The sequence below is a fragment of the Notamacropus eugenii genome, chromosome 4 (genome assembly GCF_028372415.1).
Source record: "Notamacropus eugenii isolate mMacEug1 chromosome 4, mMacEug1.pri_v2, whole genome shotgun sequence".
NCBI lineage: Eukaryota > Metazoa > Chordata > Mammalia > Diprotodontia > Macropodidae > Notamacropus > Notamacropus eugenii.
The window spans coordinates 158,457,899-158,561,305 of NC_092875.1; the positions used below are offsets into that span (position 1 = coordinate 158,457,899).

The 103,407-nt window shown below is 36.3% G+C and overlaps 1 protein-coding gene and 1 pseudogene across 4 annotated transcripts; one reads left to right on the forward strand and one right to left on the reverse strand.

Moving 5' to 3' along the window:
* Window positions 1-12,830: 12,830 nt before the first annotated feature.
* Window positions 12,831-101,314, forward strand: VIRMA (vir like m6A methyltransferase associated). 4 transcript variants are annotated; one of them, XM_072603505.1, is made up of 25 exons: window positions 13,073-13,169; window positions 16,278-16,345; window positions 41,842-41,957; window positions 47,976-48,062; window positions 49,804-49,852; window positions 51,766-51,934; window positions 53,381-53,506; window positions 53,856-54,185; window positions 58,466-59,612; window positions 71,669-72,160; window positions 73,036-73,190; window positions 75,348-75,430; window positions 82,468-82,561; window positions 82,701-83,245; window positions 83,791-84,026; window positions 84,946-85,195; window positions 87,809-88,026; window positions 92,096-92,228; window positions 94,589-94,741; window positions 95,198-95,358; window positions 95,922-96,018; window positions 98,221-98,387; window positions 99,036-99,367; window positions 100,083-100,226; window positions 100,968-101,314. In XM_072603505.1, the coding sequence occupies exons 2-25, from the start codon at window positions 16,319-16,321 to the stop codon at window positions 101,120-101,122; spliced, it is 5,466 nt and encodes a 1,821-aa protein (XP_072459606.1). In that variant the 5' UTR covers window positions 13,073-13,169; window positions 16,278-16,318; the 3' UTR covers window positions 101,123-101,314. The 4 variants fall into 4 exon arrangements, with proteins under 4 accessions (XP_072459605.1, XP_072459604.1, XP_072459607.1 ...); XM_072603504.1 differs by lacking the exon at window positions 16,278-16,345 and having other exon boundaries at window positions 12,831-13,169; window positions 53,859-54,185; XM_072603503.1 differs by lacking the exon at window positions 16,278-16,345 and having other exon boundaries at window positions 12,920-13,169.
* Window positions 22,842-24,844, reverse strand: LOC140498723 (glyoxalase domain-containing protein 4 pseudogene; annotated as a pseudogene).
* Window positions 101,315-103,407: the final 2,093 nt, after the last annotated feature.

The following is a 103,407-nucleotide window of genomic DNA, read 5'->3' on the forward strand; positions in this document are numbered from 1 at the left end:
TGTCTTTTTTTTTTTTCTGCATATATCTTAAAAGTCACAAAAGATTCCCTTGACAAGGTTAATTTTTTTGTTTATAAAAGTAATATAGATGAGGCCTTTGTTTTATCATTGATCTCTTTGACAAGGTGTGAACTCATATGAGAGTTCACATACTCCTATGTATGTCTGGCTTACTTCAAGGTGAAGTTCATAAATTCTAATCTCCTAATTAATATCTATTTTGCAGAAGTTACTGAGTGATAGCCTTGGACTTTAAAATAGAGAGGAAATAAAAGAATAAGCTTTTATATAGTACTTTCTATGTGCCAGACTTTGTTTTAAGGGCTTTGGAAATATTATCTCATTTAATCCTCACAACAACTCTGTGAGGTAGGTGGTGTTATTCCCATTTTATAATTGAGGAAATGGAGATAAGTTGCCTAGGAACACACAGTTAGCAAGTGTCTTAGGTAAGATCAGAACTCAGGTCTTCCTTATTTTAGACCCAGTTCCTTATCCCATGTACTACCTACCTAGCTGCCTTTAGATAAAATATTAAGAATCATATTCCTCTACCCTCCCAAAGGGCAACTTTTGATTCATATGGAGTCAAAAAATTTTATAAAAATGGTCCACACACGTATAGAGAATTTCTTGGATGGCTGTGAAAGGGGGATAAAAGTGGAGAATATTCCTAGAAGAAGCATCTCTGGAAATGTGGGCAGAGTTGCCCTTCCTGCTTCCAGAAGACCATATGTTTGTAACTCAGCAATTAAAATGCTTTTTTAAAAATCGAATTAATTTATATTTCAAGTTCCAAACTGTCTCCCTCCCTCCCTGTCTTTCCTATTCTAGAAAAGGCATTTGGCATAGATTTATAAATATATGTAAAACTATACTGTGCCTCCTTCTATTTATCAGTTCTTTCTCTGGAGGTGGATAGCATCTTCCTTCATAGGTCCTTTGTAACTGACCTGAGTATCAATGGTACTCATAATAACTTTGCTGTTCATAATTTATTCTTGAAACAATATTTCTATAACTATATACAGTGTTCTCTTGATTCTACTCACTTAGCTTTTCATTACTTAATGTCTTTCCATGTTTTTCTAAAAGCAACCAGTTCATCATTTCTTATTGTACAGTAATAATTCTATCACAATCCTATACTGTGACTTGTTTAACTCTTCCCCAGTTGAGGGCATCCCCTGAATTTCCAGTTCTTTGCCACCACAAAGAGAAATGCTATAAATATTTCAGAGCATATAGGTTCTTTTCATTTTTCCCCAATCACCTTGAGAAACAGATCTAATAGTGGTATTGATAGGTCAAAGGGTATACACAGTTTTATAACTGAGCATAATTCTAGATTGCTCTCCCAAATGGCTGGATCAGCTCACAGTTTTACCAATGTTGTATTAATGTTGCAATTTTTCTACATCCCTTTCAACATTTGCAGATTGTAATGTGCACCAAACCCCAAAACACTACAGAGTCTCGAAGACTAGATTTATGTTCACTCAAAAAAGTTTGGCCTTACTATCCAAATGGGGGAAAAACACTGGATAAAGAAGGGTCACTTTACACACCATGATATTTAGTTCTATAGACAATTGAACAAGTCATCAGCTCTTCTAGCTTAGCAGTGAAGGGATTGCTCCATCATCTCAAAAAACAAGCCTTTTCAAGGTGAAATTAATAAAATTGAATGTATGAAAATCATTGAACTAATAAATAAAACTAGAAGTTGGTTTTATGAAAAAAATCAATAACAAGATAAACCATTACTTAATATGATTAAAAGAGAAAAGAAAACCAAATTTATCAAAAATTAAAAGAGTGAATATTTCACTAATGAAGATGACATTAAAGCAATCATTAGGAGTGATTCTGCCCAATCATATGCCAGTAAATTTAACAATTTAAGTGAAATGGATAATTGCAAAATATAAACTGCTTAGATTAAAAGAAGAGGAAATAAAATATCTAAGTAAACCTATTTTGGAAAAAGAAATTGAACAGACTACAAGTGAGCTTCCTAAGAAAAAAAGTCTCAGCACCAGATGGATTCACAAGTAAATTCTAACAAACATTTACAGATCAACTAATTCCAATATTAAATAAATTGTTTAGAACAATAGTCAATGAAGGAGTTTTATGAAACAAATATGGTACTGATACCTAAAGTAGGAAGAACAAAAACAAAGAAAGAAAATTATGGACCAATTTCATTAATGAATATGGAGAAACCATGATAAAAACCAAACCAAACCAAAATGTAACAAAATAGAAAATAGTCTGCTTCATTCTGCATTCCGACTTTATAGTTTTTTCTCTAGAGGTGGATGGCATTTTCATCGAGTCCTTTAGAAATGTTTTAGGTCCTTGCATTGCTGTGAAGGGCTAAGTCTATTAGAAACAGTCCTCGCACACTGAGATTGATACTACGTACAATGTTCTCCTGGTTCTGCTCATTTCACTCAGCATCAGTTCATATAAGTCTTTCCAGGTTTTTCTGAAGTCCACCTGTTCGTCATTTCTTATAGCACAATAATATTCCATTACATTCATATACCACAACTTGTTCAGCTATTCCCCAATTGATGGGTATCCCCTCAATTTCCAGTTCTTGGTTACCACAAAAAAGAGCTGCTATAAATATTTTTGTACATGTGGGTCTTTTTCCCATTTTTATGATCTCTTTGGGATACAGTCCTAGAAGCAGTATTGTTCAGTCAAAGGATATAGCAATTTCTTTTTAAACTCTTTAATCTTTGCATTGCTTTACTGTTCCCTGGTTTCTCTTCTTTCCCTCTCTCTTTCCCCTTCCTCTCCCCTATTCTTTTTTTCCACTTGGCCTGTTTTTTAAAAAATTAATCTCATAATTCTATCACTTTTCATTTGTCAGACTTTTCTGAATGTGGAATATTAATTACTCGTGTTAATATCTGTCCTAAGGCATCCAGGTCTTCCAGGCTCTTAACTCTGTCATCTAATATATTAGCTCTCCTGTCCAGTTTTGTGTCATCTGAAAATTTGATAAGAATAATTCATAGCCAATTGAGATATTCACTGCCTTTGCAGCAAACTTTTAACTCTCCTGGCATCCTCTTCAATTTAGTGTAATTTATTAAGCATATACTATGAGTAAGCTCCAGGGCTACGTGCTGAGTATATAAAGAGAAAAGAACCTAGCCATTGCTTCAGGAAACTTAGATTGATCCTGGAGAAGTAAAGAACTGGTATTTAAAGGTATATTCTTGCTGACAAGCCACTGATATCTGGCTGTGCTCTGATTATGTCCAGCTATCTTTGCCAAGATAGATACATAGGCTGTCCTCAATCAGTCAACAAACATTAATTAAGCATCTGCTAGAAGCAACAAGATGATAAAATAGATAGAATGGGAAACCTGGAGTTAGGAAGACCTGAGTTCATGGCAAGTTCCTTAACTTCTCTGTCTAATTTTTTTTCATCTATAAAATAAGGTAATAATAGCAACTACTTCCCAGGGTTGTGATGGAGATGAACTGAGATAATATTAATAAAGTGCTCTGTGAACCTTAAAGCCTTATATAAATGCTAGCTGTTATGATATGCCAGGCATCATATGTGTTCCTATCTTATTTTTACCTACAGACAAGAATGAATATACACCACAGGGACAAAAAAGAATGCAATATAGGCAGTGGTGGTTGTTGTCCATCGTTCTTAAAGAGGACCAAAATGATATCCTTATGTTGGGGTCCAGATACAGTGTGTCCTATTGTGGCTGATCAGACCAACATGAGCTTGGAATGCTGTACCACAGGTTGGGCACAAATAGCCCATGTGAGCATATAAAGTGGAGATGTCTCTTAATTTGCACATTTCACATTTCTTTTGAGCTACTGAAATTCTGCTTTGGTCTTGAACACAGAACCTTCTTTGATGAGGACATGCCAAGCTGGACAGTCTTGTGCCAGTGTCTCCCATGTTTCACAATTGATTCCACAATTCTTCAGAGAGATCTTGAGAGTGTCCTTGTATCACTTCTTCTGATCTCTATGTGAGAGCTTCCTTCTGTTTGAGAGTGATTTTGGAGCCACATGGCAAATAGGTGGAATATTCCCTCACTGTGAGGTTTATAGCTCTTTCCCCTTCCTTCAAACTGCTAGGGTGAGAGAGAGATCATTTAGCTTGTTAGTGCCTCAGTTCCAGCTTAGCAGCCAATTCAGAGGCTTTTCTTCACCACATAGTAAACAGATAGGAAATATTCACAGAATACCAATATATGCCCTGAGATAGAGAGCTGTGCCCCTCCATTCTGAGTCATCATACATTTCCTTTAGCAGACTCATTAAACATCTGCGTGAACTGCCTGCAAGTACATCCAGGACTGGGCAAGCTCTGCTCTCCACCACCGCCCCCCAATCCCCTGGCCCCCTTCACTACTAGAACATCTATTATATTCAAGAAATCATCATTTCAGTGTTTTAAGCTATGGTGTAAAAATTAAATCCCATTTTTCAACACCATTTATGTATCCATGAACAAATGTTCACCTTCTGCTTGCTTCAGGTCCCAACCTTTAAGGGAACCTTAAGGAACCTTTAAGGGATTTTATCCCTTTAAGGGTTAAAATCATCAACAGCACCTTGAAGCCCTTGAGCTTCCAGAGAATCTACAAAATTCTTAAGGTAATTGTCATTCATTCCCATATGCATCAGCAATAATGAGTGATGGTTAATAGGTCTGATGGCTTTTGGGCAGAATCTTTGACATGTCTGAGATATCAGCCTCCAGAAGATAACACAATTCCTACTTGTCAGTGTCAAGGCTAGGTTCAAATCCTGCCTGTTTGACCATGGACAAGTTACTTAATCTTTCTGAGATTCAGTTTCCCTTTCTGCAAAATGGGGATGACAATGACACCTACCTCATAGTATTGTGAGGACCAAACAAATTAATATGTAGAGTACTTGCAAACTCAAATTACCATATAAGTGCTAGTTACTAATATTGTTGTTGTTGCTGTCATTATATAGAGTGATCTTTGCCACCCCATCCTCCTTCACCCTGGCAGTCACTTACCACCAAGCATCACTGGGCGGCCAGGTGGCACAGTGAATAGAGTGCTTGACCTGAACTCAGGATGTCTCATCTCCCTGAGTTCAAAACTGGTCTCAGACACTTACTAGCTGTGTGATTCTGGGCAAGTCACTTTACCTTGTTTGCCTCAGTTTCCTCATCTGTAAAATGAGCTGGAGAAAGAAATATCAAAACTACTCCAGAATCTTTTCCAAGAAAGATCTCTTATGACGACATAAAGACCGAAACAACTGGACAACAAAAAATGCATCACTGCATCTAACCTTTATGCCCCTGACTACAACTCATGTTTTCTAGCTCAGAGATGACTGAAATGGTGGCCTGAGTTTATACTCATGAGATTCTCCTTCAAAACGTCAAAGATTTATGAATAATATTGACATGGTGGGTACTTCTTCCACAATGGCAGACTGCCACCCCTCTATGATTTGGAAACTGGTCTTTGAGGGTTGCCCTGTCTGAGAAATTCATTTCCACCCTAGTCAACCAAATTATCTGGACTGAGTCTGAAAAAATAGACATACATTCTGCCAACTGGCCCATTTCTAAATTCTTTCCAACTTGATAGGACCTGCAAGAACTTCTATACTACCAACATAGCTTATAAGAAGCCAGGATCACCTCTAGACCAACATGAAACATGGCAGGAGGACAAAAGAGGGAGAATATCGTGTTTGAGGTTATATACTTTGAAGCTAGTTTAGTACTTATGTTGTTTTATGATCTGATCATAGCTTAATAATATTAAATAATATGATATTAGTTTAATGATAGGCTAATGTGAACTATGCCTTAGGACTATTAGAAAGATTGGAATACATAGTGTTTATTAAGTTGATATCAGGCTCTGCAAGAGCCTAAAAGTATTATTGTATAGGAAGCACACAGCTGTGATTCTCTCCCTAGTTTATTCTACATTACACATTCTTCCAGGCCACTTTGGCAAAGGCATAAAATAAAGAGAACTATGAAAGCTGCAGGTACTGGCCCAGATGAGGAAAAGTTGACTAGGCTATCTTGTGTAATATGGCTCCTTGTAATAGATCTAAGTTCAGGTTTGAGGTCAACAATGACTGGGAGAAGATAGCAGAGCATCATCAGCTTAGAGTCCCCCTGGTGGTTACACATATTTGTGCATTTTTCCCCTTTCGGAAAACTCATTTATAATAGCTATTGTCAGTAAAGAGATTTTATTTATACCAACTCAAGTATTGCTTCCTTCTGGTTATATTTTGGTTCCAGGATTCTTTATTTAGCATGGGATTATGTCCCAGGGACACAAAGGAAAATAAAAACAAATATATAGAGATGAAAAAACGATTTAAAAAGCAATAAAGACAAGAATGAAAAGCAAACTCATGATCTTGATGGAGATGAATAAAATAAAAACAACTTTAAGGTTTTTCAGTAATTTATTAACCTTGCTAATGACACTGTTAATCATGCATTGCATACTTGGATGGATTTGTGATGGGAGGATATGAATCCTCCCATAAAATCTTCTATAATGGATCTACCCAACATATAGGAGGATTTTCTGTGTATCCTTTTTCCTTCCTTGGGCTTTGAAGTATACTCAGATCTCCTAAGATGGAAGCAACCATTTGGGAGATTCCAGGGACTTACTCCAGGGAGAAGGAGCAGCCTTTTTCACACTGGCTACATAGCCAGAAATGTCTGTCTTTAAAACTACCAGACTGAGACAATCTCACTCTATCTCTTTGTTTCTCCCCTCATCTCCATTAGCATCTTGGGTGAAGATCTTGTTCATTCACAGCATAGGCACTAAGCTGGATGAGAGAAAGGGTCACCTTTTCCTTTGCCTCTATAGCCCCAATAAATGGGCTTGGGGTGGCGTGTTGGTCTGTTCTGATTGTCCTTTTTAGTTCTAGGTACAGAGAGTGGAGTCCCTGGATCCAAGGGTTTGAGCCAAGGTGATCTTGGATTCTTAGCCAAATGTTGTTGCTAGCTTGGTAGGGAATCCCTGAGAAGCCTGGGTGCCCTTTATAGGTTGTTGGGAATATACTGTTTTGAAAATGGATTAAGCTGTGAAACCTAGTCCTCAGAACTTCCACCCCCAGAGTCCAAGGGGGTGAAGAGATTATGCTCCGAAGTTTTTTGGGGAAGTGTTTGTATGTTTGTTTTTATTATACTTTTGAAGCAAATATTTCTGGAAAAGTTAATCTTACTGTTAAATGGTTAAATTGAAGTACTGGAGACCTCTAAAACTGAGGAGCTATAGCTGGTGGGTTTGAGCCAGTGGTAGAAACTAGATACTCCTTAATCCCTTTAAGGTTATTGGAGAATCCAGGAGTGTAACATACCTGTTTTTTGGGATGTAAGCGCCAAAGTAGTCACTGTTACACTTTCTTTCTCCAAATCAGCACTTTCATAGGTATAGATGCTGATGGTGAGGAACTCCCTCTACCAAGGCAGACTGGCACCTGCTCTTTTACTTGGAGGGTTTTCTGGGGGCAAAGAGAGATTAAATGATTTGCTTAGGGAAATAACCATATGTGAGACTTGAACCTCATTATTTCTGACTCCAAAGCCAGCTCTCTGCCTCTTGATCAGTGTTTTCACATTTCATAGAAACCTGCTTAGCACTTAGGTTATTTATCTTTTATTCCTCACACTCAGAAGGGAAAAACTCTAAACCATAAGGCAATAAACTTCAGTTCCTGGAAAAAAAGTTATAGAATAAATTACTAAATAAATCGTTAAAAAGATGGTTATTGAAGACTAGCCTGCCCCTAGGACACCACTGCCTCTTGTCTTAAGTGTTAGAAAGAATCAGGAATTGAATATTTTTACCATCATCCCATAGGCCAGGCAGTTGTGATATCAGGGCAGGAAGTTGCTTCATAGTTCCTAACAAGAGCACCAGCCTTATACTCATGTTGAAGCTGCTTTTATGTGCAGATAGAAGCAAGGAAACTTGGAATCACCAGGCTGATATTGTTAGGCTGACCCACCATCATATGGTTGTGGAGCTGATTGTCTTTGACAGAGGGAGAGAGACCAACTGTAACCAGTCTCCTAACCATCTCCCAGTGGTAGAGCAGCTGGCCTACTGAAGAGCCCGCATAATGCCCAAATGACCTATTTGTCCCAGCCTAGAATTAGACTGGCTTATTTAGCTAAGATATTGGATCCTAGAAGGGACAAGATCAGCTGAGCTACTGGTTCCTTGGAGACACTATCACTTTTGAAGATCCAGCTCAGCTGAATAGCAGAGATACTCATGCCTTATAAATACCATGCCTTGCAGCAAAAGTCCTAGGACCCTCTGAGGAGACAAAGGATGTTGAGGCGCTAAAGTTAACAGAGCTATGAGTTGCCTGGGCCATATTTGTTCCCTATATGTATGCTTGCCACTATTGTGGGACTGATGCTGGTAAAATGTAACCATTATTCCTGCATTTCACTAAATGCCTATGTTAACCAAGTGAGTCTGCTGGCTTATTGGGAGCTGTTGTAGATCAAGTGTTAGGAGCATAGACCCCCCCATAAAGGTTACCATTAAAACTCTGAGAGCGGTGGAAGCCAACTTTGTGGGGATCCAACATGCTGATGCTAGTATGAATTGGGTGAGTGAGTGAGCCCTGAGGGAGTATTAAATATGGTGCCTCAGCAGCTACCTAATCCAACCTATATCTCATCTATTGCAACTATTAGAACTCATCCCCTATGGTCAGCAAACTTACACTACTACTAACACTCCCAAACCTTGTGATATTGCCTAAGAGTAAACTTTTTCCATCAGCTCTGCACTGTTTAAATCATTCAGTACAGAAAGAGGGGTGGGCATGGTCTCTATCTTTACCCCTATCCCATAATGTGGCTTTAACTCTTAGTGTTTCTCTAATTGTGGAGGCCAGGTTGGTGATCCTCTTCTTTTCTCTAGAGAATGCTGCTAAGTAAATCATCTTCTGTCTCCCAGAAGGTCTGATTCCTGAAATCTTTTACTCAAGGCTGCTCTAAGGGCAATCCTTATGGTTAGGGCTGCCAGTCTCTTGACTGGCTAGGAGGTTAGATTTCCATATCATGCTGGTTATGAAATCTTGATTTACCTGTTATATTATTATATCTGTATTATAATATGCTTGAACTTAGGGTTATCCCCAAACAACTCCAAACAGCCCAGAAAAATCTCCCTCCTCTACCTAGGAAATGACTCTAGGATCATACTGCCAAAGAAACAATTTAGGACATTGTCCATGAACCACTTTAGGCTGAATCAGTCAGCACATTTTTGCTTCTGCCACATGCTTCTGCAAGTTTGGAAGGTGTACTAGTTCACTGTCAGAGGACATATATTTGAATCCTACCTCTGGTTCTTTCTACTTGTGCGACATAGGGGAAAGTCATTTAAACCTCTCTGAATCTTAGTTTCTTCATCTTTAAAATGAGGGTGTTAGACTAGATGACCTCCAAAGACTTCTCCGACTTTCAACCTATGATCTGATACTTCAGCCTTTGGATTGAAAGAGTCTGCTCTCAGGAGCCCTCTTCTTAGGCTACATCATAGGTAAGCAGATATTTTCTCGTGTGCTTCTACTGCAAGTCGACATCAACTATTCCTGGAGGTTGGGGGGGAGGGAAGAAGAGGTTTGATCCTCCACCCACTACCAACCCACCCACTACCCACCCAATACCTTTGTGATACTCTCGGTACTGCAGAAGAAAAATAAAAGGCAAAAAGGTAAAAAAGACAAAAAGAGCTGAATGCAATTTGTTATTCTTTTACCACAGAGAAGTGGTTCTTTATATTAGACTCTAATCTCCAGAGTCCCAGCTAGCTAATCTTTTTGGGGACAGCCCCAGTCCCTAAAACTCAAATAGGAGGCATACCTGGTTTATCAACAAGGTAACAATTAGTATGTCCATTCTTTTAGGGGAGAGGTATGCTCAAATATCCATGCTAACTACCACTCATAGGACAGACAAGTCAGCCTAGTAGAAGCAGCAAGGCACCTTGAGGGAGAGACAAGAGGTATATACTAGGCAGGTCAAATGACCACTATTAACTTTATCACTACCTCCCCTGATTCAATGAAGACAGTGCAGGGCCCAGAATCCAAGAGCCTTTGTAATAGCAATGCTTCCAGGCCAACATCTTTAGCCATCATCCTGGGAAGCAGGAGATGCACATCATCTGCTCTGCAAGTGGTAGTCACAACTATTGAAGAACCAGAGAAGAAAGTTCCTGTCACTAAAGTCCTTGGTACTATTAAATGGTTGGACATCACAAAATAGTGGAAATGATATTGAAGAAAAAGCATTACCATGTTGTCTCTACTCAATAAATGCCAGTGGTTTTCTATTGACTCCAGGAGCAAATATAAAATGCTGTTTGGCATTTAAAGCTCTTCATAACCTAGCCCCACTCTACCTTTCCAGTCTTCTTATACCTTACTCCTCAAAACATACTCTTTGATACAGTTACACTAGTCTTCTGGCTGTTCCATTAATATGACACTCTATTTCTCACCTCTGCCTGTCCCCATGCCTTGAATTCTCTTTCTTCCACTTGCACTTATTGAGCTTCCTGGCTTCCTTTAAGTCCCAACTAAACTCCTTCCCACAGGAAGCCTTCCCTAATCCCCCTTCATTCCAATGTCTTCCTTCTGTGAATTATTTTCTATTTATCCTTTATGTAGCTTACTTGGTATATATTTCTTTGCATGTTGTCTCCCCATTAGACTGTAAGCTCCTTGAGGACAGAGACTGTCTTTTGTCTTTTTTTGTATTTCTAGTACTTAGTACAGGGCTTGACACATAGTAGATGCTTAATAAATCTTTATTGAATTGAAATGAATTGAATCTGCTTTGTTGCTGCATTCTAAGGACTACAGGATCTTTTCATTTGATTTGCAACTGAAACCTTCATCTGCTGTCCCCTCCATTGGAACATAAGTTCCTTGAGGACAGGGACTGTCATATCTTTTTATTTGTATTCTCAGATTTTGGCAGAGTGCTTTACACACGGTATTATTCTCCTAACACTAGATTAGAAGTCCCCAATGAGCCAGTAGATTCAGTTTGTTAGCAAAAGCATTACTCAAATGGCATAGCAAAAATGGTAGTTATAAAGCTTTCCCCCTAGTCAACAATAATTGATTTATTGAGCATTTGTACTCCAAAGGAGAAATATGCTTATCAAAATGACCAAAGGGAACTCTTTAGATTAATTCCCTTCGCTTCATGACATGAAATTATAAATGGTATGTTTATCGGATTTTCAGATGACAAAATGCTGAGGCACAGCTAACCATGTTGAATGATAGAATCCAAAATGATTTTGACAGGTTAGAACTATGAATGAAACATAAAAGATTAAGTTAAAAAAAGATAAATGTAAAATATTACATGGGTTAAAAAAATCAGCTTCCCTTTTATAGGATGAGACAGACTTGCCTAGGGAAATGTTTGTATGAAAAAGGATTAGAAATTTAGTGGACTGGGAGCTTGATATGCGAATCGGTACAGGAACAGGATAACCAAAAATTCTAGTGTGAGATCAAACAGTATTCTGAACAAGACAGGAAATATTACTCTAGTTTATTCTGGTTGTATCACATGTGGAGTGATGTATTCAGTTCTGGGTGCCACATTTTAGGAAAAACTTTAAGGAACTGGAGCTAGACAAGCTAAGTGAGAGGGCAGGCCAACCTGCCAAGTGGGGATTGGTCAAAGGACTGAGGAGACTGAGCATAGAAGGGAGAGGATCAGGGGATAGAGTATGACCATTGTCATATATTCGAAATTGCTGAAATGTGGAAGGAGATTAGGTTTGTTCCCCTTAAACCCAGAAGGCAGGACTAAGAGAAACTGCAGATGGGGAGATTGAGAGTTGGTTCGAGGAACACCTTTCTGACAAATCGGCGCTGTTCCAAGTGAAATGGGTTGCCTTGGGAGACAATGGATAGATACTCCACACTGGAAGTCTTCAAGTGGAGTATGAATGCCTGCTCTCCCCCTAAGCGCCACTCCTGGGGTGCTAAGTACTACTACTGTCCCCATTTTATGGCTGAAGAAACTGAAGCGGAAAAGGTGAGCTGCTCATCTAGAGTCAGATACTCCAGGCGGGATTTGAACCCATTCTCTTCCCGACTTTCCAGGTTCCTCCGTCCGATCAGGGCCCCAGGGGGCATCAGAGGCACCTAGCAAGCCCTTCACTGTTTGCCACCAAGCCTTACTTGACCCATGAACACGGATGGGCTCACTAACGGAGAGCAGGAGAAGGCTCCCTGCCTTCTGCGTAAGGACGGACAGTCCGGACAGTCCGGCGAGTCCTCGGTCCTGCGCTCAGGGAGCCCAGTCCGGAAGGGGGCTGCTCTGGCTCACGTGACGACCCAGGGAGGTAGCGGCTCTAATGAACCACCTCGCACCTCCGCCGCACGCTTTTTGGGGTTTGTTTTGTGGTCGTTCTGAGCCTGGGGTGACAGCGTACGGGGGTCACCGACAGGCTACTGGACCCTTGGCTCAGGGGCCAGGCTTCCGGGCCGGCCTCCCCAAACCCATTTTCCAGATGGGACAGCGGGCTCCGGGCACTCAGGTGGACTCGCTGCAGGTTCCCCAGATCTAACGGGCGAGGCCGCGCCGCAGGACTGGTCTCCCGCCTTCTCTGGCCTACGGGACGAGGTCCCAGCGTTAAGGGCGGCGGCGGAGGACGCGCCCATAACTGTGGGCCCAGAAAGATAAGCTTCCTCCTCCTTCCCGGCCGCCCACTCGCCCAGCGCGGTCCACATCACCGCACCACCACATCCCCTTGGCTCTCTCGGGCACCCGTAGCATCGCCGAGATGCTCTGACCCTTCTCCTCCGCGGAGGCCCGGGGTGGGGCTAGGGTGGAGGAAGGAGACGGCGACGTAACGGGACGGGGCGGGGCCGAGGGACAACGTGAAGGCAAAGGGGGAGTTGGAGGTCGGCGCAGGCGCGCCGGCGACGGAAGTGCTGGTCCTACGGCTGCTGCGCTGCCGCGGTCGCTGTGTTACCCCGGAAGTTCTGCCCCTGCCCCCGCCCGCGGCAAACATGGCGGTGGACTCGGCGATGGAGCTGCTATTTTTAGACACTTTCAAGCACCCCAGCGCTGAGGTAATGAGGCCGGGCTCAGCCTAGCCCCTTCCTCTTGCCCCGGGGACCCTTCTGGGAACGCGTGGGACGGGCCTGGGGCCCCATTGCTGTCCCCTTCCTCTTCCTTTCCGCGGGGCGGCCGCCCTGCAGATGGAGCCCGGGGGCGGCCGCGGCCCTGCTCCTCGCTCCCCGCTGTGGGTGGGGGAACGGGGAGGGAAGCACCTCCGGCGCCCCCGAGAGGGGGTTGTCGCCGTAGGGAAGAGGAGGGCGATTTCATAGCGCGGCCTTTTCCCTCTGCCTTCTTGCAGTCATTTCTAGGCCTGCAGTGCAGCGAAGGGAGGATAAAACTGGGGAATGAATGACCGTGGCTCCTGGGGTCTCCCGGGACCGTGTCCTTGAGAGGTCAGGGAGAGCACCTTGATTGCGGGAGAGAAAGAGAGGTAGAGCTGATGCCTCGGGTTTGTTGGATCCTTGTTTGATCGCTTAATTTCCTCCCTACCACCCCCAGCTCCATTTTTCCTACTGACGCTAGGTGGAAAGTCCAGATACCAACTGTTTTACTATGGGAATTGAGCAAGTCTTCCGAGTCAGACCACTGTCAGTCCATAAGACTTATTGCTTGGGCATCCTCTTTGTGCCAGATTTTCGGAGAGGGGGACGGCTTAGGAGATTTGGAAGAGAACGGGGTTCAGAGGAAGTCCATTGGGGAATCGTTGACCTGAATAAAAGTAACTCCTCTGGTCCTTTTTTTCGCTTTTAGAAGTTGCTTTTGGGTGCACAGAACCATTTAATTAACTAGTTCAGCAGCACATAAGCTCTTTTTTTGCATATTTTCTTCAGTTCTTAGAGCACTTTGCTAATTAGGTTAACATTTACCGTAGAACAGTGATCTTTACCCTTTTTTGTGTTACAGTGCCTATGTAATGTGAGCTAGACTTTGCAGAGGCTACTTTCATTATTACACTGGAGATCAGGCAGGGCAATTCATTCATTAAAACTATATTGAGCACCTACTGTGTGCAAGCTGCTGTGCTTCTTAGAAAACTTTGTATAAATTGTGAAAGAAGCTGCACAAAATCATTGCTGCTTCTAAAATAACACAAAAAAGAAAAAAGGTACTCCATTGATGGGGGTGTTGGTCATTCTAGTAGTGTCTTTTTGTAGGAATTAGAGTATTCGGTGAATATTTACTGAATATTTCTTATGGATAAAGTTTTGCTGTAAAGAATAGAAAGACATAACATTTGGTTGTAGTCTGCAAGAAATTTAGTAACATTAGGGTTGGAAGAGACATTAAAGATTACCTAGCCCAATATTTCCCAGTCTGTAGTCCAAGAAGACTGGAGGAGTTACTGTAGGAGGATCCTAGTAATGTCTTTTTGCCAGGTATCATCAGTGACTTTGGCTTAGATAAAGGAGTATGTTGCATGTTCGTCACATTTGAAGATGACACAAATCTGGGAGGATAACGTTGGATGGCAGGATGCAGAAGGATTTTGACTTGCTACAGCATTAGACTGAATCTAATAAGGTGAAGTTCAGGGGGGTAAATATAAAGATTTGAATTGAGTACACAAAAAAAATCAATTTATAAGTATTAGAGGCATAGTTAGGTAACTTTTGTTCTGAAAAAGATCTGAGGGTTTTAGTAGGCTGCAAGCTGACTCAGTGTGATTGTAGCAGCCAAAGAAACTAATATGATCTTGGATTCCATTAAGTGATGCATAAACTATGTTTCAGGACAGGGATTGTACCATTGTGTTCTGTCCTCATCAGACTTCTTTTGAGTATTGCATTCCATTCTGGGGACTACGTTTTAAGAAGAACATTGATAAGAAGATGGAGAGTGCTCAAAGAGGGCAACTGAGATAGTGAGGGATCTTGAATGCATGTTATTGAGGATTGGTGGAAGAAACTGTCAGTTTAGCCCAAAGAAAAGATGGCTCAGGAGGAACATGATAGTTGTGTTCAAGTATTTTGAAGTGCTCTTCTGGTGAGAGAAGGATTAGACTTAATGTGTTTGTCCCTAGAGGATGTACTAAGTAGCTATTGAATGAAGATTACAGAGAGGAAAATTCAGGCTTGATGTCAAGAAAAACTTCCCAACAATTAGAACTGTTCAGAAGTGGAATGGATTGCCTCAAGAAATGTGGTTTCTCCTTAGTTCGAGGTCTTGAGGCAGAGACTGAATGACTACTTGCATATGTTATATGTTATATATATGTGTGTATATATATATATCTATATATATATATCTATATATATCCTATATAGGGATTACTTTTGTGTATATATAGGTTGAACTAGAAGGTCACTAAGGTTTCTTCTGTCCCAAATTCTGTAAATGTGATTGTGATTTTTGCTCTTTAGTGCCAACAGAATATGTAGTGTGACTCAGTATAATAAATGAGAAAACATATCAAGTAGATTAAATAAAAAAGAAGTTGAATTTATATATTGCTGTTTTCAAGTATATGTACATGTTATTGTCTGAATATAATAAAATATTATTTTAAGTTAATTTAGAAGCCTTATTGCATCCAAAGAAACTTTTTGTCATATATTTTCTCAGTCACTGAACAGTAGTACCACAACTGTTCTGCATGATCATGAGTTCTGCATGATTTTTTTAAAGAAAGAGTTACTCATATGCTTTGCAATCATTGATGTAGTCCATACTCCTCATTTTATAAAAAAGGAAACTGAGACCTAGAAAAAGGGAAATGACTTCCCAAGGTTACTCAGCATGTTGACAGAATAAGAAATCCTAGGTTCCCTGACTCCCTATCTAAAACTTTCCCTTACACCACATTGCTTTTCATGATGGTCTATGATTAAGTGTCAAAATAAAATAGTAGCTCATTCACATATCACTTTTCAGTCAGTCAACTAGCATTTATTAAATACCTTCTATTTGCCAGGCAATGTACAAAGGGACTAAAGTGGGGAGAGACTCATGGTCTTCACTGTTACTCTGTAATCATGCATAGTGTAGGCAGTATCTCTTTTACATCCATTTTTCAAGTGAAGAAATAAGGGTTTAGAGAAGTTATATGATTTGTCCAATATGATAGCTGGGAGATCTTTTGTCTTCATGTCTACTCCAAGTGCAAATTTTTCTCATTATAGTGCTGTAGGAATTCAGAGAAGGGAGAGACCATCGAACTGGAATGATCAGAGAAGGCTTTATGGAACAGGTAGGACTTGGACAGGATCTTGAAGTATGAGTGTGATTTGGTTACCCAGAATGGTATCATTCAACATGTTCACAGCAACTAGAGCAGTTTTGTCTAGAGCTGAGGGTTTGTGTTGAAATAATTCTCAGACATTTGTTAAGTGCCTGTTGTGTGCTGGGGAAGATTGATTAAGTGAAAGGTAGTATGTTGCCTCATTGATTTTACAGTCTTCTAAGTATGACATGACATGTAAGTAGCTGTAATGCCACATAGAATAATCAGCTTTTCATGAAAAGAGAGATAGCTGGAAAGGAACATTAAAGCTTGATTATGAACAGCATTGAATTCCATTCTGAGGAGCTAGAGCTTCACTCTGCAGGTCTTAGGGAGTCATTGAAAGAGATTTTTGAGCATGCAAGTGAAATGATTCATCTTTGTCATCTTCCAGGTCCTAGTTGCACACTTGGCACAAGGATACTTAAATAGTTACTTGGTGGGTTGAACTGAAAAGGGAACTCTAGAAACATAATTTGCCAGTAAGAGATAGGAGAAACACCATTTAGGAGGTTATAGCAGTTGGTAGTACAGTGAGGAGAACATGGACTCAAGAAGTGACAGTGGAAATAGAAAAGACAGATTTGAGAGGCATTTTGAAGGAAGAAGCAGGACTTGTAGATGTGGGAAAGGCAATGGACCTTTAAGGTAACCCCCTCATTGTACTTTATTTTTAAGGTTTCTTAATCAAAGTTATGAAATCTTTTAGCATTTTTTTCATTGTCATTGTGTAACTAGTTTTCCTGAGCTGCTTATTTCCCTCTGCATAAGTTCATGCAGGTTTTTTCAGGTTGCTCTGAATCTGTCATATGTCATTTTTTGTGATACAAAAATAGTCTGTTATCTTCATGTACTTTACTTTCTTAAGTGGATTTTCCTAATTGATGGGCACCTGCTTTGTTCCCTGTTCTTTGCAACAAAAAGTACTGCAATAAATATATTTTTTTGTACATTCTCCTTTGTCAATATTATGCCCAGGGGGTGTATTCCTGGCGGTATTACTGTTGGATCAAAAGATTTGCACAATGTAGTGCCTACTTTTGGTGTGAGATGTTTATCTAAATTTCTGATTTCTTCCAGACTGCTTTCTAGTTTGCCCAGCAAACTTCTTTTTTCTTTAAAAATTATCATTTATTTTGAAAGCTTTTTCTTTTTAAATTTTGATTTTTAAATTCTCTCCCTCCCACTTACCTTCTCTACCTACTGAGAAGGCAAGCAAAGTTATATCGATAATACATATGAAATCATGCAAAACGTTTCCATATTGGCCATATTATTTTATTTTTTATTCTTTACATCATATTTTATTTCCCCCATTTACCATATCAACTATATTGCCCTCCCCCACCCCACCAAGGCAAAAAGCCAAAAAAAAAATTATATAAAGAAACAAATTTCTATTTCACTTTGCACTCAAGAGTTCGTTAGTCCTCTCTGGAGGTGGATAGTATTCTTTCATCATAAGTCTTTAGAATTGTCTTGGATCATTGTATTGATCAGAGTAGTTAAGTCTTCCATGGTTGATCTCATTACGTCATTGCTATTACTATGCACAGTGATTTTTAATTCATATGGGTGCTGCCATGTTTTTTCTGAAATTAGCACCTTTGTCATTTCTTATAGCACAGTAATACTTCATCACCATCGTATACTACCTTTTGTTTAGTTAATTTCTAATTGATAAGCTTCCCCTCAATTTCCAACTCTTTGCCACTACAAAAAGAATTACTATAAATATTTTTGTACATAAAGGTCCTTTTCCTTATATCTCTTTGGGAGTACAGACATAGTAGTGGCATTGCTGGGTCAAAGGTTTTGCATAGTTTTATAGCCCTTTGGGCATAGTTTCAAATTGTTCACCAGAATGGTTGCACTAGTTCACACTCCACCAGCAGTTTATTAGTATATCTATTTTCCCTCATCCCCTCCAGCATTTGTCATTTCTGAGAGGTGTGAGATTGTACCTCAGAGTTGTTTTAATTTGTATTTCCCTAGTCAGTAATGATTTAGAGCTCAAAACTGCCTGTTCATGTCCTTTGACCATTTATCATTTGGGGAAAAACTCTTATTTTTTTATATATTTAACTCACTTCCCCATGTATTTAATAAATGAAGCCCTTTCAGAGAAACTTGTTCTAAAAAATTTTGATGTTTCATTTTCTATGATTGTCTTTTAGTAAAATGTAGTTTTCTTGATTATCTCTTTTAATTAGGTCTGTTTTTACTTTTTGCTTTGTCTGATATGATTGCTACCCTTATACCAGCTGAAGTATAATAGATTTTGCTTCAGCCCTTTATTTTAACTTGGTGTATGTTTTTCTGTTTTAAGTATGGTTCTTGTTTGTTTTTTTCTTCCACTTAATAGTATTTTATTTTTTCCAGTTACATGTAAAGATGGTTTTCAGCATTCACTTATATAAGATTTTGAGTTACAAATTTTTTTCTCTCTCCCTCCTTTTTTACTCTTCTTCTCAAGATGGCAAGCAGTCTGCGATAGATACATGTATAGTCATATTAAACACATTTCCACATTACTCGTGTTGTGAAAGAAGAATCAGAACAAAAAAGGAAAAACCATGAGGAAAGAAAAAAAGAAACTTGTATGCTTCAATCTGCATTTAGATTCCATAGTTCTTTCTCTGGATGTAGATGATATTTTCCATCATGAGTCTTTTGAAATTGTCTCAGATCATTACATTACTAAGAAGAGCTAAGTTTATCAAAGTTGGTCATTGCACAGTGTTGCTGTTACTATGTATAGTGTTCTGTTGGTTCTGCTTGCTTCATTCAGCATCAATTCATGTAAGTCTTACCAGGTTTTTTTAAAGCCCGCCTGCTCATCATTTCTTATACCACAATAGTATTGCATTACATTCATATACCATAACTTGTTTAGTTATTTTCCAGTTGATGGACATTACCTCAGTTTCCATTTCTTTGCCACCAGCTATGTCTCTTATAAACAGCATATTGTTGGATTCTTGTTTCCAGTGTATTGTGCTATCCACTTCCTTTTTATGGGTGAGCTCATTCCATTCATATTCACAGTTATGCTTACTGACTATATTTCCCCCCATTCTATTTTTTCCTATTTATCCTTTTCTCTTTCTTTTTATCCTGTTTGTCCTTAAAAGTCTGTTTTGCATCTGGCCACTGCTTCCCTTAATCTGCCCCTCCTTTTATCATCCCCCACTGCCATATTTCTTATCCACTTTCCTTCCTATTTCCCTTTTGGGATTTCTATACCCTACTGAGTGTGTATAAATATTCTTCCCTCTTTGAAACGATTCTGATGAGAGGATCAAGTATTGCCTTAAATCCCTACCCTCCCGTTTTCCCGTCATAATAAGAGATCTTCCCTGTGTCCCTCTTCTATGTGAGAAAATTTTCCCCATTCTACCTCTCCGTTCTCCCAGTTCACCCCTCTTTCCGTCCCTCCCCCCCCCTTTTCTCCTTTGGAGATTATCCCAACATAATTGACTCAACTCACACTCACGTCCTCTGTCTACATACTCCTAACTGCCCCAATAATGAAGACTTTCTTAGGAGTTACATGTATCATCATCTTCCCTTATAGAAATGTAAATAGACTCCTAACTGCTCTAATAATGGAAGAATTCTTAGGACATACCTGTATCATCTTCCCATATGGGAATGTAAATAGACTTCTAATTGCCCTAATAATGGAAAAGTTCTTAGCAGATACATATATCATCTTCCTATTTAAGAATGAAGTTTTTAGAAGATGCATGTATCATCTTCCCATATAGGAATGTAAATAGACTCCTAACAGCCCTAATAATGAAAAAGTTCTTGGGAGATATGGGTAATACTGTCCCATATAGGAATGTAAGCAGTTTAACCTTATTGAGTTTCTTTTCTTTTCTTTTTTTTGGAAGGGGAAAGGCAAGGCAATTGAGGTTAAATGATTTACCCCAAGTTACACAGCTAGTCCGTGTTAAGTGTCTGAGACTGGATTTGAACTCAGGTCCTCCTGACTCTATTCAATGTGCCACCTAGCTGCCCCTGTTGAGTTCCTTACTCTTTCATGTTTACCTTTTTCTGCTTCTCAAGTCTTGTGTTTGAATGCCATTTTTCTGTTCAACTCTGGTCTTTTCATCAGGAATGCTTCAAAGTTCTTTATTTCATTAAATGTCCATTCCCTCCCCCGGAGAATTATACTCAGTTTTGCTGGGTGGATAGTTGTTGGTTGTAATCCTAGCTCTTTTGCCTTCCAGAATATCATATTCTAAGTCCTTTTGTTCCTTTAATGTGGAAACTGCTAAATCTTATGTGATCCTCACTGTGGCCCTACAAAATTTGAAATTTTTCTTTATTTTATCCTTGACTTGGGAGCTCTGAAATTTGACTGTAATATTCCTGGGACTTTTCATTTTGGGATTTCTTTCAGAAGGTGATCAGTGGATTCTTTCAAATTCTATTTTACCCTTTGGAACTAAGAAAAAGGACATTTTCCTTGACAATTTCTTGAAAGATAATATCTAAGCTCTTTTTTTGATTATGGCTTTCAGTTAGTTCAGGAAGTCTTAAATGATCTCCTCTTAATCTATCTCACAGATCAATTGCTTTTCCAGTGAGATATTTCATCATTTTTTTTCATTTTTTTTCATTTTCATTTCATATTTTCTTTTAGTCTTCTATTCTTTTGATTTTATTATTTCTTGATATGCTGTGGAGTCCTTAGCTACTAGTTGTCCAAATCTAATTTTTGAGGAATTATTTTCTTCAGTGAACTTTTGTACCTCCTTTTCCATTTGGCCAGACCTCTCTGTGTTGTTTTTTTTTTTTGCTGGATGTTGAGGTAATTCAAGGTCTGTGTAAATAATTCCTAAAAACAAATAAACCATCCCCTCCCAAAAGCTCCCCCCAATTCCTTTATGCACAGAAAATGTATCTAATCATTAAGCAAAAGAAATCTCAAATCACTTAAGGTTCAGCTTTATACACTGAGAAGGGAAGAAAATGTATAGTCTATTCTCCTGGAAAAAGTCTGATATCTTAATTGCTTTCTGAATGCCAGGATAGCTTTGAGATTACAATTCTGTAATTAATTTGAAATGTACATTTGAGTTGCAGGGCTGAGTAAAAATTTTCTAGGGCTAATGATATTCAAAAGCAGAGTTAAAGTGATATTTGGTGGATTTTGTATTGAAATCCCAGCTTTGGGAGGGAACTAAGGGCTGGCAGTTTAAATTTTAATATGTGGATTTGGGATTGGTCCTTTCTGGGTCAACCCTCCACACCCCTAATTCCAGGCAGATGTATTACTTTAATTCCTGAGCCTAAGAGTTGCATATTCTTATTATTATAAGCATACTATACTATACTATATCTTTTGAGGATTTTTTCCCTTTTGAAATGGATAAAACCAAACCCAGTCAACTGAACAATTAAATAAAATCTCCATCCTCAATTGTACCAAACATGGGCAAAAACCAACCCCACAGATTACAGGGAAAACTAATTTAAAGTTCGATAACATTTAAATCATTTCAGGGAATGCAGTAAGAATAATGTTTTTTTGTTTTCCTTTGGCTTCTCACAAGTTTGAAAGTAAAGAGAGATATAGAACCAAATAACTTGACCCTTAGGTTCAAGGTCCAAAATTCTTCATCCTTTCTCTGCTTTTGCACTTATGAATAGTCTACTCATCAGCAGTTTATTTGTTTGGTATTCTTTTGGGGTGATTAACCTAATCCCTTAATTTCTTAAGAATCTGATTTGACATTTTGTCAGACCATATATATGATAGAGTACATTGAAAATCTTCTCCAGCAGATCATAGCATCTGCCTTAGTCAGAGTATCTGACATGGGTGTCTGTACCATTTCTTTGGAACAAGCCACGATTTCTAAAGTACTGGCAAATCATGAGCAGAACCGGTCCCACCAATAACATACACAGACCAATAAGTAGGGTAGTCTGGATCTGTGATCAAGATGTTCCACATATATGAAAGGAGGAACAACTTTAAAGATCTGGAATTTAAATTTCATTAAGACTGCTTCCTCTTCCCCAAAGGCAATGTAGGCTCCACCACTGTGCTCCCCAAGGAATAAGAGCCCTTGAAAACATTCCACCTCTAGTGCTGGATGGGAACTGAGATGAATAGCATAAGTTTTTGTTCTAATGATGTCTTTTTTTTCATAAGCTTTCTGTATTTTGTGTTTAGCAAACCACTCGTTACTTTTGTTTGCTGCCATTGCCACCGTGTAGTTATGACAACCAAGCTGGGCCCTAGGAAATAGGGGAAAAGATATACCTTCCTCCCTTATTTGCAGAAATGGGAGAGTCATCCAACAGTTTGTCCCCATTTGAATCCATTTTGGAAATGTCTTAAAATGCTTTATTGCCCACAGAAAAAATTTCATGCCTAGTTGGTTGGCCAGAATAACTACTTGTACCATTGCTTTCCCTGATCTGTCCAGACTAATCAAGGGGGTCAAAGTCTTCTGGTTCTCCTTTTCATCAATGCTTCTACGTCTGGTAACTCTCTCTTCGGGAGTAGAAGGTGATTCTCCTAAAGTCTGCCCTGTGATTCACTGTTCCCTTGATTCCCTGCAACTCCACCTCTCACTGGTTGTCTGTATAGCCTAGCAGAGCTCTTTGCTGCTGAATATCCTTCTTATAAACCATCATCCCCAGTAGGTCAGACCTATAATGAAGGGGTGTGCACAGGTCAGACATAGCTAGGGTCACTGTCAGCACTGAGTCTGAAGGAGACTGACTGGATCTTTAAATAGAACTTATTTTCTCCTGGGGCTTCAATTTTAAAAGCTCCCAGGAACCTCATGGAATGACTACTCTGACTTCCTGGTGTTAGTGACAACCTGGCTGAAAACTAGTGTGAAGCCTAGGAAATCGTTGCCAAGTTTGTAGTCACCCATTGCCAAGTTTGTAGTCACCTGTGCCATAAGTGTAAATCAGTTCTGTGATGAAGTGATTGTCCTCAGGCCAATAACCTACAGTAGTTTTATTCCACTTCTTCTCATAAGCCCATTATGGGAAGCCTTGCAGTCTTCCTTAAATTCTTCATGCTACAGAATCTTCATCCCTAGAAGGTCCTGGTAGTGGTTGCCTACTTTGAAAAGGAAGTGCAGCGTGCTATCTTGGTGTGCTCCTATGCTCCAACTCTCAAGGTTCCATATGTAGGGGCTGGCACTACACCTCCAATTCTACTTTTTAAGGAGTTATTTTCTTCAGTAAATTTTTGTGTGTCTTTTATCATTAAGCTAATTCTGTTTTATAAGGTATTATTTTCTTCAGCATTTTTGTGACTTTTTTACCAAGCTGTTAATTCTTTTAAAAATTTTCTTGTATCTCTCTCATTTCTCTTCTCAGTTTTAAAAAATTTATTAATTTATTTTTATTTTTCAACATTTACATTTATAAGATTTTGAGTTTTAAATTTTCTCTCCTTCCCCTCAAGACAGCATGTAATCTGATATAGGCCACACAGGTACAATCATATTAAACATATTTCCACATTAGTCATGTTGTGAAAGAAGAATCAGAACCAAAGGGGAAAAATCACAAGAAAGAAAAAAAACAAACTAAAAAGGAAAAGTAGTATGCTTCCATTTGCTTTCAGACTCCATAGCTCTTTTCTCTGGATGTAGATAGCATTTTCCATCATGAGTCTTTTGGAATTGTCTTAGATCATTGCATTGCTGAGTAGAACTAAGTCTATCAAAATTGGTCATTGCATAGTGTTGCTCTTACTGTGTAGTGTTTTCCTATGTCTGCTCATTTCATTCAGCATCAGTTCATGCAAGTCTTTCCAGGTTTTTCTGAAGTCTGCCTGCTCATCATTTCTTGTGGAGCAGTAGTATTCCATTACATTCATATACCACAATTTGCTCAGTTGTTCCCAAGTTGATGAGCGTCCCCTTAATTTCCATTTCTTTGCCACCACAAAAAGAGCTGTTGTCAATTTTTCCTCTGCATCTCTTTATCTCTTCCAGAAATTCTTATTGAGTGTGAGCCCAATTAACATTTTCCTTTAAGGATTTACTTGTAGCTTCTTTTGTGATACTGTTTTCAGAGCTAGTTCAAGGGGGATAGTCTGAAAATTTCCGGTGCTTCCAAGGTGGTGTGATCTGGGAAAAGGTGTAATCACTGCTTTCCTGGCCCATGCTCTGGTCTTTACTCAGGAAAGGCCTTTGGTCCTCTGCAGCTACAAGAACTAGCACTCCTCTTGGCCCTGGAACTGTGATCAGATCCCCTGGATATATGACCCAGAATCGCTTATGGGCAGTAGAATTGCCAGTCAGCACTAACTGCAGCCTGTGCCAGTAAAGGGTCCACTGTAAATTTTTTTGACCAGTTGTCCCATCTCTTTACTGTGTCTAGGCTGAAAGTTCCCCAAGCTGCTGTTGCTCCTGCCACTACCACCCTCACTGTTGTAGCTGCTTCCAAGACCCACCCTTGGTGCCATTGCCACATTCTAGGCTGGCCCTCAACCTGGTGTTACAGACCTTTCCTGCCAAACCTCCAAGTTGTTTTTGGAAAAAGGTCTTATTCTGACCTTTGGTTGGTTCTATCACTACAAAATTTAACTTTAAAGTTGTTTGGAGGGAAACATTGGGAAAGTTCTTCTGGGTTGCTGCCTGTACTCTGTCATCTTTTGCTGCATCTTAAACAACAGGATTTTGGTTTTGGAAAATGAGTCTAACACGTACTCCCAAGAAGAATTGCTACTGTAAAGTACTCAGCAAGTGGTCATTTAATCTTTGCCTGGAGATCTCCATAGAAGGGGAACCTACTACTTCCTGAGGGAGCCCATTTTACTTTTGAATAACCCTGATTATTGGAAAGTTTTTCCTGATATGAAGTATAAATTTGTTTCTTCACAGTTTGTGCCCATTAATTTCTGCTCTTAGGAGCTATATTGACAAATATATTAATCATTTGTCCTTTAAGAGTTTACTTGGCTTGTAACATGCTCAAGTCTCTGTCTTAAGGAAGTAGAAGTTAATTCATTAGCTCTTCACTCCCAGCTATCACTAATAATAGATTTTTAACTCCCCAGGGCATGTATTCCATAGTTCAGTACACATTTTCTATAGCCCTGGTGCTCACTTACCTTCTTTTATGTTAATCTCCTACTGACCCAATATCAGACCTAGCTGTGTTCATCTGGGGAGGAGTTGTTAAATTGCTGCAGGTTTTCAAAAGTTAACTGTGAACTGGGCCATTTGAATATGTTTGTTTCTACTTGTCCTAGAGAATTCTTTTGAGGCTCAGCTCTGGTTCCTGATTGTTATTAGTTGTTACTCCTCATTTCCGTCTCTGAAATGATTATGTATGCATTCTTCCAAGTCAGCAAGCATTTGTGATCTGTTTAAATGTTGGCCTTCCCTAGTAGCCTGTAGGATTCTTGGGAATAGGGACTATTTTATAGTTTTGTCTTTGTGTCTTCAGAACCTAGCATAGGCCTCACTCTCCATAAGCTCTTAGGTAGATGTTGGGTTGTAGTGATACCACCATCACACTGGGTATTAAATCAGTCAAGCATTTATTAAACGCTCCCTATGTGGTAGGCTTTGTGTAAAGCACAGAGAATACAAAATAAAAAACAGCCTGCCAGGCAGGAACTTGCATTCTGATGGGAAAGACAACATAAATAAATCTGTATGGACAAGAGGTCTGTGGACTAAATTGCAAATAGCTTTAGGGGGATGCCATTAGAAACTGGGAGGCCTGGGAAAAGGCCCGTTGGAGGAGATGGTGCTTGAGCAGTGTCTTAAATGAGCCTAAATGTTAAAAAAAAAATCTCAAACTTCATAGTTTTGTATTTATTTCCCTAATTCTTTGTTTTTATTTTTGAAGTAAAATGAACTTATTAATGTAGTTTTTCATAAGATTGCCATCCTAGTTCGAGCAATTACCTAGATTATTTCAATAGCCTCTTAATTGATTTTCCTGCCATAAGTTAGCTCCCTCTTCAATGCATCTTTTAAAAAATTGCTAATGTGGTATACCTAAAAGCATATCTGACTAGGTTCCTCTGCGGTGTAATAGACCTCTGCCTTTGCACAGGCTGTTTCCCATACTTAGAATGCACTCCCTCCTCTCCTATCCTTTTAGAATTCCTGGTCTCCTTTAAAGCTCAGACACACTAAGCCATCCTCTAAATGAAGGATTCTTAAGAGTCCCCTTCTAAGAGTACTGTTTTTAATTGCATAAAACAAAATACACAGGATTACAAAAGAAACCAAAGATATTTAAATACAGTTGTTAGAATACTAATTTTTTTAAAAGTTCATGGAGCCTAAATTAAGAATCTTTGTTCTAGGAGCCACGATGGTGGAGTAGGGACAGGTTCACCTCAGCTCTCCCCCAAATCCTTCCAAATACCTTTAAACAATGACTAAACAAATTCTAGAGCAGCAGAACTCACAAAAAGACAGAGTGAAACAAGTTTCTAGCCCAAGACACCCTGCAAGGTTGTCAGGAAAGGTCTGTTGTAGCAGGGTGAGAGAGGAGCATAGTCCAGTGTAGGTCATGGGCCCCATCAAACCAGGAACAAGCCTCAGGGCAGCTGAATCAGCAGTGGCAGCAGCTGCTTCTGGAGCTATCATCCCACAGATGGTAAAGGGGTTAAACATGTGGTCAGAAGGAGATTACAGAGATCCCTTTGCTGGCATTGAGGCAGGACTCTGTTTCTTTTTGCCCATAATCAGATCCAGGTTGCAGATCCAGGTGGCAGTCCTAGGGCAAGGAGAAGCACCAGCACACCAGATATTGAGTGTGGGGACCCTACTCACAGTTTTAGGGTAGAAAAAAGTGCTTGTGGTTACAGACCAGAGACCAGCATAATGGTAAACACACCTCTGTTTAGATCATACCACCTTGGAATAACAGGTCCCTAGCAGTATCTCTGGAAAAAAAGTTGCATAAAACCCATGAAGCTTGGGACAGTGCACCCTCCACCGTGGGAGCAGAACTCTACTTTAACAAAGAATTACAAGTCAAGTAATAGGCTGGGAAAATAAGCAAACAACAGAAAAAATTCTGACCATAGAAAATTACTGTAGTGACAAGGAAGATCAAAAGAATTTAAAGCTCCTATGTCCAAAGCCTTCAAGAAAATATGAATTATTCTCAGGCCTTGGAAGAGCTCAAAAAGGGTTTTGAAAAATCAAGTAAGAGAGGTAGAGGAAAAATTGGAGAAGAGAAATGAAAGTGATTCAAGAAAATTGTGAAAAACGAGTTAGCAGCTTGGTAAAGGTGACACAAAAAATATTGAAGAAAGTAATACCTTAAAAAAACAGACTAGGTCAAATGGTAACATAAGTACAAAAATCCAGTGAAGAAGCACCTTAAAAAGCAGAATCAGCCAAATGGAAAAAGAGGCACACAAATTCATTGAAGAAAAAAACTCCTCAAAGAGTAGAATTGGCCGAATGAAAAAGGAGGTACAAAAGCAAATGGAAGCTAATTTCTAGATGAGAAGTCAAGAAACAATAAAATAAAACCAAAAGAATGAGAAAAAAAGAGAAGACTGTGAAATATCTCATTGGGAAAACAATTGATGTGGAAAATAGATCTAGGAGAGATAATTTTAAAATTATTGGACTACCTGAAAGCCATGATAAAAAAAAAGAGCCTAGACATCATCTTTCAAGATACTGTCAAGGAAAAGTGCTAGGTATTATAGCCAAATTCCAGAGTTCCTAGATCAAGGAGAAAATATTGCAGACAGCAAGAAAGAAATAATACAAGTTTTGTGGAGCCACAGTCAGGATAATACAAGATTTAACTGCTTCTACTTTAAAGGATTGGAAGGCTTGGAATATAATATTCCAGAAGACAAAGGAGCTAGGATTATCAAGAATCACCTATCCAGCAAACTTTGCGTATAATCCTTCAAGGGAAAAATGAATATTCGGTGAATTAATGGACTTTCAAGCATTCTTTTTCTTAAATTTCCCCTTTTAAAAATTAGTATTTTTTTCTGTAATATTTGGCATTCATTTTTATAAGATTTTGAATTCCAAACTTTCCTCTCTCTCTCCCTTTTCTCTCCTCTTCTGAAAGTGCTAGGCAATAGGATACTTCAAGCATTCTTGATGAAAACACCAGAGCTGAATAGAAAATTTGATTTTAAAATACAAGACTCAAAAGAAGCATAAAAAGATAGAAAAGGAAATCATAAGGGACTTAATAAAGTTAAACTGTTTACATTCCTACTTGGGAAGATGATACCTGTAACTCATGAGGACTTTATCATTATTAGGGGAGTTAGAAGTATATATATTTAGACAGAGGAAACAGATGTGAATTGAATATGAAGGGATGATATTTAAAAAAAAAATTAAGGGGTGAGAGAGAGAAATGTACTGGGAGAAAGGGAAAGAGAGAGGTAGAATGGAGTAAATTTACATAAAAGAGGTAAGACAGCTTTTATAATGGAAAGAAGATGGGGAAAATGAGAGGGAGTGAGTAAACTTACTTTCATCAGAATTGGCTCAAAGAGGGTCACATAACAGACTTACACTCAATTGGGTATTAAAATCTGTTTTAACCTGTAGGAAATTAAGAGCGGAAGGTGATAAAAGGAGGGGTAATAGAAAGGAGGGCAGGTTTAGGGAGAGGTAGTCAGAAGTAAAACATTTATGAGGAAGGACAGGGTGAAAGAGAGAGAATAGAATAAATGGAGGGGGGAGTGGAAATAGGATGATGGGAAATACAGTTAGCAGTAGTAACTGTGACAAAAATATTTTGAAGCAGGTTTCCCTGATAAAGGCCCTATTTCTCAAACATATAGAGATCTGAGTCAAATTTATAAAAATAAGAGCCATTCCCCATTTGATAAGTGATCGAAAGATATGAACAGTTTTTAGATGAAGTTATCAAAAGCATGAAAAAATGCTTTGACTCACTGTTGATTTGAGCAATGCAGATTAAAACAATTCTGAGGTACTACCTCATATCTATTCGATTAGCTAATAGGACGTAAAAGGAAAATTACAAATGGTGGAGGGGATATGGGAAAAATGAAGCATTAATGCATTGTTGGAGTTGTGAACAGATTCAACCATTTTGTAGAGCCGTTAGGAACTGTGCTTAAAAGGCTGTAAGACCTAGCAATAATAGCACTACTAGGTCTGTATCCTAAAAGATTAAAAAACACAAAGGAAAGGGACCTATATGTACTGAAATATTTATAGCAGCTCTTTTCTGCGGGCAGACAATTGGAAATTGAGGGGATACCCATCAGTTGGGAATGACTGAACAAATAGTAGTATACGATTATGATAGAGTACTGTTGTGCTTATAAGAAATGATGAGGATTCTCTCAGAAAAATCTGGAAAGACTTGCATGAGGTTAAGTGATGCAAAGTGAAATGTACTGTGTACAAAGTAACAACAATACTGTAAGATGATCAGCTGTGAATGACTTAGCTATTCTCAGCAAACAAGACAACTCTGAAGGACTTAATGATGAAAAATGCTATCTATCCTCAGAGAAAGAACTAATGGTGTGTGAATACAGATTGAAGCATATATTTTTTTAACTTTATTTTTTTTGAGATTTTTCCATTCTTTGATCTATGTTTTCTTTCACAATATGTCTATTATGAAAATGTTTTGCATGACTACATATGTATAAACTCTACTGGATTACTTTTCTTCTCAATGAGGTGGTGTGGGAAGGGAAGAAGAGAGGGAATTTGGAACTCAAAGTTTTAAAAAGGAATGTTAAAAAAATTTTTTTACATGTAATTGGGGAAAAATAAAATACTAAATAAATGAAAAATCTTTCTTCTATGTTGAAGCCTTTTAAAATTCTCCTACCTTTCTCCTCCTCGCAACACCTCTCAAGTAATTTCCTTGAGCCTAACATACATTAGGAATTTAAAGTGCTTTTTGATTGCTTGAGGGTAGGGATTATTTAATTTTTGTCTTTGTACTTTGCTGGTGTATCACAGTAGGCTCTTAAGAAATTCTGGATTGACTGCTTTAGGGAAACAAGAGCAAGAACCCCAAAATAAAACAGATATGCCTTAGTCTGATGGGGAAGGGGAGAAGACATATACATAACAGTGGTACAAGGGAGCATTTTAAGTGTCAAGAAGGGAAAGGTCCACACATTAGAAGTTAGGAGACGGCATTCACTTTTGCTTTGACTTGGTGGTCCTAGATGGCTTCAGAGGAGGTGGCATCTGGGTTAGGACTTGAAAGAAGGGATGGACTTGAGAAGAGGACAGGGATGGAGGGAGAAATGAAAGTCCATTCCAGGAACCAGGGGACAGTGTGAACAGAGACATGAAAATAAGAGAAGACAAGATGATTAGGGGTGAGGAGGGTATGTGGGTGTGTATGTATATGTAGACCTGTCCAATTTAGCTGGAAAAATTACTTTAATGCAAGAGTAATATTAGATAAGATTGGCAGCTGGGAACACAGTGGATAGATTTCTGGGCCTGGAATCACGAAGGCTTGAGTAAAAATTTGGGCTTCAGACACTTAATGACTGTGTGATATTGGGTAAGTCATTTAACTGTGCTTGCCTCAGTTTTCCCTCAGCCATAAAATGGGAATAGAAATAGCACCTATCTTATAAGGTTTATGATAAGGTTCAAATGAGATCTTATTTGTAAAGATCTTAGCATAGTGCATGAAACTATGTTAATGTTTATTCCCTTCATGTACCTCCTTCTCCCCAGATAAGATAAATTGGAGCCAGATTATAGAGTCTTTAAAGGTAGGATTAGAAATTTATATTTTATTTGGTAGGCAGTAGGGAGCTGCTGATTTTTTTTGAGTAGATGATTATGGGATTTAGAAGCTAAGGGGACTAGACAATTAGAGATACGCAAATTAAACAGCTCTGAGGTTTTGTCTCACATCCTAATGGATGTGACAAAGATGACAAAAAAGGAAATACAAATGTTGGAGGGCCTACTGGTAAGTAGGCATGCTAGTGCTTTCTTGGTGAAACTGTGAATTAGTATTCTGTTTTACAAAACAGTTTGAAACTATGGCCATCACATTATTAAACTGTGTATTCTGCCTATAACTGAAAGAGATTAAAAAGTAAAAGAACTTATATGTATAAAAGTATTTAGAGCAGCTTTTTGTAGTAGCAGAACACTAGAAACTGAGAGGGCACACATCATTGTGTAATGGATGAGCAAATTATATGAATATAAATGGAATATTATTATATCATAAAAAATGATGAAAGGGATGTTTTCAGAGAAACCTTGGATAATTTGTATGAACTGATGCAGAATGAGCAGAGCCAGGAGAACAGTTTACACAGTGACAACATTGTGAAGACTGAACTGACTACAACATCAGAGGATGGATTATGAAGCATGCTGATAAAGAGGTGATGGGCTCAAGATGCAGAATGAGGAATACATTTTTGGACTTGGCCAGTTTGTTTCCCTTGACTGTATTTATTTGTTTGGCATCAGTGGTTTTTTGCTGGGACTTCATAGGGGCATAGTTTTCAGAGGATGAATTTAAGAGATATTGTGTATGACACAATTTTGTCTATGACAATAGAATTCATGAGGCTTGGCAGATGACTAGCAATGTGTGTGATGAGGGAGAGTGAAGAGTAGAGGATGACTTTAAAGATGCTGTCTTGGGGTTCTCTACACTTGCTTCCTTAGTGACCTCATTTGTTCCCATGATTTTAAATACCATTTCTACACTAAAAAAAGTTTTTCTTTCCAGCTTCAACTTCCCTTCTGAGCTCAGGTTCTACACCTCAGAATTCCTGTGGAGTATCTCCACCTGCATCTTTTTTCAAACCCAACATGTTCCAAACCTAATTATTTTCTTTGCCCTAAATCTTCCCCACTATTTTTGCCAGTGTCACTACTTCACAGCCCATCTCCCAGCTTTAACACCTGGGAGTTAGCTTTAATTTTTCCCTTTTTCTCCATTCCCATATCTAGTAGATTACCAAATACTGTCAATTCTAGAGAAGAGAGGGGGAAAAGAACAAGCATTTATTAAGCACCTACTGTGTGTCAGGCTGGGGCAGCTAGGTGGGATAAAGTGCCAAACCTTGACTTAGGAAGACTCCTTTTCCTGAATTTAAATCTAGCCTTAGATACTTACTAGTTGTGTAACCCTGAGCAAGTCACTTAACTTTGCTTCAGTTTTCATATCTGTAAATGAGTTGGAGAAGGAAATGGCAAACCACTTTAATATCTTTGCCAAAAAAACCCCAAAAGGGATCATGAATAGCTGTTCATGACTGAAAAAAACAACTGAACAACAATGACAACATGTTTGTTACAAGGTTTTGTTTTTCTTTTTTCAGTTGGAGGTTGGAGGGAGACAAAAATATAAGCTTAACTGAAAAAATGTTTAAAAATGAAAAATTAAAAAAGAAAAAGAACTACAGGAACCATAGAGATCATCTAGTTCACCCTTTTCTTAGAGACAAGAAAAATAATGCCTTAAAAGTTTAAGTGGCTTGTTGAAGATTATTTTAACCCTAACCATGCTAGGTCAAATATTGTGATTCTTTCCTCTCAGGTTAGGTTGGTGAATTGCAAATGATGTAAAGGCTAGCTTACTGAGTGGATAAAATATGGATAGAAAGACAAATTTAAAGGTTTATAATATTCTAGATCACTGGTTCCCAAAGTGGGCGATATTGACATCCAGGAGGCAGTAGTAGCCTCGGGTGCAGTTAGGGCATGTTGAAAAAAATAAAGGGGGGTGGAAGAATAAGGAAGAGAAGATAAAGAAACTTTCAAAAATCTGTTCATACACGTTTCATCTGTTGTGTAACAGAGTTAAAGTCGTAGTGATTACATTATTTTCCAAAATAAACACACAAAATGCAAGTTATAACCCATCATTGGTCAAGTCTTAAACAAGTAAGAATTGGCCGGCATCCTGTCACACCTTAGTGGGAAGTCCAGCATGAATAGGTAGGAATGTAATGACTTGTTTACAGTAAGATACTGTAGGGTTACATGACATGAGCAATATTATATCATCAGAATTTCAGTGTGGAAAACCTTCCACAAACTTACAATTTATAATTTAAGATGTGTCATTTCAAAAACATTTTTTTTTGAAATGACACAGATTTTTTAAAAAATAGTTAGAGAGTTAATTAAAGTAGATTTCCAGGGGGACAATGAGTAATTTTTTTTTAAAATGGAGTGATAGGCCAAGTAAGTTTGGGAACTTCTGGTCTAGATGAAGAAAATTAAAGGACTTGAAGAACTCTACTTGCAGTTCAGCTCCCAGTTCGGTGTTTGTTACATAGCAGTTCCCTACTAAGTGCTTTTTAATTCATTGGTTGGTAATAGGGAGAAGGGGATGCATATCAGACATTATTGCAATAAAATTCACAAGATTTGGATTTGTGATAGAGGGAAAGGGAAAAATCAAAAATAACTGCAGGATTTTCAACCTGAGTGTCTTGGAGTTTGGTGCTACAATCAGTGTAAAGAAATTGGGGAAAGGACAGTTTTTGCTCGGTGGTGGTTATCATCATTTAACTTGTTTAGGTTTTAGACAATAAATTTGAAGTACCAATGGAAGTGCTAATTACCTACAGATATTTGTAAATGAACACATCTCTCTCTTTGAGTTCATTTTAAAAACATTTAATAGTATTTTCTTTTTTTCCAATTACATGTAAAGATAGCTTTTGACTTGCAGTCTATAGATTATACATGTACAATCATGTTAAACATATTTCCATATTAGGTTGTGAAAGAAGAATCAGAATAAAAGGGAAAAACCACAAGAAAGAAAAAAATATGAAAACATCTCTTCTAACAATGTAAAACTGTGAGCAGAACTTGGGTGTGTGTGTGTACATAGTAGACTTTTTAATAAATGGTTGTTGATTAATCAAAATAATAGTGTTAGAGCTCTTTGGGAAGATTGGGATGCAGATATTTGCTTAGAGGTGATAAATGAAGCTGCAGGAGTGGATGAGGTCATTGAGATAGTGCTTAGATTGTGGAGGAGCATGGATAGAATTTTGTGGGGTCTTCCCTCTGTAATGGTAAGAGGAAGATGGTCTGGCAAAGAACACAGAGAAAGAATTGCAATAGTGTAGCAGAACAATTCTTAAGTGTATACTGCTTTAGAAGCCAAGAGAAGAGAGGCTATCCAAGAGTTGGTCAACAGGGTCAGATATTACTGAGAGATCAAAGAGGATAAGAATTGGGGAAAAAAAGACCAAAGGACTTTGTGGTTAGAAGCTTATTAGTGACCTTGGGAAGGACTGTTTTAGGAGAATTGTGGAGATGAAATACTGTATCGGGTAGGTTGTGAAGACTGCTTTTTCTGGAAGTGAAGGGGAGGAGAGAGATGATCATAGATTAAATACACAGAGTCAGGGAAAGGTTTTCATTTTTTTTTTTTTTTGGGGAAAAAGAAGCTGTTTTTAGCATTAATTTAAAAATAATTTGAGTTCTAAATTCTCTCTTTCCCTCCACTCCCCTGACCATTGAGAAGCAAAGCAATGTGATATTAATTATACATTTGAAGTCATCTAAAAGAATTTCCATATTAGCCATACTGCAAAAACAAATGAAAAAAGAAAGAAAAAGAAAGTGAAAAAAGTATTTCGGTCTGCATGTAGAGCTCATCATTTCTCCCTTTGGAGGTGGATAGCATTTTCCTTTGGAATTTTCTTGAATCATTGTCTTGATCCGAGTAGCGAAGTCTTTCATAGTTGATCAGTGTTACAATTTTGCTGTGTACAGTGTAAGGAAAAGCTTTTAAACAACTTCGTTAAAGGTCAGAAAACCTGAGAATTTTTGTAGACGAAGAGCTATGAACTAGTTAAAAAAAAAATTAAAAATGAATGATTAGTGAGGCAAGGTCATGGAGGACCTTGCTACCCATGTTATAGGGATTATATTCCTGAAAGTACTCACAAAGTAATTAAAATATTTTCACCTATAACATGGTCCTGTGAGGTGGATCCTGAGAATAGCATACTAGGGAAGCTCTAATTTATTTGTAATAGTTGTTTGAAGAAATTGTTTTTGATATTCAGAAAATAAAATGACCTTTAAAAAATTTTAAAATTTTCTTCCAGGTATTCAGTTCATATAAGTAAGCAATATTGAGTATAATATTGTGTGCACAACACTGTGATTGACCCTGGAAGTGATAAGAATATAAGTAAGATTTGGTCCCTCCTTTTTCAGTTTCAAACCCTTTTGATTGTGATTAGCAACAATCCAGGCAACTACAGTATTAGCCCTTCTGGGTTATACCCTAATCCTGTCCAAGAACCTGTGTTAGAAATTGTGGTCAGAGGCAGTTAAGAGAGACATAGTGTCCATATTAAAGGAGACTATAGTCCCCAGGTAGTCTTCCCTAGCAGGCCACACTTGAAGAGTTTTGTTCACTTCTGGATGCCATATTTTAGAAAGGATATTGATAAGTTGGAGGGCAGCCAGGAGGTTAAAAGTCTCCAAGATCAGACTATATTAAAGGTCCTGTATTTAAGCCAGAGTACATAAAACTTGTCTGGGGATAGCGCCGTGGTAGGTGTCATGTATTGCAGTGGATAGAGCTCAGGGCCTAGAATCAGGAAGACCTGAGTTAAAATCTGTCCTCAAACAACTTACCCCCGCGTTGACATCTAAGGACACAGGTCTAGGGATTTGGGAGACCCAGGTATGTGGTCTGTTCTAGTTTGAGTGCTTCCCTCCCATCCTGGCTGCTGCAGCTCCTTGGGGCTTCTCAAGATCCTCTTTCTTGGGCTTTCTCACCTCCCTGGGTACTTGTGGGGAGGGATTTGTTCTTGCTACAGAACCTTGCAGGCCCCTGGTTTTATAATATATGCTAGAGAATTCTGTTTATAGCTACACAATTTAGCTTGCAAAAAAATTTTGCATTTTAACCTTCAAAAGTGTCAGCAATTTTTATTTCTTGATTTTATTAGATTATAACCCTTATAAGTGCAGAGACTATCTTTTTTTGGTTCATTTTTCCATAACCTGTTCTACTCATAGGAATGGATTAATGTTTGTTGAATTTAAATTTATTTTTAAAGAACTTTTGGCCTAAAGAATTTAGGTCATAGTGATTCTTTTTGTAATAGTCGCACACATATGAAGATTTATTTTCATTTGCTTTTTTATTCTAATTAGATTCTGTAAGAACTCATTTGTATAATAGCAAATTGCTGTACGAAATCCAAAAGAAAAAAATGTAAAAACTAAACTGCTAGTTTGAAATTCAAAGTTATTCCTATACCTTACGCTGCTTACAAGGCCATGTTTCCCATTTCAGTCTTTTGAGCTTTCTGTTGTTTAGTAGTTTCGTGTCCTCACCTGTAGTTGACATTTGTAACCTTTACGGAAAGAGTACCTCAAAAATAGAGGGATATTTCATCTTTGTTCAAATTGGCATATTTTCTAGAGTGTTATTTCTTGAATATTGTGGAAACATAAAGGAGACTTCATTCTTTTTTTTCTTCTTGACTTTCTCCTTAAAAAAATTTTTTTTAGGACCATACAAATTTTAAAAGTGGAAAATTCAGTGTAGGGCTATCACCTCCTACTTTGATGCCTCGTTCTGGATGTGGAGGTTAGGCTGATATGGAGCACAGGTGGAGATGAAGAGGGAGAGCGTTCCATTAAGTATGGTGGCCTACCAGAGAAAATCCCCAAAGCAGTGAGATGGACTGTTTTGTTTGAGAAACAACAATGAGGCCATTGTCACTGAATCAGAGTATTTGGTGAGGGAGATATGAGATATAAGAAGACTGAAAAGGTTGGGGGAAGAGTTGTTTATTAGAGGCTTTGAACACCTTGAAATAGGATTTTGTATTTGATCCTAGAAGTAATAAAGAGACACTGGGAGTTTATTGGGGACAGGGGAGGGAGGACAATGTGACAGTCTTCTGTATTGGTAGCACAACATTACTGAATTAGATTACTTTTTCTAGGAGTTTTGCATTGAAGGAGAGGAGAGAATTGCATATACTTACTGTTTCCCTAGGTAGAATTTACCCATTTTGTCTTTGTATCCATGGCATCTAGTGGACAGATAATAGGTGTTTGTTGATTGATTAAAATGATAGCTTAAACAGTATGAGAAGACAGTTTTCTGATTTTGTTTTTAGGTTAAAGGAGGCCAAGTATGCTTGTAGGCTGAGTAGGAGGAACCAGTAGAGAGGAGGAGATTCAGAATGTCAGAGAGATGGGAAGAGAGTGATAGATGTCTTAAGAGAGGATTAAAGTAGACAGTATTAAACACACCAGTGCTCAAAGCGTTAGCAAATAGGAGAGTCACATAGTAGGAAGGGCAGAAAGGGGTAAGGTATGGGTCCTGAGAAAGGGGGATAGAGGAGGTTTATAAGAATTGCTTTAGTTTTGTTTGTAAAGTGAGAGCTGAGGTTATTTACTGAAGGAGTGAAAGGAAAGGGTGTGAGAACTTGAGAATAAAAGAAGATTGGAGAACATGATAGGGATCAGATACCTGGAACTTTGAAGGAATAGACTTGCTGATCCAGTTCGAGATTCCCCTGCTTGTTGCACTTTCTTGCGTACCTTTCTACTGTATTGGTTCCAAACTCTTGTTAAAACCCTTTTGAAAGTTGAAAATATTCTTGTGGTGTACTTTTTGTGTAGTATTGTGTCCTAGTATATTATAATTTATGTGTTAATAAAGGTTGGTTAAATTGAATTAAATTTATTGATTTATTGAAGTCAACTCAGGAAAATTGCTTTTTGTTTTTGGTAGACAACTTTCAACTGTCCCTGCAAGGGCTCTTTTCGGTTTTTTTCAGCCTTGCCACTTGAATTGCTTAATTAAGTTTAGCGTTGTTGAAAACAAGAGCTTTGGTTATTTTAGGAACGGAAACAATTATATGCTTATACCAGGGAACAGTCCATTAAATTCCCTTTTTACTGAAAACTTGATGATCGGTAGAGATGCTTTTATGGTTGTCTTGCATCTGCTTGACAGGCATTGTATTAAAGGAAAGAAACTTTTTGAAAATTGTCTTCTAAAATAATTTTCTCTTTCCATGATTATTCCTTTTACTGTTTTAAAAATTAAGGATGCTTGCAAAGAAAATAGATCCCTATTAAGGTCTCTTGGACCTTGCTCCATTTGTTATTCTTTCTCTTTTGTCCTCTCTCCCTTTCCCTTCCCCTAGAACTTTATATCGAAACATTTATTAAGTGCTCCCTAATGTGCCAAGGCTTATGCCAAATGCTGGCATAAACCAGTGTTTGTAAAGAAAGGCAAAACCCAGCTATATCCTTGTAGGAGTTTATAGTCTGTCCACTCTAGGCACTCCCCAGCAATGTGGGAGACATTATATAATTAAATCATTGTATACAAAGTAGATAATAATAGCTAATAATGATAATAATAATAGCTAACAGTTTTGTATATTTTAAGGCAGTGGGGTGTAGTGTAAGGAGATCTCACTTTGAAATCAGATCTATATTCAAATCAGTCCTCTCATACACATACTTGCTTGTGTGGTCCTGGGTCAGTCACTTAAATGCTCAGTGTTTAGGTAGCCCTCTAAGTTTATAAATTGTAGGGAAAATGCGAAACCTCCATTGGTTGAAGGAGTTTCCTAATCTGAGAATTCCTCATCTTTAACATTGAAATAGTTCTTTAAGAATTGGAAATTGAAGGGATGCTTATCAATTGGGGAATGGCTGAACAAAACATGGTATGTGATTATGATAGAATACTATTGTGCTGTAAGTAATGATGGACAGAATGCTCTCAGAAAAACCTGGAAAGATTTACATGAGCTAATGCACAGTGAAATGTACTGTATACAAAGTAACAGCAATATTGTAAGATGATCAGCTGTGAATGATTTCTATTCTTAGCAAACAATGATCCAAAACAACTCTGAAGGACTTATGATAAAAAATACTGTCCATCCCCAGAAAAAGAACTGGTGGTGTCTGAATACAGATTGAAGCATCCTTTTTTTTTACTTTCTTTATTTTTCTGGAGGTTTTTCCCCCTTTGGTCTGTGCTTTCTTTCACAGCATAATTAATATGGCAATGTCTGGCATGATTACACATGCATAATCTCGGTCTAATTGTTTTCCTTTTCAGTGGGGGGGTGGGGAGGGAGAAAGGGAGAGAATTTAGAATTTAAAGTTTTAAATCAAATGTTAAAAATAGTTTTTACATGTAACTGGGGAAAAATTAAATATTAAAAAAGAAATAGCACTTTAAGTTTTGCAAAGTTTATATATATATATATATGTATCTATCTATATGTATGAATAAATGAAAATAAAATCTTCATAATAGCCCTGTCAGGTAGGGGGTTTTATTATCTGCATTTTGCAAATGAGAAAACTGAGGCTGATTGGTTAAATGACTTGTCACTTAGCAATTGAGAGTTTGAGTCAGGAAACAAAACCAAGCAAGTAGCACAAGCCCTACCCTCAAGTAGTTTACAGCCTCATAGGAGAAAACAGTAATACATTATGGGCAGCCAGAGTTAAAAAGAGAGGAAGTGGCCAAGGCCATACTTGGGTGGGGCATGGCTTAGATCTGGCTGTAATGATGTAGTGATGGCCTGGTTCTTGTCTGGCTAAGGTAAAAGCCCACTCACTAGAGCGCTGGTCTCAGGGCCAAAGCAAAGAGGGCATGGTTTGGATTTGTCCAGGAAGGTTTATAGAAGTAGGGACATTGAGAAAGGGAGTAAGTTGTTGGGAAAGATGTGAAGATGTGCCCTAAGCACGTATATACTTGAGTGAGATAATAGGACTAGATTTTTCAGTTTAGATATAGATAACTGCCTAGCACACAGGTGATATTTGAAGCTCTGGGGATAATCATTCAACTGAAGGAAAGAATGTAGGAGATAGCAGAGCAAAAGACTGAGCCTCACACGGATGATTAGAGGAAAAGCAGTACTAATTGTGGAAGCCAAAGGAGGCCTTAATCGGGTGTTACAAAGAGATTAAGGAAAATAATGATAGAAAAAAGTTCATTGGATTATGTCCTCTCGTTTAATTTGTGTGACCTCAGTTGTGGATGATTCAAAGAGTTATGTCAAGCCTTTGCAAAATTTCAGGAAGTAGAATGTATTATATCTTTGGCCAAACATTTGGTACAAACATTTCTGTACCTGCATCTTTATGAAGGTCTGTTCAGTATTTCTCGGTGCATGTAACATGCAAGCTATAATAATAACTAGCTAGCATTTATATGATGCTTTAGTATTTTCAAAGTTCATTATAGGTTATCTCATATAATCTTCTCAACAATCCAAGATGGGTACCTTTATTATCCACGTTTTACTGAGGGAACTGAGTCTGAGAGATACTAAATGATTTCTCTCAGGTCACACAGCTAATAATTGTATAAGGCAGGATTTGAATTCAGATCTTCATGACTCCAGTAGCAGAACTCCTACTCGCTATTCCATCCATCTGCCTCTTTCCACATGAATTTGTCCTTTGGAAGGACTCATGATATTAAAGTTTTAATAGAAAATAAGAAAAATTTCTCCTCTGTTTCCCCATCCTCCCACCACTTCTTTTCTGGAAAATCAGATATTAAAGAAAGGAGTCCTTTCTTGTGACAGGCAAATGATGAAAAGTGGCATAACCCAAAATTATTTTTTAAAGAAAAAAGGAACTGTATAGTTTGTTATCTGTTGACTGTAAAGCATGAAACTCCTGGTTGGCCTTGAGGTTGGCCCTTCCTTACTCTAAGTCTATGAAACTATGATTATGTACTTGGTATATTATTTTTGCTTTTCAGAGCTCGAATAGCCCCTTTTCTTTTGCTTATTTGCCATCAGTTGGTGTGTGTGTTTAGGGAATGAAATTAAGTTTATTTTTAGTTTAAGGAAAATGTCATGAAGGTAAACATATTAGAAAAAAGCAATATGCAGTCAGCTCTAGATTAATCAAGGTAATAGTGAGAAATAAAGAAATAAGTTTCTCTAGTATCTTAGAGATACTTAGAGATACTTCTGAGATAATACTTTGTAGTTTAGGCCTTGAATTACTCATAGAGCATTATAGTAAAAGTATAAGGAAATGTATTTACTGTAGATAAACAGTAAGACGGAAATATACCCTAAACAACCAAAAATCTTCTTTTTAAAACTTTTTGTGTTATTTAGTTTCAGACAGAATTCACATTAAAAATCTGTGTCTAAATACCAACTTAGGGATTTTTAAAAGTGAAAAAGTACTTAAAAGTTCAACAGTGACATGTTAATTCAAATAATCCTAGATACATTTTTTCTATTTTTAAAATAATTGGTACTTTTCTATATACAGACTTCAAAATTAAGACTATCCTTGATAAATTCACGAATTAAAATATTTGATTTCATAATGATTTCATATGAAATATATTTTAATATTTCTTGTAAAATTCTTAGTGAATTTTTAGAATGCTTTATTGTAATGGTAACAGATGTTTTAAAAAGACTTGAATGAACTTGACTTGTTCTGTTTTTTATTTTTTAGCAAAGTTCCCATATAGATGTGGTTCGTTTTCCATGTGTGGTTTATATCAATGAAGTCCGTGTCATTCCACCAGGAGTAAGAGCACATAGTAGTCTGCCTGATAATAGAGCATATGGGTAAGTCAACTTAGCAGATGAAAGATTTGCTGTATTTGAAGGATTGAAATGTCTTAAGAATATGCATTTATCCATTTAACAGTTATTCGACATCTACTGTGTGTTAGGCACTAGGAACACAAAAGTACAAATGAAGGAGTCGTTGCTCCCAAGAAACTTATATTCTGTAGATGGGAAACAACTTCAACACAAAGACATAAATAAAAAATATGAAGAGAGTAATTTTTTGGGGGGGAGGACAGGGAAGGGAGGATGGATAGCACAAGCAAGTTGTAGGGATCAGTTAAACCTATTATTGGAAGTAGGATTTGAGCTAAACCTTGAAGGAAGTCAGGCAGTGAGTACTTTCAAGGAATAGGGGACGGCATGTGCAAAGCACTGTGACAAAGTGTGGAGTGTCCTATATGAAAAATAGCAAGTAGGCCAGGTTGGCTGGATCATAAAGCATGTAAAGGAGAATCATGTACTGTAAGACTGGAGAGGCAGGCCATGACCAGATTGTGAAGAGCTAAAGAGAGGAGTTTATGTTTTAAACCAGAGGCAGTAGGGGATTATTGGAACTTCCTGAGCATGAGAGTGACACAGTCAAACCTAAGCTTTAGGAGTATTAATTTGGCAGAGTGAAGCCTGTATCTTTCCATGCAGTACTGAATATATTTTCCTATACAAACAGCTTAAGATTGTTGATCTGCCTTCAAATAGAAATACAATTCAAGGAATATCAAATTATTGTTTTTAGCACTGTCAACCCATATTTCTTGCTTCAAGGCATGTATATGTCTTTGTAAATTAACCATTTTCTAAAATAAGTGCAATATAGTAAATTAACTTTTCAAATTTTAGGATAGTTTTATTTGACCTACGTAGTAGACTATGTGTAAAGTTTTCTTTTTGATTTGAGAGATGTTCGTTTTTTTAAAATATAAAAATGATAGCTATTACAGAGAACAGCTTGTCTGTTACCTGCATCTGGAAAGATTTCTTGGGTCTCCTAAAGTTGTAGGCACATAATTGTTTGTACTACAACAGGCAAAAGGCCTGCTACATCTTACTTTATGAACTCCTGCAGAGGGATGATGCCATATAACACTTGACATGTAGTAAGTGCTCAGATAAGTGCTTATTGACTCATAAAGTTATCTTGTTCAGGTTAAGTTAAAAATAACAAAAACAAACAAAAAAACAGGCCAGGTAGATAAACAGTAAGACGGAAATACACCCTAAACAACCAAAAATCTTCTTTTTAAAACTTTTTGTGTTATTTAGTTTCAGACAGAATTCACATTAAAAATCTGTATCTAAACACCAACTTAGGGATTTTTAAAAGTGAAAGAGTACTTAAAAGTTCAACAGTGACATGTTAATTCAAATAATCCTAGATACATTTTTTCTATTTTTAAAATAATTGGTACTTTTCTATATACAGACTTCAAAATTAAGACTATCCTTGATAAATTCACGAATTAAAATATTTGATTTCATAATTTTATTCACTAATGCAGACTATCCAAATAGATTTAAAAATAATTCAGTTTAAGTGCGTAGTTACAGAGACCTTTACTAACATAAGACAGATGATTAATTTTCCCTCACGACAGAATAGCAAAAGGATAGCTGGCTTTTTTCTTTTGAAATACATTTTTATTTATTCTGTTAAATATTTCCCAATTAATGCAAACAGTTTTTAAACATTCATTTTTTTAAACCATTGAGTTCCAAATTCTCTTCCTTCCTCTCCTTACCTACCTATTGAGAAGGCAAACATCATGCTATTGATTATACATGTGAAGTCATGCACAACATTTCCATTCTAGCCATGTTGCAAAAGAAAACACACTAAAATGAAGAAAAATAAAGAAAAAAGTATGCTTCAGTCTATTTTCAGAGTTCATTAGTTCTCTCTCTAAAGGTGGATAGCAATATCTGGTTTTTTAAAATGAGTTCTTCAGCACACAGGGCCATAATTATCCTAGAGCAGCAGTTCTTAAAAGTGTGGACTGGGGGCACCTGCACACTGTGGAATACGATCTAGTTATTGTCCTCATGAAGCTTATAATTTTTTTGAGACTAGAAAGAGTAATTTTAAGTTTTGGTAAGACATCTTCACTACTGTGCTCTGATGCTTTGTCATGGCACAAAGATGGTTCTGGGTTCTCTGTGTCACTGAATGCAAACTCTGCCAGGCTTTAATGGAGGGAAAGTCTTTGAGTTTGGAAGACCAGCTTAACTTAGTTTGGAGAGGCTTAGTATTAGAAGGTCGTCTGCTTTATGATTAATTATTTTTGTAATAGTACTAATGCCATCTGTTAAGCACTGATGGAAACATAAATGTGTGACATATTGAAGAATCTAACAAACTAGGACATTTATAAGGCTTTTGAAATGGATCAGTTGGATGGGATATATTTACCCTTGTCATATATACTGTGATTGAACTCTTCAATTTGAAATGTGACAGCTTTTTAGAGTGAAAAATATCAGGTGGTCAAAGGGGAAAATTATGTAAATAATGACACTAGCTTTGCAAAGAAGTTATTTTCATATACTGTCTGGTGCTAAGTATCTTTTAATATGCTCTTGGAAATCTCTATATCATTGTTTCTGCACTTACTCGAACCTCAGTTGTTGTTGAACCTCAGTCATTTTCTGTGTTCCTCTTTCTGAGTGGATTGTAATGAGATGGGGACATGTGATGTTTTATTAGCATCCTTGCCCTAAGTTTTGTGATTTGTTACACTTAAATATGGAATTTGTCTTCCATAAATTTGAAGATTAGGAGGGTGGGGGGACGATGACATGACCTGTGATTTTATTGATGCAAGGAAACCCTCTCAATCAGAACTGAACTCCTTGATCCACAACTTAAAGTCTTTCAGAATTACTTGAGGACACAGGGAGATTAAATAACTTGACCACGGTTACCCAGTCAGTTGGGGCATGAAGCTAGATTGCTTTTTTTCCAAGTTGCAACCTTAGATTTTTTTATTCATCATTAATCTTACCACTATTAAGTGAGGTTCTGAATGGTGGTATGTATGTTTCCCAAAAGTATTAGCTACTATTTTAAAGGAGTCCAGATCAGAGGTATGCTATATAAAATTTTCTCCAGGGTCTCCTGTTTGCAGATCACCTTATTTTGATTGCACTAAGACCCAGAGTATTATAGGGCCTTCACAGTGAGGTCCATGGCTTTTCTACACATGAAAGAAAGTGAAGAATGACTGCAATATTTTCAGTGATCTCATGCTAGTCCTTGACACACAAATGCAGTTTTTTAAGTTGCAGGATTCACTTAGTGATAATGTATAGCTGTGAATTATAGGGCATCATGATTTTTATCTTTCTTTCTTTCTTTCTTTCTTTCTTTCTTTCTTTCTTTCTTTCTTTCTTTCTTTCTCTCTCTCTCTGTCTCTATCTCTCTCTCTCTCTCTCTCTCTCTGTCTCTCTCTCTCTCTCTGTCTCTTTCTTTCTATTTATCAGAAAGTAGTCTATTTCATTCTACAATCCGGTTTCATAGTTCTTTCTCTGAATGTGGATGGCATTTTGCCTCTAGAGTCCATTGCAAATTTTTTAGGTCCTTGCATTGCTAAGGGCTAAGTCTACCAGAAAAATTCCTCACACACTGTGGTTATTGCTGTGTACAAAGTTCTCCTGGTTCTGCTCCTTTCACTCAGCATCAGTTCATGTAAGTTCTTCCAGGGCTCTCTGTAATCTTCCTGTTCATCATTTCTTATAGCACAATAGTATTCCATTACATTCATATATCAGAACTTGTTCAGCCATTTCCCAGTTGTTGGGCATCTCCTTGATTTCCAGTTCTTGACCACCCCAAAGAGAACTCTGATAAATATTTTTGTACATGTGGGGACCCTTTCTCATTTTTATGAACTTTTTGGGATACAGTTCTAGAAGCGATATTACTGGGTCAAAGGGTAGGGAATCATATCTTTTAAAGAATCTGAATTAAACTGAACCAAAGGTCAGTGGAAAGATTCATGATGGGCATGGATAGGTTATAACCAATTGTCATGACAACTTCTGCATAAGAAGTTTTATAAAATAAATATTAAGGAAGTTTCTGATCAGAAAAAGAGGTATCCTTTTCTTGAGTGTGATCTCACCTCCCTGACTACTTGTCTTGGTCACTGTAGAGAGAGGTGTGGTTTACAGCATAGGATTTTGACTTCCAAAGACTATTGCCATCTTCCCACGTGGCAAGCTGGGGGCCTATGTTTCACTGCCATTTTTCTTTTGGCATCCTGAAAAAAAAGTAGACCAGATCTTCAGGTCTCTGAGGATGGCTCTTTAACTCATTGTGCCTTTATTCATATAAATAAACCTTCATGAAATTGATAGGTTGTTAGATAAGAAAAATATATGTAACTTATTTTAAGTAAGATTTTATTTAGGCCAAAGTAAGTTTATTTAAGGATGTACAGCACATTGTTGAGATGGTTAATTCCTAACCCAGATTTTTAACCTTAACTGTACTTATCTACAAAGAAGATTTATAGAACTTGGGAATTAATCCTGACAAAATTTCAGCCTAGTGTTCTATTGAGAATTTAGGATCCAGATGCTGAGATTACTAAGTAATCATCTTCTGTTAGGTGTTAACTTTCAGTTTGTTAATAGAATAAACAGTAGCTTAAGTAATTGAAAGCATTGAATAACTTAGATTTATTTTCTTATTTGCCTTTTGAGCATTTTGTGATTTTTTTTCTCTCTAGCAGAAAGCAATCTCACACAGAAAATATCATTATCTAAAAAAGAAAAATATGTATTAACTAACATTGAAAAAAAGTGTGAAAATATGTGTACCCTACAACACTTTTGTATCACCTCTCTCTGTGAAGGGGTGAGGCTGTAGAGTTTTCCCATATCTCTTATTTGGAGCCACGCTTGTTCTTTACACATATACTTTTGCAGCATTCACTTTTGAGTTTTCTTTTTGTGGTTCTTTGCATTTACATTTCTGTAGTTTGCATATTTTTTTTTGACTCTACTTCACTCTGGTCAGCTTATGTAGAACTTTGCATTTTTTTATAACACGGTAGTAACCTATTACATTCACATACCACAATTTATTAGCTATTCCCCAGTCTTTGGGGATCTCCTTTGTTTATTGCAAAAATGTACAGCTATAAATGTTTTGGTGAATATAAGTATATTTGTTTCAGTAATCTCCTTATAAGCTTAGTGATTGGATCTCTGGGTTTGTAGGTATGGACCTTTTAGTCACACAATTTCAAATTGTTTTTCAAAATGGTGGTACTGATTCATAACTCTTCTAGCAATGTATTAGTGCGTGTGTTCTTCCACAACCCCTCTAACATGACTATTCTCAACTTTTGTCGTCTTTGCCAATTTGCAGGTTGTGAAGTGAAATTGAGATTGTTTTGATTGTCATTTCTCTTACTGTTTTTGTTTTGGAACATTCTTTAATATATGATTTTTACTTTCAATTAGTTTATCTTTCTATATTTTTTAGCAGTCTGATATTTACAACTGAATTGTAAATTCCAGAAGTGTCTATGTATTCTATCACGTAATTTGTGATTAAAAATTATTCGGGTAATCATTAATTTTTTAATTTAATTTAATTTTAATTTAATTTAATTCGGGCAATTGGATAACTGAAGGTAGTTATGTATTAAAATATTCATACCATAATGGTTAAGTGTTTTCTTTACATCTTTGGAAGAAATATTTCTCATCCCATAACTTTAATAGTGATAACTTAACTTTGACTAGTGTTCTCAGATTTTCAAAGTTCTTTTCTTACACAAGTAATATAGATTTTCTCCTCATTTCATACATGATGAAGTGGATTATCAGAGATGTTGTGTCCTATATGAATTTTACAGCTATTGTGTTCCAACAGGGATTTCAACCCATTATCTCATTTTTTCAAATTGATGTTTTAAAAAAAAGATGTCATGTTACTAAGTACAAGTTGAATTTTTTATTCTTTTAGATTTCATCTTTATTTTCATTTTATCTCTGTTTCGTTCCTAGGGAGACATCTCCACATACATTTCAGCTAGACTTTTTCTTCAACAATGTAAGCAAACCAAGTGCTCCTGTTTTTGATAGATTGGGAAGGTATGTATTTTTTCAGCTTATTTCATTAGAGATTAATGGTTTCTAGCAGAGCACTATCGTTCCATTTTCATTAAAGGAGCAATGTGGGGAGTGTGTTTTCCTTGATCTAAATTATTTATGACATTAATTAGCTGTAACTTTGAACAAATTTTAGTCTCCAAAAGGAGATAATGAGTTTACTTTTCTCAGACCAGTTTTTTAAAGTGTAATTTCAAAAATCTATATCATTATAGTTATATAATTATTTTATAATATGATATAGTTATATAACATAAATTAATTATATTTATATATAATTATAATAATATTATAATAATATAGCTATATTTTGTGTTCTTAGGTGGAATGTTATTTGTAATATCACTTGTAATTTGACTGTGGATGATGTTTTTTACCTGGAAGATAATTTTTAGGTGATCAGATATATATTTTATGATATGGTAGTAACTAAAAATCTGTCAGATTTTTTTAGTTCTTTGATAACAAAGTATTAAACTCTTTAACTTCTGCCTTTTCTAAAATTCCCTTTATGGGAATTGTTTTAGTTGCCTTTTTAAACAGTTTTGTATATGCTAGATTTAAAAAAGAAATTGGGTTCCCCAGACTTTGCAGACGTTGTGATAGTAGGGAGTAAAATGGGTAATAAAAATAACCTAAGTGAGTTAATCATTTGGAAGAAAATAGTTTTAAAAAACCAGTAATTTTTTTTGCAGTAGAACAAAGTTTCTTATTTTGGGTTTCATGGGCTCTCCCAAGATATCCATACGTGGATTTTTGGGGAAAGGGGGTGGCAGTGATGGTGGTGTCAGTGGTATGTGTCTTCTGTGAACTTAGATAGGAAAAAATTACTTATTTATTTTCCTTAACCTGTAATTGACATGTAGTATTTCCTTCAGTCATGAATGTGAATAACAAACCACAGTTGTAATAGTAGTCTGACCTATGATTTTGTTAGGAATAGAAATTAGAGACGTTTTCATATTATATTTCAGTTTTTCCAGAAATTTTCGAATATCATTTATGCTCATTACTACTTTGAAATGACTGCAGTTATTAGACGCTATTGTGATTCATTGATCACAATCTTCCTGTCTATAGATCTTCATACTTCACTAGACTCCCCAAGGCGGGGATCCATGACATAAAAAACAATTGCAAACTCCATCTAGAGAGGACTTTGCATTTTTTAAAAAAGGAGCTGTTAGAATGAGAGAAAATAATGTTAAGGTGCATCCAGAAATTTCTTCAATATGAGAATTTACTAGTCAGGTATACTGAAATAAAGTGTCTTTCTATTTTCAAGTAATTTTTTCATTGACTTGTCTTTGTTGTACTATCACATTCTGCTAACCTTAGGACTAGCAAAGATGAATTTGTGGTGCTGGAAAAGTTAAAAAAAATTTTTGAACTCTGAGAAGACATTTAGGAGAATATTAGTTCATATAGTATAAAAATAACTAATTGTTATGTTCTAAAATTCTTATTGTTGTTGGAACCTACTTGTTAAGATAATGTTTTTCTTGTTTTGATCCTGGTGTCAATTTCAAAAAAAAAATATAAATTATATATTTTACATTGAGTACTTAGCATCTTGATGAGTTTTTAATAAGAAGTAAAAATAGTTTTTAATGTACTAATTGTGTACTATTGTAAAGTACTAATTATTTGTCATTACTAAATTGGATATTCTATGAACAGTGTTGCATATGAACTTATGCTTTTATTCTTACTCTTTTGATAGCCTGGACTATGATGAAAACACCTCTATCATCTTTAGACCTAATGCAAAGGTAAAGTGAAAGCCCTCTTCTCATTTTTGAATGCCACCTACCATTTGAAGCTTTAATGAGTTCCAAGTCTTTCTTTTGAATTCAAAAATTGAATCTGTATAAACTAGTAATTATAGAATACGTGTTTGGCTAGATCAGGTGCTGCTCAGCAAAGGATCTCCTTCATACCTTGTCTACTCTTGGACCCAGAAGTGACTTTTTAGGTTCTTTGCCTGCCCTGCCTTTTGTTCCTCTAGTGGCCCAACAGGTGGCCAAATATCTCTTCCTTTCCCTGTTTCCATTTAGGTGGGTAAGTATAGAAGAGGGCAGGCACTTAAGTCACGTGAGACACATTGTTCTTCATTATACTTTTGTGTGGTTGACTTAAGGTTGTTATTTTGTGAAAAGTGAAAATTTTGAGATACTCTTCCAGCACATCAGAATGAGTTTATATTCCTGTTTTTTAAAAATGAAAAGTAGTTTCTGAAAGTATTTCATCACCAAATATTATTTAATGAAAAGGAAATTGAGAGAAGTCTTTAATATGATCAGTATTTAAAACCCCTCCAGGATAGGAAGAGGAGCAGTAGAAGAGTTTTGTAATGTTGTAAGGATCTTGTAGAGTGTTTTCACCCATAATACTTAATCTTTTGTACATTTTTGTTCTTTAGATACTGACTTTTTTCCCCTCATCTTTGATCTTCCCCTCAAAGGGCTAATATTAGAGGCACTGTTAAGTATTTCTTTCTTAGAAGAGCCCTTGGGTTTTTCATCTGGAATTCCATCCCCTTCAAAATTGCTGTGGTCTTGATGCTTGTTATCTAGTAGTGAACATGATAGTCCTGTCATATGCCTGGAGGAAATAATTTCATTCATTAGGAACTTTGTGCCTAATGTGTCCCTGTTAATGTAGTGTGGTAGAATACAGAGAGTATTGGACTAAAGTCAGGGTCTGGATTTTGTTTTGTTACTAATCCTTAATGGGATATTGGGAAAGTCAACCTTATAGATTCTGTTTTTGAAGAAATAATATTTGTCTTGTCTACCTTAGGTGATTGTTATGAGAATCAAATGAAAAGTCTAAAAATGGTTTGAAAAGGTATAAAATGTTGTATAAGTGCAAAGTATGGTTAATTCTCCAAGAATGAGTAATAGAATAACATAAAGATATTGGTCTATTGAGATGAAAGTTTCCATTTAAATTTCTTATGAGACTTAAGGACCAGCTAGCCTAGCTTGTTATTAGAACACTGGCTGTTGGGTGATTTAATTTTTTTTAGCCATAGCATCTCTTGAAGATTTTTCTGCTTAAGAGTAAAGGAGTTGCATTATGTGTCAGTGGAGAGATATGCCATAATGAACAACAATGGAATTTTTTAGTATTGAGGTAGCTTAGGCAAATAGCTTATGTTTTGGGGTACGTTTTGAGAATAGGGAAACATTTATTATTGTTTTGTCAGTCTTTTCTTTGCTCGTTCTTTCTGCATGGTCTTGAATAAAGTCTGATTTGCACTTTTCACCTTTGTAATAAATTCTGTAAGAAAATGAGGACAATTTATGCTTTTATGAGCCTCATTGGGATCTGTACTTATGATCCTGTAATTTCCACACTTCATCTCATCTCCATTCTCTGGAACTTCCTTGGGATCTGGGAAGATGAATTCTTTAGAGAGTGGAGATGAAATAGTGTGTAGAATTCTGGAGGACTTAAAGTGGGTGCTGCAAGCCCTATAGTTGTGAAATTTACTATCTGGAGAAATATTGAGGCTTCACCATTCCAATTCTGTTTAATTTTGATCCCTGAATTTTCAGTATGTTTTGAATGATAATTTTAGTTAGAACCTAGGAATAATATTTATTATTTCAGTTTAGCTCCAGTCATATTGAAATTGTAATTCAACCTTTAACCCTTTGTTCCTTTTTAAAAAAATCAGGTAAACACTGATGGCTTGGTCCTAAGAGGTTGGTACAACTGTCTGACACTTGCAATATATGGATCAGTCGATAGAGTGATAAGTCATGATAGAGACTCCCCTCCACCACCACCTCCACCTCCACCTCCTCCCCAGCAACAGCCAAGTGTAAAAAGAACTCCAAAACATGGTAAGCATTTCAGAATTGCCTAGAAACAGTGAAATCTACATGAAGTTTTATGTTTTTCCAAACAAAATAAGAAAAATTTTTCTATATTTGGATTTGGCATCAGACTTCAGCTGTATATTAGTTTCAGCTCGGCTTTCTTTCTGTGTAGCCATTTTGTTAGATATGGCCATTTTTATATTCTTCAGTATATATTCTTTATATTATTCAAAAGATTGTGCTTTAAAAAAAATCTACTAGACCTGATTTTAAAAAGTAAATTTAATGAAAGTAGAATACACTATAAAACTAGAGTTTATCATAACATGGAAATTATTTCATAAAGATATGTGTGTATGTTTGTCCTTCGTTACTGAAGAAGACCATGCCATCAGAGAAATGATGACATGACTTGCACTTGACTTTGTTTTGAGTGAGGGAGGGCTGTACAGGTCACCAGCCTCACTTGTCCTCCAGAGCCATCTGAATCCAGTGACCAGATACTCATCAGGATGACTGGAGATGACCCAGGATGAGACAGTTGGGGTTAAGTGACTTACCCAAGGTCACCCAGCTAGTGACTGTCAAGTGTCTGAGGTCCTCCTGACTCCTGCACTGGTGTTCTATCCACTGCACCACCTAGCTGCTCCTTCATAAAGATATAGAAGAATAGGGAATGGGTTTAATATGAATTTTTGGAAGATTTACTATAATTGAATTTTTCAAAATAAAACACAAAATCTAATTTTAGAAGTTTAAATATTGCTGAAATATCCTATTGATGGAACCACTTTTATCTCCCTCATGATGTAATATTGTCATTAAGTGTAGGGCAAGGAAATTCGGAAATTCTAATTGTTAGCTTCTTGTCTTTTATAAATTAAGGAGCTTTTTTTAAGATTATGGAGATTAAGGAGAACCTTATTTCTCTTTCTTACTTGATACTGTCATTAGCATAAGGTCTGCACAATAGAATATTTAAGGGTACAAAACAAAATTATGTGAATTTACTTAATGATTTACTTTGCTAAAATTTGCTTTATAGTACACTTTTTAGGAACACACAAAACATTTAGGAACACTTTTGTAAGTCATTGTGTATCTCTGTTTTGATCCTAGTGTGATGTTGGAGTTTATAGTGTATGTACTTGAGGGGTCAAATTAATGCCTTAGAGATGTAGACTAGTTAGCATTATGTTATTATTAGTGTCCATATGTGCCTTTCTGAAATCCGATTTCTGGAAATGTAGGTTAGTTGGCAAAATATTGAGAGCCACAAAGGAAAATTTTATCATCTTGGTCAATTTAGTAGATAAGAAGTTCAAATATTGAAACATTTTTTTTTGGTCATGTATTGCATTCAAATGAGATGATGTATATAAAGTGCTTTGCAAACCTCAAAATGCTGTATACATTTATTATCATTTTATACTTTACATGAGAGTATCTTTTTTTCTAATAAAAATATAGCTGATGGTGAGAAAGAAGAGCAGTTTAATGGAAGTCCTCCAAGACCACAGCCCCGAGGACCAAGGACTCCTCCAGGACCCCCTCCACCGGATGATGATGATGATGATGAACCTCTGCCAGTACCAGGTACAACTAAAATCAGGGTTATTTCATTTTTCAGTTTTAGGGTTAGGACCAACAAGCATACATTGCAAGTGTAAAACTACTTAGTAGTTGAAGGTGAAAATAAAAAAAAAAGACACTAAGGTATTCTTAGAGCACAGTAAATATATTATTTGTAGTATTTTACACTATAATATAATTTGATTATACTTACTGGGTGAGATATATTTTTTAACAATCTGTGATAATCACTGACCTTTGCTTAGTCATTAGTTAGAATTATGTATTAGGAAATACTTGCTAAAGATAATTTTTTTCTTTCACTCTATTTAAAACATTAAAATTGATGTCTTTAAAAAAATTTAACTTTTAGTAGTTGGTGAAAAAGATGATGATGTTCCTCAACGAGAAGATTACTTTGAGCCCATTTCTCCTGATCGGACTTCTGTTCATCAGGAAGGGCAGTATTCTGATGAAGGTGAAGTGGAAGAGGATCAGCATGAGGAAGGTGAAGATGAAGAAGATGTAGATGTTGAGGAAGAGGAGGATGAAGATGAGGAAGATGGTCATACAGTAGAGAGTATCCCAGAGGAAGAAGAAGATGAAGAAGAGGAGGAGGAGGAAGGAGAAGAAGAAGGAGAGGAGGAGGAAGAAGAAGAGGAAGAAGGCGAAGGAGAAGAAGAAGAAGAAGAAGAAGGGGAAGGTAGGCATTTTAGCAAAATAGTAAAACTCCTAAAGAAAATGTAAGAATTCCAATTTGCATATTTAGAAATTCCGGAATAAAAATAGTCAGTTTTTAGTGTAATGATAAAGTGTGACATAAAGTCTTTCTTACAGTATTTGATGAGCTTACATTTTGAATGAAGAAATGAAAAAGTGTTGCACACTTTCTCTTTGCCATACACTTTGCCAGATGCTGGGGATACAAATGCAATAGTGAAGACAGGCCCTGCCTTCTAGGAGCTTTCATTCTAGTAAAAGAAGCTAACATATGCACAAGAATAGGGGCCAGGGAGGGATATTTGGTTTGGAATGTTATAGGGATGGTGAGTTAGAACCATAATGAAGTTGATTCCTGTACCTTTACCAGGAGTAGTGATGGAGTTATTTCAGTTATGGTTCCTGAACTGGAAAAGAAATGTGGGGTTTGGTGGGGTAGAGGGTAAGAGTGGAACATGAAACAGGATGCTTGGTGTGGTCAACCATTAATGTCTGCCTGGAACTTGGCCTAGAAACATCCATGAATCAGCATCTTTTGATATAAGAATTTATTAGCCATTTAAGTTTGATATACTTACTTTTAGTTTTTGGAATGATTGTGCATTTGGCTTTCAGATTCGTGTGTGTGTGTGTGTGTGTGTGTGTGTGTGTGTGTGTGTGAGAGAGAGAGAGAGAGAGAGAGAGAGAGAGAGAGAGAGAGAGAGAGGCACGTACCTGTTTATATATGTGTACATATACACGTATACATATACACATATGCATGCATATACACAGACACACACACAGTCCACGGTTGGGATTTTATTTGTGTAGGGATTTCTTATAAAGTTATTTTACTTCGTTAGCCTCCAACTCTTTTGCATCTTACAGTCCAAGTCAGTTCCCTGAGGCCCTTAGAGGTAAAGCTGCTTACCAGTGGTTACATAGCTGGTGCATTTCAGAGGCAGGACTTTAACCTAGATCTTCAGTGACTAATGCCAATCTTCTATGTGTTCTGCTGTGCTACCTATGAAAGGAGAGATTAAAGAGGGGAAAGCATCATATGAAAAGTTCTGAATTTAGGTGCTTTATTTAACTCTTGCTTGTTTTTCAAGTAGGGATTTCATTGACATAGAGAACTCTAGGTTCTTAACCAGGGCTTATGGGTACCTTCTTTTCAATTTATAGTCTTAGCTGCTGAGGCACTAAGAAGTCAGGTGACTTGCCCAGAGTTACACAGCTAGTGTGTGTGTCTGAAGTGGGTCTTGAACTGAGGTGGCTTTGAGGCAGGCTTCCTCACTAGTATACCGTGTTGCTTCTCAACTACATGACTTCTTATATGTTCTTTATTGTAACAGGTAACATGGAGGTTGTTAGGAGGACCAACACAATCAGAAGCTTTTTATGCAAAAAAGAAGGAAAAACTAGTCGATTTGATTCTTATGGCAGGACAGTTGGCTGATCTTTTACTAAGTAGAAATGTCAGCCTTGCTAGCTCCTGGCCTGGCCAGATAGTTTTGAGCCATAGAAAATGCTAAAAGTATGTGAGAGAAATATTCTAAAAATCAACCTTTCAGAAAAACCTAAGTTTTAAAATAAGCAGCCCTTCAGGCCTGTAGTTGTTTAAATGAAGTATGTAAAAATAACATTAGAGAGTAAGTGAAAGCTGTAGAGGTCAGTGTTTCAGCAGAAGCCGATTGGCAAAGGTTACATCAGGTCAAAGAGCATTAAAAATTGCTATAGAACAACCCATGTGAGACATGGAGTGGAGAATAAGGAAGAGACTTCTGAACTACATAGAGTAGGAGTTGATTAAATCTCATACAATTTTTAAAAAAATAATTATCTCTTTAAAAAGAATCCATGATTAATTTTGAATATTTGACATTTTCTTATTAATTTTCAAAGTTAAAGGTCAACATCATGTTCTTTCTAGCTAAAAAGTTTTGTTGATCAGTTTATAAATGTTTGGAATCCTCCAGTGTTTTAAGATGACTATGTATAATTATGTTTGTATTCAGTCAGTCCATCAACTAGCATTTATTAAATGCCTGCCATGTGCCAGGATCTGTGCTAAGTGTTGGAGATACAAAGAAAGACAAAAAAAAAATAGTTCCTGCTCTCAAGGAGCGCACAATCTAAAGAGGGAGACAACATGCAAACAACTATACAGACAAGATATACACAGGTAAATTTGAGATAGTCTCAAAGGGAAGGCACTAAGAAAGGACTAGGAAAATCCTCTTGTAGAAAGTTGGAATTAAGCTGAAACTTTAGGGGAGATAAAGAGGGAGAGAGTTGCAGGCTTGGAGAACACCCATTGACAATGCTTAGAGTTGGAGATGGAGTGTTGGGTGTTAGGAGTTCCTATTGAGCTAGAAAATATGTATCTCAAATTTTGTTGAGGAAAAATTGTTTTTCATGAGATCTAAACTGATTTTAATTGAATATAAAGGTGACCTGGTATTCCCTTACACTGTTTAATTAAGTTTTGAGTTCTTCAGATATGTTGTGAAGGGATGTTATTATTTCTTGGTTAAAAGTTTGAGCTACTCTTAATCTTGCTGAAAATTTAATAATTTTTCCATTAAAATTTTTAACTTGTCATTTATTTTTATATGTTGAGTGAATATAACTTGCAAAAACAAAGGATTTATTTGTAGTAGATGTAGCAAATTCATTTTGTTTTGAAACAAAAATAAGATTGGAAAAGAAACATACTTTATTAATTTCTTGTTTCTCCTGAAATACAGAGAGATTACGTGAAATGAGTTTATTTCACTTTAACCCTAAACTTGCTTTAGTAGAAGGTGGAAACTTCAAAGAAGTTTCCTGTTAATATGGCTGAAAAGAAGAGAAAAGATTTCTTGATGTAAAAACTGGTCCTTTGGAGCATCCCTTTATTATTTCTTAATTTCATCATTTAGGGTCATTTAGTCTTCAAGTAGTTGTCTTTCACAGTGTTGAATTTTCATATGTGAATTTGAAGCTTTAAACTACTTTAAACTGCTTACTGTATCATAGGATTTGAGATTAGAAGGAACTACAGCTTATTTTGTTCTATCCTTTGTAAAACTGGTAGTCAGAGTTTAGAAATAAAGAAAAATGTTCAGTTTTGGTAATGGTTTAATTTTCTCCCAGTTGTAAACATTACAATTTCTAAGTCCTTAATATTTAGATTAAGACTTTAATTCTCAGAGTTAGGAGATGTTTTTGGTAAAGTGAAGCCTCAACTAATATTTTATCTACAAAAGTTCATTGTTTTTAGTATTAATACAGTTTGGGTTCTTTTCCTGAAGCTCAATAGTCTAAAAATTCTTTTTGCTCTTGTCACTTTTGTGTTTCCTTGTCTATCTCTGCTCTCAAATGATAAATTTTTTAAATCAGTTACAAGAAGTCTAGGAAAGAGAATATTTTTTGGTGTCTGTTTTCTTTCCAAATGGTAATTAAAAGTGGTATTTTTGCTCTTCAGTGAACTAAAGGGATCTAGACTTTAAGCAGGATCTTTGGAATACTTTTAGTCTGTTATGTCATTGATTTGGGTACATATTTGCAACATCTTGCAGTTTCTCTGTTGGTTGTAAATTTTGTGGCTACAAAAATTCTTTATGTAGTATCCAGCCTTTTTGTGTTGAGCAAGTTCAGACTTAGCTAAGCTGTATTTTAGATGACAGGTATAAATATCATTGGGGAGTTGTAACAGCAAGGACCCCAGCAGACATAGGAGAGCCAGCTATACAGGTTCTCTGCTTTTCTAAAAGGAAAGCAACTTTTAAGGGGTCAGTAGTCTAGTTAAGCACATATATCATTCACTTAGTTTAGGGAAAAAAAGTCAGCACCCTGAACTTCAGAGAAAATACAAAGGGGGGGGGGGGAGCTTTTTTAAACCGGCTGCCCAGAGTTTCTTCTAGCACACAAATCTTCTTCCAAAAAATAAGATCCAAAGCAAAAACCTTACTTCAGAGTATATATACTCTTTTCAAGTCTGGAGGTCACGACCCTTGTGACCCTGTGCCTCATTAGAAATTAACAGAAGGTATCTGAGGCCTATTAATGGGCAGGGATGATCTTTAACTCTTCCCCCCACCCACCATTAACCTTATATTAACCTTGCAGGAGTCCATATATTCTTCAGAGTATTTTCAGCTTGGTAGACCCTGCCAGAGCATCTTGAGAGCAACCTGATACAAAAAGCTCCATGCTGCCATGAGAGAAATGTAGAGATATTATTATTTTGTGGAGGAATTTTGTCATGCTTACCAGATTATTTTAACTTATTTTCAGGAGATGATGGCTATGAGCAGATTTCTAGTGATGAAGATGGAATTGCTGATTTAGAACGTGAGACATTTAAATATCCAAACTTTGATGTTGAATATACTGCTGAGGATTTAGCTTCAGTGCCTCCAATGACATATGATCCATATGACAGAGAACTTGTACCACTTGCATATTTTAGCTGCCCATACAAGACAACTTTTGAAATTGAAGTTAGCAGGATGAAAGACCAAGGTCCTGATAAAGAAAATTCAGGGGCAGTAGAAGCTTCGGTAAAGTTAATGGAACTTTTAGAACTATATCAGGAAGATAGAGGTGCAAAGTGGGTCACAGCTTTGGAAGAAGTTCCAAGTTTAATAGTAAAAGGATTAAGTTATTTGCAGTTCAAAAATACACAACAAGACTACATTGGCCAGCTGGTAGATTGGACCATGCAGGCCTTGAATTTACAAGTAGCTCTCCGTCAGCCCATCGCCTTAAATGTCCGACAACTCAAAGCTGGGACTAAATTAGTGTCCTCACTGGCAGAATGTGGACCTCAAGGAGTGATGGGACTTTTACAAGCAGGAGTTATCAGTGGATTATTTGAATTGCTATTTGCTGATCATGTATCATCTTCTCTTAAACTAAATGCTTTTAAAGCCTTGGACAGTATTATTAGTATGACTGAAGGTATGGAGGAGTTTTTAAGAGGCAGACAGGACCTACATGAAAAAAGTGGTTATCAGAAACTTTTGGAGCTCATACTCTTGGATCAGACTGTGAGAGTAGTCACTGCTGGTTCTGCTATTCTCCAGAAATGTCACTTCTATGAGATTCTGTCTGAAATTAAAAGACTTGGTGATCAGTTGGCAGAGAGGTCTTCTATTCCTAACCACAGTGAGTCTGAGCAGGATACAGACCCTGGACTTGAGAGGACAAACCCTGACTATGAAAATGAAGTGGAAGCTTCTTTGGATATAGTTCATCTTTTGGAATCCTCTCTTATAACTGAAGGGGAGATAGAGAAGCTTATTAACCTCTTAGATGAAATCTTCCACTTAATGGAGACTGCACCTCATACAATGGTTCAGCCTCCTGTGAAGTCATTCCCGACAATAGCAAGGATTACTGGACCTCCAGAGAGAGATGATCCATATCCTGTCTTATTCAGGTAAGATTCCTTTATTTTTATTTTTTAATTAAATATTTTATTAGAAACAACATTAAACATAAATGCAAACAGTTAAGCTTAGGTGTTTCATCCTACTGTTATAGAAGTTTTTTTTCCTTTTTAAAATAAAAGCTATTAAGGTTTAAAGAAAATAATTGCTTTTTTTGGAAAAAGTGTCATCTGATTATGAAGAATTTGTAGACTTTGGAATTCTTCTCAGAATACCCTGGCACCATGTTTCCCAAGGGCTGAACTCACAGAGGCACTGTGGGATATTTAAATTTTCAGCCTAATTGCTTAATAAATGCAGTTGGCCTAGGATCATTGTGAAAAATATTACTAAGAGTACTGAAAACCAAGAAAGTTTGGGAATTTAAGCCATAGCACAAATTCTTGAAATGTTGTAACGTACTCTTCTTTCATGTACAGTTAAGAACAAGAACAACTGATATGGGTACAAGTTGATTCGTAAATGATATTATCTACAAAACAATATAATATTGTCTATAATATTACTGAGTTATCAAGACAAGTTTAAATAATGCTGAGTATACTCGAGTCAAGAATGTAATATATTTTGACTAATAGTATGGTAGGTAGATTTATAATTGACTGAATGACTATATCCAAAAAGACTTAATTAGTGGACCATTCATTGTTGGATAACAATATCTGATGGCATTTGCAGACATCTGTCTTATTAACATTTTTATCAGTGACTTCTTTGGATGAAGAGGTAGATGAGATATTTATCACATTTGGGGTTGATTAAAAATTGAAGTAGTTAGCTAATGATGTTGACGACATAATCAAGATCCAAAATAGTGACAGATTGTCAGAAGAATTATTTTGGGGAGTTAAAATTTTTAAAAAATACATTTTGTTCGATGTCTTTTGTTTTTATATCAATTAAACTTTATCCTGTATCCATTTCTTTTCTCCTTCCCAAGAGCCAGCTAATATATCAAAGAATTTTTTTAAAAAGGAGAAAAAAATCAGCATAACCAGTCAATAGTTTGAAAAAATCTGACAACATGTGAAATGTCCGTACTTGTGCATCATCTTTCCTTCCACCTAACCTTTGTGGAAGACTTAAGGAAATTGTTATTTCTTATACCTTCTTTGAGGCATAATTCTTTGTTTTATCATTTTGTGGTGTCCTTTCCATTTATATTGTTGTAGTCGTATATCTTGATTTCTTGGCCCAGCTTACTTTTGTTTGCATCATTTCAGATAAGTTTTTCCATGCTTCTCTAATTTCATCTTTTTATTTTCGATAGCACAGTAATATTCCATTACATTTATATACAGTTCATTCAGCCATTGCCCAGTCAGTGAACATCTACTTTATTTCCAGTCTTTGCTACTACAAAAAGTGTTGTTAAAATTTTTTTGTTAAAAATAAAAATGAACAAATGGGACTTTTCTTGTCAGGGACAGTTTTGAGGTATATGCCTAATATTGGAATTTCTAGGTCAAAAAATGCACATTTGTATTCATATAATTCCAGATTGCTTTTCAAGATTGTTGTATTAATTTACCGCTCCACCAAGTGCATTAAATTTTCTAGCTTTCAACAACTCCATCAAAATTGACTACTCCCATCTTTGTCAATTTGCTAGGTGAGAAGTAAAACCTTAGGGTTGTTTTGATTTGTGTTTCTCTTATTATTTGTGATTGAAACTTGATTTCCTGTGGTTGCTGATAATTTGTGATTCTTCTTTAAAAATTCTTTGTTCATATCTTTGCTTAAACCAGAAGAAATTTAATGAAGGTGAATGTGAGTGGTAGTCTGCTCTGTAGTTCAGAAGACTAACACGATATGCACCATATGGCTTAATTGCAATTAATGACAACAATGCTTAAGAGTTTTAATGGGATATAGGATTAGTATAAGTAATTTGTCATAGCTGAGAGATGATCTTGTCTAATGTCATCATTTTTATAGATAAGGAAGCAAAAACTGGGAGAATTTGAGTGTCATAAAGCTAACTAGGAGGCAGCTAGTGGTACAGTGAAAGACTGTGATTTAAACGGCCATGGTCTTCCACTACATTTGGAGCCATCTGCAGTTGTCCTGATCCATATCTTTTCACTGGACGCAGATGGCTTTGGAGGAGAAAGTGAGACTGGTGACCTTACACAGCCTTCCCTCATTTGAATCCAATTCACTTGTGTGTCATGGCATCACTTCCCTGTTGTCATGGGCCTCATGATGGATAAACAACAGCAACAACAACCAATGGATAGAACACAGGGCCCAGAGTCAGGAGACCTGAGTTCAAATCCAGTGTCAAACACTTCCTTGCTACATGACCCTGGACAGTACCCTGATTGTCTGACAAAATGAATCTACCGGAGAAGGAAATGGCAAACTACTCCAAAATATTTGTCCAGCAAACCCCAAATGGTCATGAAGGGTCAGTCCTAGAAGCTGTATTGCTGGGTCAAAAGGTATGCACATTTTTGTAGTTCCAAATTGCTCTCCAGAATCAGCTCACAGCTCCACCAGCAATGAATTAGTGTTCCAACTCTCCCACATCTTCTCCCTCATTTATCATCTTCCTGTTTTGTCATATTAGCCAATCTGATAGGTGTGATGTGGTACCTCAGAGTTGTTTTGATTTGCATCTCTCTAATCAATAGTGATTTAAAGAATTTTTTTCATATGACTATAGATAAGATTTAATTTCTTTTTCTGAAAACTGCCTGTTCATGTCTTTGACTGTTTATCAGTTGAGGAATGACATATTCTTGTATATTTGACTCAGTTCTCTATATATTTTAGAAATGAGACCTTTATCACAGTAGTTGCAAAAATTCTTTCCCAGTTTTCTGCTTCCCTCCTAATCTTGGTGGCATTGGGTTTGTTTGTACAAAAACTTTTCAGTTTATCCATTTTGTACTTCATAATGTTCTCTATCTCTTGCTTGGTCAAAAAGTTCTCCATTCTCCATAAATCTGACAAATACACTATTGCTTGCTCCCCTATTTTGTTTGTAGTATCAGTTTTTATACCTAGATCATGTATCCATTTGGGCATTTTTCTTCTGTATGAGTGTCAGGTATTGGTCTATGCCCAGTTTCCACCACACTGTTATCTAGTTTTCCCAAGCAGTTTTTGTCATACAGTGAATTCTTATCCCAGAAACTGGGGTCCTTGGGTTTATCAAACAGTAGATTGCTATATTCATTCATATACTGTGTCTAGAGCATCTAACCTATTCTACTGATCTACCCCTCAATTTTTAGCTGTTGCCAAGTGGTTTTGATAATTGCTGCTTTATATTACAATTTGAGATCTGGTAGGGCTAGGTCACCTTCCCTAGCATTTCTTTTCATTAATTCCCTTGATATTCTGGATCTTTTGTTCTTCCAGATGAATTTTTATATTATTTTTATAGCCCTAGAAAATAGTTATCTGGTAGTTTGATTGGTATGGCACTGAATAAGTAAATTGTTTAGGTAGCATTGTCATTTTTATTCTATTAGGTCGGCCTACCCATGAACAACTGATGTTTTTCCACTTAACTTAGATCTGACTTAATTTGTGCAAAAAGTGCTTTGTAATGGTGTTCGTATAGTCCCTGGGTTTGTTTTGGCAGGTAGACTCTCAGATATTTTATAGTGTCTCCATTGCTTTAAATGGAATTTCTGTTTCTATCTTGTTGTTGGCCTTTGTTAGTAATATATAGAAATGCAAATGATTTAGGTGGGTTTATTTTGTAACCTGCAACTTTGCCAAAGTTGTTTATTATTTCAAGTAGTTTTTTTACTTGATTCTCTGGGATTCTGTAAGTATATCCTCGTATCATCTGCAAATAGTGATAACTTTGTTTTTTCTTTGCCTATTCTAATTACTTCAATTTTTTTTCTTCTCTTATTGCTAAAGCTAACATTTCTAGTACCATATTGAATAACAGTGGTAATAATGGACATCCTTGTTTCACCCTTGATCTTACTAGAAATGAATTTAGCTTATCCCCATTGCATGTAATGCTTGCTGATGGTTTTTGCTAGATACTGCTTATTATTTTATGGAAGACTCCATTGATTCCTGTGCTCTCCAGTGTTTTCAGCAGGAATGGGTGTTGTATTTTGTCAAAAGCTTTTTTTTGCATCTATTGAGATAATCATGTGGTTTCTGTTAGTTTTGTTATTGATTTGATCAATAATGCTGATAGTTTTTCTAACACTGCATTCCTACCTGATCATAATGTATAATTCTTGTGATAAGTTGCTGTATGTTTTTTTGCTAATACCTTATGTAAAACTTTTGCATCTATATTCATTAGAGAAATTGGTCTATAATTTTCTTTCTCTGTTTTGACTCTTTCTGGTTTAGGTATCAGAACCATATTTGTATCATAAAAAGAATTTGGTAAGACTCCTTCTTCCCCAATTTTCCCAAATAGTCTATATAGTATTGGAGTTAGCTGTTCTTTAAATGTTTAATAGAATTCACTTGTAAATCCATCTGACCCTGGAGATTTCTTCCTGCGGAGTTCATTAATAGCTTGTTCAATTTCTTTTTTTGAGATGGCGTTATTTAAGAATTCAATTTCCTCTTCTGTTAATCTGGGCAATTTATATTTTTTAAAAGAATCATCTATCTTGTTTAGATTGTTGAATTTATGGGCATACACGTGGGCAAAGTAATTTCTGTTTCTTGTCTGATACTAGCATTGCTACCCCTGCTTCTTTTTACATCAGCTGAAGCACAATATATTCTTCTCCAACCTTTTACCTTTACCTTGCGTATATCCCCCATTTCAAATGTGTTTCTTGTAAACAACATATTGTTGGATTATGGTTTTTAATGCATTTTGCTGTCCTCCATTTTATGGAAGAGTTCATCACATTCACAGTTATGATAACTATCTGTCTTTCCCCCTCCATCTTCTTTTCCCTCCATTTATGCTTTTAGTTCTCCCTTCCCCTCCACAATAGTTTTTTTTTTGACCACCCTCTCCCTCAGTCTTCCTTCTCTTCTTTCAGCCCCACCCCCTTTTACTCCCCTTTTTCCTTACTACTTCTTCCCTCACTTTTAACCTCCCCTCCCTTTCCTTTCCACTTTCTCCTCCTGCTGCCTGTAGAGCTAGTTAGATTTCTATACTTAACTGAGTTTGTTCTCTCCTTGAACCAAATCAGATGAGAGTAAATCTCAAACTACTCTCATGTCCCTCCACCTTTCCCTCTACTATAATATGTTTTTGTGCCCCTTCGTGTGATTTGGTTTACCTTTTTCTGCCTCCTTTTCATATCTTTCATTACAATGCCTTCGCACCCTTAAATCACATTTTTACCAAAACATCATTTAATTTATACCCACTCCTTCTATCTGTGTATATCCCTTTTAAATATCATAATAAATATACAATTCTCAAGATTATCAAGTATCATCTTCCCTTATAGGGATGTAAACAGTCTGCCCATATTGAATAAGAAGTTTTTTTGCCCCTCATTTACCTTTTTATGCCTCTCTTGAGACTGTGTTTGATGATCGAATTTTCTGTTGAGCCTCTGGCCTTTTCATCAGGAAGGTCTGGAAATCCCTTATTTCATTAAATGTACATCTCCTTGACTGAAATATTATGCTCAATTTTGCTAGATAATTCATCCTTGGTTGTAGTCTCAGCTCCTTTGCCATACAGAATTTATTCCAATATCTCTGATCTTTTAATGTAGAAGCTGCAAGGTTCTGTGTGATCCTGACTGTAACTCCTCAATATTTTAATTGTTTCTTTCTGTCTGCCTGCAGTATTTTCTCCTACACTTGATTCTTCTGGCATTTGTCAGTGATATTCCTCAGTGTTTTCAGTTTGGGATCCCTTTCAACACGTGAATTCTTTCGATGACTATTTTGCCCTCTGGATGTAGGACCTCTGGGTGGTTTTCCTTGATGTTTTCTTGGAAGATATTGTCCAGGCTCTTTTTTTTTCATCATAGCTTGCTGGTAGACCAGTAGTTGTTAGATTTTCTCTCCTAGATCTATTTTCCAGGTCAGTTGTTTTTCCAGTTAGATATTTTACATTTTCTTCTATCTTTTCATTCTTTAGATTCTGTTTGACTGATTCTTAATGTCTAATAGAGTCACTAGCTTCTCCTCGCCCAATTCTAATTTTTATCAAATTGCCTTCTTCATTTAACTTTTGCATCTCCTTTTCCATTTGTCCAATTGTTCCTTTTAAGGACTTATTTTCTCCAGTTAGTTTTTGTGCTTCCTTTTCCATTTGTCCAATTTTCCTTTTGAATTCTTCTGTGATTTCTTTTTTTCATATTTTTAATATCATTGGCTAGTTTTTCTTCTACTTCCCTAATTTTACTTTTAAAATTCTTGAGCGCTTCCAAGAATGCTCTTTGGGCTTGAGACGAGTTCATATTCCTTTCTGAAGTTTCAGATGGGAGTACAGTCTCAATGCTGACCTCTTTGGTAATTGTGTTTTGATCTTTGTCCCCGTAGTAGGATTCTGTGGTCTTTTCTTTTCTTGTTTGCTTCTTGCTCAGGATGATTACCCTTTTCATGGCCTTTAAAATGGATCACTGCTTCTGGGGCACAGGGGCTGTGTCCCAAGGTTATTGTCATTAGAACCTGAGGCTTCGTGTATTGTGGCTTCTGGTTCTTTCAACTGGAAGCTAGAATGCTGTACCTTACCTGGTGTGCCAAAGCAAAGGTCAGGTGAAGTCTTTCTGAGTTTTCCTGGAGTTACCCTGGAGCTAACTGCAGTAAGTGTGGAAAGGAGGGGAGGTCTGCTCATAGAAGTCTTCTCTCCTTTCCTGAGCATAATCAGGCTCAGTGGTTGGTGAGCCCCATTTGTGCTAGTGTCCTCCCGATTCCTCTGACTATCCTGAGGCACACTTTAGGTCCTGGTGTTGGTGATTACAGGCCCCACCCCCTGCGGCTCAGGATCTCCTCCTGGTTTACTGAGATGGAGCTGTCTGGGACAGCACTGGTCCTCTACTGGTCCCCTTCATCCACAGCAAGAGGGACCTCCGTTTGTGATTTTCCTAGCCTCCCAGGCTAAGAGACTTTATCCCTTTGGCTGATCCCACTGTTCCAGGATTTTTCCTGATGAAATATTTTCTGGGTTTTTCAAGGTCGACAAGGGAAGGGGTAGCGCACTTACAGATCACTCCACCATCATGGCTCCTGGAAGTTCAAGTAGGTGACTTATAGACATTGAATCTGCAGGTTTATAGAGTGGCTGCTGCTGTTACCTGGAGTTCTGCACTTTTCTCTCTCTCAGTTCCACTGAATTCTCTCCTGGGCTGATATGTTTGAGATTCCTCAGTGGGGCTGTTGCTTCAGACCATCTGGGGCTTACTGCTCTGCTTTGCTGTGGTGGTGTGTGCACTGGTACAGCCTGTGTGCTGTGTGCTTCTCAAGCCCCATGCAACAGATCCTTCCCATCGACCATCCAGTCTGTACTGGGCTGGAAATCTGCTGCACTCTGTCTCCTATTGGTTTCTGTCACTTTAAAATTTGTTCAGATTCTCTTTTAAGAGGTGTCTGAAGGAGTTTGTCTTAGAGCTTAGGTTAGTAGTTGCTCTTCCTCTGCCATCTTGGCTCTGCCCCCCAGTTTCATGGAATTTTCATCTGAAATATATTAGGTTCGTTTGGCAGCCCTTATTCAGAACATTATGCTAAGTGCTAGGGAGATAAAAAATCTAGATAGGACTTCCATTGCTCTCTTGAAAATTACAATCTTTAGGGAAATACAAATAACTGCAATACATTTTTATGTTTTTTATGAACTAGCAAACCTGAAAGTTTCCAATATACACAGAAGAAAAGTGGATTGTATATGCATCTGTTAATCTTTGTTATATAAAGTTTTCTTTATAGTATATGTTTAATTCAACATAGTAGCATTCACAGCATTGTTTTTGTTGTTGTTATGTTTTTTGAGACTGGATTTCCTTCTCTCACCTGTCCTGGGAGTCCAGGAACCCCATATGGGCCTGAAACAATGCTTTTTTCTATTAGAAGCTTTAATTTGCTTTACTTTCCCTGACCTAGACCAGTTTGCTCCTTCTTAGAAGCCTGTTGGTCCCCCACTTTCAAGGGATCGCCATATCGGGGCCAACTTTTTATTGTCTTTAGTGCTATGGCAGCTTGGAACACCCAAATACAAGTGACCTACTACCCTCTCAGTTTGTTGTATTAGTAGGGATTTCAGGTCTGTTCTACTAAACCTGTCTTCTGTGTTTTTTTTTTTTTTTAAGCAGTCTGAGTTTGAATCCCTACTATTACATTTATTAGCACTGGTGAAATCAGGAGTGAAATTTTTCAGTGTGTCAGAGCCTGTTTTATTTCTAAAGTGGTGATACTAGTGCTTTTATACCTTTAGTAAAATGAAGTATCTTCAGAAAAATTTCATGGATGTTAATCAATAAGTATTTGAGCACCCTTTTGAGTACCAGAGTATTTTCTTTTTTTTTTTTTAATCTTTTTAAAAATGTTTATTTATTTATTTTTAGTTTCCAACATTCATTTCCACAAAATTTTGAGGTCCAAATTTTCTCCCCATCTCTCCCCTTCCCCTACACCAGAATGCCATGAATTCTGATTACCTCTTCCCCCAACCTGTTCTCCCTTCTACCATACCTCTCCCTTCCCTTATCTCTATCTTTTCTTGTAGGGTAAGATAGATTTCTATACCCCATTACCTGTATTTCTTATTTCCCAGATGCATGCAAAAACAATTCTCAGCATTTGTTCCTAAAACTTTGAGTTCCAACTTCTCTCCCTCCCTCCTCCCCACCCATCCCCACTGAGAAGGCAAGCAATTCCATATAGGCTATATAGGTGTACTTTTGCAAAAGATTTCCATAATAGTCATGTTGTAGAACACTAACTATATTTCCTTCCATCCTATCCTGCCCCCCATTGATACTGTTGTATCTTTTGACCTTATCCCTTCCCAAAAGTGTTTATTTCTAATTACTCCCTCCTCCCATTTGCCCTCCCTTCTGTCATCCCCCCCCCACTTATCTTCTTCTCCCCTACTTTCCTGTAGTGTAAGATAGATTTTCATACCAAATTGAGTGTGCATGCTATTCACTCCTTAAGCCAAATGTGATGAGAGTAAGCTTCCCTTTTTCCCTCTCATCTCCCCCCTTTTCCTCTTCATTGGAAAAGCTTTTTCTTCCTCTTTCATGAGAGATAACCTGCTCCATTCCATTTCTCCCTTTCCCCTCCCAATATTTTCCTCTCTCACCCCTTAATTTTATTTTTTTAGATATCATCCCTTCCTATTCAACTCACCCTGTGCTCTCTGTCTGTATATGTGTGTGTATAACCCCTCCAATTACACAAATACTGAGAAAAGTTTCAAGAATTACAAATATTATCTTTCCATGTAGGAATGTAAACAGTTCAACTTTAGTAAGCCCCTTATGATTTCTCTTTCCTGTTTACCTTTTCATGCATCTCTTGATTCTTGTGTTTGAAAGTCAGATTTTCTATTCAACTCTGGTCTTTTCATCAGGAATGCTTGAAAGTCTTCTATTTCATTGAATCTCCATTTTTTTGCTTGAAGTATTATACTCACTTTTTCTGGGTAGGTGATTCTTGGTTTTAATCCCAGTTCTTTTGACCCATGGAATATCATTCAAAGCCTTTTGATCCCTTAATGTAGAAGCTGCTAGATCTTGTGTTATCCTGATTATATTTCCACAATACTTGAATTGTTTCTTTCTAGCTGCTTGCAATATTTTCTCCTTGACTTGGGAACTCTGGAATTTGGCCACAATGTTCCCAGGAGTTTCTCTTTTTGGATCTCTTTCAGGAGGTGATTGGTGGATTTTTTCAATATTTATCTTACCTTCTGGTTCTAGAATATCAGAGCAGTTTTCCTTGATAATTTCATGAAAGATGATGTCTAGGCTCTTTTTTTGCTCATGGCTTTCAGGTAGTCCCATAATTTTTAAATTGTCTCTCCTGGATCTATTTTCCAGGTCAGTTGTTTTTCCAGTGAGACATTTCATATTATCTTCTCATTCTTTTGGTTTTGTTTTGTAACTTCTTGGTTTCTCATAAAGCCATTATCTTCCATCTTCACCATTCTAATTTTTAAAGAACTATTTTCTTCAGGGAGCTTTTAAAGCTCCTTTTCCGTTTGATTAATTCTGCTTTTTAAAGCATTCTTCTCCTCATTGGCTTTTTGAACCTCTTTTGCCAATTGAGTTAGCTTATTTTTAAAAAAATTATTGGTTTTATTTATTTTCGGTGTTCTACATGTAACTTAGAATTTTTCCCCCTCCCTCCCCTGAAACTTCCCCCTTCCTTGCTGAGAAGGCATACAATTTTATATGGGTTCTACACATACATTCCTATGAAATTCATTTTCACTATAGTCATGCTGTATAGGAGAATTAAAATGAATGGGAGAAATCATACTGCAAACCAAAACGTAATACAAAAGAAAATGATCTGTTGCATTCTGCAATTGAATTCCATAGTTCTTTCTCTGGATGTGGTAGCCTATTTTTTAAGGTGTTATTTTCTTCAGTATTTTTTTTGGGTCTCCTTTAGCAAGCTGTTGACTTGTTTTTCTTTTCTTGCATCGCTCTCATTACTCTTCCCAGTTTTTCCTCCACCTCTCTTACTTGATTTTCAAAATCCTTTTTGAGATTTTCCATGGCCTGAAGCCATTGCATATTTATTTTGGAGGTTTTGGATGCAGATGCCTTGACCATTAGGTCTTCCTCTGGTGGTGTACATTGTTCTTCCTCATGTGAAAGGATGAAAGAAAACCTGTTCACCACGAAAGTAGCCTTCTATAATCTTATTTTTTTTCCCCTTTTTTGGGGCATTTTCCCAGCCAGTAACTTGACTTTTGCATCCTGTGTGAAGAGGAAGGGACCTGTAAGTTCTCAGTTCTTCCAAGGTGGCACAACCAAGGGAGAGGCCTACACTTTTGTCTGGGAGCCACCACAAGCACTGTTCTGCCCAGGATCTTCTCCACCACGCCAGCACTCCTCCTTACCCCAGCGCTGCCAGTCAGGGTTGAGATCTAGATCAGCTGCTCAGTTTCCCCAGGGGCTTTAGGCCGAGGGCTTCAGAAATGGATGCTCCCGCTGCAGTGGCTTCTGCTGCCAGAGTTAGTCCTTGCTCCCTTCTCATTCATTTGAAAGAGCTTTCTGGCTGACCTTTGAAGCTGTCTCTGGGATTTGTGGGTTGAGCAATCTGGTAATGGTAACTTCTTTCAGAGATTCTGTCCCTGAGGCCTGCTCTGGTCCTGATCCTGCCAGTGCTGCGTGGCTGGGCTGCGCTCCACTCTGCGCCCAGTGCAATAGACCTTTCCTATTGGCTTTCCAGGCTGTCTTGGACTGGAAATCTCTTTCACTCTGTTGTTTTGTGGCTTCTGCTGCTCTACAATTTGTTTGGTCATTTTTTACAGATATTTTATGGGCTATGGGGGAGACCTTTCCAGGTTTGTCCTTCTACTGTGTCATCTTGTCTCAGTCCCTAGAATATTTTCTCGTGAAATTTTTCTTTCCACTAAAATGGTTAAAAGGGTGGCTATTAGCCCTTAGAAAGTAATAGAAGAGGAATAATATGTTAATGTTGCAATAAATATTTAGAACTTTGAGGAAGGGGAAGAATATTTTTGAAATGTTATGTGTTGAAAAGAATTAAATGTGAAGAAATTATTACTGTTTATGACATAGTTTAGGAAAATAATACACATATTATGCTTTCTGTTAAAGTTGTTCATTCAAGGGAATTATTTAGTGGGCAGTCATTTATTATCTATCTCCTGTGCCCGAGTCCCAGTGCTTGGTGTTGATACAGATAAGAAAAAAAATTCCTGTTTTCAAGGGGCTTACATTCTGTTGGGGGAGATGGTATGTATGCCTTTATGTACATGAAAACTAAATGTAAGGTAATGTGGAGGGTGTGGTGATTGGGGAGTTAGGAAAAGCTTTATGTAAGAAATGGGGTTTGCACTGAATTTTGAAGGGCACTATAGATTCTTAGAGATGGAGTCGAGAGAATACAGGGATACAGAAATCCATGGTGACTTATGTACATTTTATCTTCATTACAGATACCTCCACAGCCACCACTTCCTAGAATTGGTCACCTTGTTGCTGTCAATTCCAGCAATAAGTGCTCACCCTGCTGTGCTGCAGGCTATGAGAGATGTTTTGAAGTTTCTCACACAGTCACAGAAGGGTCTTCTTTTTTTCCTCTCGGAACATGAAGCAACCAACTTGCTGATTAGAGCTCTTTGTCACCTTCTTGATCAAGAAGAAGAAGATGGTCTCCAGGCTGATGGTGTTATTGATGATACATTTGCCTTGTGGTTACAGTATTCAACCCAGACTTTGCAGTTTATTACAGAACTGTTTTGTCATTTTCAGCGTTGCACGAACAATGAAGAAACTGACCACTCAGATCTCTTGGGAACTCTTCATAATCTTTACCAGATTACTTTTAACCCCATGGGAAGAGCAGCTGTTGGGCATGTCTTCAGTCTTGAAAAGAATCTCCAGAGTCTTATTACTCTAATGGAGTACTACTCCAAAGAGGCTTTAGGGTAATTATTTACTGTTTTTTGGTTTTGTTTCCCATTATAATGAAAAACTAGATCAATCCAACATATTTTTCAAAGGAAGATGATTCAAAAATAAGAATTGACAGTCTTTTGGATGTTTGCCTCATACTTACTTACTAGTTGATTAAAAGATAGAATTACAGAAATATCAAATTGCCAAAAAATATGATGTGACTCTGACCTAATGAAATGGGTTGCCACTGTGATGCCATGTGTTACCTTGTAGTCATACACTTCTTTCTGATAAAATAACAAGACCTCACAAATGAAATAAAAACTGCCATATTGGTTTTCAGAGTACTGCAGGGTTGTAAGAAGCCAGACTTTTGGTTTAGTTTCTTTCCCCAGAAGGGTAGTGTTGGTGGCTACTCTGTGTGAAGTAAGCGGGGAGGGAAGCAAATGTGTATCTGTAATAATAGTGTTTACATCTCTAGTTGTGAAGGCTTGTGTTGTCATTTCCATCATTCTAGTGATTTACAAAGTGTGTGCTCTGAATTGTATGGAACTTAAATTGACATACACATGGACAAGTCTCTACTACTGCTGTTCTTTGCAGCAAAGATTTTTACTGTGCCCTGAACAAAAAAGTTTTGAGAACTACTGCATTATAGTATGCATTTATTCCTATGAACTGAGTTTGAATGCAATATAATGTCCTGTCTTCAGAAGTTCCATTGTGGCATTTGTATCTATCAGCTATCTTATTCTCTTTAAAACTAAGTGGAAAAGAGATGGTTTGAAAGAAGTATTTTGATTCTGCATTTTGTACCTGAGAACCTAGGACACCTTTTATGTTACAATGAATGAAGAAGTAGATGCATTTATTCCAAGAGCTTAAAAATCTTATCTTGTTTCAGGGACTCCAAGTCAAAGAAATCGGTAGCTTATAATTATGCGTGCATACTTGTTTTGTTGGTGGTTCAGTCTTCTAGTGATGTCCAGATGCTAGAGCAACATGCAGCGCCTCTCTTGAAGCTTTGTAAAGCAGATGAAAATAACACGAAGTTGCAAGGTGTGGTACATGAAGTTATTAATGTGTGCAGAACATCTCAGAAAACTGTTTTGTTTCTTCTAATAGCCTTATCAGGTTTTTATCATGAATAGAGTGATGCTGATATATTTTTCACTGTATAACATTAGATTTCAGTTGAAAAAAGTTTTATAGACAGCCAAGAATTGTAGAAATAATTGTGAAAGTTGGTGATTGACTAGTAAGAGTGGCTGACTTAAGACTGGAATAGAGGTATTTACTTTCAAATTTGCAATTATCCACTTATTTCATTGTAGGTATATCTTACCTTTGTAGTTATTCCATGAACTGTTTATGGTTTGCCATAACCTGTTGAAATTTATGTGGAGACTTGATTGTTTAAAATGGATATTTATTTTTAAAAAATAATTTGATTTTGAATAAAATATGTCTGGAAAAATCTTATCTAGGACATTTTTTCAAAATTCTAATAATATATATTTAATTAGAAATATTTTGTATTATTATTTCCAGTTTCTAGGTGTAAGAACATAATAGGAAGAAAGTTTATTTACATTTTTGAGCATACGTTCTTAGGTTATATGTGCTTAGGACTTTAAATTAGGTTTTTTTTTTTCTTTTTATGTAACTTAGATAAAACCTTAGGTCTTGAGTAACAGGTTTATATTCTGACATACTAAATAGAGTTCCATCAAAATTATGCACTTAGCTGTTTTGTCCATTCATAGTTGTTGGAGAAAGTAAGAGGGCTTTATTTTGATTTTCCTTCTCCTTATTCTTATAATATGCTTAATATAGCATTGCTTGTATATGAAAATTTCCATAATATATTTTTAATGATTATGCCAGAGTCATATCATTGCCACTGGTAGAATTTGAATCCCATGTGGTAGATATTTTTTATTTTTTTGTTTATTTCGTCTCTTCATTTCAGTAGATTATCTGCAAGTAGATTTAGTTTTTCATGCACAAATGTTTAATATGGATAAGTATTTCATTTGACTAATGTAATATCCAGTAGAATCAAAGTAGATTTAAATATTCTGTAGTTTATATTAAGGGAAATGATTTCTCCCCTAGTTTATTTTTAGAATGAATAGTAATTGAGAATAAGTGTGATGTCACTGACAGAGAGCATTATATTCTAATGGTGGAGACATGTAAATAAATAGGTACATACCAGATACATGCAGAGAATAAAATATCTAATAATATTTAACCTGGTGTATACACATGCACACACAGAGTATGTCCCAGATGTCTTAGTGACGTTTTGCACAATGCCCTGTTTTACATAGTTTGAGAGAGAGAAAGAGTGAGTGTGAGTACATGCGTGTGTGCGTGTGTGCATGTGTACAGAGACGATACATACTCTTTGGTATAGTGGAAACAGAGCTAACCTTTTGAGAGAGCTGGCCAGAGAGACCTGAGTCAAGTTCCAGTTCTGACATATCTTGGTTGTGTGTTGCTGAGCAAGTCATTTAATGTCTTAGTGCTCAGAGAAGGTGCTGACCTGAGTTTTTAGATGTAGTTTTCTCACTGGAGAGTTTCCCATACCAATGAAATCATGAGTCCCTCTCCTTGTTTGTAATATATATTGAATTTTTGTTTTGACATTGAAGCAGAATTTAGTTTTTCAAATTGGATGTAAGGCTGAAAATTGATAATTAAATGGATACTGTGAAACGTTCAGGAAATTCAGAAATCTTGTTTTTAGAAATCAAACGACTGAAGTGGTTACATATTTCAGGAATAATATTATAATAATGTAGGATCATAGATCAAAAGTTTGCAAGAAGCCTCTGAGGCCATTTCATTGAGACTCCTTTGAGGAACTGATTCTAAGACTTTTTAAGTGACTTGTCCCAAGGATCACAACTAGTAAGTGTCAGAGGTGGAATTTGATCCTGGATGTTCTGACTCCAAACCCAACACAATTTCTCTTTTACCTCACTGCTTCTTGCCTTCTTTTTTAGGATTATTTGAAATGCCCAAACCTATTTATTAAGAAAGCAGAAACATAATTTGATCATTCTTTAGGCTGAACAGAATTTAACTTGTGGAAATTAAATCTTTATGTGATATCACTGTTCTGTATTGGCCAAGAATCTTTTCACAGTCTTTATTTGAAAGTTTTCATTTTAATCTAAAGTTTAAAGTTCTTTTTTTTCCTTTCAGAGCTTGGAAAATGGCTGGAGCCTCTGAAAAACCTTAGATTTGAAATTAATTGTATCCCAAGCCTAATTGAATATGTTAAACAGGTTAGTAAGTCTTTGTTTGATTTTAGGACAGTTTATCATAGTATGTAGCAATATTGCATTAAATTATACTCTAGGAATAGAAAAAACATTAGTTTCTGTTATTACACAATCATCATGTTAATAAAGCTAACATTTTTGACCATGGGCCCTCTTTGTATATTTGTACTAGACTCAGACGCACACTTGTATCCCACCCTTCTTTGTAGCTTTGTTTAACTCTTTCAATGTATTTGCCAAATATCGCTTTGATTTACCCCTGAGAATGTATTGTAGTGGATAAAATGATTATCTTAGTCAGGAAGACCTAGGCTTTAATTCACCTTTGACATTAGTTCTAATATGGCCTCAGGTAAGTTTCCTAATCTTTAACCTGTTTCAGCCTAATAACTATCATACCTACCTGATAGAACTTTTGTGAAAATCATATTTATAAAATATGTCAAGCTTTATGAAAACCTTAAATGCTGTTAATGTTTATATTTTGGGTTTGTATGGATTTTTTTTTTAAACCAGACATTTGATTACATTGGTATTGGGAGATCCAGTTAAAGAACTGTTTCTTCCAGTACTGAACAGAACCTTCTCTGAAATATAGCCTTGATTATCTGTGTACATTCAGAAGTTGAGTCACAGAGCCAGTTGGGGTCAAAGGAGGGGCATGAATCCACATTTTTTTGACTCTGAACTCAGCTTTCTGTCCACTTTGCAGCCTTACGTTTCTAGTTGATTATAGTTATTGTGGTTATCATTAGTATGAAGAAGATTATTGTGAAGATCAAATGAAATGTTTTTGCAAAGGCTTTGAAAATTGAAAGGTAAAAAATTAAATTAACAAGCATTCATTAAGTGTTTGCAATGATCCTGGCACTATGCTAAGCACTTGACAAATATTGCATTCACAAGTCTGAGAAGTAGAGGTTCTTATTATTTAGAAATTGAGGCCAGGAGAGGTTAGGTGATTTGCCTATGATCACACAGTAAGTATCACTGTCTAGATCTGAACTTGGATCTTCCTCTTTAAGGACCCAGAGTTCTATCTACTGTGCTGCCTAACTGCCTTGGCAATATTATACGTTATTGTTTATAGAGGCATATAAATAGAGGATTGGCCTTAGAGCCATGAAGAGCTGAGTTCAAATTCTGCCTCTGACATCTGCTGCCTGGGGCAAGTTGACAGTAGGCAAGGTACTTAACCTCTCAGTGTCTCAGACAAGTCTCTTAAGACTTCTAAGTTGCTGCCTTCATTGATTATTGCTAGAGGGAGTTAGGGCAGCTAGATTGGCACAATGGATAGTATACTGGGCCTATTACTCAGGTTCCCTCATCAGTAAATTGAACTGGAGAAGGAAATGGTAAACCACTCCAGTATCTTTGTCAAGATAAACTCAAATTGTTTCACAAAAAAGTCACATATGAATGAAATTACTCAAGAACATAACAATAATAACAAAGAGGGAATTTTCTTGTTCTGGAGCTCCCTATAACAATGAAATCAGAAGTCTATCTTCCATTTCCTCTTACTGTTCATGGATCAATTTCAGATCATTTTCAAGTTAAAGTCAAATTTCATGCTTTTAAAAATAATTTTGATTTTTTTTGTTTTTATATTGCCTAATTTTCCTTTGTATCCAACTCTCCTTCTCCTTCCCCAGAGAGCCATCCCATATAATTAAGAATTTTTTTTAAGAAAAAAAAGTAAAAGGAAAAAGAAACAAAACAGCCAGCAAAAGTGATCAATATATCCAGTAAATCTGAAAATATATGCAATATTTCATGTTATTTTCCTCCCAACTCTGCAAAGGAATGGGGGAGGTGATTATATTTTCATTTGAGATTATGTTTCTTTGTAATTTTGTAACATTTACTTTATGCATTTTTTGATGTAAAAACTTAGTTTATATTACATTTCATAGATTGTTATGATTAGGTCAAGGACTAATTCAGTTTGTCATTTATTTAGGGCAACTCTGGACAATAATGTTAGCAATTTTAGCCCCATGGGAATTCTTGCATTTTATGTACTTTGGTACTTGGGTTAGATAATTAACCAGTATTTCATTATAAGAAGCGAGTAGAAATATTAGTTGTCATATTTTTTTGTAATTTTCCTAATGCTCACCCATCATATAGACTCACACAGTTGGAAGAGACCCCAGAGATATTTTAACTATCCATATTGTAGCTTGTCAAGAATCACATTTACAGCGTATTCAAGAAGTGATCATCAAGCCACTGCTTAGACCTCTCTTGAGGAGCATGCTATCTCCTGAAGCAAGTCATTCCATTTTTGGATTGCAGAAATAGTTTTTTCCTTATGTCAAGACTGGTTCCTTATACAAGTCATATTCATTAGTTTTATTCTCTGGGGGCAAACTGAAAAGGTCTAATACCTTTTCTACCTAATAGCCTTTCAATAACTTAAAGACCTTTTTCAAGATTTCTTAGAGCCTTTTTTTCCCTTTCAGGCTCAACTCTAATTGATCCTCATATTAGACTACTCTCCAGATCCCTCACTATTTTGGTTGCCCTTTTCTAAATGTTCTCTAGATTGTCACTAACTTTCTTAATAATGTTTTGTTTGGGGTCCACTATTTCACATGTCTGACCAGAGAAGAATATCAGTACAACTGTTATCTCTTTGGTCCTGGGCATTATCCTTTTCTTAATTTAGCCTAAACATCACATTAGCTTTTTTTGACTACCATATATTTGACTACCTTTGCTCATGCTTCATAGCACTTGCTTTGGTTTTTATAAACAGCCAGGAGATCCTTGACATTTCCTCTTCTAGTTGGTAATTCTACTCCTGCCACCTCCACCACAATTACTACCAGTACAATTACACACACATATAATATTTTAGTTCTGTCTTTATATGCCTAGGCACTTAGCATAGTGCCTGTTGATTGATTTCTCCTTTGATCATCCCTCACATTACATCTCAGAGATCCAGTACTTTTCTTTTTGCCTTTTATGTGCCCTGTGACGCTTTTGTTCCCTTCTTCCTCTCCAATGTTTAGTATTCCATCATCCCTTCCTCCCTCTCCCTACTTCCTGTAAACTATATTCTACTATCTCAATGATAGTGAAGATCAGTATTTAGGAAGGGCTTCCATTGTACTTGGCCTAATATTCCTTTCACTGGAGCCCAAAGCAAATTTTCCTCATTTTGTGAATTGCTGTGGTTGAAAAGCTTATGTAACTTATGGCTAACCTTTTGGGGCTGAGCCTTTCCACATTCACATAGTCTGTGGCTGGGTACTGGAAGTGGATTTATTTCCAACTTTTAAAGGTCTGTTAGAACTTACTTGACTCTGGCAGAGCATTCAACGAGGCAAAGTCACTTAAATTCTATTATGAGACTTCAGAATAGGGTTTTAGTGAGAGAACAAAGCAGACAGGATAACTAGAAGAGTGAGGAAAATATTTTATAACAACCATATCAATAGTAACACACAGGGGCAAAAAGTAATCCAAAGACTTTACAGATAACTGGTCATTGTTATCAATAAAATTCTTCTTTTCACCTTTTTAAAGTCATGTGTAGTATTCTAGGATTTGAAAGTGAAAGGAACTTCAGAGATCACTTAGTCCAGTTTCATATTATGGATGAGAAAACTGAGGCCCAGGGACACTGAATAAGTGGTAGAGTCAGGAGTCAGACTAAAGTTCTCTTAACTAACTTCATTCAAGGAATCTTGGGAGTTGTGGACCAGAGGTGTAAGTGATTGTAATTGTTTATTTAATTATGCATTTAGGATCTCAGCCAGTAGTCATTACCTACCATTTAGAATTGTGGTCAGGAATGCTCTTGTCTCAGAGTACGTAAGTGAGTTTTTGTGATGATAAATTTGGGATAATAAGCCTCTCATCAAGTCATTTAGCTGAACATTCTTTAATCAATAGTATTTTGATTGTCATATTATATTCAGTACCTTTTTTTGTAGGGACAGTTCCCTTTTTATGAACCTTATTGTAGGGCACTTATACCACATTAATGAGAAGAGCTTATTATAGGCTGGATCTTGAGATCATGGTTTCAGTGCCTAATGTAAAACATCTGAGTGAGTGGGGATGGGGGTGGGGAGGTTTGAGGGTGGGGGGGAGTTAGAAGGATTGGAGAGCAGTGAAGGATCAATTGAGAAATATTGGTTGGAAGTGGAGAAAAATAAGAAAGGAAAGATAAGGAAGGCAGAGGAAGAAGAGCTGTTAATTCTAAGAGATAATCTTGGTGTATAGTAATACCTTTAGGAAAGTGAGTTTCTGTACAATGTGAAGTACCAGTGTATATTGTTAGTGTGATACATGAACAGTATTACTGTTGACACTAAGAAAGTTTGTTCTTTAGTATGACCTCAGACTCTCATGCTTTGCTTTTTCCCTCCTTTCTTTCATCCAGAAACATATTTTTAAGTTTAACAGAGTTTGGTGAGGCTTATTTTAGATTACTTAAGCAAAATAAATCATAGCTAGTGTAGGAACTAAATGAGTACATTACTATCTTTGATAGTGAGGAAGCCAGAAATTTTAAAGTATGTGGTCATGTATAGTATAACTATTTCTCCATTATTGCTGTCTCCATAACCTAAGGGATCAGGTTCAGGAATTACAGGATATGTTTATTCAAGCAAAAACTACGTTTTTTGTCTGTTGTTAGGCCATATTGACTTGGATAGGTGAAAAAAGACTGAGAGTAATTGAATTCATATTGTTTTTAGTGTTAAATATCCCTCCTGCCTCCACTAATATGAATAGGAAATAAGATCCTTTTCTCTTTACAAACTTAATTTTCTCCATCTCCCCACTTCATGGGAGAAATTGAACAGGTTTTAAAGGCATGGCAAAAACAGTGGAAGAGACAGCCCAGTTTGTTGAGAGTAGGGGAATGTGCATAGGAATTGTACCATGCCTTTGAGCTGGAAGCTCTATCGGGAATATTTTGCTCTTGATTTCTCTCTCACTAAAATTGCCTTGTAGCTGTAAGATATCTGTATATAAAAGGTAATTATATAAGTTTTTAGAAAAAATGATAGCAACGGAATAAGAGAATTTTGTGGAAAGATGGGTGAAGAGGAAGTTGTATTGTTAGTGTGGGATCATGAGAAGGTAACACTTTTTTTCTGATACAGAAAAATCTTACAGTAAAGCAGTGTATTTGTTTTTTGCCAATGGCTTTGGTTTCCACTGAACCTTTTACAAGAGATATTTCAGAAGTACGCAACTTGCCTGTTGGGTATTTTCCATTTTCTTCATTAAATTCTATTTAGAATGCTAAAATTAGAGAAGAGGAAATAAAGAGAAGTAAGAGTTTGATTAATCTTTTTTTCTTTTTTAAGCTAATGACCTCCTTAGAAAATGAGTTGATCATGTGTACATGAACTTGTGTTTCTGGGATAACAGGAGACTATTGGTATTTGTAGGGAATATGTTCTGATTCCCTTGAATTTGTAAATGCTGTACACGATCATAATAAGAACTTGAATGTCTGACCTGAAGGTACAACTACCCCCAGTGCCTCAGGTTCATTCTGTCCAAAGTTCCTTCACATCTTCTAACCTGTCTTTCTTCAAAAGCATCTACTTAGTCGTGAAAAATTACTCTTCCCTCCTCCTGCTCCATTTGCAGCTAAAACTTCCCTTCCATGAGTTCTTGTTGATCGTTTAGGAAGCTGTTTTGATGAAAGGAATTCACATTAAGATTTCCTCGACTTTTTAGAATCTACTTTAGGGTATTTCCATGTTAAAAGAGGAACTTGGAATTCTTTAGATGTAGTACATGTGGGGAATCTATTTTTTCGTAAGGGAAATCATCTTGTGATCCTTGTTTGTCTTCTGTATTTCTCCCTTGTCCCCTATTCCCCAGCAGCTAATCAGCTTCATAGTAAAATACATGTAATCAGATTGCTTATTTTGATAATCATTTTAACTGTGATCTTTCTGTCTCAAGTGACTCCAATTCAATCCATTATCCACTTAGGTACCAAAGTGATTTTTCTAGAGTGCAGATCTGGCCATGTCACATCCCTTTCCTCTTCCCCCTTTTGATAAGTTCCAGTGGCTCCCTATTATCTGTAGGATCAAATATGAAATACTGTGGCATTTAAAAGTTTTGACCATCTGTGCCCATCCCCGCCTTTCTAGTCTACTTCCACGGTACTCCCTCCAAACTTTTTATAAACTAGCCCTATTGGCTTACTTGCTATTCTTCAAACAAGATGATCATCTCCTGTCCTTGTTCATTTACATTGGGTCTTCTCCATGCCTGACATACTCTCCAGCCACATTCCAACCTCCTCACAGCCATGGTTTTCTTTCAAATTGGTTACCTTCTACTAGAAATGTATCCTTATTTTTCCTAGATACTAGTGCTTTCCCCTCCAAAGTTTTTTCATTTATATATATTTCATAAACACGTATGTAGACAACATACACACACACACACACACAATATTGTCTTGCTATTTGACTAACTTCTTTGAGGGTAAGGACTATTTTACTTTTCTCTTTGTACCTCTAACCTGACACAGTATGTGCTTAATAGATGCTTGTTAATAGATTGATGCAGGTTCATACCATCTGCTCCTACCTCCTCATTTTCCCCTCGTGATTATAGACACTGCAGGACTCAGGAAAAAAGGGACTTTTATTATGAGGCAAAAAGTATTTTTGAATATTTGAGACTGCAAATCAATGAGCTACAGATATGTAACGTTTCCTGTTCATTTTGCTCTTTTTTAAAAATTAAAAGTTTAGTTTTATTCACTTATTCACTGAATTTGCCATGACTATGTTCATTTTATTCATCTTATTCTTTAAGACAGTTCACAGCAGAGATAAAATAGGTTATTAGAAAACTGTGTATAGGTGCCTGTTTTAAATTTAGTCAGTCTGTGTAAGTTACACTTAAAATATGTGTGTATTTTAACAAAGACCATATTCAGTTACTAAAGCATTGCCTCATGTTTTTTTCTTGACTTGATGTACATTAGGATATGAAGTATATTAAAATCTCTTAAAACTCTTTATTTTTTTAAAAAGAATATTGATAACTTGATGACCCCAGAAGGAGTTGGTCTACCAACTGCATTACGTGTCCTCTGTAACATAGCGTGTCCACCACCTCCTGTTGAAGGTATAGTATTAGTCATTATACCTTTAAGTAGACTTTGTATTTTTTAATATAGTTTTTCTTATTAAATGAAATCTATAAAATGGGTAATTATTTCTTTAATGTATAATTAATTTGTGTGTTTCATTTTTCCTTTATAAAGGTCAGCAGAAAGATCTGAAGTGGAACCTTGCAGTTATTCAGCTTTTTTCTGCTGAAGGAATGGACACCTTTATCCGTGTTCTGCAAAAACTGAACAATATTCTTACACAGCCTTGGAGGCTCCATGTCAACATGGGCACTACTCTTCACCGAGTTACTACCATTTCTATGGCCCGCTGCACACTCACTCTTCTTAAAACCATGTTAACGGAGCTTCTCAGGGGTGGATCCTTTGAGTTTAAAGACATGCGTGTTCCTTCAGCCCTTGTTACTTTACACATGCTACTGTGCTCTATCCCTCTCTCAGGTCGTCTGGATAGTGATGAGCAGAAGATTCAGAATGACATCATTGATATCTTACTGACTTTTACACAGGGAGTTAATGAGAAACTTACAATCTCGGAAGAGACTTTAGCCAATAACACTTGGTCTTTAATGTTAAAAGAAGTTCTTTCTTCAGTCTTGAGAGTTCCTGAAGGATTTTTTTCTGGACTCATTCTGCTTTCAGAGCTCCTGCCCCTTCCATTGCCCATGCAAACAACTCAGGTATCACTTCCATATCACTTGCATCTTTATAAATGACTTCAATGTCACTTAAAAATCCGTGATCTTGGTTATGGACCAAAAAAAAAAAAAAAGCCCTGAAGAAAATAACTGGAGGAGGGTGAAACTTGTAAAGCTGATGCAAGTTGGGCTCTGTGATTTGTATGGTGGACATAACACTTAGTGAATTTTTGTTTGTTAAAGTGATTTTTATTATTATGCTGGAATTAACTTGTGCTCTTATGGTGTCTGTGGCATTTCTTAAAAGTATTGTTTCTTTTTAAATTATGTTAGAATTTGACATCTGACTGTTATTTCTCCTGAAATTTGTTCTAATGGCCATTTAACTAAATATCTTACCAAGTTAGTTCAAATCAAGCAAATGTTTAGACTGTATAATAGGAAATTCTTTAAAAATTTTAACTTTAGTAAAATTTGCCTGCAGAAACAGATTGGTGTAGTGTTTCCTGAAAATTATTTTTTGGTCAGTAATTATAAATATAAAGAAAGTTCATACACATATATACACATATATACTTTCTTAACAGGTTATTGAGCCACATGATATATCAGTGGCACTCAACACTCGCAAACTGTGGAGTATGCACCTCCACGTCCAAGCAAAGCTTCTCCAAGAAATAGTTCGTTCTTTCTCTGGCACAACTTGCCTGCCAATTCAGCACATGTTGCGGCGCATTTGTGTTCAATTATGTGACCTTGCTTCACCAACTGCACTTCTAATCATGAGAACTGTCTTGGACTTGATTGTAGAAGACATGCAAAGGTATTTTCATTTAACATTTTTTTTTTGGAAGACATTTATTTCTATTTGCTGAGTTTTCCTTAATAGATTCCAGTATGTACATTTTGACTACATTCTTAACTTAGATTTGAACATTTGGCTTCAGAACTCATAAAAATCTCAAAAGGAAATATATGGTAGACTAGGAAGAGCACTGAATTTGGAGTTATAGGACCTGGGTTTTGCTCTGCCACTTGGTCAAGTCATCTTGTCTAGGCCTGTTTCTGTAATTGTGAAATGAGAACTTTGGACTATATGCAGCTTTAAATCTATGTGATCTGTCAGCTTTAATTTCAGTGTTTCATATGCAAAAGTAATTCTATTTTCTTGTGCTTTGAAGGAAGTACCACATAGATTTTTAAGGAAACTTTAGATTATTTAAATGACTTACATAAAAGGAGCAGATGTACTTTGGTTACAAAAATATTATAAATGTAACTGTTAAAAAATAACCACCCAAACAGATAAGGAGGTAGTATATTTGTACTCTACTCTAATAAAACCTGTTACATTGAAAATAAGACTTTAAGGCATAGACAGATTAGTGACTATTGAGGTTAAGTAAAGATTCTTCATTATTTTGAACAGTTTATCTCAAGGATCTTTCAAATAGCATGTTCCTCTAGGTCATTTCAACTTTAAAAATTGTATTTGCTAATTAAATTTTAGTTATGCATTTCTTATGTAAAGCCAAATCCGTCTTCATTTTTATGTTAGAATTCTAACATCTTCAAATTCTAAAATAAGACAATTTGTTGTGTATACTGTATCTTTTAGGATTTCATGAAAAGTTGTCTTGGTTTTCAAGGATTAAAACAAGATAGATTGGATTACAGAATAGAAATGACTTAAATGTCAGAAGCAGGAATATTTTCCATTAAGTTTATTACTTTTATTTCAGCAATTCAGACGATAAAGAAAAACAGTACACAAGTCAAACCACCAGACTTCTGGCTCTTCTTGATGCCCTTGCTTCTAACAAAGCTTGTAAATTGGCTATTTTGCATCTGATAAATGGAACTATTAAAGGTGATGAAAGATATGCAGAAATTTTCCAGGAATTGTTAGCTCTTCGATCAACTGGAGAGAGTGTCATTCATCAACAGTGCGTTGAATATATAACATCCATTTTGCAGTCTCTCTGTGATCAGGTACGTATGTAATTTTTTTTACATATTGCTCTCAAAACAGGCCATGTACGAGACTCTCTCAGTTTATATATTTCTAGTTGGGTAGGTGACCTCCTTCTGATTGTGCTGCCTTCTGTGAAATAAGAGCTTTACAGATTCCTGTCATTCAGTGACCACATAGTGAAAGGCTAAGTGGCAGTACCAGCATTTGATACTTCATTAGTGCTCTGATATTTGGTTTCTTTGTTGGAGAGCTCTTCTTTGTACAGCTGCTATAATAGATTTCTTGATGGTAGTTGTGGTCACGGTGCTTATTTTCCTTTTGATTATATTACAAAAGATTTTCTCTGAGTTTTTCTTTTTCACATACAATAACATGAAGAATTGTAGTTTTAAGGATTGTTCGTTTTTCTTTTTTCAGGACAGTTCTTAAAAATTTTTCAGGATGTGGCTGGTAGACTGTCCTCCACTGGTTAAAGATATCTGACTTTGTTCTCCATTGGCTTCCAGTTTACTTCCATGTTTATTTGGAGTGATTTAATCCAAATAGCCTTCTATGACTTGCCTCCTTTGACATCTCTTTGCCTCGTATTAATTTAATTTTCAAGAATATACTTGTTACCTGATAGTGAAATGTGGAGTTCCAACATTATGTTCTTTGTGTAAATCGCATATTTTTGAAATTTCTTTGTGCTTCTGCTTCAACAAAACTTTAGTTTGGTAAAGTTCAGGACTCAATCAGAGTATGACATTTTTGGTGTGACATTTTCCTATGTTAAAGGAAATCTGGGTAAAATTTATTTTGAGTTGATTCACATTTTACTTTATAGAATTTAATTTGTATGTTGTACATTAAATGTGAAGTTTAATCACTTGAATGATAGTATATAGTCCTGGCCCTAATTGTCCTCATTTCTTGTTCCCACTTTCTTTTATATTCTTCTGTCCCAAACTTCCTTTTGTAACATTACAGTTTTCAAGGCATTAAAGATGGCAGTAGTTTGAGAGGGTGTGTGTGTGTGTTTTAATTCCTAAAACAAAAATCTGACTGTACTCACTGTATTATTCCTTTGCATGAGAATAATCATTGGCACCCTATATTCATCCAAGATAAAGAATAAACTCATTACTTTGTCATGTAAAGGCCCTTCAGACTCTGGCAACAGTCTACTTTTTTCAACTTTTATTATTCTTCTTCACATATTCTACATTCTAGCCAGACTTGCCTGCTTCTAATTTCCTGAATTCAACTTTCCATCTCTCTCCTCAGGACCTTTTCATAGGCTGTTGCTGTCCTATTGAATCTTAGAACCTTGACCTCTAAGTGCAGCTTAGCTTTTGTATCGCCTTTTATTACTTGTTGGTGTTCATTCTTTTTCTTCTCAAATTATTTTGTTTACTTAGGTGTGTTGTTTCCCTCCCAGTGGACTTTAAATTTGGGCTTGCATTGCCTCCCCCAGAACAGTGCCTTGGTATGATAAATACTGAGGAAATACTTCCTGAATTGAATTTAGTTAAACCAGGGTCGATCACCTTCCTCCCTCTCCTTTGTCCTCACTTGTGACCCTGTCATTGAGCATCCAGGGCACTGGACAACTCTCAAAATTTATTTCAGTGAATAACTGACCTAGCTTTCTTCTAGCTGTTGTTCTCTTATTTTGGGCCTCTTTTCTTAGGTTATTTATTGGTATCACCAGCATCTTGCACAGTGCTTGGCACGTAATAGAGCATCGCTAGATGGCTTTTTCATTCATTTAACTGCTAACAGAAATGAAATACTGACTTCAAAGAAAATCCCATTGTATTGGGGGAATAGTGAGTGTACATTTGAGAATATATGAAATAAACACAGAATTTTGACTGGACTGTAGTGCGCATGAAGGGCAATAATTTATAATAAAATTGCAAAAGTAGATGAGTCATATTGTGAAGGGCATTAAATGCCAAAAAGAGAGATTTGTGTTTGATCCTAGAGGCAAAAGCCAGTGTGCTGCTAGACCTTGTTGAGCAGGGAAGTTACATGGTCAAACCTGTGCTTTTGAAATGACACTTTGGCATCTTTGTGGAGGGTAGATTAGAGAGGGGAAGAGGTTGGATGCAGATCAATAGGAAGCTGTTGCCAGAGTCTGAGCAAGAAGTCATGAAGTCCTGAAACTGACCAACTGGAAATCACTTTGCTTTTTAAAGTTTTTAGTTGTCTTTGTTCCTTTATGTTGTCCCTAGTCCTTTAAAAATATCATTGTTGATATCTAATTGCATTTAGTATCATAGGCAGATTGAAAAATGCCAGGTGAAAAAGATTTTTAGTTTTTATAACAGACGTTGAACTTCTTTGCTATATTATTCATAGATTTAAAAAATGTTAACATTTTCTTTTGAAGGAGTATGTGTTCTTAATGATTTAAGTTTGTCTATTATTTTAAAATAGTTAAATCTTATTTAAAAGAAGGGAACTTTGGTTTCTGTGTATTTATATTCATGTATATTCATGTGAGCATATATTTGGGTTGGAAGAGTAAAAACATTTTAATGAAAGATTTGCTAGGAATAATTGTTACTCAGCTTGTGAAATTAAAAGACAAAGTGAAGATATTTTCCTTAAAAATTTATTCCCCTCTTTGTCTTCTCTTATAGGACATTGCACTTATTTTGCCAAGTTCTTCAGAAGGATCACTTTCTGAAATGGAGCAGCTATCCAATTCTTTACCAAACAAGGAATTGATGGCATCAATCTGTGACTGTCTACTGGAGACAATAGCCAATTCTGAGAATAGTTATAACTGCTTACTGACATGTGTCAGAACAATGATGTTTCTTGCAGAACATGATTATGGGTTCTTTCACTTAAAAAGGTAATGCTTTATATCTCACTAATTGATGCTGTAGTTCCAGGGATTTTTCATAAAAACTTGAGTTGTTCACAGTTTCTTTGAGCAATTTTTGGAAGATCATTTGGCACTGGAAACATTTTAGTAATTTTAAAGAACACAGATATATTTTGGAAATGCTGAATTTTTTCTTTCTTTTTAAAATACCTTAAACAGAACAAGTGAGTGGAAAAATTGGCAAGTGAGAAAAGATAGGTTTCTGATCAAATGGGAAAAATTAGTTTTTAAGGGAAAGGTCTTTACCAAAGAGGTTTCTTGCAGTTAGTGAAATAAATTGGGACTAATAATTCAAGTTTAAAAGATGGAAACCCTGTTGGCTTGTTTTCTGTTTGCATTTTATGATTTTGAATATGTGACCCACCTCTCCCCTTTATCTCCTTGAGCAGCATGATGGTGCTAGGTTTTTCCTGATCTTTGGTGGGGGCAGGTTGATGTGAGATGGCACAGGTGCTTGCTGCAGAGTTGTGAGGGAGAGAGGAAAAGTTGTATAAGGCGGGGGTACTGTTATACAACATTGTTTTCATTTCTCAGTAAATTAGTTTAAAAACTGGGTTTGTTTTGAAGCACTGTGAACTTTTAGCTTTTTGCAGCATAACAGTCCGTTCAGTCCAGTGTTTCCCTGTCTAATCTCTGTACCTTTTACATTCTGGAAAGATAGGTTAGGGAGGAGGATATGTATTTCTTTGTGAGTATTCCAAGATGAGATGAAAGAAAGTGGAGGAGGAATTGTGATTTTAATTTTCTTTATTTCTTTATTCTTCCTGAAGCTAGCCTGAACACACTTTGCAGATGAGCTAACTGGAGTGGAGGGAAGACTCAGAGGAGGAACTAATAGTTTTTGATTTCCCTAATTTGAGGGACTTTATCCTGTGAATATCACACTTCCCCTGTACATAAGAGCAAGTTTGTGTACATGACACTCTGACCTGTCTTTAAGTATATAGTCCATATAGAGTCAAATTTAGATTGCCTTTCTAAGAAATTTTACTCTTTTGGCTGTAAAATTCTTACTTTTAAACATTTACTTTTCAAATGATATTTCCAAGGGAAAAACGTTTTGAAATCCAGAAAAATACTTATTTACCTCTGGTCAGCACTGTTGATATCTCTTTGGAAATACTAAAATTGAATGAAAATTCCTGTGGCAATATGAAATGTTTGTTCAGTCATTTTTCAGTCATGTCCAACTCTTTGTGATCCCATTTTTGCATTTTCTTGGCAAAGATACAGGAGTACTTTGCCATTTCCTTCTCCAACTCATTTTACAGATAACTAACTGAGGCAAACTGGTTAAATGACTTGCCTAGGGTCACATAGCTAGTAAGTATCTGAGACCAGATTCAAATTGATGTTTTCCTGACTCCAGCTTGGTGCTCTATCCATTGTGCCACCTAGTTGCCCTATTAAGAAATGTGCATTCCAGTTAATTCTGGCTAGTTCTTAAGATCACACATTTTAGTTGCATTGGTGTGTATACTTGATACATTTGAAGCTTTTCATTCCTGTACAAATCAGGATTTTTCGAATGTATGTATAGCTTGTTTTATTTTTAAAGATGTTTTTCTTTCTTTATCTTCATTTCTTTGATGATTGAAGAGAACTGTTTAAGACTGTAAAAAATTGCTGATAATTTATCAGAATCATAAATACCCCTATTGGATGAGTAGGTAGAACGTTACAGTACCCCCTCTTAATGGTGGAACTGTCTGAGGCACTGAGTTGTTAAAAATTAGTCTAGAATTACAAAGTGGGCTTACGTGGATTCTGGAAGAGAACTTAAACTTTACTTTTACTTTGTCCACTAAGCCTTGATATCACTAAAAAGCCAATGCTGGCATTTATATCTTCAGACATGTGGTATGGATATTGATTTCTGGAATTTTGAGTCCTCACTTCTACTTTTCCTTTGGGCTGTTGGGATTTTGGTCATCTGCTACTCCTAAAGCACAAGCCTTTCCCCTGTTGAAAAACTCCCTTGCTGAAAAATATGCAGAGGCTTCCTTTTGCCTCCAGAATAAAATACAAAGTCCTATGACAGGCATTTAAAGCTCCTTACCATTTGACTCCAGTCTGCGTTTATAGGCTTGTTGAATGAACATTACTGTCCACACAGTCCATACTCTAGGATCCAGCTAAACTGATCTACTTTCTGTTCCTTGTGAATGGCATAACATTTCCTACATCTCTTGTACCTTTGTACATCCTGTTCTTCAATCCTGGGATATATTTTTTTTTCTTACTTCAACATCATAGAATCCTTTGCCTTCTTCAAAGCTCCATTCAGGTGCCACCTTCTATAGGAAATGATTTCTGCTTTTCCCCACAGTCTCAGGTTCTAGTGAGCAGGTGATAAAGATTTCCCTGAAAATTACTTTCTGTTTATTTGAATATATTTTTATTTACATTCTGTTAGTCAACACTGCTAAATGCTGGGGAATACAGAGAAAGGCAAAAAATGATTAATCTCTGTTCTTGAAGAGCACTCATTCTATTGGGGAAATAACATGTAGACAACTTTGTATAAAATATATATATGTGTATGTATATATGTGTGGGAAAACTAAGATTGTTGTTGTTTGTCCTTATTTCTGGAAGAGGACCATGACATCGTGGTGATGCCATGACATGCAAGTGAATTGGATTTAAGTGAGGGAGGGCTATGCAGAATCACCAGCCTCATTTTCTTCTCCAAAGTTGTCGGGGTCCAATGGCCAGATATTCATCAGGACCACTGAAGATGGCCCAGCATATAATGGAAGATCTTGGCCTTTTAAAGCTAAGGTCTTTAGCAGGTCTCAGGTTTGACTGAGGCAACACCCATTCATTGACTAAGGCTAGGTTAAAAAAAAATTAGGCAAAGAATGGCTTCTTTACCTAGTCCAGGAAAAAAATCGAACTGGGAGGGCAAGACCCTCAGGGTTTCTGGCCAAAACAGAAGCAATTGCTATTTACATTGACTCTGAGTCAATCAGGGTCCAAACAGTGACCATGTGGAGTTTGGCCTGGGACTTGCTGTTGGCCAGTCAGTAAGAGCCAGAGTAATTTGGGTTTAAGGTTTGGTTCTTAAGAAAGAAATGTAGCCTGTGAACCCCAAGATGTCTTGTAATGTTTCTGAAGGGAAAGAAAAAGAAAGAAAGAAAGGGAAAGGAAGGAAGGAAGAAAAAGAACTGTATTGCCCAACTGACCAGTTGCAATTGGTTCCCCATTGGGGCAGCTCCTACTAGTTACAGAATTGTTGTTTGTCCATTCTTCTTGAAGGGGACCATGACATCATGGATGTGCTGCCATGACATGCAAGTGAATTGGATGTAAGTGAGGGAGGGCTGTGGAAAGTCAGCAGCCTTACTTTCTACATCTGGGTCCAGTGGCCAGATACACATCAGGATTACTGGAAATCCGCACCCCCCTCCCCCCCCGGGTTTCTTTGGCTATATTGATAGAGGCATGACTCATAGGTGTAAGGAGATTGTAGCCTCACTATACTCTGTACTGATTAAATTATGTTTGGAGGACTGGGTTCAGTTATGGGCTTTACATTTTAGAAAGGACAGTGATAAGATTGTCCAGAGTAGTTCATCCTGGTTGACTAAGGCCTTGTATCCAGACAAGGAACCAAGGTGATTTATCTTGGAGAAGAGAAGGTTCAGGAGAACATGGCAACAGTGTTTTAGCATTTTAGGACTTTTTATAAGGAAGAAAGATTAAAGTTAGCTTCACAAGACAGAACTACTTGAAATGATTAGAAGTTTCAAAAGGATAAATTTCAGGTATGATATCAGGAAGAAATTACTTAAAACACTAGTAAAAGTGGGATGGGTTGTGCCTGGGGGAGGTGGTTATGAGATTTTCCTGTGTAGAAGCCTTAGAAAAGATTGACTGATCACTTGTTGATGATGGTGGAAATTCTCTTTTGGGTCTTGGTTGGAGTTAGATAGACAATAAAAGCCTGTGAGGCCTTTTTTCATTTTCTTTTAGCAGAGACTGATAACTTTTAGTAATACTATCTTGAACTGTTTTTTCTTCCTCTCAATAGTTCATTAAGGAAACACAGTAATGCCCTGCACCACTTATTGAAACGAGTTGTTAGCACATTTAGTAAGGACACAGGAGAGCTAGCATCTTCTTTTTTGGAGTTCATGAGACAACTACTCAACTCTGATACGATGGTGAGTTAATACACTTAACCTTTCTCGAATTTATTAACTTGTGCCGTACTATGAAATAGTTGTAAAAGCCATTTTGCCTCAATTATTTAGAATATAACGTGCATTTCTTTTATTTTGCTGCTGACTTTAAAGCACCAATGTGAATGTGACCTTTAAGATCAAAGTAATTTCAAAAAAGTTTTTCTTCTGTTTTAAATTTCATCTTTCTTTTTTATCATACTGATGCTATTAGTCAACAAGTACTAGATGATGGCATACTAAGTGCTTTTAGCACTGAAGCACATTATATTTAGATTCATTCAATAAGTATTTATAGTCTTTTCTGGGCTAGGTAAGTGGCCTACAAAGACATAGATGAAACAGACCCTTTTCTTAAGGAGCTAACATCCCATTAATAGTATTAGAATATATTTAATTGGAAGTTTTAATTAAAAAATGAAGTATCTTCCAAAGTGATGTCTCCCACTTTTTAAACCTTCCAGTACAGATCTAAGAACAGTGATTAGATGCAGTATAGACTTGAGTTTCTGCTGTAACATTTTTATGTGTTTGCAGTGGCTGAAGATAACTTATTTAAAATGTTACTAACAGGTAAGTTAGGAAAATAAAATGTCTTTATGAACCATTTTGATCAACAGATTAAGAAAAAGGTTTTTTACCTGAATTTTTATTTAGAATTTTAAGATATGCCTAAATTTATTGAAAATAAAATATATTTTCCTTTATCTGAGCTTTGTTTGCAAAATATTGGGTCTTTTTATCCATTAACTTTAATTTTCGAATAGTTATGAGGTTTTGAAATACTATGGTGCTAAAAAGTTGGATTACTCAGCTTTAGGACAGTAGCTCAAAAGAAACACAAGATGCACTAATTTAAGAGAATCCATCCTAAACATTCACATGGACTATCTGTACCCGACCTGTGGTAGAACATTCCAAACTCACATTGGTCTGATCACTCATAGTTGGACACAGTGAAACTTGGCTCTAGCATAGCAGCGTCATTTTGGTTCTCTTCAGGAACAAAGGACACCAACCAATCAGCTACAGATAATCTTTCCACAAGTCACTTGAGTTCCTAAGGATGTTTTGTTGTGTTAATAAGTTAAAGATCAGTGTTTTCCTTAAGTGTGAACAATATGAAATGGTGTGAGACAGTGTCATACTTGGGTTTGTCTGAATTTTCACATCTTATTTGGTTTTCCCTTATAACATTAGTAGTGGTTAGAAAATTAAACCTTTGTATCCTAAATTGGATATTTAGTATAAGTTAGATTTCCACATGGAATGGTCTTTAAAAGATGTGAAACAATTTAAAAATTTTCAGACACCAAACTTTTGACTGTGACCCAAAGGACAAATTATCATCAACTTTAAAAAGGCATTTTCTTTTGTTTTTAGCCATGATCTGTTATTTATGATAATGATGGAGGAAGGATACCTTGAATAAATGAAATCTTCACATAATCTCACATCTAATAATTTTCATCATGTTCCTCACAACTGTTTTCGTGAAACATAGCTACTACTGGGTAACCAGATTGGCTTTTATTTATGTTTATTTGGTTAATTGATACCTGTTTACTCTCTATCCACTAAAAAATTTTAGTAATGGTAGATTATAAGTGAGCTGTATTTAAATACTTCCCATTCTCTGATAGAGGTGTTAATATTTTGGAATGGATATAAATTGCACGTATAGCAGGAAGAGAAGTCAGGGGACTTGGCAATTTACAAATGGACTAATTATTATTTTTGTTCTTGTGCAGATGTTTTGTTTAACCATTTAATTTTCAGATTATATTTCAGTAATATATTTCCTAAAATTTTAAGAGTGTACTGTATATCCTTACGTTTAGAAGAAAATTTAGGATGTTTTGAAAGTTGTTGACTTTAATTGTTCGTATTAAGGATTAAAACTTACTGAGCTGTGACTATATCCTGTAAGGCAGAAAATATTCACTTCTACATCTGATGGGATATAATCTTTAGTGGGCAGATGGCTGTCCTCTTCATTTGTTTGCCTTACTGTCTCCTCAGAGAAAGTTTAGAACTTTGTCAGCTCTTTCTAATGGCAGCCATAGGGTTATTAATTCTTGTGTCACAGTTACATTGTGAGACTCTGGTGTACTTTGAGGGAGAACGTTTGAGACATCATGGCTCCATAATTGACAGTCAGCCAGCAGAGTTGTTGTGCCATCTACTTGTTTTATTGCTTCATTTAACAGTTTTGTGCTGGTGTTATAAAGCATAACCATCAAGTGAAATAAGACGCTAGATGATTTAGGTGTTTGATGTAAATGTGTAAATTTTGCAAATTTCTTTATTATTTTAGTTTAATTTATGTCTAATGTTTACAGGGATGTTGTGGAGATGACAGCGGTCTCATGGAAGTAGATGGATCTCATCCATCAAGGACATTGAGTCTTAATGCTGCAGAATTAAAACAGCTTTTACAGAGCAAAGAAGAAAGTCCTGAAAGTTTGTTCCTTCAACTGGAGAAGCATGTTTTGGTAAAAAACAAAAACAAAAAAGCTATCTGAAAAAATCCTCTTCTTATCAAACCATATTTTCTCCCTGTCTGGATTACTGTGTTTTTCATTGTCACTGCTTTGAGTAGTGATCCCTGTAGTGGGTGGTAGTATTTTTTCAAAATAATACTGAAATTAGTGAAATATTATTGAAAATTTTAAGAATCTGATTATTTTTTAAATGTAGCCTACTCTCTTGTTTGCAGCGTTCCCCTTGCTATCCAATTTATATAAAGGAAATTTTTGGAAATAGTCTTGTGTTTGTTGTTTTACTTTGTTTAATTTGAAGATGGAAATTTTTTACCTAGTAAAATATTGATGTCAAAACTTTAATGACAAGATTTTTTCCATTAAAAGTATATGGGCATAATAAATGTTATTTATTTTTTAAACTTGTGCTTTATGATTCACATTTTTTCTTTTCCATCTTAAACTTAGGAACATTCTAAAGATGACGACAACCTGGATTCTTTGCAGGACAACATAGTTGGTCTTAGACAAATGCTGGAATCTGCAGGTGATCCTTTACCACTTAGTGATCAAGATGTAGAGCCAGTACTTTCAGCTCCAGAATCTCTTCAAAATCTGTTTAACAATAGGTAAAACAAATTTTTGTTGTTCTTTGGAATATGTTTCCTGTTAAATATGTTACCTTTGTAGTTTTAGCAAAATAAAATATAACCCCCTTAGTAATTGGCATATTCAGTCAACAAACATTTTTAAGTGCCTCTGAGGTGCCAGGAAATGTGCTTATGGCTGGTGATACAAACACAAAAGGGAAATGGTTCACATTCTTCAATGAGGTTGCTAGTTTGCTTCATGAAAACTCTGGGCTCTCACTGGGCTACTTAGGTTGTGTGATTATTTGAGATTGAACAGAATGATATCTATTCTTTGAATATTTATGGTAAAAATACTGCTGGCCCTGTGTTAGTGAGTGAATGAAATCTATGTAGCACTGAAGAATCAATCTACATATTACTTTTAATCTTGTTTAATCTTTGCTAAGGACTCATTTTCTGAAGTAGCTATTTTAAAGCTGTTGCACCAAATTTATTAACCCTTCAGATATCTTAAATTATACTTTACACAAGATTTGGAAGATGATCTTAAATATTTTGAAGTCTGCTTATCACCAGTGTATTTGCTGATCTTATTTTAGGACAGCATATGTGCTCGCTGATGTCATGGATGACCAGCTGAAGTCCATGTGGTTCTCTCCGTTTCAAGCTGAAGAGATTGAAACAGATTTAGATTTGGTAAACTGATTGTTTTTTTTCACATACATCCAGAGTTATTTTTAAGTTGTGGTTGGTGATAGTTTCTTTGGGTTCTAAAATGAATTTTAGTTTGTGTCAAAATTCTGTTGTTGGATTATTGATAGAGCTTATGTTTTATGTTTTGTGTCACTTTACATTTCATTGTGTTTCGATTTCTCTTATTTTTCACACCTACCTCATTTTAGTTCTGAGAGAAAATTTTAATATATTTATTTGTGTATAATAATTTATATTTATAATATAACTTAATACATTACATATAATAAATTTATATATTAAATATATTATTATATTAATATTATTAATATAATAATTTATATTGATGTTAATATATTTAATAAAATGTGTGTGTATTTTTAAATTTATTTGTTTTCAATTTTCTACAATCACTTCCTTAAGTCTTAGATTTTTCTCTCCCTCCCTGCCCCCTCCTCCCCAGGACGATATGCAGTTCTACACATACATTCTTATTAACCACATTTTCACATTAGTCATGTTGCATGGAAGAATTAAAATGAATGGGAGAAAGCATGAGAAAAACCCAAACAAAACAACACAAGAGAAAATATTCTCCTTCATTCTGTGTTCCACTTCCATAGTTCTTTCTCTGGATGTGGATGACATTTTGCCTCAAGAGTCCTTTGGGAATGTTTTATGTCCTTGCAATACTGTGAAGGGCTAAGTCTGCCAGAAAAATTCCTTGCACATTGTAGTTGTTACTGTGTACAACATTCTCCTGGTTTTGTTCGTTTCACTCAGCATCAGTTCATATAAGTCTTTCCAGGTTTTTGAAGTCTACCTGCTCATCATTTCTTAAAGCACAATAGTATTCCATTGCATACATATACCACAACTTGTACAGTCATTCCCCAATTGATGGATATCAAGGGGTCGGATTATATATATAGTCTTGAATCCTTATTATACTGTACCTATCATAGTATTTGCTGTAGGCTAAATTTTCTCTGGGCAAGTATATGGTGTTGTTTTCCTATGAGCTATTACTCTTGCCTTGTGCTAGGACGATGAAATCCTCATAACGGAATCATGTTTGATCCTTTGTGTGAGTGTGTGGAAGATATGACAACTAAATCTCTTTTTTTACTAGGATTTATTAGGTAAAATGATTATTTTGTAGCATGTTATATTTGGAGGGAAGCATGCTAAAGTCTTTAGTACACTGAAAAATTTTTGAGTGTATACTTAAGCACATTGAATTTGTATGAAGTTTGTTCTCCATGATTTCTGAGGGAAAAGAATTTCCAACCATTTTATTTATGTGTTAGTAAATACTGGTCCATCGTTATAATAATGGTGAGGTATTAAGCATGATCTTAAAAAAATAGATTTTGAATAATTTTATGGTAGGAACAGATATAAGTTTTTTACCATATTCTGCAAACACTTTTGAGGAATCTTTTCCTCATTATGTAATTTATCATTTAAAAAGATGTTCTATTTTTCACAGTTGTGTTATGATATATAATATCAATGTCATAGTTGGTGTTATCTTTTTAATACCTGAAATAGGTTAATTATTTTAAATTAGGTTGATAATGAAAAAATACCAAAAGTACCTTTTAATATTGTCTTTTTCTAGATAGTTTAGTGTATAAGAGATTGTGCTTAAAATAAGCCATAGGTTTGGCTCATTTTGGTCTGTGAAGGTGATGTAAAAGATTTAGCTGATTTATAATAACATTGTTTCATTTGTAAAATTTAAGAAATTTAGGCTTGATCAATTTAAGAATGATATTATGTTTAACTACAATTTTTGTTAAATTGAACAGACCTTGCAATAGAGACAATGTAAGATCTGTTGATACCTTAGGATCCTCTTTTGGAGATTGGTCAGGAAATTTCACATGCTATGACCCTTAGTCCGTATCAGGTTGTAGACATTCTACATCTTCTCTAAAAACATTGTGAGACTTTGCTCTTTTTGCTTGTTTGATTTTTTTTTTTTTTTGCCTTTTTCAGAAATTCAGTTTTAAAGGATTTCCTTTTTTGGTAACATTTGTTTTTTTCAGTATACATACAGCCTCCCCCATCCCTATCTAAATGTTGGCTCTGGTATATTTTACGTGTTAGGACTGCCAAAATTATACTTAAATATTTGCATCTGGAAACCTCCCACCCCACCAGTTACACTGTTGTGAAATGATTCTTTTGTGATTGCAGGTAAAAGTTGACCTAATAGAGCTCTCTGAAAAATGCTATAGTGATTTTGATTTGCAAGCCGAATTAGAGCGTTCCTTTTTGTCAGAACCATCATCTCCTGGGAGGACAAAGACTACGAAAGGCTTTAAGCTTGGCAAGCACAAACACGAGACCTTTATAACATCAAGGTAGGCTTTGTTTCTTTAAAGCTCTCTCAACTCAAAAAGTTGCATATGGCTGAGGAACATTCAAGAACATGATCTAGTAAACTACACAAAGTGGTGGTTGAAATATAAACTGTCTTTTCTGGGAGTGTTTTTTCCCACTCCCTTTGTAAAGATAACTTATTCATTTGGCCTATTAGTAGTGGGCTGAAAAGAGACTTGGGTATAGAGAGTTGGGCCACTGCTTTAGTTTTTGATTATAAGAAAACTTGAATGTCTTGGACATTTATTTCTGTCTTGTGCTTGAAGAAAAGGGAGATTAATTGGGTCATTAAGAAAATGTTTTTTTACTTGCAAATAGCATAATGTCAGCTCCATTTTTTCCCTCGATTTTGTAGTGTGTGGTGTGTCAGTCTTATGTGCTGTTTTCCATAAAAGTCATACCAACTTTTTAAGGAAAAGGATTTATTTTTGGTTGGAGAGAAAATAATCTTTTGAATGAAGTTTGGAAACAAATAGAAGAGATCTTTGTGGGAGCTCTCAAAGTATGAGTTTTTAAGTGCTAAGTTAAATCAGTTTTAGTCTGTTTTCTCTGATAACATGAAAAAATGAAGAAAGTTTCTTTATGTTCTTTCTATTAGTTTTAACTTAAATACTTAAAATTTTGATTAGTGGAAAATCTGAATACATTGAACCTGCCAAGCGAGCACACATTGTGCCACCTCCAAGAGGAAGAGGCCGGGGAGGATTTGGACAGGGTATCAGACCCCATGATATCTTTCGCCAGAGGAAACAGAACACAAGTAGGCCACCATCTATGCACGTGGATGATTTTGTTGCAGCTGAAAGCAAAGAAGTTGTCCCACAGGATGGGTTACCACCACCAAAAAGGCCACCCAAAGTGTCACAGAAGATTTCTTCTCGTGGTGGGTTTTCAGGAAACCGAGGAGGACGAGGTGCTTTTCATAGTCAAAATAGGTTCTTCACTCCACCTGCTTCAAAAGGTAATTTGTTTTTTAGAATGGTGAATAATTTGAAAATCGTTTTTCTCCATTTAAAAAGAGACTCAAGAACTTCTATCTTAAAAAAAATTATACTAGTCAGAATTATTCCAATGACTTATTTATGAAAGCAGCTTTTAGAGTGTGTAGGAGTGGGGAGGAAATTAAGAAATAGAGTTTGACTTATTCAGGAAACTATTTCTCTCATGTTTTTATCCCAGTACCTTCTTAAGTCTTTCAGTAACATTTATGACCCTTATTTTGATTTTTATGCATTGGATTTATCTATCTGAATTACAAAAGTAATTTGTTTCAGATTATTCTTAGCTTACCAATTTACACTCATCAGATTGCTTTCCCAGTCAATATAGTAAAACTATCCCTTCTAGCATTTTTTAAAATGGTTTTTTGGTTGTCTGAATTAGAAGCTAATGCTTGAGGATTGAAGCATACACCCTCACTAGTAGATATATACATGTTAACTACATAATGCTCTACCTGCTAAGTATATATACATATGGGAATGAGATGGAATGGATTTCTATAACTATCTCAATAATTCTTCCTAGAAGATGTTTCTCTTGAGTTAGTTACTTCTGTGTTCCAGTTATTTGCCTGAAATTTTTCCAGTAAGTTGTCAGTAGTATTCCTTCAACCTAGGACTTATAATGGGTGAAGTTATAAGTCATTAAATAATGACACTATATTTTCTGTTTAGGAAATTATAGTCGTCGTGAGGGAACACGAGGTTCCAGCTGGAGTGCTCAAAGTACACCCCGAGGAACCTACAATGAAAGTCGAGGAGGACAGAGCAATTTCAGCAGGGGTCCTCTACCACCACTTCGGCCACTCAGTTCTGCAGGTGGGTTGCGTTTTTGTTTTCAAATGGTTCCGGTAATATGGGAAGGTATTTGTCCCCTTCCAGGTGGGAATATGAAAAACAGGCATCCTGTGAAACATTAAATGCTAAGGTGAATTTCTGTGTTTTTTAAGCTAACAATATTATTGATGATTTCCAGAAATTTCCTGAACTATTTTGACAAGTTGGACAGGACTAAATGTTTGTTCCCATCTGGCTTTAATAAAAAAATCCACTAGTGAGCATTAGGGTGCTTACTATATTTCAATTACTGTCCTAGGAACTAGGAATACAAAGATGAAATAGTGCCTGCTCTTAAGGAGCTTCCATTTTAATAGGGGAGATATGTACATATTCAGGAGTATAGAGAACACATAGCAAAGAGATTCAGGGTCTCATATAATAATGATGGCCTTGGTAGAAAAATACTTTTGACCAGGTAATGTCTAATCATCTTTTGTAACCCAAATAACAATAAAAAAAAGTGATTCTATACAGTTCATTTTGTTTGTCAATATTATTTGGAAAGCTAACCCCAAAGTAAGTCTTGGGTACTAGATGTAAGAGTCATGTTCTTCTCTAAATTGCGTTATGTATTCTATTAAATGAAATCAAAGTTTTGTTAATTTTAGTTCTGCTTTGAATAATATATTTACTATATTTTTAAGTAATAATGAATCAGTGTTTGCCTACAGAAACAAGGAAAGTGAGCAGGGATTAAAATAACTATTTTTTCTATTGTAGGATATCGTCCAAGTCCACGTGACCGTGCTTCCAGAGGTCGGGGTGGACTTGGGCCTTCTTGGGCAAGTGCAAATAGTGGCAGTGGAGGCTCAAGAGGAAAGTTTGTTAGTGGAGGCAGCGGGAGAGGTCGTCACGTACGGTCCTTCACACGATAAAAATTATCCTTTTGAACATTCTGAGAGCGTAGACATTTCATCGAGACAATTTTTAAAATTTAAGGCACTGAAGGACCAATTTAGACTTTTAACAGATATCGGGAGACATCTGAGAGAATATTTTTATCTGAAGAAAGATTGTGTTTGATACGAAACGTGAAATTTCAATAAAAATCCAAACATTTTTATGTATGGTTGCATATTTTCTCTTTATATTCTAAAGCACTTTGAGGGATTTCTTAGAAAATGGAAGATGTATCTCAGTCGGGGCATTAAAAATTCTAGCAATTTTTTGTTTTAAAACATCCCATGCCTGTATAAAAAGTAGCATTTTTCTGTGACTGGTTAAAAATATGAAAAAAAATTTTTTTTTCTTTTGTGATAGAAAAGCTATATGAATTTGCTTTGTGTCTCAGGTTGGAACTACTAGTTTAGTTTCAATGGTGTTATAATTAATACTTAATAGTAAGACATATCTTAATTGTATTTGGGGAGAAATTACAAGCATTTAGTAAGACTTGAACTTTTATCTTTAAAAAACAAAGGACATAAATTTCAATACAATAATAGCATTTTCCCTAAGGACAGTTTTGTTGCCCTGAGTCTTTCCATTAAAAGTGTGGATTGTTATCACAAATGCAGTATATTTATGTTTGACAGCTTAATACTTTTGATTTTTATAGTTGTGTATTTGTGAGGTGATGGCTGGAAGGAAGGGTTTTGTTTCATTAGAAAATGACTGAAGGAAACAGAGCATTAGACATTTTTTCTTAGTTACTGAATTAAGATGTCTTTCAAGTTTAAAAAAAGGTGAGTGCAAAAATGTTAACACTTAGAATCCAAACTACCATACATAATGCTTAACAGCAGTTCACCTTGTTTGTATAAGATGCAGTATTATTCATTGCTAAAGACTGGATGTTGTGGTTTACAGTTCTGTATAATGTAGTGAAGGTCTCTTAAGTAACTGTATTTCTTATTGAGATTATCAAAGGAGACAGAGGAATCTGAGAAAGGGCTAAGATGGAAATTAACATGAGGTTCAGTGGAATGAGACACAAAATCACTGCTTTGTGTCTTGGGCTTGAGTTCTTCTGTAGTGTGACCACTGAGTAACACTATGCTGCAATTGTATCTAGCCATTTCAGTTTTATAATTAAACGTGCTTTCAGCTAATAGGAAGACATCACAGATAATAAATTGTTAATGTAGAAGTTGCTCTTAACATGGGGTTAGTCATTCAGGGAAATTGAAGAGTAACTTAGTGGCTGATGGTTTTGACTGGAGAGATAAGCTTCAAATGAGTGGTAGTAAGGTAATGTAGGAAACTGGTAAGTTGCATATTACAGTCATTTAGGATATGATTATAAGAGTACGCAAAGGTCTGCAGACAGAATCATTTCAACTCTGTTTTTAATTATTGAATCTCACTGACATCTGGAGGAGGCCTCCTCCAATTTCATTCCTTGTCCATGAAGGATGTTACTCTATTCCAAAGGTAGATTTTGCCAGTGGCAAATGTAAATGTACTCTGAATAGCAAAGTAGCTATTTATCAGAATGCTTTTATATTTTTAAAAGAATATTTCTGGAAAAAATAGGTCACCTTTTAGAAATTAGTTAATAATATGCATCAGTCATAGATGGTGATGAAGATATGAAAGAGGAAATAGATTTTTGAAAATTTTGATTATTAAAAAAATTTGATTTAACAAATGTATCTTAAGAGTACATTAAAACTGAGTCTTGAAAGATAGAAGGGAGATAACCCCATTTTGTCCTCTGATTGATTATAAATAGAAAACAAGGTGTAAAACAGAGATGTAGTCTCACCAAAGATGGTTGCCCTGCCATCATCATGAAGGATGTCAAAGGTGTAGGGTTCAAGGGGAAGGGGGCTTGCTTATAGATGGTGAGGCACTCTAGATGTGCCTGCTTGCAGATGGCATTGTACTGATTATATCCAGTTCTATAATATTTTAGAACCTCATAAATAACATCCATAATCACTCAAGAGTTTGTTTGGCTTGTCCACACAGGAAGAAATCAAGGAGATAAATAATGTGTGTCTTGTAGACTACTATATTCAACTGGAGGGAAAGCCCATAAAACAGGTGCATCATTATACACATCTTGGACAGACACTGCAGACTGTCAGGGAATTGTGCCAGGAACTGAAAAGGAGAAAGCCAATGGGCTAGTTTGCCTGTAGAAAATTGTGCTGTTTCTTGAATGATAACCAGTTTTACCCTGATAGAAAGACCTGTCTTTTAAACACCAGTATTG

Coding starts and splice junctions, on each gene's coding strand:
- VIRMA (XM_072603503.1), top strand. CDS start 13,107: ATGGCGGTGGACTCGGCGATGGAGCTGCTATTTTTAGACACTTTCAAG. Junction 53,507..53,855: donor TGAACCTCTGCCAGTACCAG/GTACAACTAAAA, acceptor TTTAACTTTTAG/TAGTTGGTGAAAAAGATGAT. Junction 95,359..95,921: donor CAAAATCTGTTTAACAATAG/GTAAAACAAATT, acceptor ATCTTATTTTAG/GACAGCATATGTGCTCGCTG.